The 104,349-nt window shown below is 41.6% G+C and overlaps 10 protein-coding genes across 13 annotated transcripts; 6 read left to right on the plus strand and 4 right to left on the minus strand.

Moving 5' to 3' along the window:
• Positions 1 to 3,032: 3,032 nt before the first annotated feature.
• Positions 3,033 to 6,649, plus strand: plek2 (pleckstrin 2; the record flags this gene model as incomplete). The annotated part of the gene is made up of 9 exons (XM_083998952.1): positions 3,033 to 3,087; positions 3,303 to 3,467; positions 4,161 to 4,345; positions 4,450 to 4,541; positions 5,237 to 5,424; positions 5,550 to 5,651; positions 5,775 to 5,858; positions 6,240 to 6,318; positions 6,522 to 6,649. Exons 1-9 carry the CDS (start codon positions 3,034 to 3,036, stop codon positions 6,647 to 6,649), a joined length of 1,077 nt encoding a protein of 358 aa, XP_083855078.1. The 5' UTR covers position 3,033.
• Positions 6,650 to 8,406: 1,757 nt separating this feature from the next.
• Positions 8,407 to 12,984, minus strand: LOC311005195 (galectin-related protein B). The gene is made up of 4 exons (XM_083997548.1): positions 12,874 to 12,984; positions 12,454 to 12,539; positions 10,851 to 11,031; positions 8,407 to 8,570 (listed from the first exon to the last, which is right to left on the minus strand). Exons 1-4 carry the CDS (start codon positions 12,898 to 12,900, stop codon positions 8,427 to 8,429), a joined length of 438 nt encoding a protein of 145 aa, XP_083853674.1. The 5' UTR covers positions 12,901 to 12,984; the 3' UTR covers positions 8,407 to 8,426.
• Positions 12,985 to 14,813: 1,829 nt separating this feature from the next.
• On the plus strand, positions 14,814 to 37,371 carry zfyve26 (zinc finger, FYVE domain containing 26). Of its 2 annotated transcripts, XM_083998168.1 has the most exons (43): positions 14,814 to 14,905; positions 15,971 to 16,254; positions 16,337 to 16,412; positions 16,504 to 16,590; positions 16,781 to 16,930; positions 17,180 to 17,519; positions 18,282 to 18,406; positions 18,599 to 18,763; positions 18,873 to 18,961; positions 19,074 to 19,225; positions 19,333 to 19,539; positions 19,895 to 20,443; positions 20,641 to 20,802; positions 21,038 to 21,189; positions 21,281 to 21,524; positions 21,636 to 21,899; positions 22,000 to 22,119; positions 22,289 to 22,459; positions 22,645 to 22,878; positions 22,992 to 23,097; positions 23,553 to 24,400; positions 25,192 to 25,391; positions 25,679 to 25,783; positions 25,890 to 26,012; positions 26,178 to 26,354; positions 26,772 to 27,021; positions 27,122 to 27,220; positions 27,433 to 27,614; positions 27,733 to 27,869; positions 28,253 to 28,281; positions 28,508 to 28,644; positions 29,476 to 29,696; positions 30,443 to 30,590; positions 31,268 to 31,477; positions 32,385 to 32,600; positions 32,921 to 33,118; positions 33,495 to 33,575; positions 33,699 to 33,826; positions 33,966 to 34,140; positions 34,318 to 34,377; positions 34,556 to 34,738; positions 34,865 to 34,915; positions 35,221 to 37,371. In XM_083998168.1, exons 2-43 carry the CDS (start codon positions 16,070 to 16,072, stop codon positions 35,431 to 35,433), a joined length of 7,749 nt encoding a protein of 2,582 aa, XP_083854294.1. In that variant the 5' UTR covers positions 14,814 to 14,905; positions 15,971 to 16,069; the 3' UTR covers positions 35,434 to 37,371. The 2 variants fall into 2 exon arrangements, with proteins under 2 accessions (XP_083854294.1, XP_083854295.1); XM_083998169.1 differs by lacking the exons at positions 31,268 to 31,477; positions 32,385 to 32,600; positions 32,921 to 33,118; ... (5 more) ...; positions 34,865 to 34,915; positions 35,221 to 37,371 and adding an exon at positions 31,129 to 31,262.
• Positions 37,372 to 37,905: 534 nt separating this feature from the next.
• rdh12 (retinol dehydrogenase 12) lies at positions 37,906 to 43,374 on the minus strand. 2 transcript variants are annotated; one of them, XM_083998248.1, is made up of 7 exons: positions 43,235 to 43,374; positions 42,439 to 42,557; positions 41,382 to 41,537; positions 41,176 to 41,280; positions 40,343 to 40,552; positions 39,803 to 39,992; positions 37,906 to 38,911 (listed from the first exon to the last, which is right to left on the minus strand). In XM_083998248.1, the coding sequence occupies exons 1-7, from the start codon at positions 43,306 to 43,308 to the stop codon at positions 38,809 to 38,811; spliced, it is 957 nt and encodes a 318-aa protein (XP_083854374.1). In that variant the 5' UTR covers positions 43,309 to 43,374; the 3' UTR covers positions 37,906 to 38,808. The 2 variants fall into 2 exon arrangements, with proteins under 2 accessions (XP_083854374.1, XP_083854373.1); XM_083998247.1 differs by having other exon boundaries at positions 42,439 to 42,560; positions 43,235 to 43,364.
• A 1,107-nt stretch (positions 43,375 to 44,481) lies between these two features.
• On the plus strand, positions 44,482 to 47,489 carry vti1b (vesicle transport through interaction with t-SNAREs 1B). Its single transcript, XM_083998073.1, has 6 exons — positions 44,482 to 44,708; positions 44,836 to 44,894; positions 45,509 to 45,706; positions 45,890 to 46,063; positions 46,293 to 46,354; positions 46,669 to 47,489. Exons 1-6 carry the CDS (start codon positions 44,612 to 44,614, stop codon positions 46,766 to 46,768), a joined length of 690 nt encoding a protein of 229 aa, XP_083854199.1. The 5' UTR covers positions 44,482 to 44,611; the 3' UTR covers positions 46,769 to 47,489.
• A 971-nt stretch (positions 47,490 to 48,460) lies between these two features.
• Positions 48,461 to 54,962, minus strand: arg2 (arginase 2). The gene is made up of 8 exons (XM_083998448.1): positions 54,583 to 54,962; positions 54,404 to 54,476; positions 51,396 to 51,570; positions 50,989 to 51,148; positions 50,041 to 50,135; positions 49,829 to 49,933; positions 49,562 to 49,698; positions 48,461 to 49,457 (listed from the first exon to the last, which is right to left on the minus strand). The coding sequence occupies exons 1-8, from the start codon at positions 54,694 to 54,696 to the stop codon at positions 49,267 to 49,269; spliced, it is 1,050 nt and encodes a 349-aa protein (XP_083854574.1). The 5' UTR covers positions 54,697 to 54,962; the 3' UTR covers positions 48,461 to 49,266.
• Positions 54,963 to 56,457: 1,495 nt separating this feature from the next.
• Positions 56,458 to 68,682, plus strand: rbm25a (RNA binding motif protein 25a). 2 transcript variants are annotated; one of them, XM_083998890.1, is made up of 18 exons: positions 56,458 to 56,637; positions 56,964 to 57,087; positions 57,458 to 57,507; positions 57,727 to 57,894; positions 58,265 to 58,322; positions 58,586 to 58,746; positions 58,851 to 59,045; positions 59,187 to 59,270; positions 62,811 to 63,085; positions 64,025 to 64,136; positions 64,233 to 64,322; positions 64,408 to 64,481; positions 64,571 to 64,721; positions 64,859 to 65,291; positions 65,384 to 65,688; positions 65,809 to 65,907; positions 66,097 to 66,144; positions 68,238 to 68,682. In XM_083998890.1, the coding sequence occupies exons 2-18, from the start codon at positions 56,982 to 56,984 to the stop codon at positions 68,328 to 68,330; spliced, it is 2,502 nt and encodes an 833-aa protein (XP_083855016.1). In that variant the 5' UTR covers positions 56,458 to 56,637; positions 56,964 to 56,981; the 3' UTR covers positions 68,331 to 68,682. The 2 variants fall into 2 exon arrangements, with proteins under 2 accessions (XP_083855016.1, XP_083855017.1); XM_083998891.1 differs by having other exon boundaries at positions 59,190 to 59,270.
• A 1,272-nt stretch (positions 68,683 to 69,954) lies between these two features.
• slc39a9 (solute carrier family 39 member 9) lies at positions 69,955 to 78,130 on the plus strand. The gene is made up of 7 exons (XM_083998235.1): positions 69,955 to 70,486; positions 70,869 to 70,977; positions 72,017 to 72,220; positions 72,556 to 72,624; positions 72,792 to 72,877; positions 73,135 to 73,269; positions 74,687 to 78,130. The coding sequence occupies exons 1-7, from the start codon at positions 70,391 to 70,393 to the stop codon at positions 74,915 to 74,917; spliced, it is 930 nt and encodes a 309-aa protein (XP_083854361.1). The 5' UTR covers positions 69,955 to 70,390; the 3' UTR covers positions 74,918 to 78,130.
• Positions 78,131 to 78,903: 773 nt separating this feature from the next.
• On the plus strand, positions 78,904 to 88,624 carry plekhd1 (pleckstrin homology domain containing, family D (with coiled-coil domains) member 1; the record flags this gene model as incomplete). The annotated part of the gene is made up of 14 exons (XM_083998260.1): positions 78,904 to 79,027; positions 79,171 to 79,339; positions 80,687 to 80,780; positions 80,941 to 81,030; positions 81,406 to 81,482; positions 81,730 to 81,821; positions 81,926 to 81,978; positions 82,531 to 82,625; positions 82,724 to 82,817; positions 83,869 to 84,077; positions 85,043 to 85,175; positions 86,316 to 86,460; positions 87,549 to 87,692; positions 88,364 to 88,624. The coding sequence occupies 14 exons, from the start codon at positions 78,904 to 78,906 to the stop codon at positions 88,519 to 88,521; spliced, it is 1,677 nt and encodes a 558-aa protein (XP_083854386.1). The 3' UTR covers positions 88,522 to 88,624.
• A 5,362-nt stretch (positions 88,625 to 93,986) lies between these two features.
• ccdc177 (coiled-coil domain containing 177) lies at positions 93,987 to 97,673 on the minus strand. Its single transcript, XM_083997874.1, has 2 exons — positions 97,440 to 97,673; positions 93,987 to 96,664 (listed from the first exon to the last, which is right to left on the minus strand). Exon 2 carries the CDS (start codon positions 96,650 to 96,652, stop codon positions 94,085 to 94,087), a length of 2,568 nt encoding a protein of 855 aa, XP_083854000.1. The 5' UTR covers positions 96,653 to 96,664; positions 97,440 to 97,673; the 3' UTR covers positions 93,987 to 94,084.
• Positions 97,674 to 104,349: the final 6,676 nt, after the last annotated feature.

Raw genomic sequence — 104,349 nt, forward strand, 5'->3', positions numbered from 1 at the left:
ACTGCATGTACGGAAGTGAATAAAAAAATATCAAACTGCACAAAATGGAGACCAACAAAATGATATATTTGACTTCTAATGCATCTCTGCATTCAGAGCATATTCACAAAAGTGAATAAATATCAAATTGCACAAAATAAAGACCCACAAAAAAGATTCACTGCATTCAGAGAAAATAATAAGAAACTGAGGAGGACCATTGCAACTGCATGTGTTCACATGACTTGTGCCTTTCAATATAAGTTATTTTTCAAAATAAAAGACATGTCTAACATCAGATGTGCATTAAATATTATTTACTTTTTTGACCAGCTGTCCGCGACCCATCCAGAACGGGTCCGCGACCCACTTTTGGGTCCCGACCCACCAGTTGAGAACCACTGTTCTACAGTATATTGCAAGAACTTAAATTTACCATGAATGCAGCATCTTTTTTTTTTGTCTTGATGACACATGGTCAGAAAACAGGCCAAGGTCCTCAGCCTGACACACAGTCATCTGCAGCACTTGTAAAATAGGTCGACATCCATTAACCACTGTGACATAGTCACTTTTTGTTGAGGCTCCACAGATTGAGAAATGTCAAGGCAAACAGCAAGAGAATCTACCGTCACTGAGTTTCAGCTCTTGACCCTGGGACATGTTGTTTTTCCATTTCATATGTCATTTTCAAGGCAATTTTATGTGTTGCTACTGAAGATGGACAATCTTATCCTCAAACATTTGTCGGTTAACAATGGAAAATGACATTTGTTGGCTGTGGAAGGATCAAAACCCTTTATCAGTTGCAGCCATTCGAAAAGTCGAGGAATTTTATTTCAATTTAATATGTCCATGCACAGTTTGAAAATTGCAAAACGGGATTTGCTGTTGACAGACAAGACAAGACAGACAGACAGACAAAAAAGCTGTTTTCTTAGCAGTAAGTAACATTTCAAGAGGCAAATTTGTGCTTTTTGGGAATAAAACTCTCAATTTCGTGATGGTAGAGGGATTCCTGTCTCCATTCCAGGATGAGATTGACCAGCTCTGTGCTGCTGTGTGTAACCAGCTGTGGACGAGGACACACAAAAACACACCCAGCGAACAATAAGTCTGTGGACCAAGAAAACAGAGTCCGACGGGTGTTTGCGTTTTAAGTGTGTGTGACCAGGACAACCAAACGCTCCACGTGAGCCGATCTGCGTCAGAGCCCTTCATATCCTGGCGTGCCAAAACACCATCGTTTTTTTCTTTCTTCTTTATGTAATTAATGTTTGATTTATGGTTAATGTTACACAGAGGGCATTCCAGACACACCTTCACCTGCGACCTGACTTCACCACACTCAGCTCTCGGCCTGAAGGAGTGTGTTTGACTTCAGCTCAGGAGCAGTGCTTGAGTCTCAGAAGCAGGATTCAGGTTTATTGTTTCCTTTATGTGTTCAAGAGATTCTTTTCCTGACGCTCAGTCAGTGTGGCCGACACATTCCCATCGGATCTTCACCACATACTTGTAGGTGCAGGATCTTCACCATAGAAACACACTGGATAGTTTACAGGCATGTGCAGTGAGGTGCAGAGAGGTGTAAAGATTCATACTTCCCTCATTCTGAAAGCTCTTCCTCTTCTTCCAACTCCATATACTTATTAAGACTTGTTGCTGACAACCTGCTGGATAAAAGTCAAAAGTCCCTGAAGAGAAATAAGCCAGTGAGACATCTTTTAAATAATCCTGCTGCAGAAGAATGTGCAACAAGACCAGACTGTCACCGGAGCTTTAGGACTGACACTGATTTTGATGCTAAGAAATCAAACTGTAGTTATATACCTTTCTCTTTTTAGCACAAATATGATTTTTGAAGCATGCTGAGTGGAAGATACTAATACGTGATATTTCTATGTGTTAATATTCTATAATGCTAATATTGACAATATAGCACCTGGACCAGTTATGAGTCGTGGCCTGGAGGAACGCAAAGACTATTAGCATCAGTGTTTTCACATCGACGCCTTTAGATTGAAGAAATCCTGCAGACATTTACAATCCTCTCTTTGATAACAGTTCATATTTTCAGACACATGGACAGCAGACATTTGTATTTATCATAGTGAGGAAAGGACAAGAGTTACTAATAACAAGTGACACAGTGAGATATGACAGTGTGATGACAAACAATGTTCCTGAATATGAAAAAGCCAATGAATCCATTTTCATTAATAACATGGCAACATGCCAACAGGTGCAGGTATCATAATAACCACCTCAGTTTTCATCATATGAGGGAAGTGTGAGTTTCAAATGCGAGCAGAATTAAGTGAACCTAAGTATAGTGAATATTGTCACTGTAACTTAATAAAAGAAAAGAAAGATGAGCTGATGGAGGGGGAAAAAAACTTTCCCGTCTTCCTTGTTCTTTCTTTCTTTGGTGAGAACCAGGATCTTGGAAAAGGAGACGGAGCCAAGAAAAGAAAAAAAGAAAAAACACCTCTGTGGGACCTTGTGTGGCTGCAGTAGCAACAATCCTCTTTCATGCACACAATCATTTAGCAGTTTATCTGTGCACTTTGCAGGAATCACCATTTGAAGGACACAGCTATGTGTTTCCTGCTGGGAGAAGAGGATTGTGATTCGATTCGGCCACCAGCTGCTGGTTTCTCATCAAAACGGGATAATACAAAAAAAACAAAAAAACATCCCTTGTGTGCCTGGAGTTTGTTCAGCTTCATCTCCAGGATGCAGAATTAAGTTGTTGTGGAGCGAAGACATTCCAGGAACCAGGAGTCTTTTACCATAAACATCCTCACTTACTCTGGAGGAGTTGGTGCGCCCTCTTGTGGTAATAAGCAGAAATCACAGTGTTGGATCTGGTCCACATGGTGTTGAGCTGTGGTGGGGCGTGTTTGTGTTTGTGTGGGTGTGGGTGTGGGTGTGTGTACAGGGTGACGAATTTAGTGAGAAATAATAATAATAAAATGAAACCCCTCCCCTCAACCTACAAAACCTGAGCAGGCAGGAACAGGCTGAGATCATTCGCTTCAAACACTGAACAGTATGAGCACAGACAAGAAAAGCACGGCTCTGAGAGAAGGATTCCTGGTGAAGAGGGTGAGACATTTTTGTGAAATACATTAATATTCATAACCTTTGAAATGTGTATTTCTTTTAGTCAGTGTGGCAGGTAATAATGGAGGTAGTAGAGGCTAAACTCTGCCAGATTTTTATTTGTTTCAGAGAATGTCTTTTACCTTCTTCTTTACTGACCTAAAATCAAAGCAGGTGGTGTTTTTCTTTTTACAACTGTTCTCTCTATCTGACTCCAGGGTCATCTCGTACACAACTGGAAGGCTCGCTGGTTTGTGCTGTTGCCAGACAAGCTGATGTATTACAAATATGATGGAGGGAGAAGAGACTCAAGTCAACGAGGGAAGATCCTACTGAAGGACTGTGTGCTAACTTGTCCTTTTCTGGAGTGTGAAAATCGACCGGTGAGTTCAAAAAGGCCTCAGAAAAGAGATACTGAAAAAAATAATCATCATTTAATCAGATTAAAGACTGTTAAGATATGAACAATATAAATCTAATCAGTTAAAGTGAAATATCGCATTCTCCTTGTAAACACTTTGGATTTGATTCCAGCTCTTTGCTGTTCACATAGTACCAGATCATAATACATGTTATCTCATGGCACTTTTCAAGTTCAGTCAATATCATAGAGAGAAGCAGGTAATCATAAAGATGGCAAATAAGGAACTTATAGTATAGAATAGTATAACTTATATATAATAGTGAACTTTAATGTCAAAGCAGAGAAATAACATTTTTTCACATCACTTCCTCGTCAGATACCAAGTTATGTAATAAACCCTCACGATTGGATTTGAATCAAATTCTTCTGACTGATCCATGCTTGCAGAAGTGCATGAGTAGACTTGAAGGTAACTTTATGTATTTTGTTGTCAGGTGAACCTGCAGCAGATGCTGCATTTAGTGTTTTTTCTCTGTTTATTTGAAACCAGAATGAAGGAGGAGCCTCGTCCTTTCATGTTTGATGAGACAAAAACATTGCCTCAGGTTTATATTTTAGACAGAACCTGTTTCCCAACAATAAAGATTTTTAAATGTCCTCTGGCACAAAAAAAACAACTAAATCTCAATTTGTCTTGTCCTGCAATTCTTAGCTGGTGTTCAAGCTTCAGACGGTGAGTGGAGTGGATCACTTTCTGGAGGCTTGTTCCCGAGAGAAGCGAGACGAATGGGCCGCCGACATCACGGCTGCAGTCGACAAGCTGAGGACAGATGATGGTGAGGAGACGGAGAACCAAGACGAATCCGATGATTCCCAGTGTCACAACATCGACCTCAGGTAAACAGAAGCATCTCCCACAGCCACACGTTAAACCTTGTGGTGTTTTCACTGCCTCGCCCTGTTTGTTTATCCTGTTTCTTGTTCCTCTCTCTCTCTTAAAGCAAAGTGTTGGACTCCATGTACGACGTCCACAGTGGGATCAGGATGAGCACTCATGTGGAGCAGGGCAGCACCTACAGCAACTGTTTCTCAGGTGAAGCATCAACTCTTTCTTTACAAATCAACTGTCATTTCTAACCTTTAGGTTATCATCTTGATAACTGTCAGTTTAACTTTTGAGACCAGGCATCTTATTTGTTGCATCTTTTGCAATGATTATTGTTTGAATCACATTTTAATATAAACTGTTTGACTCCCTGACAAAGGCGTGTAGCCGAAACATGTAGGAGTCTTTTAAAGGTTAACATGACCAAGCCATATAAAGGCTTTTTAACTGTTCACAGAGAGTGCCTTGGATATTTCTTCTTTTTCCACATTTTAATGTAATTGCAGTTTCATGTTATATGAGATTTCTACATGGCCTTTTTGACATGGAGACAGTTCATTATAAATGAGGCAAATAATGCTTTTTGATTAACGAATTCAGTCATACTTTGCTCTGTGTCTGCCTGTGAAAATACATCTATACTACAAAACATGTTAATTCCCACTGTATTGTGTTCCAGAGTGCATTGTAAACAACATGTCTCCACATGTGCAGTAAATACATATATTTTTCTGTCCATGCACATATATATATTCTATATATGTAGTGTTTCTATTCAAATGTCCAAACTGAAGCACATCTGCCCACTGGATTCATGTATATAATGTTTATGTCTGTATATATGTGCATGTTAGGATACATTGTGTCTGTTGTAGCTGTAAACATGTGATGTCTCTGTCCAGGCTCTGCTGTGGTGGACTGGCTGGTGTTCATGCAGCTCGCTCTGACCCGTGTGGAGGCTGTGACGCTGGCCTCGGCCCTGCTGGAGGAAGCTTTCCTGAGGACGATCGGCCTGAAGAGCTTGGAGGGCGTCCGCACGGCCGGGCTCAGTGAGCAGTTCATGGACGACTCCACTGCGCTGTACAGCTTTGTGAGTGGCACTGGGTTTGAGTGTGTTGACGCCTGACATCTTGGTTAAAACCATGTTGTTGTGTCAGTCTGAGTTGGCAGGTGGTGAATGTTCTGTCTGGTTTACAACATTATGTTTAATCACAGGCTGAAAATTTAAAGAAGAGAGGCAGCGTGAAGGCAGAGACGTCGCTGTCTGCTGTGGAGCTGAGCGGAAAAGTGATAAAGAGAGGATTTCTGCTAAAACAAGTAAACACACTGAATCTCTAAACGATGGCTGACAAATAGATCGGTTATAAAAACAACTTTTTTGTTGCTATGTAAGAGCAAAACATGTTTGAAACTAACTTCTGGATCCATCTTGACATGTAGGGACACATGAGGAAGAACTGGAAGGTGCGACTGTTTGTGCTGCGTTCAGAGCCTGCGTTCCTTCACTACTACGATCCCACTAAGGTGAGTGTACAACAGGCCAGTACTACAATGAACTACAATGAAATTCACTTTTTTAAAGATAAGTTTTTGGGATAAATTTAACCCAAAAGAAATTTCTGATAGCAAATGTACAGTGGCCCTGAGAGAGCAATACACTTTTGTTTTTGCAGCTCATGTGTTGTCATATTGATGAAGTTGCATGTTTATCTTTGCATGTGTTTTCTGAAGTTGCAGAGTGTTTGGGCTCTCAGGGCAACAATACTGACATATAAACAAGTTAAAGATGCAGCATTCATCACCTAGATAACCTATGCCACAGGCTGGCTACAGTATGTCATCATTACACATAATTTCCATAATGCTCAGTAAATCTTAGTCACTCTGATCCGCTTCCTGTGTCAGGATGACCTCAGCCCCGCGGGCGGCTTCTCTCTGCGGAGCTGTCTGGTGTCTTCTCTGGATGATAATGGAGTTCCCTCAGGTGAGTCACCGTCTCAGACACAGTGACCTCAGACACGTCTTGATTTCTAAACATAGTGTTGAAACACGTGGTTGATAGACATTGTGATTGTGAATCATTTATGATAACAACTGAACCACTCCTGTTATTTCTATTTATATGTTGATCCATGTTAGCCAAGTTTTAGAAATACCCATACTCATACACTTATTGACCCCATACAGGTGTGAAAGGAAACATTCAAGGAAACCTGTTTAAAATCATCACTCAGTCGGACACGCATTACTTCATCCAAGCTCCGACACATCAGGAGAAGATGGACTGGATAGACGCCATCAGAGAGCAGACGTAAAGCAGCAGCTTTCTGTTCAAACTCAGACTGAAACACATCAACCAGATCATTTAACCTGTAATGAAGAAGAGTGAATTTACACATTCAATGAATGTACTGTAGCAACAAACTAGGCAATCAATTCAAGTATATGAGTGGTTACATAACATTTCTATTTATCTACTGGTCGATAAGGGAAATTAGAAATGTTTATTTCTGTTTTGTCAAGTTTATACAAGGACAGTTTATCAGCTTATAAAAGCCCAATGACTGTATTTCTCTTGCAATTATTTAGTTTTGTGTTTTACAGATATAGATTATCTTATTAAACAGAACTGTTTTGATTTTCCTCTCCTAGAGTATTTTTTATACAATCCCCCACACCAGTTGTGTTAAGTGAAGTTACTCTAGTACTGCACTTATGTGCAGTTTTGAGGTATTTGTTAGTAACTGGTTACTTACTGAGATTTGGATTCAGATTTTAAACAATATGCAATAAGATTATAAAACACAGCACAATGTTAAATGTTACAGAAAAGCAATGTCAAATCAGTGAACTTCAAAAACAGTTTTATTTAAGTAAAGGTTGCAGAAACATGTAAGTAAAATTGCTAGTATTTCAAAAAACAAAAAAATTATTTTAATATTTGTGCAGGAGAACTTAGTTTTTATCTCACGGGGAGTGTTTTTGTTTGGTTTTATGGGATACTGTTGCCTGTAAGTAAATGTTCTGATTGCATGAGGAAGTGCAAGTAGAGACAAGAAAAGCCTCGGGACGTAGTTGTCACAGTCTTCAAGGTTTTAGTACCGGCCGGATCCTGGAGGCGCTCCCTGCACTGACAGACAGACACTCCCACACAGCAAGCTGAGTCGAGCCTTTATCTGAGTGACTCAGGCTGAGCTGCCGGTGCTGCAGACCTTTATTCCACTGATATTAAACGTGATGTAACACTGTGCGGTCTGGAGGAAGTCTTGTGCAGAAGTTACAAGAACACAATGTGAAAAAACAACGAGGAAAAGTAACAACAAAACTGATTTATTGCAGTGAAGTAACGCCTTTATGTAACGTTCACATAAAAAGTGCTAGTGGTAAATGAAAAAGGACAGAAACAAGTGGGTGTTAGTTAGATAACAGAAAGCGTGATTTAATAACCTAATCCGTCCAGCTTTGTGTGTAACCTGGAGGAAAGAAACATACTGAGTGTGTCACTGACATGCACTAATGTAGGCTACTCAAATCGTTTTACATTGTTACACCTGTTACAGTACTTAGTCGGCCACACAATGACAATCAGCTGATTTCAGAAACATTCATCTTCATGCAGGCGCTCGTAAACGTAAGTGCTTTCAAAGTTTAACTCCAGAGAAATGAAAGACAAACCATCTGAAACCTGGTTTCAGAGCACAAAGACTGATGCAGCACTCCTTTTTTTTTTTTTTTTTTTTTGGTGACACATCGTGTTTGTACAAATGTTCATCAAGGGAAAATATTGTAGCTTAGATCACATTGTTTAAAACTCAATTCACTTCAGTTCAAATCACATTCCTCAGTGGATTTAAGACATTGATGACTGTTACATTCAGTCAGTATCTTCAAGTACCCAAACAGGTAATCTAGTGAAGGCACTTTGACTTAACACGTGATTACGAGGCAGGTAACACTTTGTTTGGATCTGGAGACACAGCATCTCCATCATGGGTCAATTTAGTCACTCAAGAAGTAGCTCTATTCTAACCAAATGTATCGTCTATACCGTCCCAGGATATAGTATCCTCGTCTGGGGGCGAGAGGCTGGTGTTAGGCCACCTTGGTGAGCTGTACATCTCCAAAGACTCGTAAGGAGGTGAGGGAGGCGAGCTTAGGGATTCTGTGGGTGAAGCCGCACAGAGGCTGTCCATCCACCAAGATACGAAACTGCTGGTGCTCACAAACTATCTCCATCTAAGAGTCAGGAATAATACAGAAGAGCAGGGGTTAGTTTTATATTTGATACTTAATGCAAACAAAAATATGTAGGTGGAATCGATCTGACTCCACTTTTTAAAATGTTATTCTTGCTTATTTCAATTAAATTCAACTTTATTTATAAAGCGCATTTCGTGCACAAGGCAGACTCAATGTGCTTCACAACAGTCAGGTATACGGTTACAGTAAAAACATTCATAAAAAATTAATAAGAAATCAATTGGAGAATGCAAGTGCAAGTAAACAATCATATATGCGCACACACAGCTCAACAGAACGCTGTCGAAAAAAGAAAGGTTTTTAATCTGTTTTTAAAAATGGCTACTGATTAGAGATGTGGCATGTCTAACTGTATCAGGCAATGTGTTGCATATTTGGGTTTTTAAGAAGTATTTTATCACAAATGCCGCCTGCCTCCTCAACTCAACCAAGTAGTAAATGCACATGACATGAACTGCTCCACTGCACTTAGAGAACTTATTATACTAGCCATAATAATAAGAAAGTATTACAATCAACAAAAAGCTCAAAGTGGCTCTTATACGTGTATCCTAATTGTGTTTTATTCCCTTTTGTGCCTTATTGGATTTCATATTTTTAATATACACATCTGTCTACATACTGTGAGCCAAAGACAATATTTTTTTTATTGTAGGCTATTTGTCTTTGGAGTATGGAGGTTGCCAAAACACATTTTAGGCTATTATCAGCATTACAGAACAATGTTTTTATGACACGCCTATATTTTTATGTCATCCACACACTTGGACATGCAGCAACACATTACGTATTCCTGCTGAGGGTTTTGTCAAGACAGGAATGTCCCAGGAAAGTTAGTGATGAAACAGCAAAGGCCGAGAAGAGGAGGACAGCCAACTAGCAAAGATTAAAGCAGAAGTAAGTGATATATTTGTGTTAATATAAGTCTTAAATAGTTTTATCTTCCGACAGCAATCACTTACATAGAGTGTTTGGACTGAAACACAGGTCTCCCAGTCACTCTGCTCTGCTCTGAGCCGAGGAGAAAACATTTATCGTATCCTACAGTTTTTATCCAATGAGGAGAGAGAACGGCATGCAGGGCTGTGTGTGCAGCCAAGGAACGCCGTGAATGTGGTGACGTAGGGACGAGGACTGTTATGGTGCGTTCAAGGAAACTCGTATTTTTCCGACCGTGAAGTCGTACCAGTTCGATCTGGTACGAGTTCACCGGTCGGAAGTTACGAGTGGCCGTTATAGTGACTTTCACCGGTAAAACAGGTCGGAAAAACACAAGTGGGTTGCCTGGAACGCTACAAAGTCGTAAGTTGTGACTTGAAGCTGTAATTTACGATTTCAAAAGCCTGCCTGGAACGCAGCATTAGCCAAAACGACCGGACCACTTACTTCTGCTTTAATTTATTCTCCAGAAATATCATATGTTCTGATGTTTTCAACAAATGCATTCAAAAGATTTCTTATGCACAGAATCTTGAACGTGATTATGGTTTTGTTTATAAGAAAACTTCGCAATCAGTACCACTTTATAATAACTATGCACTATTAACAATTAGTTAAGCATGATCGAATACTTAATTCATCATTCATAAAGCACGTTCACAGGGCGTTTTTGTCAGACAGTTATAAAAGTTTACCTCTGGTTTAATAAACTAATTAATTTTATTCCTAATAAATGAATAAATTAACATCTATAAATGAAGTATTATGTCAATTACAAACCAGTTATTTAGGAGATGTCAGTGTCCTAATGGTTAATGAATGTGTTCTTTCTTTTGTTTGTTTGTCTTTCTTTCTTTCTTTCTTTCTTTCTTTCTTTCTTTCTTTCTTTCTTTCTTTCTTTCTTTCTTTCTTTCTTTCTTCCATAAACTGGATTATCAGTCTGTCTATTACATGGTGATAATAATGACATAGTCATAATAGATAATCATTAGCTATATCCTCTTGAGCTTTAGAGAGACAATAACAAACAATATATTATTCCCGTGGCAACCAAACATGCAGAGTTGCTTATTGCAGCTTTAAGTCAGACTGTGTCACAGGGTGATTCACGGTGAGTGCGACTGTCACTCCCAAATCACACACATTACAATCCCACAGATTCACTGACTAAAACACAAGGAAGGACAGTTTTAGCATTAGTGTGATTGAAATGTCACTAATGTGAGAGTGTAAATTATTAAACTGTTCCTCTGTGGCAAAAGTCTAAGTACAAAAACCAGTGAGGTTTTTTTTTTTAATCTTTATAAAAAATAGTACCTTGAAGGATTCTCCAGGTGCAAAAGGAAAGAAGGACATGGTCTTTTCTGCTGGACCCCACTTTCCAGCCAGGCGGGCGTTACGGTGAACGGCCTTATCCATGAAGCTGACCTTTAGCTGGAGACCAACGTCGGCCTCTGTGTCTTCCTCCTGAGGCTTCGTGGACACCAGGACCTCAATGCTGAGAAAACACACAGAGATGTCAGGGACAGACACAGAATACAAAGTGGGAAGACTGACTTTTTTTTCTTTCTTTCTTTCTTTCTTTCTTTCTTTCTTTCTTTCTTTCTTTCTTTCTTTCTTTCTTTCTTTGTCTCTGTGATAAACTGGGTCTGTCTAGATAACATGGAGAACAGTGACATCTTCTGTTGTAATGAGGCATTTATTGAAGACTAATGATCTCATGATCTTAATCAGTGTCTGAGTTTTCACACTCCACTCACACTGATCCCATCTAATGTCATTTTCAGTGACGCAACAAAGTAGGCTACATTTACTAATGCATCAGACTTGGCTTTTATAATTTTGAAGTACCTGCACCTAAAAAACAAAACAAAAGTGTTTCCATTGTATTTTGGTTTACATTTATACTCATACTACAATTTAAGTTACATTCCTAATTTCAAAGAAAATAATGTTTTTTTTTTTTTTTTGCCACCACCATGTTTATTTATAGCTATAGATCAAGATTACAGAGAAAACACAAGAGCTTTACTAGTAGGTTATGTCTTATTAAGCTTCAATAACAATAATCGAATATTGGTGAAATATGTTATGATATAATTAACTGTGATAGTAGGCCTATGTATGTTAACGTTAACTTATACTATATTTTGTTACAATATGGTATTAGTACTTTTACATAATAATAGAAATAGACAATAACAAGACAACCCTTTTTTCTTCATGCTGTAGCTTTGGTCCTGAATATATGCAACATTACAAACAACATATTTGTTACCTTTTGCAGGGATTTTTGTACATTTTGTAAAGATAACATAGAAAATGTTTTTGGCTGCACAGTTTTTGGTGACATTAACAGCTGGATTAGCCAACACAGTGAACTAGACAGAGAAAAACACACTGTCCTGTTACAGTCAGTGTGGCCCTTAGAGAGCGTTTGTCCTTAAAAACCCTCCTGATGTTTCTGCAGCCAAAAATAAGTTTCATGACATAAAAAAGAAGTTTATTTTTGCACCCTGTGTTTTTTCGTGTAGCCTAATTGTGATGTTTTACTGGACATAATTGATGACTGGCTGAATAAACAGCCCCGATGATATTATCAACCGAAGAATTTCCACAGTGACTCCTTGGATTTCATGGGATTTGCAGCTCTCCCACGCGCATTCACGGACAAACCTATAATTAGGAAACGCACAAAGATATTTTCCCAAAACGGGGACTTGCAGCGTGGTTGGCATCTGCCCTCCAACACAGACAACAGCTGTATCTGCTTTAAAAAACCTGCTTGATTGTGAGCCAGGGCATCTTTATCACGGACTTTAATTGGCTGCCACGTCACATGCGCAACAGTAAATGTTAATAATGTATAAACCGCCCTTTATTGCAGACTGAAAACAGGTGTGTGTGTATGTGCACTAACCTTTTGGGTTTTTGGTTAATAATTCCCATAACAACCAGTTTCATTGAAGGCCGCAGCCCACCCTTTATCTCTCCGATATACTCCCCCTGTGAAACAATAGAGATTAACGAGGGTTAGACGCGTTGTTAGACGGGATGAGGCCTATATAGCTACACAGCATAAGACAGTTCATCAGCCGAGGATGTAAGTGCCGGTGCTTCATCATGCAGGCTGCGGTGCGCTGCTACTATGGCACCGATGGGAACAATAGCTTTATTGATTCGCATCCTAAAACAATCAGTGACTCAGCTGCACAAACTCTGCTTCTGGATGTTTTCTTTTTCTTTCTCTCCGTGCTTAACGATAAAACAATTTTAAATCCAATATAAAAATCAATGCATGCGGTGGGTAAGCAAATAAAAGGAAAATGCAGATACATACATTTCCTTTCTTGTCCTTTTCTTCCATTCCACTCAGGGCGTGATGCAGTGTGGAGGTTTCGAGCTGTGATGCCAACTGAGGACCGATTGACTCTGCCTCCAGCTGGTAAAACCCCGCCTGTACTACGTTGTCATGGAGACAGGCTCCCAATTTGACAGTGATGATGGTGGGAAATGAGAGGGAGAAAGAAAGGAGGGGTGCATGCACATACAGCCCCGCACACGCACACTTAATAATTTGGATAAGGATCTTATTAGGCTAATATAGTTATGAAATAGCCCAAGTTTCCTGCGGTGGCCCAGTTCAAGGATCTGCAACCTAAAGCTAACCAATCACTTGCAAATAGGAGAAAAAACACAAGTAAAGTAGAGCAAAACATCTGCAGCAATTTGGCTGCTGACTGGAAGTATTTAGGAAAAATGCAGCGAAGTGAGAAAACACAACCAAACTTAGAACTGCAAATAAAGTAAACAACGAAATCCAGAATTCGCTGCAGGGTGAACTTCAGATTTCTGGAAATCTGACTCATGGGATCTGAATGTTTTAATGAAACAGAAAAGCAAACAAAGCAAAACTTACATTTTAATTATTTCCCAATGTAGATAGAGAAATAGATGAGTCACAATGGCAACATACAAGTGCGTTCCAGCTATGCAAATGTGTCCCTGGGGACATTTCCCTAGAAGTCCGGTCCCTTGTAGTTATCTCTATATATGGTTGTGTTTTCCACATTGTTATGTGTTTAGTTTTGTCTGTATTTGGTTGTATTTCTCTATTTGGTTATGTTGTATTACTTCAGTTAATTCAAAACTGAATATCCTCTTTTAATACTTAAATAGAAATACAAAATAGAAAGTAAATAAATCTTATTCTGTGTTTTAAATTGGAAACTTTTTGGTTGATTAGACAATTTTTTTTTAATATAGGCCTAATTTTTCATTTCCACATTTATGTTACAAATAAAAACCTCAATTTGAATAGCTTGTCCGCATGATTATCATGCAATTGACAGGCATTGTTGATATTGGCATTGGTATCAGTTAACAAGGTTGGCAGTGGCCCAGCGCCTACTCACTGTACCTCTACATGTTTGATATATGAACATGTGTATTATTTGAATAACTTAGTAGTGCATGCACAACAAGGTATGTTTATACATGGCATGGCACTAGCCCCAGTTTAATATAAAACACAATTTTATACAATATATAGGCTATAGAAATGGTCCCTGCTCCATCTCTCCATCAGTTTGGGGGTCCCTGGCCTGAAAAATGTTGAAGAACCCTATAAAGACTTGATTCACCACTATAGCCTATATCTATTTGATTTTTTGATGGTACAGTACTGTTTTTTTTGTGAACATTGTGTTTATGGGACTTTTTCATATTACAGACAAGTATTTGAGTAACGCATTTGGAACATATCTTCCAACCCAATCCCTCCATTTCCCATTACTTATCTACACTAATACTGTATACTACAGTACAAATTAAGGTACAATTAGATCATAACATAACATAGGCAGTAAAAAAGTAAAGTAAATGATAAAATAAAACAAATTAAGAAAAATGCATAGTGAGAATACATAGATAGGCTACATTGATAAAAGGAAAAGTCAAATAAAATATAAACAGTTAGATTTCAACAGTTTTAGCTATTTCACTGTAGACTGACATTTCATGATTTCAACCAGACATTTGCCTTTTTTTTTTTATTCAATTTTATCCCCTAATATATGTCCGTGTTTTTATTCATTTATTTTTCATTGTGGTTTGTTGTTTTTAAATGTGATCTATAAATTAATTTAATTTAATTTTTTCTTCCAAAGTAAATGTGTTTGGTATTTCTGACCGCACCTGAAGGCATCTTGGAACGCCCACCTCGTGTCAACCTTTGACCAACCAGCGCCCGAGAATCAGCTGATTTTGTCACATGACCCAGGCTAACATGCCCCTAGCCGCCTAGCATAACAGGTCACCAGAAAGTAGCCGCTGGGAGTGTAAATAAAGCCGGTGACAGCGCCGAGAAATGAGTAAGTAACTTAATTAAAACACTTTGGTGGTTTCTGGCTGCTTTACGTGTGTGGCTGTCATGTGAATTAGGCAATTAACTAAATGTTTCAGCTTCAGCAAGTCAGCACTATTGTGGCTAATGCTAATGCTAATGCTAACTTTACATTGGGATTGTCAAACCTGAAAGGAGACAGACATTTTACAAAACGTTTAGATTTTAAAGCCTGTTAAATGGCGTTTTTCTCGCTGCTTTTTTCTTCTTCTCCTTGTCGTGTTTTCTGTCTCGACTTGTCCTGTTTGTTTTTGCACAGACAGTTAAAGGTACAGAGAGTAGAAACGTTGTGCATCCCTTGTCAGATAAATATACTGCCTCAGGCAAGGTAAAGTAATTCAGCACGGATAAGAGGCTGTGACATTTAAAGTAAATTCACCATCCCTGGGCATCGTGCAGCTAATTTACAGCTGACAACCGTGTAAATATCGTCTGTGCAAGATATATTGCTATTTATGCAATTTTCAACAATTAGGTAAATACTTTGATCTTATTTTGTCATAGAAATATCAAATACGCTTAAGTTGTTAGGGAGAAAACAATCATAAATCCTACAATTTCAACAACAAAGCCACGAGTTAATGGATTAAAACCATGTCAAGAGTCAAATATAGATTATAGATATAGGCTATTATATTGAAGTTTCCAAACGTTTTCTAAAATAATAAAGGAATCAAAGGGACAGGAGCAACGTATAAAAAAGATTTCTGTGTACAGTTTGTTAAGCAGTTATAGAGAGGAATTTGTGGCACACTTTGTAAGTTTGAAAACTGCTTGAAATCTATAAATGTATACTGTATATGTATAATGCTAGTGTTAGTGTAGCAGGGATAGTGTTTGATTTTTATCAGGTGTTTGCCATCAAAATAAGTCTGTTTCTAATTCCACATGGTTTGAATTCGTTTTAACATAATTGTGTTTCATTTCTGAAAATGTTCAACAAATAACTATCATCATATTGTGTTTGTTTAAATAGGAGTTGCACATTTGTTAAACTGTATCACCTCAGACAGCTTTCCTCTTTCTGTTTCAGGTGGAAACAGCTCAAGGGTGCTCCTTGGCTGCATGTTAGTAAAGGTGCCTCTCATGTTGTGACCACTGAGCAGAGGAGTGTCGCCACTGGAAAGAGGCCATGTATCCGTTCAGCCGTGAGGCCGAGACCTCACTTCAGGACCTGTTTGAGTATTTCAAACGGTGCCTGCAGCATGGAGAGTGGGAGCTGGCCAGCGCCTGTGTGCCACAGCTGGTCAACTCCACACTTTCGGAAAACCTACGGGACATAATCAAAGCTATCGTCTGCCATCCTTATAATCTAAAGTGAGTCACGTGACTGTAGATTCACATCTGTTTGTTTGTTTTTATCTATGATGAGCATTTAATGACTGTGTTAATTCCCTAGATGGGAGTCTGTGGGCAGTCCACATAAACTAGCCTGGTTCTGGCTGCAGGTTTTGGAGAAATGGACAGAAGAGAAGGTAAAAAAAAAAGAATGAAAAATCAAGTATGCTCTTTATTGTTCTTATTTGACAGTATAACATATTGTAATAACACTTTACTTAACCTCAGGTTTCACCCAGCATCAGAAGAGAGTTGGAGTTCCTGCTGCTCCTGGAGGAACTGGGGTCAGAGGGCATAACAGAGACTTCTCTCAAGGTTACTGTCGTTTTTACTCTGCAGTAGAAATTCAATAAATATTTTCCTCCATAACTAAAAAGAGGTTCAAGGCACCGTTGACCTTTGCGAACAAAAACATGACATGGATCTAGAACGATTAACTTGATTCTGCTTTATTTCATGTTGTGACTGCGTTGTTAGTAGACTGAGATAAGTTGCCTTTCAGCAGGAGTTGCACCAGGCCTTCTTGGACACCCAGCCCGACCAGAAGGCTGCGGGAGGCTCGAGGACGACAGACGCTGCTGTTGAATCCTGCCTCCGGACCTTACTGGAGAAGAAGAAGCCCAGATTGGCGCAGTCTTTAGCACATTTCTTACAGGTTGGGTCACACTGAGTGTCACAACATGCACAAATGTAGATATAGTAGAAACGTATGCATGTGAATATGACTTAAAAACAAAATATATATAATAAACTAAACAGTAGTATATGCGGTAGAGCTTGAACTTCATATGAACTTTTAATATACTGTATTCTGCCAGAGCTAAAGTGGCTATTAGAATATAAGCTTTTCCTAGTTTTACCTCTACACGCTCCATTTTCCTAATTTTTTCCTCATCTCCTGCAGGACCAGTCATCCTCAGAGGACCATGCCCTGCAGCACACATTCATCCAATACCTGATGAAGAAACTGGGAAAGCAAGAGAGGAATCCAGAGAAAATGGAGGAGTGGGTGGAGGAGATTTACGCAGTGTTGGCAGTGATGCCTTGGAGTGCTCATAGAGGCGGCGGGCAGTTCGAGGCGCTGTGCGAGGCGCTGTGGGCGGCGAGAGACGGACCCCTGAAGGAGGAGAGGATCCTGAGCTCGCTGCTCCGCCCTCAGAGCGACGATCTGGTCACAGCGTACTGCTCCACCGCTCTGAGGCTGCAGAGGGATCATCTGCTGAGGAACACGCCCAAAACACAAGGTATAATGAGTGCGCTCAGCTCAATTAAGTTCTCTTCCTTTAATAGTAACGTGGGAGCAACACCACAACACAAATATTAAGCATTATCTAATTGTGGTGCATTCTTGGAATCACATATTCGAGGGAAATTACAGATTTGAGTTTGAGTCGTTTAGCATAATCATCAGTTTTCATGTTAATCATTTCTTCTAAATCACTTCCTTTGTGGCCACTTTATTATGACACTGACACGGATGACTGAAGACTTTTTAAAAAAAAAGAGTTTGCATCTTCTTTGCTCACAAGAGTAAGTGAGGAAATGTTGCCATCATCCCTTTCCTCTTTTAATCACACTTCTGCTTCTTGGGCTGTGAAGCTCCTACAAACACTATGCATGTGATGATGACTTAGTTATTTTAGTGTCTGCACAGATTTTCTTTCATTTTCTATTGTCATTGTCTTACATGACATTTAGACTACATTTGCTTATAAAGCAGAATAAAACCAGTGGTGTTTCATGGCTGGTTTATTGCTCTGTCTAGACATATCAGTGCAACTGATTGTTGGTCTAACCTGGTATATTTAATCACCGACACAAACAGATCACATCATACATCAGGGAAAAGGGTGAAAATGGATGACATGCAATGTTCAGAATGAAAGATTATCAATAGTCTGCCCCTGAATGTTTCCCTTTTTTTGAAATAGTTTAACTTTTGCTTCTTCCTTATTAATTCACATATTTGTTTTGTATTACCATAATTTCTGTTATCATCCTCACAGTGGACCTACCTGAAGCAGAGAAGCTTGTACTCAGTTTATGCTGCCACAAAGATCGCCCATCCATTTGGAAGACCATCTATTTTGAGTGCCTTAGTAGCGGGAAGCACTTCCTGGAGCAGGTCTTGGTAAGTGAACCAGGACCACCAATACTGACTTAAATGCATGGTTCAGGTATATTCCCTGTCCTCTCCGTTAAAGGTTTTGTAACTTCACTTTTTTTTTGTAACCAGTACAACATCCCCGTGGTTAAGTAAAGTTGTTTAGCAACCGCATGTGATGAAATTCAATAACGTAATAAGATTGGTTTCTTCCTGTAGGTTACTGCTCTTGACCTGATTAAACACGAGGAGTTCTCTCAGCTCAGAGAGCTTCTGCAGCAGGAGTTTCAGCCGCTGTCTCGTCTGCTGCTGCTGCTGGGATGGACTCAGTGTCGCAGTCTGAGTTCGGCTCAAACGCTGCTCACTGTGCTTCACCGAGAGCAGGTCCACATGTTCCTCTCTCCTCTACAGTCATTTAAGTGTAATTTAGTGGAAGTGCTGTGTTAATAGTTTCATTATTTAAGTGTCTGATGGTGTGTATTATCTTTTTTAGGCATCAGCCAACGACTCTGTTCTGCAGGAGTTTGCCAATGTTTTGTCCTCTCAGCTTGGAATACTTGAGTGGTGTAAAAACAACAACCCGTAAGCATCAGTTCTTTTCCTCGTCAACATTTGATCAGTATTTAATTCCACCACAATAATTTTTTTTCCCTTTAACATTGACTTCTTCTGTGTCTTGTTTCTGTCTGTGCAGAGGGATTCCCACAGAGGCCCTGCTGACACAGCTTCACACTCTGGACAATCATTCAGCTCTCTATATTCTGCATTCTCTGACTCCTCTGCCTCAGTACGAAGAGCACAGGATACTGGAGCTGCTGCAGCAACTGCCAAATTCACCAGAAGCAGGTTCACATCATTCACTTGTTTATCTACTGATTCAATCTTGCCAGAAGACAAATGAACGTTTTATAGTAATGTGATTGTTATTGTTCTTTTTTTTTTTTTTTTTGCAGGGGACTCTGAAGCCGTCAGTACCCTCAGCCCTGGTGCGCACAAGAACGTAGTTTTGTTCCAGGGTTTCTGTGCCATGAAGTACGCCATCTATGCTCTCTGTGTGAATGCACATAAATACTCAAACTGTGCCGAGTGCGAGTCCATGCAGCAGAAGCAGCCCACTGAAGCAGAAAGAGATCAAAATCAAGCCTCGACTTCCTCAGAAGGTATGAAGGCTGTGTCTGTGGGTTCTGCAGTGAAATTTTAATTTGATGAAAGATGATAGAAAAGTTTCCGGTCTGCTTATTTTAGCTGATTGTAATCTTGCTCTCAGAAAAAGTAGACACTGCTGTCATGACAGTTTTGTACTGTCCTAAACATACAAACCATATACAAGAAATATTTGGAGCCAAACAAGTTAATCTTTAAAAAAAAAAAAAAAAAAACTGACAACACACGACGGTATGAGTCCAGCTAAATTTTCACAGCTGAGACGCGTCAAATGACACAAAATAAAACGCCATTTATGTATTGTGACATTTTTTATTTTCTGACCCTGTTCTTCTCTGTCGTCTTTCCCAGTTTGCCATTTGCAGTTCCAGCACTACCTGTCAGAGTGTCAGCTCTATCTGGAGGCTGTGCCGGCCATGTTTCGCCTCGAGCTCCTGGAGAACATCTTCTCCCTGCTCTTTCTGTCCACCACTGATTTTGTGCAGCCGGTTCAAAAAGACACAAACTCAAATGTGAACACAAAAACTACAAATGTAGAATTGAATGCTAAGGCAAATGCTGACAAGAAGCAGCGTGCCAGTTCATTCACAGGATCCTATCGCAGCCACCTGGACCTGGGACACTACATCCAGGGCTGCAAGGGTTTCCTGGTGGATGTGACGGCCATGGAGGGAGTCCTGAAGCTGCTGAAGGAAGGGTTGGAGGGCATGTGTGTGGTGGGCCAGCAGGAGGGGCAGGAGGCGGGAAGGGCCCTGCCTCGAGAGGCCGAGGCTGCGGAGAGTCTCGGCTGCTCGGTGACGGCCGAGACGTTCGGAACTCGTCTGCAAAGGTTGTCAAAACGAACGGCGGAGGCTCAGTGGAGGCTGCAGATCATCACCAGCAACCAGGGCAGTGGAAGTGGTGAGATGCACAAACTGAAGACTTCTATTTTAGTTTTAGATTCACCTTTCTTTATGCAAAACAGACAAAGAAAACCAACAACTGCTAAAATTCACCATCACACGTGTCTCATGCCTGTGTTAAAACAAGGTGTAGATGGTGTTCAGTCAATCTTAGGGATGAAATCTTTTGAGTCTTGATGTTAAATTCACTTTCAGCCCCAGAAAGCCCGGTCCAGATGCCAGTGCTCAGCTGCACAACCACTTTGGGATGCAACAAGACCTCGAGTCTGAGGAGGAGGAGGAGACCGGGGAGACACTCTACTGAGAGACAGACCTCCATAGAGAAGCTCAATGGAGAAGTTAGCACAAGTGCGTCAGGTAAGTCAGAATCCCTGTATGCCTTTTGTTTTGCACAAGGTAGTTAAACTGGAGCTCACAGACTGTTTTATGATGAAGTGAAGATTGCAGTCGTAACAAACCGTATGAGCTTTGTGTTTCTGTTTGGACGTTTTTTAGGGGCAGTGAATTCAGATGTTGGTCAGTGCTTCAATTTAACGACTCTGAGTCTTTGTCCCATTGTCATATTTACAATGGGTCATTTGTCCTTTGTCAGATGGAGGAGGAGGAGCAGCTGCAGGTTGTATAGAACTGGAGTTTTGTCCATGTGGAGGTCCACACAGCTGGGTGGTCCCTGCCATGTTGTCCCCTCCAGAGTCTCTGCTCATGTCCTGCATCCGCAGAGGGAACTTCATGGAGGCGCGTCAGGTGGGTTTGATAAACTAGACTCCAGAAACTCCTCATGTGATTGTGTAAAAATTATTAGTTTGTGTAAATAAAAATGCTGGCTGCTCTACAGGTGTCTCTGGTGTTTGATTTGGGGGCGTCAGCCTGTTGTGGCGAGCTGGTGTTCATGGAGCGCTACAAAGAAGTCCTGGTGGAGTTGGGGCGGGTGGAGCAGAAGATGGAGAGCCAGTCGATGTCTTCATCATCATCATCTTCAGAGGGCTTGGGGTCCGTAGCCGTGTCAGGCACGGGGAGGGCTCGGCTAGGCAGCAGCGGCCGGTCGACCCTGCAGGCCATCGGAAGCGCTGCTGCTGCAGGTTCGGCACCCTGCTTTTGTTTTTTCTACCAATTATCACTTTTTATCATCATATTTATCACACATGTGTTGAACATTATGTATGTCTGACCTCCTGTGTTTCTCCCTGCAGGTGTGGCTTTCTACTCCATCTCAGACATCGCCGACCGTCTCCTCAGCACGCCTGCTCACCCGATGCCCTCGCTGGAGGAAGGCTACTGGTTGAGCTGCTGCTCTTCAGACCCTTCTGGTCTTTTGTACACTTTACTGGAGGAGCTCAGCCCCGCAGCTATGGCTGCCTTCGACCTGGCCTGCTGCCACTGTCAGCTCTGGAAGACGTCCCGACAGCTGCTGGACACAGCGGAGCGCCGGCTCAACAGCAGCCTGGAGGCTCGAGGTATGAAGCCGGAGTTTTAGGCTCTTATTTTGGAAACTATGGTGTGATGTGTTTGTTCGAAGCCTAGAAGCCCATCCTAATCCCTGTCTGCCCCCCACAGGAGTTAGAGTTGACCCCAAGGTTCCTCATTCTGAGGGGATCTGTGGATTTCCCATGGTTTTACATCAGATCAACAAAATTCTCAACCACTCTGCTACGAATAAGGGCTCGATCAAAACAGGTGAGTGCAAATGTAGAGACGTATTCAATCTTATTATTAACACTTTTATTGGCCTGGTGAAATGATGGAAAAGCCCCAGAATAACTCTCCTAACCAGATGTTTTTCATGAGAAGAATAAACTGTATACATTGATCCGTTTCTCTATTACTGATGCCATGTTGTTCATAGATGCTGTCGGGGAGGACCAAGTGTCTGCCAGCCCGTTTGGCTGCTGCATACAGGAAGTGCTCCTGTGCTGCCACCCAACACTGAGCGAGGAGTCCATGGCTGCTCGGCTCGGCCTGGCTCAACGCTTGGAGACCACCCTGCACACTCTGAGTACTGCTACAGACGTTACAGGTTGGCACAGCAACCATGGCTTTCTATGTGCATTAAATTGATCAATACAATAACAATTTAACCAAAATGAAATGTTTTTGCTGTGTATTTGTGTTGATGCAATTCTTATAACTTAATAGCAGTTTTACCACCTGTGATGTTCATTCATCAGTCTCTTGTTTGTCTGGTGCTGCCTCTCCTGACAGAGGGCGGTTTGGGCAGTGGTCTCTTGGCGCTCCTGGTTGAACAGGCCAACCTGAAGCAGTCGGAGTTAGATGCTCACCCCGTGCGCTCCAGCATGAAACAGTTGCTTCGCTCTCTGGACCAGCTCTGTCCCTTTGAGCCGGACGGAGACCTGGGCAGACCGGATTATGTGCGGAGTTTCCTCGACTACGTCAACACACTGGCGTCTGTGCTGGTGCGCAGCCTCAGTTCAGAAGGTTAAATAATTTGTCTTTGAGAAGATGTGATGTGCCTTTTACATCCCTCGAAGTTTAAATAGTTAAATAGTACTTATTTTGTTCTGATTTTCTTCTCTTGCTGTTTCTCTTAGACCAGACCAGTGAAGTGAAGCTCGGGAATCCACTGCTGGTTTTGCGTCAAGCCCCATTTCAGCTCCTCTCCCACCTGCTGTTTGACAGACAGGTGTCTCCTGACAGGTAAACACAGTGGTCCAACCCCAAGTATAAATAAGCCGGTTGTCTTCTGTCATGCAAGTTGTTGGTGTTTCAAAAGAATATAATGTGCAATATATGCAACAGTTCAGTAACAGCCTGCATCCAATCCAATCCATTTTATTTATAAAGCACAATTTTAAATAATCACAGAGGTGTCCAAAGTGCTGTACAGTAAATTAAATTAAACACAATAAAACATAAATAAACTATCCACCCCAGATAAAATATTCGTGCACATAAAATCAACAACTTACATGGTGATCTACTTACCTGCTCAGACTATGATGTTTTATTCTGCTACATGACACAACAACAGTGAGGAGAGAGGAGGTAGAAGGTTTCCTGTATATTTATTTTGCGTAGACACTAAAACCATCCAGTGCATGATGTGAAAGCCGCGGCTTATTTCACTACTTACCATCTCATTTTATCTCCAGAGTGCTGTCGTTGCTAAAGCAGGAGGGTCTGCGACTGAGCGTCCAGCAGGTGATCGTCCAGCGATGCTGCGAGACTTTACCTCTGTGGCTCTCCTGCTCCGATGCCGAGAGAGACTCCAACCAAACCAAAAAAGACGAGGGGGTGTTCAGCGTTGCCACCTTGTCTTCCCTGCTGCAGCAGCACGCTCAGGAGCACATGCCGGCTCTGGGAGTAGCAGAGCCTCACTCCGATACGAGCTCTGACTCTGACGCCTCAGTCGAAGACAGCTCGGCTACATCCACCAACCTCTCCACCTCGCCACCCTCTCACTCATCCTCCTCCTCCTCTTCTTCCTCCTCAAACTCTTTCCTCCTCACGCCGTCGGCCCTGTCTTTCCTGAAGTCTCGCTCCCCCTTACTGGCCACACTGGCGTGTTTGAGCGCATGCAAGGGAGAAACTGCCCGGACACAGTCCTCTGGGTGGTCGGGGTACTTCCGCAGTGGACGTAAAGAAGTTGTCCTGGACGGGGAGCAGATTTCCCGTGAAGCCGACAACCTCCTGAAGGAGTTCCCTATTCTCTCGGCCTACCTTCACACCATGGCCGAGCCCGTGCTGGACGGCCCGTTAAGTGAAGGCGAGGAAGGCTCTGCTGGACTCGGGGCGGTTGTTTGTGGGAAACCTCTTGTCACTCTGCTGCTGTCCGGACCGCAGGGAGACGTTGCCCAGGCTGTGGCAGCCGAGGCCTTTCAGCAGGCTCTGACCTCCAGAGATCTGGGCCGAGCTCTCTCCCTGCTGGAGCTGTACGGGCAAGGCTGCAGCCAGGAGGGGGCGCTAAGGGACCAGCTGCTCGCCTGTGCTGCTTTAGAAGGTGGGGATTGCTTCTTGATAAATAAAAACAGGTTATTAACCCTTTAACACCTATAATATTAACCAGTCTCTCTGGACTTATTTTGTTTTTTTAGCTGTAAAAGTGTCATACAGTTTGCTTTGAGTATGTGCTTTTGTCCCTTTTTTCAGGACAACTTCTTTCAATCTGATGATGATGAAGTGTTATAACACTGTGTAATAACAGAAAAACACAAACAATGGAATTGAATTTTTACTCAATAAGGCACTGAGAATATACGTACATGGATAAAATAATTTGAATGTACAAAATGAAATATGAACTATAATACACTGGATCAAGATCAAGAGAGTTTATTTGTCACATACAATAATACAAGATCATTGCAGTGAAATGATGTGTGCATATACTCCAGTGACTGCAGTTAAAAAAAAACATGACAAGACAACAATGTTAATCTGACTGAAAGACAACTAAAAAACAACTTTCAATGTTATTGCACTTTCTGTTGGCACGTGCATGGTTCAGATATGCTGATATAACGATTTCTTAGCCCTTATATGTCACTCTTACTGGAAAATTCATTATTTTGTGACATTGGATTAGACAAATATTAATAAACAGATGGATCAGTAATGAAAGCAGTCATTAGTTAAGTCAGATAATAGTTTTTTTTTTGCCTATATTTAATCTTTTCAAACTACTTTTAAAGATAAATCCTGAGCAGAAAGGTGGAATAATTATGTAACAGGAAAATAAACATGTAAATACTAAAGTTTGAATTGCTGTTCATCTGATCTGTCTTTGTTCAGATGGAGATGAGGGTCCAGGTCAGCTGTTACGCGTACAGGATGCGAACCTGCGAGGTCGTGTCGCCCTCCAGGCTTTGGAGCGATGGCCTCTGGCCGCCGGTCTGGAGCTGCTGGAGTTCTGCCTCAATGACCTGAACACAGCGGCCTCACTGAGGACAGACTTACAGCTCAAGAAGAAAGAACTGGACATCTATCACTGGGTAATTACTTACTGTTAAGATTGAAATGAAAGATAAGTAACTTGTCATAATGTTACATCTGCAATCCCAGCTATTATTGTGCTTTCATTGAACTTTTACATTGTATCAACTTCTGTCCGTTACTTCACGTCCTGTGTGCTTTGAATTGGCATCAGCTGGCTGTATGTGTCTTTCACGTCTTACATAATCACGTCTAAGGGTGCCATGATTATATGCTACAGTCCTCAGTGATCAGATTCCCATTGTGACTTGCCAAGTGCTTCTTCCTCCTTCTTCTCTTGTCACAGATGTTAAATTTACAGCCTCCGTTGCCCTGGGATACTTGGCAGGAGCTGAGGACTCAGTCTAAGACAAACTCCGAGTCCATGTTGTCTAGGATGGTGGAGGCAAAAGTAGGTGCAGCAGACAACACAGTGCCTGCAGAGTGTTTAAACCCATTAATCAACGAAATAAATGTTTGTTTATATAATAGAGTATAATGTAATTCATCTCTTGCAGGAGTTTGCTCTTTGTGCACAGTGGGTCGAGCTGTATCCTGTATCGGAGCAGCTGAGGCTGCAGCTGAAGACTGAGCATTTGCTTCACCTGCTGGAGAAAGGCCAGACAGACGAGGCTTTCCAGGTTTAACTAAAGACCTTTCAACATTTTAACACTGAAGAGCACATTTATTGCCCTCAGCAGTGATTGTCTATGTAATATATGTGGACATGTTCTCACATATAGTACAATGCGTCCGTACATGTACTGTACATACCTTTATGCACCCATATACTTTTCCCCTTTTAGTTACTTGAGGATCTCTCTGATTTCCTCGTCGGCCTGGACATTTGTGAGCGTGCTCTGGACCGCTGCCCCGGCCTGGCTTCTTGTCACTTCCTGGCCGACTACCTCACCCTACATTTTCAGAGGCAGGTGTCTCCAGCACGTCGGAGGCACATCCATGCCCTTCATCTGGGCTCTAAGGTTCGTATATGTGAAAATACGAGGAAGCGCACTGATGTAAATCCCCTATTAAGTCAGAGTAACTTTAACACTCACTTAATGAGCAGTTCCTTTCTTGAAACTTGGTGATGTGCCCAAACTTGCTTCTAGGATACTTTGTATTCTGGAAACTAGTTTTTCAACTGATCTATCATGTATGAAGACATATTAATAACACACAGCTTTACATCAGAACATAACAACAGCACGTGGTTTGCACCTGGGAGGAGTTTTGAATGGTGGTGGTATCCATGTTATGTAACACCGTTATGTTATGTAACTGCTCTCAGCTTTGATTTTTATACATACTGTATATTAAAGCATTGTTTTTCAACTGTAGCTGAGCTTCTTCATACAGAGTTTTCATGTTGGTTTTTTTCAATTCTTGTCATTCTCCAGGTGTTGCTGACTCTGCCTCCAGCAGCCAGGCAGGACTACTTCCCTCTGCTGTCAGAGCCGTTGCTGATGCTCGAGCAGCTCTTGATGAACCTGAAGGTGGACTGGGCAGATGTGGCGGTGCGAACCCTGCGGAGCCTCCTGGTCGGTCAGGAGGCTGGCTTTGGTGCCGAGGACATCGATAAGCTTCTGGCAAACTACGCCAGCAAGGCCCTGGACTTCTCCTGTGCCCCCAGAGAGAGGTCTCGGTCTGGTCAGTGCTTACTCTTAACTAATCTTTACTATTTAAACTCAGATTCTCATCCCAGACAGACATGTACCTGACTTATGTGCTTCTGTATTTTAATCTCCAGACTCTGTGATCAGCCTCCAGGATGCACTGATGCAGTGTCCTGCTCAAGACAGCTGCTCCCTGTCGTCCAGTCGAATCGAATCTCCCTCGCCGTCTGCAAGTGAGGAGCTTGAACATGACACACATTAAACCTCTTCCTTGTTATATAACCATCCACTTGCTAATTCATATGTTCTTGCTCAAGGGCACAGTTGAGGGATATTTGTGGATTGAATTGGAAATTAATTTAGATAAAGTTCTGTTTGTTTTTTTTTTTTTATGTCTGAAGTGTGAACTCAGCGTAATAGGTCTGATGTGTGTTCTTCTTTACAGGCAGCACCCCGACACACACGCCCTCCTCAAACAGCACAGAGAAGGACCGGAGCTCGGCGGGGAGAAAACGCCGCTCTCCTGCCAAGTTCCAGCCTCCAGACCAGCCCCCAGCCCGTAAAGACTGGGTGCCCGACACCCAGCAGCATGTGTGCATGGTCTGCCAGCGCGAGCGGTTTACCATGGTGAGCGCCTGAAGCAGTGGTGGTTCAAGAGAAGTACTTCCCCAATACTGTTTGTCGTATTGGATGAAAATCAGTCTTGAAAATATAAGAACTTGCATGATTTATTCTCATGCTTCAGTTCAACAGACGGCATCACTGTCGGAGATGTGGGCGCCTGGTTTGCCACTCGTGTTCTGAGCGTAAGATGCCTGTGGAGGGATGCCCGGGAGAAGAAGTTAGAGTCTGTGACCAGTGTTACACCTATTTTCACCCTGAGTAAGATCCTGTTGGCTGTGCAACAATCCTCACTTGTCAAATAAGCTTTAATCTTTTGTCTTTGTTTACAGTAGCAGGGATTTTGAAATTTGAAATGTAATTGAAACCTTGTCCTGTCCGGTTGGAGCATTTCACAGCTCGGCACTGCTTATGTAACAGCCTGGAGAAAATCCAGCAATACTGGAAGCCAGATGACCTTTCACCTTATTCACACTGTCTGATGTGACAAACAACAGGACATAATAAACTTTAAGGAGTTCAACATGGTTGTTCTTCGTTATAGAAAAGGTTTAGAAGGAATGGTCAAGATATATGTACATGTTAAACAGATTTACAGATATTGTTTTTCTGATTTTCTCTCTTTTCTCTTTTTCTGTTTGCAGCTCTGACGATGAGCTGGAACCAGCTGAAGGTAAATGAAATAACTTCAGAAATGTTTTGTTGTAGTTTTCTGGAGAAAAGTTTTTTCAGAAAACCTTTATTATATCAAGTAAAGCAGGATGCAGACTTGATCCTGATACATGGATTTAGAAGAATTGCAGCTAAAATATGCCCAATTCCCACCAATTTCTCCTATCAGTAATGTAAACAGGACATAACGATGACCCTCCGAGTTACTCTTTGTGTTATTTGTGCAGTTGCTGGAAACCCTGTGGTGACAGAGGAAGCCTTAGATGGGATGCTGCACCTGCCTGAAGTGGTTCATCGACACATTCAACTTGGCTCAAACGCTGCAGAGAACCAGATGCTGCGCAGCGAGTTCTACTACGAACAGGTCTGGACTTGAACATTTACCATTGTACGGGGTGGGGTTCAGATAATCTGTCTTATTCATTGTAAGTAGTGATAAAACTACTGTAAATGTGGTTTTGTTGGCTTGTAGAACAGCTGAGGTGGAGTGTGCATTTGTATACAGGAATCCAGAAGCAGTTCAGGCAATGGTTTAGTTGTGTGGGTGGACAAATGGATGATTTAAAACACAAAGTACAATTACGACTTACCTTCGTCACTTTTACATGCTTAAGTATCAGTCTGATCTGATAAAATTCAAGTAAACAGGCAATCAAAATCAGTCAATAAATAACCACTAGGATAAAATGCAACAGGAACTGAAGATCTGAAGTGTTGGAAACTCCAACTCACTGGTTCTCCGCTCCCTTTGTTCTGGTTTGGAGGATAAGGGCTCTGCAGACTGATGTGATTTTATGATTTGTAGGTGAAGCCGTAGACGTTTGATTTAGTTAACAAAGAGATTGTAAAGTTCTCAGGCAGACAAAAGCAATCGATAATCAAAAGCAGGACAGAAATAAGGCAGAGCTACAAAGGGAGGATAAATGCTATGATTGATTATAGATAATAATAATAGGCAATAATAGGTTGATACGGAAACAATAAAAAGATAAAAAGACGACTTCGCATAAAAGCAAGTCCATAAAATACATTTTTAAAAGTTTCCTTGAGCAGGTCGCTCCAAAGTCGAAGGGCTCTGATAGCGAAAGCGTGGTCAACTTCAGATTTAAGCCACGACTTTGCAATGATCAAAATGGCTTCTTTATAATTAATTATAATACATTATATATAATATTCCTTCTCCACCACCCTCCAGGCTCCCAGTGCGTACCTCTGCGTGGCCATATTGTCTCTGCACAGTGACCAGAAAGCCTGCGGACACCAGCTCATCGTCCACTGCCGCTCTCTGTCCTGCAAGCTGACCAACCCGGAGGTGGACGCCTGCCTCCTCACCGACATCATGCGGCAGCTGCTCTTCAGCGCCAAGCTGATGTTCGTCAAGGTCGGCCGCAACCAGGATCTCGCCCTGTGTGACAGGTGATTGTGACGCACACAGTTTTGTGTTTTCTCTTTAGGAAATAAGAATTACAGTGAGACACACTGACGATAGAGAGGACGGTGATGTGATCTGTGGTACAATCGGGGTTTCAGAGCCTCCACATTAGGGGATAGTCTATTAACTGGTAACCTATGTAACTATTTCCTGGTATTTTTAAAGGCCCTACACAATTGCACCAGTGTTTTGTAAATCTGTGGCTAATAAGGTATCTAGTCAGGTTGAAAGTGTGTGTAGCAAAATCAACAGGAGAGTAATACAGTCTTGTGAAGAGGTCTCACTAGGCATAGTAAGTAGTTGTTTTCCTGGTCATATTATGAGTGAAGTATGTGAAGGAGTCATTGGACTAAAGCTCTGGTTTAGTTTCAACCAATTCCTAGTAAAAGCAGAACCATGAGATTAAACTGTTCCCGTGTCTGTTGTGCAGACACCTTGTTGTTGAGTCATAGTTGTTCTAAGAAATATTGATAAATGCAGCATTTGTTAATTCCTGTTTTTCTAAATGACTCACAGCAACCAAATTAGGACAGTCAGTTTAGCTGTCAACCACAGGACATGCAGTGAAACACTTTACAGATCTATGCATGTCATTATTGCTTGTGTCCTGTGACTGCTAACTCTTCATTTGTGTAGCAATCAGAGATAGATCCCCAGCTATCTCTGTCCTCCTATTTGTCACATGTTTTGGTTTCTCACTTTTTTTTTGCTTTCTCCTTTGTCTCCACAGTTACATCAGTAAAGTCGACGTGCTTAAGATTCTTGTGACGGCCAACTACAAATATATTCCTTCTCTGGACGACATCCTGGAGACGTCTGCAGTCACGCGTCTTCGTAATCAGCTGCTTGAGACCGAGTACTACCAGCTGGCAGTGGAGGTGAAGCACACGGATGATTAACATTATTTTATTCTATTACATTTATTTATTAGGGACCTGTCATATAAATCAATTAACTTTTGATTATACACCCAACATTATGTAATGCAAACAACCATCGCCCCCTTCCTGCCTGGTACTATCAGTTTTGCCCTAAAGATGTATTGATTTACATAATTGGCCCAATTATAGTGTGTTGAGTCTGCCAAGATTTTTCATTGACTGTTGAGACCTTGACTTTTATAACCCGGCGGCTTTCAAACTATATCACACCTCTATTATCATCACATTGATAATCCTTGTTGTGCCATTAACATTTTTATGAACAGGTAGACAAGGAGCTTCCATGCTATTCAGACCAACAGCTCAGGAGTTTCTTTGTAATATTTTGTGGACAAGTCTTATCAGTGTAGTAATGATTTTAAAACAGATGCAAATCGTTTTATTCTTAGGCTGTCATTCAGTATTATTTAAAGTGGATTATATTTATAGGCTGAGGAGCATTTGGTTGTAAAAATACATTTTATTATCATTTTAGGATGGAAAAGTCTCTAAATCCGGCTTATTCACCAACCAAACCTACTGAATGATTAAATACGGCAAAGGATAACTTCCAGAAAATTGTAATTCCAAGTCCTGTTTTCATTGTGTCTCTGGTTGTTTGGCTGCATCTCAAGGTTTCTACCAAGAGCGGCCTGGACCCTGGTGGCGTGTGGCAAGCTTGGGGGATGGCGTCTCTGAAGGCAGGAAACCTTTCAGGGGCGAGGGAGAAGTTTTCCCGCTGTCTGAAGGCTCCTGTGGATCGAAACCAGCTCAACCAGGGTCCCTTACTGCTGCAGGAGATCGTTCAGCACCTGGAGACCACAGTACGGCCCGCTCTGACCACGGTAGGAAAAAACACAGTCTTTGTGTGACGCTACTGTGGCATTAACCTGCGTTACTGTTGCATCAGCGGCAGTCGAAGGCCTCCACTAATGCCCACAGAGAGGCAGGAGATTTGTTGTGAATCATGCTTTACTGTAATTACTGTTATTTATCCTCCCTGAGTGCTGCACCTAAAACTGTTAGACATCTCTCAACTGTCAGTCCTTTTATTTCTACAGCGCCCACACGCAGTCTTCTTAAATGTTAATGTAACAGTAATTTATACAGCCGGCTAATTATACAAGAACACAAGTGCAAAGGAACAAAAAAGAGCTGCATCCTGAGCAAGTAAACTGGAGTAGATGGGGGTTTTCATGAGTGCAGTTACAGTTTCTGAAATCTCGTAAAGAGGCAAAAAACATATGTGCACTACTTAAAAAAAAAAGATGATCATAACCACCAAAAAGGACAAAAATCAAAGGGCGGATTAAATGACAATGAACCTACATTTATTGTTAATAAATCAACTAATTTAATTTTGTAATAACATATTGTGGAGGAGCAGAAGAGACACACAGAAGGTGCAATACTGATTCACCCCCGAGCCTCTGGTATACGACACCAGAGGAATCTCCCACATATCATTTGGCAGTGAGAGGGGGGGGGGGGGGGGGTCTCAGCTTTGACATGTTGAAAGGAAGCTTGTGCGTAATTGCATGTGCGGTGTCGGCTAACCTGAACAAATGTGGGAGATTCCTGTGTGTGTGTGTATTCTTCAGAGACTTGTGTTTGTGACTGAACTTATCACACTGTATTTTGTGCATCAGTAATTCGTTTTAATGTAAAGTTAACACAACATTTATCTTAGTGTAGTGGTGTTTTTATCCAGTGTGCTCCAGTGTATTTGTTTTCTGCTTGTTCCGGTTTCAGTCTTACAGCGAGGACATCTTGGCGTCCCTGCGGGAGCTGGAGGACGCCCTGAATGACGCAGGTCCTGTTGAGCGACCGGAGGGACAGACGCAGAGCAGCCACCTCCACCAGGAGTGTCTCTACTACCTGAACACATACGGCACTCACCTGTCACTCATCAGCTTCTATGTGCGGCACGACTGCCTGCAAGACGCACTAAAGTACCTGCTCAATAAGGTAAAAATCACAACAGATATAATTCTGTGAGAACTTCAGATGAAATTTACACCTCTCTGTTCCTGAGAACTCAAATCTGGCAGGATGACAAACTCTGTGCAAATAACAAGGTGTTAACACGTGCATGTATATTTAGGTGAGCTATTTATAAGTTCAGTTTCATTTTCAATTAAAAAAAATGCAGCCATGTGCGCAGTAGGTGATGCAATATGTCTGCACTTCCTTCTCTGGAGAATGTCATTTGCATGATAAAGTTGATGTCACTTGTCCTCTAATCTTCCACACTTTTGAAATATATTTTTCTACTTGAACATAACCAGGACTGCCCAGAGGAGGTGTTTTTAGAGGGTGTGTTGCAGCCCAGTCTGGAGCGGGGGCGTCTTGGCACGCTGCAGGGGATTCTGGAAAAACTGGACCCTGGCCTGGAAACATGCAGCCGCTACCTCATCGCCTCCTGCCAGTTCCTGCAGCGGCGTGGATACTTTAACTGTCTCTACCAGCTCCAGCAGTTCATGATGGTTAGAGTCGGCTAATGTGTTTTTCCATCTCCTTCTTTGTAAGATTTATTGTGATGATCCAAATGCAGGGAATGAAAGGTTAAGGGTCTGTAGCTCTGCCAGTTGACCATTAGCAAACCTCAAAAAAAATGTCCACTCTATTTTCCAGTCACAGGACTTTATATATGTCCATACTGATGTCCATTAAGGGGCGTCACGGTGAATTAGTAGTTAAGACATGACCTATATAATTGTAAATTATAGACTAAACCAGTGTTTTTAAAACAAAGTGATGTCTGAATCCTCACATGGTCAAAATGTGCAGGATTTTGCAGGAAAAAACACTCGATTTCTATTTTTTTTTAAATAATATGTAAAATGTTCTTTACCTGGGCAGGATCACGTACGTGCAGCCATGACCTGTATCCGTTTCTTCACACATGGAGCCAGTTCATACCTACAGCTGGGAGAACAGCAGGTAGGTTTCCTTTCTTTAACAGTTTCCAAAACTTTCAAAAATAATCTCTTAAACTCATTGGAGAAAGTGTTGCAGTCAGTGTCTCCTTTCCGTGACCTTTAACTTGACATTGACCTTGTGCAGCGCTGGTTGGTCAGAGCCAAAGAGCACCTGAGAACGTACCTGCAGGAGCAGCAAGGCCGAGGCGCCGGGAGGAAAAAGTCTCAGGTCAACTCATTAAGGAAGATGATGTCATCCAGTGATGTTTCCAGGTTAGTCAATACGTCTTTGTTTCAGTTTTACAGGATGGAAATAAATATTTTTTTATGCTTTCCTCATGCAGCTTTGCAGGCTGTCAAATTGATTTTTTTTTGGTCTCATTTAAAAGTTGAACTGTCTTATTTAATCAAGGCACATGAACACGATTGAGCTCCAGCTGGAGGTGACGCGTTTCCTCCACCGCTGTGAGGTCGCTGCTTCCTCCAAAGCCCCACAGACTAGTACCCCGTCCTCCAAGTCCTCTGGAGCCAATTCACCGCCTACTCTGTTTGGGGGGAGTCCCATGAAGGTTGAGGTCGCCTGTAAGGTGGGGCCACATTGTGATTATCCCATTATATACCTATGTTATTTATGTAACAAGAAAAGTTTTACATTTTAGGTATGTAAAGTATCATGTCTTACTCTGATAATGGGAAGATGTACAAGTGATAACAAAGGAATGGGTCATGAACACAGACATCTGATAACATGCTTGTAATTGCAGGTCATGCTTGGAGGAAAAAACATAGAGGAGGGGTTTGGTATTGCGTACAGAGTCATACAGGTATGTACATGTATGAGATAAGTATTTGTTCTTATTTCAGATTGGATTTTTTACATATAACAAAAACAACATTGAATGCTCCATATTTATGCCAACATGAAATGACAAACCTCCCCTAACAGCAAGCTGCAAATATAGTTTTGAGCTCTTCCTCTCTCTCCATTTCTTCCTGCCTCAGGACTTCCAGCTGGAGGCCCAGGCTGTGTACACGCGGGCCGGCCAGAGGCTCGTCAGACAGAGGCAGTATGGAGCCGTACGGCAGCTGCTCAAATGTGTCGGAGAATCGGGCACTGCCACCAAGAACGACTGTGACGCCCTGATCCTCAGCTGCGTTTCCATCGCAGATAAGGGCCCAGCTGATGTGAGTCGGGGACAAGTCAAACAAAGACAGATAAGGAATATTTGTAACAAATACTTTGTGGCCATGACTTGGCCCCAATGTTTTTTGTTCTGATCCCGAAGACTTTGTGTTTTTTATCTTATGTAGGCAAAGGAGCTGGAAAGTCTCATCCTGGAAACTAAGAGCACAGAGAACAAGGTAATGTAAGAGTTCCCTCTTCATGTTTCAGTCTCTAGTGTCCTTCACCATTATTGCCTTTTCATCTTTTACAAATAAAGAAATCACAATGACCCTGGCTCTGTTCCTCCTGTCCTTCCTCTCACTCACCACCGTATCACTCTGTTCCCCTGTGGAGCCGGTTATTCCACTAATCTTGTCATGATAAATTCTCAGTATTAGTTTCACTGGATTACAATGACCTGCTGAAGGAAAACAATTAAAAAGGTTACATCCTTAATTCTGAAATGCATCCAAATCTCCTCACATCACCCCTCTGTCTGCAGATCAAGGCCTACCTCCTGTGCAGTAAGCTGCGGCCTGCGTACCTGCTAGCTGTGAAGTTGGACCCGGGCCGGGCGGGCCCGTTGGTCCAGGACGTCCTCCAGGCCGCTGAGGGAGCGCAGGACTCTGTGATGCAAAACATCTGTCGCCAGTGGCTCTCTGAACACCACAACAAGTCGTCTCAGCCGCGCCAGGGTCGAAACAATGCCAGGTAAAAGGCACAGTCGGCACAACAAGGGATCACACAGAGCACTTGAACTCTAAAACCGATGAGCCGCAAACAAAGTGCAAATAAGAGCATCCAGGGTTTCTGATGTGACACAGTGAGTGATTGGTAAGCTTTGAGATCAATATGACTGCACATTGTGTGTAGGAGGAAAGCCAGCAAGTGGTTGTTCTAGTGAAGACTAAACCCACTGTTTTTTTTTTAATAATTTGTCTTATATGGACTGGATTCAGAAATTTTAAAACAAATTTCTGATGTTTTCATCCACTTCCCTTGATTAGAAAACTTCCTGTGTCATTTTAAAGTGCCACTCAACATCCCCTCTTTCTTTCCTGACCTCCAGTGGTTTTAGTTCTCACCTTGCTGCAGTGATGTACAGGTGTGTACATGTGTGCTTATGTGCATAAACACACCCCCGGCCACGCCTGTCATTGATACCAAAAAGTAAAACACTGACTGATCACTGATTTTTATTATCCAAGTGTGAAGTATTCTCAGTGGTAACATCTAGAAACCCTGATGATCGCTCCTCTGTTGATTTTGTGCGGCCTTCACTGATGAACCACCGCCGTGCTTTGTTTCCATTCTGGAAATATTTCATTGTCTCTCATGTGTACAGAATTTGAGAGGGAACGATGTTACTGAACTGGAGTGACAGCTCTTGCATAACACGCCTGCTAACTGCAGTGTGAACAGATACAGTCACTCTTACAAAATATTATCCATACAGTAACAGTATTTGACTCCTACCTCAGCCTAAAGGGAAAGTATCTTGAACTGACTGGAAAGCCTCTGTTAAAAATGTTACGTGTAGGTCTTTGTTTCCCCCTTTTTTATGTCCTTATTGTGTCTGTGTGTTGATGAGGTTTTTATTCAGATGTTAAAAAAAGAAAAAAATAATCTTCGTCGAGTATGGTACAAGTTCAAACCTTGAAGAAACTGAATAATGTTGTGTTGTTTTTGTAATCCTGATGAAGCTGTTTACCTGTTTTACATTGTATAGCACATCGTCTGGCCAGCTTTCAGTGTACGTTCCCTTTCATGGTTAAGGGACATTAATATCAAACAATATGAAGTATTTAAGGGCATTGCAGAAGTAGAGAAATTTACAAAAAAAAAACTTAAAAGTTTTAGGTTGGATGCAGAAAGGGACCCATTATAGATCAGGTTTAATACATTGATCAGAAATTCAACTCTCTAGTCATTCGTTTTGTCTTCATTTTTGTCTCATCTTATGTTTGGGTAACGATTACCCAAGTGTCTCTAATTTTAAAACACGCTTTTTGCTTTAATCTCATGCAAGACATGACCATTAATTAACTGTATAAATCCCTAATGATTAACTTAAACAGATAATGAGTCATATAATGTTTAAAAAAAAAGGGATTTAACTGTGGCCATGTATTGTCTGTTGGTGTGTTATTGTTGTTTTCTTCACACAGCTATGACCTGAATATAACAGTGCAAATGTAGCGACACCATAAATCACATCTATTAATTGACTTACATGACAATCACCCACGTTGCTGAAGCTGCCTTGTCAAGAATGTGTATTTCAGAGCGACTCTGATCGCGCGGTCAAGTACGTACGTCTTTCTGTAGTGGAGAATCTGTGTCGTCCCTTTGCCTTGCTTCCCTCTGCTGCACTAGTCTGACGGATCCTCCTGTGACATACAGTGAAGTCAGTTTAAACTCTCGAGATGCACGCATACGACGTTCTTGCACTCTAATCCTCCTTAACTCGGACTGTTGTCTCATCACTGCCGCACTTTATATTAATGAGTTAAAAAAAAAAAAAACCTCTATTGGGAAAAAACTGTAATAAAGTAACTGCTGAATGATGCAGGGACTAATGATTGTGAAATATAATTGATTTCGCCGTCACTTGTAAAATAAAATACAAATGAAATAATAAAAAAAAATGTAATAAAACATATGGAAACTTAATGCTGCCCAGTTTCTTGAAGTTAAAGGAAAAGTTTTCTTGTCAGTAGTTGGATTTTTACAACTCACTTGCCTGTTTGCTAAACATGAAGCTACTGCTAATTTAGCTTTGCATAAAGACTGGAAATGGGAGATTGCTCCGCTCCATCCAGACGTAACAAAATTCCTTCTGGTGAAACAATTTCATCTTTTTTGTTTAATACGGACCAGAATTCTGATGTATTACAATGAAAATTTGATTTTTTATTTGCTGCACCATTTCTTTTTGGGATTACGGTAGTTAGCCTGCTATTAGCCTCCACTGTATTTAGTATGACAGCTATACAATGGGTGGTGACCATCTTCTAATTTAACTTTGGCAGTGTCATGATTAAGCATGTTTCCCAGGATGTGCAATGAATATTTTCATTTTCAGATTTTTTGTTGTCATTCACACACTCTCTTTGTACAGTAGACTCATCGATTTCTTTGGATGATGATGACTAAGTAATGACACAGCACCTTTTTATAGTAATATTTCAGTTTTATTTACATCAAATGTAAACATTCAACTCTTAACATGAATTTAAGTGTAGTAAAAGGCATGTTTCACTCGTATAAAACAGAATGTAAACTCTTGGCAACCTTGTTTGTGAATGCTGAGAAGGAGACATGAGTCGGGAGGTCCTCATAAAATGCAAAACTGTAGTTCCTGCAGTTTTTTGGCAATGCAAATGGAAAAGTAATACCTCTGCATGGTTTGCAGCGACATGATTCTAACTTTGATTTGATTGAAAATAGAAAAAGAAAACTTTCTTAAAACCTCTATGTTCTACAGTTATCAGAAAATACATTTATGCGATTCAGGCGATGATCGTGGCTCAAACTGACGCTGATCTTCAACAGTTTACTAATTTTTTCGAGTCGACCTGGAAACGCTGTAAGAAACCCTGCAATTGTTTAGAAATGCTGGCACGAAGGTCAAGCGAGTTCAGCTGCAAATTCTGGAGAAATCAAAACACACAGGACTGGATAAAGATGCTGGTCATTTACCCTGGCTTGACCCTTCACAGTATCCTACAGCATTACAATACATCAAGTTGCTTTTTTGCCTACACCGTAGTCACATTGTGTCACAAAAATATAGGGTCAAAAAGTCATTTGTGTTTACATCATAATACAGCTGAGTGTTTCTCTCTTCCACGGAGCTGTTGTAGCGCATCAAAATACTTGAGTTATTATAATGTAATTACTGCATTGTTTCACAAAAAAAGCAACTTCACATTATAGTACCTCTCACATAATTACCTGACTGCCTATTAGGTAAGAATCATTCAAAGTACAGAACATCAAAACCATAAAGAAACAAATGAAAGAATGATAAAAGAGAGAGGATAAGGACTCCTTAGAGAACTGAGCTAGATGATGGTTCAAAGTTAAATCAGTCCCACTCGATACCCAGAAGCTCACAGCTGACGTCCCACAGTCTCCTCGCCGTCTCCTCACTCCGTCCCTGTGGGGCTACGAAGGCAGGGGCGCAGTCACTGAAATGCAACAAGGAGGGAATGGTTATTACATAATAGGCAGATGATGGTGTGAGTCATCACTGGAGGTGCGCTGGTTTCATTTCTCTTTGACCTTGAGCTTGATAACAACATTTGGCTTCATATTTCATTCCATCGGTTGTGAAGGTCAGACCAGGACACAAACAAGGAACTGGTTCACATGTTTGAGCTCTTGCCGATTCACACGGTTTTTACCACAGTGGCATTGAAAGGGGAGATAAATAGCTGCACTTATCAGAACAAACTAAGTTGTATTTAACCTGACTTGATTTTAAATTCCATCAGTGGAAACGTACACTGATAAGAGTTCAAATGAGGTGCTGCAACACGCTCATTGGCTCTGTTTCCAGTCTTTTTTTTTGCCATGATAGCAGGATGGAATAGTCTGGATGTTCCTTAATCCACCAATTTAGTCCTGCATGGCTGAATTTAGCATTATCAAATGCCAGCATCATAAATCCCTCTGATACTGCTAAAAATGCTGGACTGGGAATTGGCAAGTGCACAGATCTATGCACCGATTCAACGTCTTTAAAGTTGCATAAAATACATTACATGTTGTTGTTTTAATGCACCTGTATACACAAATTATTTTAATATCTCTAATTGTCATGCCAATTTGGACCAGACACCCATTGTTTCCAGAAGATGGATCTATTGAATGTGTAATGTGGATTTTGGTTTATTTGTTTACAGTGAAATGTCTTGACAACTACTGGATGCATTGCTATGAAATTTGACAGCTTAACCTTTAGTCTAGTGCCATCATCAGGTCAGAATTTAAACTTTATGGCTCCATATCTGTAAATCTAATGATGCTAAACATGAGTATATTAGTGCTGTCATTGTGTTTCCATGCTGCCGTGTTACCTGAAGTGTTTCCCAGAGACCGAGTGCAGCTCCTCTGCTATCGCGCAGTAGATGCTGGTCTGTGCTCCTTCCCGTGGCGTTTTCACGAACATGGAGAAGACCGTCATAAATATCGTCATGAGAGTCGAGTGTCTGGTCAGGTCGGAGTTTACCGTCCCCGGGTGGACCGAGTTCACTGTCAAGTTAGTACCTGTGAGAGCAACAGATCAGAATAGATACACAGTAGGAGACATTTTTGGTTTCTCATGTGCAGTGTTGTGTAGGATACGGTTGATCTGAGCTACCTTTTTATTAATGTTAAAAAGAGTTGTTGATGCTCTTTTTACATCATCTTGAAGAGACCTGCATATTCTCAGGCTAAATTGACGTGTATAAGAAAGAATCTGTTTACTACACGGCCGGCCTGTTTTTGCTCTACATTTGGTTTTTATCTCGGCCTTTCTTCTTGTCTTGGCACAAAGAACCACTAATCCAGTTTGCTTTGCTAGACTGTCATCTGTTCATTCTCCCATCTTTGTTTATACATGTGTGTTTGTGTACCTTTGAGTCTGCGGGCCAACTCTCTGGCAAAGAGGACATTTGCCAGTTTGCTTTGGCAGTAAGCTAATCCGCTGTTGTAGCTGCCCTGGCTGTGAAGGTCGTGGAAACGGACCCAGCCAAAGTTGTGCGCCAGAGAGGAGACCACGATGATTCGTGCCGGCGCGCTGCGTTTGAGCAGCCCGATGAGGAGCGACGTCAACAGGAAGTGACCTGCCAGAGGTGAGACACGCACACGCTAGTGTTAACACTCAGATTGTACTGATCCTGATTTCATGTTTTTTTTTTTTTTACAACATTTCTATTGATGCCTATGTGCACTTCAAATCTACACATCTGCATCTCTGTTTTTGTTGTTAACGAAAAGACACAGAAAATACACAGAGAGGCAAAAGTAAACGACAAAAACTAAGAAATTTACTTATTTTAATTAACATGAAAAACACAACAAAGGCATAAATCTTTGGTCCTGGTGACACTGGCTCAGTACAGGACTATGTGACACTGTTAATTCAGAGTCACTGATTATAGGAGCTTGTGTGATTTGAAATGTCCATTTTTACTTGTTTCCATTCTATACATTCATATATAACCTTAATTTAACCAGATTATCTCAAGTCGGTCCTGTCTTCATAAAGTGCATCTATATATACTATATATAGCCATTGATGGAGCATATTCTTAGTTCAACACTTTTCACTTGCATTTTATTTCTCAGTTTTGAGACTGATTACATAATTGATTTGTAGTTCTTCACAGTCTTATTGTGGAATTTGTACATCTTGAAAAATCAATATTAAGCCTTTTGATTTTACTAAATCTCTGCGACGTCTTACCCAAGTGATTGACTCCTATGTGCATCTCAAAGCCATCAATGGTTTTTGTGTAAGGGCACATCATCACCCCTGCGTTGTTTATGAGGATATGAAGATGGGTGACCTCTGAGGAAGAGAACGTCACAAAATAAGAAACACAGCTGCTGTGATGTCGGTTAAATAACGACACACTCGGGATCGGTGTGGGTGTTAACTGTGCGTTTTACCTCTCAAGAATTTCTGCGCGAAGGCACGTATGGAGCAGGTGTCTGCCAAATCGAGCTCTCGAACCTCCACGTCTGCTTTGGGGTACACAGCTCGTATACTGGCCGCAGCCTCCTCGCCCTTTTCCGTATCTCGACATGCGATAATCACCCGAGCCCCTGTCATGTGAATGAGATCATCTTAAACTAAGATATGAACAAAACAGAGAAGAGAATAGAGGGAACTTCCTTTGGCTCCTGGTGTGTGGAGGTTATTATAGCACACAGCGCTCTCTGTGAAGACTTTGGTAGAACTTCACTTTATCAAGTTTACATAGGATGTTATGCCATGTTATAAAAAGCTCAACTGTCTTTTTAATTATACAAAGACTTCAGAGGCCCAGAGATCAGTCAGCCGTTCAGTAAATTCAGGAAACCTCAGGGCAGTGTGGAGGATGAAGAGTGGTCACACCTTCTTAGTGCGGTTTCTTTGTCCTTTCATTTATTCATGTTGACTTCACCAGGGAGTCACTCACTAACAAAACTATACAAAACATGGTTTTGCATGTACTTTAGAGGGTAGGAAAAAGCAGTGAAAGTTGCATTATTTTAAATATAAAATTCAACGTGACACTACACTTTTAGTAGATCTGTTATTTTAATGAATGTTCTATTGAAAAGAAACAAAATAATTGTTTTTAAATAATGGTGAAAGAGAAGGTAATGTTGATTACCACTGTATGCATTTACTATAACATGTAGATAGATCCCTAACAGCTGACATGACATTAGCTGATTATAAATGTATTATTGGCATCTGCAGATATTATAATTCATGCAGATAGAGTGACGTGACTTGTCGACTGTACAATCAGCCAAATTGAGTTTGAAAATATCGGCACATTATAGTATACTGGCAAAATCCAATATCAAGCATCCCTCATTCCTATTAATGTCATGATGTTAATCTTCCTGCCAGAGCCCATGTAACACACCACAGTTGTGCCCAGTTGTTTCCCCCTCTCCTGTGGTTGTGAAGTTCTTCTGCTGAACTATGTCTGAGGGTGAAACAAAGAGTCACCTCTGATGGCCAGGTCCCGCGCAGTCTCCTTCCCAATCCCTGTGTTGGCTCCAGTGATGAGGACTGTCTTCCCATCCAGACGAGCTGTGGACATGCACACTCCTCCTGCTGCATATTTTCTGCTGACACACAACTACTACTAATTAATACTGAAATGCGTTATGTGTTATTATGTAGCCTATTGTACCAAGCAGCTCAGCGTGATTGAGTAATAATAGCTGCTGCTTCTACAGTCACTATAAACTCTGCCCTGGTTTAGATTGGGACATATGGACACGTGGCTTAATTATTCATAGAGAAACTTGGATAATGAACACTTCTGAACGTCGAGTCATACGACCCACGCCACTGAGCAGGGACGTCCCACAACCAATAGCTCTGTTAGAGTAATGCATACAAATATAACTCCTCCCACGCTCGTGTTCCTGATAGGCCCCAGCAGCTCAGTTGGAGGACACCCGCTTCATCCCTGTGCAAAAACTCCCACCGCTCCATCGCTCTGTTGTATTGATTTTCTGCACAGAAAATCAATCAGCGTCGTGCAAAAATAATTTCTGATTAAAAATAGACAACTCAACAATGAGGACCAGCTGGGTTACGCGCGTAATACACAATGCTTTCATCACGTAAACGCCCCTCATTGCAATAATTACATCAGTGCACATCTACTGCCCTGTCAACCAAGTAACAACCGTATCAACCCGTGATGTGTGCGTGTATCTGTGTGTACGTGTGAGTGTGTGTGTGTATCTCTGGTTTTGTATGGAAATGGATGTGTGTATCAGTTGTTGCTTACCGTATATGTGGCGCAAATGCAATCACCAGTAGCGACACCACTCCGAGGCCCGCGATAATTAATAAAAGCCACATTGTGCAGCGGATTTGCACCTTTCTGTCTCCTCCGGTAGGATGCTACTGCTCTGTGGGCTGAACAGCTGATGTCAACGCTGAACGGGGTGCAGAGCGTAGCGGGGGTGACGGACGCACCTCGAACGGAATCATGGGATTGTAGTTTTTATTGTACAATATAACCAGGAAACTGGTGTTTAACATTTTGCTGTATGATTATGATTACATCATCTATTTATGTTGATATTTATTTTCTCTTTTTTTTCCCAAAAAATCTTTTTATTCAGATTTTCCAACAGAATAACATAATGGTATCTCACAGTGTGGAAAAAAGACATTTACAACAGTATGTCTTTATGTTGATATTTCTTTACTTCGTTATTGAACAAGGCATTTTTGTTTTGTTTTAGCAAGAACAGAGAAAAGTTACAAATGTAAGATATGAAAATACAGTTTGATCAGAAACAAGTGATAAAAGACACAGACAAATAATAATATAATAATAATTTAGTAATGAATGAAAAAAGAAATGAAAACTAATAATGAATCAGGCCTTATCTCAAATTTACTTGTAGACTGTCACTATAAAAGAGAATTTAAATTTTTTGGACATTCATAATCAAGAAATTTACTTGTACTTTCACTGGGACTATATTTAAGTAACCAAATTACCTTAAAACTGATTGACATAAATAATCTCTAATAATTTTGTTTCTCAAGAAGCTTTATTTGGTGCATGCCATATGGCAACAATAGACAAAACACAGAAGGAAAACAAATGCATGTATAACAAAACATAAATGGATGAAATAAATAACAGAAATTAGCCTTTTGTTTTTGTAACTGATGATGAAAAGAAATAGACTTGATAATATACATCACTACATGAATAATTGAAAGGACTTCCTAATAAATCTGTTTCAGAACTACTTTTCCCAGAAGGCATCAGTGAAAGCTCTGGATAGCGCCTGAACAAAATTATCAACGGGTGGTTTTTGCGCAGTTTTCACGTAGGTGTGTCACTATTTTAGTAAGCGCTTTAAAGTAGAATTTACCGTAGTGTAAGAGTAATTTAAAAATAATAATAATTAGTGTATCAAACATAGACTGGTATCAAACTATAATTGCATTTAATTTTTGGTCTGGCGTTTAAGCCTCTCGGTCACGAGGCCCATCATGCGGAAGAGTCGCGGGGATCTGATTAACATCAAAGCAAAACCTCTGGAATCGCTTCCTGTTTTGTTTTTGTCTTTAACTAGCGGATTATTTTTCAGCAAAAAACGAAGCTGTTTCTTTATAAAAGGCAGCGGATAGTTTATTCAAGATGTCGTCGGAGGAATTCGAGAAAATGCACGAAATGTACCAATCTCTGTACGAAGAGCTCAAGCTAATCCCAGAGAGAGTCCTGAAAAGCCACGGAGGTAAACAGTCTGTTAATGTTGTTTTACAGCTTCATGTCAACGTTTGTTAACAAACTAATCGACAAAAACAAACTCTTCAGAAACGTGTTATGTGATGTGATGGTGACAATTTGTGTTGCATCCACAGAGGAGAGGAAGAGGCTGGTGAGGACCTTCGATGAGAGGCAGGGGGAGGCTGAGGAAGTGGTGAGCTGCTCTCTGTTGGCTGATACCTCATATTTTATCTTGTGTTGAATTGACCCACTTTTTGTTCAGTGTACTGATAAAACATTGGTTAGATTTACTATAAATAAACACTGAAACAGGTGTCCAACTGCATTGGTTCCTCCAATTTGCTCTTTTAAATGAGAAAGATCTCTCTCTAATGAGATTGTTGACAATTAATTATGTTAAATAGGCCACAGAAACTACATTGCAAAGTCTATTAAAAACTCACATTTATAAAAAGGCAATTTTTAACCCCCTTAGTCAACTCGTTGATGCACCTATTTTACATTTTATACTGTCTGTTCTCTGTTGGTCTTTTCAAATTGTGTCTTATTACTTCATCACAACAAGCACTTTGTTACTTAAACGAAAGGTCCCACAATAGTTTCTTACTATTATATTACAAAAAACCCCCATTGTAACATTTATCTGAAGTTAATCTGATGCTTCTGCACTCTCAGTTTCTCAGTCTTTTGTGGCATCTCAGTGCTTCTTTTAACCCTGACTATAATATCAGGTAGTCCAGTGATTGTTTTGGTACTAGTGCATTATGAATGGTAATAGATAGATGGCTCCTTTTTTTTCTCCTCCAGTTACAAGGGATGGAGGACGAGCTGCGCGTTGCCCCTCCCTCCTATCGAAATGCCATGAGCACAAAGCTGCGCCTGTATCGCAGGGATCTGGGTAAACTTCAGAGGGACATGAAAAACTCTGCTCCGGGTTTTGGCTCCTCCTCTCAGCCAGCGGGAGGAAGTCATCACGGCGTCTATTCATCACAAAATCAGCAAAGTGTGAGTGGATGCCTGTGGTTTTATAATTACTGTTTGAACACCTTAATTATGTGTTATGTCCACTGTGTTTCTAGTGACTGCGCTTTTCTTCATTCCTGTTTTCCCCTCCTTATAAATGTTTTTTTTTCTATTGTCACAATTACCATCATCCGACCTAATTGCCTTTGTCATTTTTGTGTGCAGACACACCTTCAGTCCCAGAGAGCCTTGCTTCTCCAGGGCACAGATTCTCTGAACAATGCCAGCCAGAGTATTGAACGAAGCCAACGTCTCGCTGCAGAGACGGACCAGATCGGTACTGACATCATAGAGGAGCTGGGAGAGCAGCGCGAACAGCTGGACCGCACCAGAAACAGAGTGAGCTGTCAATCTTTATATGGGATGATGAGAGCATGGTGCCCTGTTATGGTCATCTAATTCAAGGGATTGTCATATATTACATGGTCAGGGAAGAGTTTGGTGATTTACTTAGTTTCCTTATTATGAGACAAAACCATGATGGCATGTTAAGTGCTATGCTAGTACTGGATGAATGTAATAGACCATGGTTTTTGTTATATCTCTGCTTTCTGTGATTATTGTGCAGTTGGTGAACACTGGAGAGAACCTCAGTCGAAGTCGAAAAATCCTTCGTGCCATGTCACGGCGGTAAGTGCCACCCTGAGGAGATTATGAGATTATTTTTTGTTCTTGTTAATAATTTATGTTTTTTGAATCTGATGCATCTTATGTCCCATATGCCCACATTACACAAACGTATTGTGCTCTTCTGTACACGAACAAGGCAAAACAGAACATATTTATCACACTTGCACATGGATTTACCGTAATGCTTAATTGTTGTTAATTATTTGCTTTGTTCCAATCCAGATTTTAAATCCAGAGAACTAGTTTTCTTTTGTTATTTTTTACTTCTTGTAATTAAAATCCTTGTAACTCTGCCTTTTGCATTTGTTTTATAGGCTGATGACGAACAAGTTGCTCTTAGGTGTCATCATTTTAATGGAGCTGGCCATCCTGGGTGCTGTAGTTTACTTGAAGTTCTTCCGGCACTCATCCTGAGCTCTGGATCCAGGGCCCCCGGGATCATCTACATCTGTCTCCATTGACTATTCAGTAGCAATAATGCTGTTCTGCTGTATTCAGCCAAATGTTTCTGTGAGTGCAAACAAGGACAATGAAATGATTCAGTCTTAAAGTGAACCGTTACTGAGAGACAGTTCTGTCCACGGGCGGAGGAGGAAGCTCATTTTGACAAGAATAACGTATTGTTGGACTTGTTAATGGACCGAAACCACAGTTGCTGCATGGACAAACTGTGAATTGAGTTTTGCACCCTTTGCTCTGACTGTTACTGCCAGTGACGAGGATTTCCTGAACTTGTGTGCTGGCTGCTACAGATCCCAGAGGTGATTCTCTGGCGTTTAGTCAAATCAGAGATCGATCTACTTACCCTCCACATGTGAAGACTGTGAATTGATACTGACAGAGGCACCTCAGATCTGAGAGGTTCATAAATCCTCAGAGTGAGTTACACAACTGTTAGTATTCAACACAACTCTTTCGCTGATTGTCTTTATAAACCAACAGTATGAGATGAAATGGCACCAGCTATCTATTTTTGTTGTTTGTCTTCAAGCACAGTATAATTGTTCCAATTCCGAGTACTGAGACCTGAGGAAGTGAGAGGTAACTCGTACAATACAGATGCAATGTTCTTAACAGTTAAATATGTTGTCTAATCTCTGTATGATACAAAAATCACTGTTTGAAATAGGCTTCAGTGTTGTTTATTTGACAGTCTACACATCATTAAAGCTAATCTTTAACCTCAGTTTGCTTTGTGATATTTCCCAGGAAGGCAGCCAAACATGCCGACGTTAAAAACAAACACTTTGGAGCTAAATTACCTACAGGCTACATCCTCAGGCTATGGCATGTTAGTGCTGGGTAAATGGCACCTGTTACTAAGGAATTAATCAGTGATATGTTCCTGAAGTGGCACAGCTGTCCCAATGTTTTTCTTCCGCAAAGATAGCATGCCTTTCTAGAGTGATGCCAAGTACAACAACATGTGTGGTGTTGGGATAGAAGATCTTTTTTCTTTTTTTTTTAAGTGAAATATATTTTCATATCCCCTTAAAAAAACTAAAAGAAAAATGTTATTCTGTTCTAAATCTGTGGGCACAGAGTGCAATATAATGGTTGTATAACTTCATGTTTATTATATAATATATTATTAATGCAACTAATCATTATATAACCGTGTTATCAGCATAATAACAGTTCATTTTAAAGTCCAAATATTAGCCTAGAGGCACTGGCATCATTTTTCAGCCATGCTGGCAGCTTGGCTCTGTGGACAGCTCTGTTGGTCAGTGTTGGATGATGATGGACTGATGTGTGCAACGTTAAGAGCATTTAAAGACATTTTTAGGGTCTCAATAGCAAGTTACACTGAATGAGCAAAACAATGTAGTGTCATCAGTGTTAAGAAGTACATGTCAGTTCAGGTATAATATTATGTATAAGAAATTTGAGTGGATATTTCTAGGTTTGAGTCTATATACTATATTGCTACTTGGATTCATCTTCTAAGCTAATAAGTTAGAGCCTCCCATTGAATAATTGCTGCATAGATGATTATGTTTCAGCTGGCAATCACTTATCTAACCCTAACTGATGCAGTGAGTCTCATTTCTTAAACAACTGTGTCAGAAGACACATCAAATAAGAGGCAAGTACACACTGACAAAAAATGAAAACACATTTATGGAAGACCAAAATATAAACTCTGTTACAAGGACAAGTCATTCAGTGGCCACATCAAGTCAAATATCAACCAGGCATTAGATCAATTCAAGCTTAATTAAGCAAATAATTGTTTTTTTCCCAGCATGTTGTGAACAAACCTGGATATTACAATTTTCAAGCCAATTAATACTGATGCAGTCAGTAAATAATTGTACATGCAGTAATCCTTGTACATGTACTAGTAGGTTCATACAAAAGTAAACTCTAAAGAAAATACAGTAACCACACCTGGTCCAAAAGTGCAAACACATCATTACTAGTTTTTACCAACTGGCACAGCCACAAAACGGTTTTGAGAGTCCTTCGACATCGAACTATGTCACACTTGGTTTATCATACCTCTGAGGCAGGTTCTTTCTCTTGCAAACCAACCACATAATAATTATGTGGCCGCTGTGTCATCTAACACTTGACTTATTACTATTATTTGTACATAAAGGAGCAAAATAAGTTAGTGTTGCTGTTAAAACAGTGGCAATCCCATTATTACATGTAGTAGTTTCTAAGGCTTTTCTCTCTTATCAATGGGATTTTTTCGTCCACAGTAAAGTAAAGCCTCCTCACAGGTTTTTTTTTAAAATCAAGACCATTTTCATGGTTTAAACATTACACTAAACAGCATAGAGATGGGAACAAAAAGTTCAAAACTTGAGCTACTATAAGATTCAGTCTGTGCAGTCTTGTATTGAAAATTGCGGAATGCTGAGGGATGATGTTGAAACAGTTCATAGCTTTGCATTTCGCTCTCAGATGCGGAGCTGCTCTGTGTCTTCCTTCACAGACGGGATCTCGTCGTTGGATGTGTGAGCCCCTTCTCTCGTCTGTCCAAGAGACGAGGCGATGACGTCAACCGCTAGAGAGGCCGTGGCTTCAATGGCTTCCGGGTTGGCCCCCAGCACGGGGTTCACTTCTACCAGGTCCATGGCTGACAGCAGGCCTGCCCAGCAACACATACACAAGGTAAGATACTAAAATCTAACAATACGCCTTTTAAGTGTTAACATGATGCTGATGCAACTATACATTTGTTGTCATTCGTACCTGTGTTGTGTATTTCCTCTGTGATGTAGATTCCCTCCCTGTAGGTCAAACCTCCATTCACTGGTGTTCCTGTGGCGGGGGCCAGAGACGGGTCGAAGGCGTCGATGTCAAAGCTCAAGTGGATCGGTCGCTGTTTTCTGTTCAAGAAGGTGATCAAGTTAAAATTCAGTTCACGTCAGACATGGGTGATCATTTGGCTTTATCAGTTTAACAAATGGCTGACTTTTCCTTAATGGTGAGTATATTAAACCTAAACTAAAGACATACCTTGACAAAAGATGGTCAAAAGTGACCTCCATGACCCTTTGGATGCCGAGTCTGTCAATATCCCTCATGGTGAAGTACTGGATACCCAGGTTCTTCAGGATTTGGCTGCAATGAACCATGATAACATATATTATCTCTGTGCTTACATGAAGAGATTAGGAAAATGACCTTTGCATCAGAAACATACAGTAAAAGTGCTAGTATCTACTTACTGCTCTCCAGGGTCAACATCCCGCAGACCGATGTACACCAGGTCCCTCGCACTGAGGAATGGCTTTGTCCAGGAGAATCCTGGGATATCTGGCATCTGGGGTAGACAGACACAATGAAATATGTAATTTGTATAAATGCGGGGATGGAAAAAAACAAATACCGATATGAGATAGTAAGACTTTTTTACTACCAGGAAAGCCCGATTTTAAATGCTCTATGATTGAAACAGATTTTTTCCTTTTCATAGTCAAAAATATGCTTAAAGCAGAAGTAAGCGATATTTTTGTGTTAATATAAGTCTTAAATAGTTATATCTTCCGACAGCAATCACTTACATAGAGTGTTTGGACCGAAACACGGGTCTGTCAGTCACTCTGCTCTGCTCTGAGCCGAGGAGAAAACATTTATCGTATCCTACAGTTTTTATCCAATGAGGAGAGAGAACGGCATGCAGGGCTGTGTGTGCAGCCAAGGGATGCGCGTGAACGTGGTGACGTAGGGACGAGGACTGTTATGGTGCGTTCAGGGCAGCCCGTAACTCGTGTTTTTCCGACCTGTGAAGTCGTACCAGTTCGATCTGGTACGAGTTCACGGGTCGGAAGTTACGAGTGGCCGTTATAGTGACTTTCACAGGTAAAACAGGTCGGAAAAACACGAGTTGGTTGCCTGGAACGCTGCAAAGTCGTAAGTTGTGACTTGAAGCTGTAATTTACGGTTTCAAAAGCCTGCCTGGAACGCAGCATTAGCCAAAACGACCGGATCGCTTACTTCTGCTTTAATGCACATGGATGGACAAGTGCAACAGCTAACAGTGCACAGGCTGCTCAGCTAGAAGCTTTGCATTGAGTCACTCAGAGTGTTAAAAGCTGAGGATGCTTCATTGGTAGGTCCATGTTGTTCTAATGCATTCACACTCAGATTTAATGAGGCCTTATATCTCTCCTCACCTTGTTTTGCAGCTCTTTGAGCATGAACGCCACAGGCTGGCCGTGGAGGTTTCCTGATGGAGAACTCATGGGCGTGTTCACATCTGCATGAGCATCGACCCAGATGAGACACAGGTCGGGACACTGCCGGGCATGGCCACTCACTGATCCGATAGCAAGGCTGTAAAAGGACAGGATGGTCTTTTAAATATCTGGTGTTTCGGAGACTGGCTTGCAGGGGGGAGTCATGGCCTTAACATATGGCACACTGATATCCAGTAGACTTGTAATAGTAGATGTACGGCATGATTTCTAGCTCTTGACATGCAGTACACGCAGTCCCCTATAGAATCCCTTAACATGTTCACAAGAGCGTGACAACAAAGTCTTTAAAGGACAGAAATACGTATATAGATAAGGGTTTTTACCTGTGATCACCTCCAAGCATGACGAGGGTGTGTCCTGCACCGACAGCTCTGCTTACTGCGCCGGACAGCATCTTATTCGCTGCGCCCACATTGCGAGGAAACTTCACATCCATGTATGGTTCGTCGTTCTCCAGATGGCGAAAGTTGAGGTCGCCAAAGTCGTGGACAGAGTAATCTGAGGAACCAACAACAGGCGGCCATTACATGAAGACAGTCGTGCAGGGTCACCCTTTTGGTGTTGTTTACAGTGACTCAGCAGGGGTTCACTGTTACAGCCCAGGCCACTGTTTATGGACACTCACTGTTGTGAGTAGTGACCTGTAAGCAAACCTCTTCTTTACAATCCCCAACAGCCCTAATGGCTGTTATGAGGAAAAATGTTTGTGTTCTCTACTTTTTATAACATGACTTAACACGTAACCGTCTGACCCTGCAGTCTGTAGACTCTGAGTCACTCAATGACAGTGGAAGATTAGTGATGAAGCACTTTCCACTCGTTTGTCACCCCAGCTCGGGTTTCACTCGGTGGCGGTCACCCTATGCTCGGCGGCTGCAGCAGTTAAAGACCAAAAAATTTCCACTTAGTTTGGGACGCAGACTTTGAAGTAAACAAGTGATGTGATCCGCCATATTGGGGCTTCATCTGGCAATGTGAGACTTGATGGCAGTGTAGTGTTACTCTGCTGATCTAAGGGGAACCAATGTGGTTCACTGCCATTCGTAGAGGGGACAGGAATAGCCCTTGTCTTATTGCAATCATGAGCATCTATTGCAGGACAATTCAAAAAGTCTGTTATAGCCAGGACAAGCTGCAAGTTTACTGCAAAATTCACCTCTATAGCTGCAAAATGCACCAAGTTTTTTCTTTTTTTTTTTTTTTTTACTGTAGCTGAATTTAGATGATTATATAACTCATTATTGCTGCATTATTACTGAGACAGTTTGTACAAAGTGACACTAACCCCTGAGAGTGTAAAGACTTTAAGATGACAGTACTTGGTCCAGTTTGGGTTTGGTTTCAGGTGTTGAGCTCAGTTACTGACATAGCAGCTATCATATATCTTTTTTCACTGATGCCAATTTTACATCGGGACACCTGCAGAAAGACTCCTCACGAGTCAGCGTCTCCAACTTCAGTAGACTTTGATCATTTCTTCAACCTCAGATCTTAAAACTTGAATGGTTTTCTAAAGAATATTTAATATTAAACTTTACATCTGCAGGATACAATAATATTGTGAAATGAAAAAAATGCAGGGATTATATTTCCTTGTGGACTCCTTTTAATAAAAGGGTTTGGAAATAAATCATATCTTTAGCATAAAAACAAGTAAAAGATATTTGGTTTTCCCATCTAACATAATAATTATAAATGATTCATTATGAACAATAGACACACATTTTATTTCTTTAGGCTACTGTATTCTAGACCAAGTTTAAACAGATTAAACTAACTTTCTCTATATTTTAACATTTTAGATGTTGTTTTCTTCTACTGCCATACGTCTGTATGCGCCATTGGGTACGTGTCAGCTTTAGAAACCAAAATAATGATGTCTCGACTCTGGAATGTGTGATGTGTTCGCTGCCACTGTTGCACAACAGCTGATGTTTACAGCTGATAAACAGATGCCAGTGGTCTGGATGACCTGGCTGGTAATACTTGGACTCTCTGGTCAATACAGCTGGCCCCAACACAGGCACTGACCAGTGACCAGTACTAATGTCCTCACATACCACCTGTAAGCACCTTTATCCTCTATTGTTTGAACGCATACATAATTTATCACCACCAGTGCCTGACAGTTCTGTGGACCGTGTTGAGTTCATGATATTAGTCTTATACTTAGCGCAGGGTGATATTCTCTATAGTGTGTGTATTTATAGCAACATTATCATATACTTGCTGGCCTCCTATTAACATTCTGTAGTCAACAGACACCCTTGGCACAACACTTACAATGTGCCATTGCATTTATAGAGACCTGCTCATAGCCTCCAGTATTTTTCTTTTCTCTGGACCAAGGAAACTGTTTTATATGTCAGTCCTGCCTGTAGTGAACCAGTAGGTTGTTGGTACTTAATGTACAGTGTCCTTGGTAGGACTTATCTGAGTCTAGATTAAGTAGCCTGGGCCGACGACTACAAAGTGGCCTTATCATACTAAGAGGTAGTCTATATTTAAATCTCCTACGGCTCACTATTCTTACATAACTCCTGTCGGGACTCTTGGTGGTAGCCTATGCTGTGCTACTGTGGGTTGGTCTAGTTGCAAGGACAATACAAGCCCAGCTGAGCTGGGTGTCGTCTTTCCTTTTGGGTACAAAGCGGGCTTCAAAGCTGCAGGATAATGGAGGCCTTTCCATTCAGAGATCACACGGAGAGTTTTACAGTGCGGGTGACTCAGGCCGCAGTGACGACACAGTGGAAATAAATCAGCCATCCTCTTCCTGCACCCTTCCGAGCATGTGCTGGGGGATGACTAAACGAGACATGTGGCAAGACGAAAGAAAGAGCCCGGTGCAGATCGAGTTACCACCAGTGTCCTCTAATGAGATTGTTTCACTCTGTAACCCTGTGGTTACTTTGTGATATTCCTGCCCATGTATGGCATGGCTTTAGCGGCTGTTTCCGCATCTTCACGTGTCGACATGATTTTACATAATGTCCCGGTTTTCATGTAGCCTATTGCGTCTACTGTGGGCTTTGCTTCTAACACGGAACAAAAAGCTAAAGACGATTAATCCCATTTTAATAAGCCTATATAATGGCATGTAGCCTACAGTATGAGACAGACAGTCACTTTGTTGTCTGGGGCATGTGAGCTGGAATAACCTCTCCTTGTCTGCCTGTCGGATGTTTATATTTACTGTCTAACTGTGATGTAACGATCTGGCAGAAAACCGGGGGTGGGAGTTAAATCCTTTAAGTTAAGGCAGGTTACACCCATTCACGGTTACATAACGAGGCGGCGGCACCGGATGCTCCATTATTATCCCCGCACCTACCTAAACCGGAGAGCCTCTCCATGAGCCCCGCATCTCTGATGACTTTAGGACCATGCTCCACACCTCTCCTTTTCTGTTAGAGAAACCAACAAAAATGAGTTAGGTGAATGTTAAAATGTGTTGGCTTATTAAACTTAGATTTACACAATTAAAGTCATTAAAAATGAATGTTTTCTTACCTGTCCTCTTGAAAACGGAGCGCCGAGAACAGCCACAGATTGTGATCTGCTTTGTTGGCAGGTGTGGCTGAGATTAGTTGTGAGAAGACGGAACAGAGGTCCTCTCAAAGCCATGGTTCTTTGTAAGTGATCAAGAAAGAGCCCAGTCAAAAAATCAAAACCGGCTTCAGACAGCGACCAGTGAGGCTGATGAAAGCGACCGGAGATGTTGCTCCAGTGGATGCTGCCGCGCTGCTGCAAGGGGCCAGTCTTATGGCTTCTCAAGCTGATTAATATTCATGAGCTGGTGCGCGTTAAGACCGAGATCAATGGCGCAGATTATCACATTCTAATTTATTCAAACAAAAAAAGTTTTTTAAGAGCATTTCAAAAAATGATAAGCGAGTTCAAGCGATTAAAACGAGTTATAAACATTTATTACAAACTGTACGTGCTGTCCCATATATAGCGTCTGACGTCAAGATGAATGACACACCTTCGGGCTAGCCAATGGGAGACCGCGAAATGTGTGGGTTCGTTCTGTGGGCGGGGCCTGCGCCCTGATGGAGGCCAGGCAAAAGCTTTTTTGAAATGTTTGTTGTGAAGTGCTTTACTGCAGTCTCATCTAGGTGGAAATTTCCACAGACGCAGCCAAGCGGGGTCTGATGGGCTTGTTTACATTGTGAGGTTTGTGTGCCCACCGAGCTCCGGCCAAAACATATCGGATATCAGGTCAAGAGGAAAACACATCTTTCCACTTATTATCTAGGTTACAGAGACAGGTGGGAACTTTTATGCTTTGCTGTCAAGTGTGACTCAAGACTCAAGAAAAAAGTTCATAATCACTGTTTTGTAAGAAATACTTTACATTCCAAATCTTATTTGTAAAAGTCATGCGCAAAATGTAGCTATTTAAAGATTTTAAGTTCTATAAAGCCTTATTGTTATCAGTGAGTAGCCTACGATTTTTTTTCTCCATATAGCCTAAATATATACAGCTTCTTAAAATCTTTATGCGTATGTATGTGCTTTTTTTTAATTTTTATTGACTAAGCCAAATTTCTGTCAACAATGTTAAAATAGCTGAAGTAGCCTACTGAATCTTGTATAATTTTGACTGATCTCGTCTCATCCAGATCAAGTTCATTTGAACTACATGAGTGACTCTTAGGTTATATATAACATTGCATCGTTCAATGAGATCAAATGTTTAGCACTTCATCCGATTACCCGCGAAGGTTATTTATCATTATAGCTGTCATACAGCATACATACAGTATGAGTGTAGTATCATAAAAGTCCACATGTAGCAATCATAATAGGCACCATAATATTTATTACACACATAAACATTGAACCAGTGCTGTCGTTGTTTGTCTCGTCCTGGGTTTTTTCTTTCTTTCTTTTTTTGTGTGTGTGTAAAGTCTTGGTGTCTTGCAAAAAACAAAAAAACAAAAACAAAAAACAGATAGTTTAAAAACAGAGATGCAGCGGCTTAATATGGCGTGCTGTAATAGGCTACACATGGCAAAGTAGTGTAATGCTTTCAAGTGCACCGCTACCATGGATGTAAGGTAATTAGCGCCACCAAGCGTTTAAAATAGGGAAATGCAAAAAGCAAGAGTCTTTTATGCCCCGAGTACAGCCTGCCAGACAAAACCTTCTCCCAAACTGAATGAAACGTCCAATTGCTATAATTAGTTTCTAGTTTGTCCACTATGATAAATCTAATATTGCATACGGAAATTGATATTCATAAATATTGTTTGGAGAGACTGTTTGGAATAAAAAACACACATGAAAGGGTAAAAATCCCTGAAGGAAGTAGTGAGGTCTTGCCTTATAGGCAAAGTTCAGGGCAAAACTACCCAACAGTCCTTGCTATCCCATGATTCATTTCGAAAAGAATAGGTCCTAGTTATTTGTATCCATTGGGGTTCTTGTACCGCACCGGTGATAATTATAACGCAAATCATTTACGTTTCGTCCTTCCGTTCGCAGTGTTTAATGGGATTTTATTTGGAAAACGTATAATACTAGCACACGCTGTTTTTTTAATTCCACACTTGACTGCAGGTGAGTAAAAATCCGTACATGACCGCTGCAGCTAATGTGAACTAGCAAGGCCACAGAGTGCGCGTTAGCTCTCACAAGCTAATGAGCTAGTTACCGTTGAACGTGGAGAAGATAGATAGGCATGTGTATATCGACCAAACAGGTTTCCCATGTGTTCAGTTCGCATTGTTAGCAGCTAATTATGTTATCCCTGTTTAAAAAAACAACCAAACTGTGATGAGTTTCATATGTCCAAGCTAAAACCCTGGAAACACTGCTCCCTTGGTGTTCAGTTAAACGTCTTCTCTCTTCTCTTCTCTTCTCTTCTCTCTTTCTCACTTCTATAGATTACTGTAGATTTGAGGATGTCCTACCCTCCTCCGCTCAACCGCCAGCAGATTGGCATCCCGCAGCTGCCCCCGAGGATCCCACCTCCACAGTACGCGGGATTTGCCCAGGCAGTCCCGCCAGGTACTTCATCCCACTCTGGTCACAACATCTGTAACAGAAACAGCTGTGTGTTTTCATAAATCAGGCTCTTGATCTCGACTTGGTGTGGTTTTTTTAATGGGCAAACACTGAAGGGGGTGTTTACATTTTGAAGTCCCAAGAGTCTTGTTTAGTGTTTGTTTTCCTGCTTATCAACAACTTAGACAAGTTCCCTGACAGTGAAAGTGCTTGACACTTTGGTCCTATACATGTATGAAAACCATTTAACAGTGTTTGTTTGTTAAATAATTCAGATTGTTATCTTGCACACAAACAGCAGTATCATATCATCTCTGGTTATGTGTTTCTCACTACATGGTTTCAGTATTGTTTTTATTATTTCTGTCTGCAGGTACTCCCATGATCCCTGTACATATGGGTGTAGTGACCCCCACACCCACAGTGAGTTATAATTAGCAGTTCCTTCCTACTGCATGCCAGTGGACGACTACATTGTTTTGAATAATCTGCCATGAATTTACACAAGTCAAGAGTTCAAGTCTGCAGCTCAGCTCAAAGCAAACTTGGCTCTACACATTTTCATTGGTTGACTGTCATGTGTTTGTGGAAATTTCACCTGTTGCTTGAATTGATTTATGTTTAACTTTTTTTTTATTACAGGTTCTCGTCCCAACCACAGTTGCTGTAGCACAGAAAGCTATGGCTCCGAAGAAGGAGTCCAGCATCAGAGTCAAGGACACGGATGACAGCAGCGGCCCCACCACCACTGTATTTGTAGGAAACATCTCTGAAAAGGCATCTGACATGTTGGTCAGACAGCTCCTAGCGGTGAGTTGAAGAAGATATCTTGTGATCACATAACCCGTTCCCATGCAGCACATATTCAAATTATATTCAAGTATTGCAGAGTATTAAAATACCAGGCAGCAATAGGGAGTTCAGATTTAAAGTTGCACTTAAAACAGCCTGGATAAATAAAAATCTTCATCACATCAAGGTTAACAGCACTGTAGTATCCTGTTTATCTGGTTTTAATTTCCGCATTTTATTAAGACCTGTATCACATGTTTTCAGTCATAGCTGGTTGTGGCTTGTCTCAGACAGCTACAGCTAAATCCTCAAGAAATTATAACTTGTTCAATGAGCCACTTTAATGTAAAAAATAATCACTTATCGTTGCTGTAATCTTTTGATATAGAAATGCGGTATTGTTCTAAGCTGGAAGAGGGTCCAAGGTGCCTCGGGGAAACTTCAAGGTAAAAATAAAACAGGTCGCATCACATATAAACTATTCCCTAACTATCTTATACTATTTATGTTATGTTATTCAGTAGATTTGTTCTAAAACTTCATACTTAGCAGTAGACAGAAACTGTAATTTGATTGATAATTGCTTTTTTTTATGTAACAGACCCACCAACGGATATCAAATTGAATGCCATGTATTTTGTTTTGCAAATATTGTGCGTAAGATGTTTTTTTTATTAATATCTGCGGAAATTTTGTCAACTCCTGGAAGCTTTTGGGTTCTGTGAGTACAAGGAGCCTGAATCTACGCTGCGAGCCCTCAGACTTCTGCATGAGTTGCTCTTGGGTGATAAGAAGCTGTTGGTCAAGGTAGATGCCAAGACCAAGGCCCAGCTCGATGAGTGGAAGGCCAAGAAGAGGAGTGCTAATGGGGTATGCTGTTCCACCGGTCAAATACAAGATAAAGGATAATCAAACATATTATCGGTTGGGTTTTTAAGTTTGTTTCCGCCATTTTTTCCGACTTGAACATAAAGGGAGCCGGTGGTGGGTCAAAAAACGGGGAGGAAGACGAGGAGGAGGTCCTTGATGAAGAAACCCTGCGCCGGGACCAGGTTGTGAAGGGGGCGATAGACGTACTCATCCGAGAGTATGCAAGTGAGCTCAATGCTCCCTCGCAGGATCCTGACAGTCAGCCTCGCAACAAGAAGCGGAAAGAGAAGAAAGAGGAGGTAGCGTTTGCACGATGTCAATGTAAACAAAGCCTGGAGCGATGTTTTCTTTTCTTCTTGTGCTGTGATTTGTTGCGTACTTGTCGTAACTGGAGAGGGGCTTAGTGTGTTTGTTTCTTGTCTCTCTCTCCTCTGCGCAAGGAGGATATCAATGCGATGGAGATGGAGGATGACAAGAGAGACCTGATATCCAGAGAGATCAGCAAATTCCGGGACACACACAAGGTAACGTATCAGATTGTTCATCAATTAGTAGAAATTCTTCAACATCAAAAGGAGCCTCTATTTATATAACTCCTTTATTATTCCTCTGTCCTGTCACTGTCAGCCATATTACAGAGGAAGTGTGTTAACAGAAAGTTTAGTTACTCATATTCCAACATAGAAGAAATGGAAAATAGTTGATGTTGACTTAAAATATTTCATATTATCTATTTAAGGCTTTTTAGTATTTAAATACTACATCAACTCACATGGCTATTTATTATCTGTCAGTATTTCCAATTTTCACTGGAGTTGTTTCTATTATTTTTTCTTTTTCATCTTGATTTGAGACTAAAAGTTTTAGCTCTGCACAAGCTAAATTCATCACACAGAGTGCATGGACACAATGTGAAATTCCATCTAAAGCTAATCTATTGATTAAACCCCACCAATATGGTAGAGTTCATTTGGTGACTAGAGCAAGATGAATCTCAGAATCTCAGCTTTGGAAAAAGTTGCGAGGATAGGATGTAAGTATGAGCTTCCTTTTCTTCTTTACTCATCTTGGGCGCTCCCTTCTGGAGGGTCTGCAGAGGGGCAACCGGCTCTCAATTCAGTCACGTTATTCTTCATTTAGGAGAGCATAAGTGCTGAAAAGTTTAATCGGTGCTGCTCGTGGAGTGGAAAAAGCTCCTTGCAAGCATGTTGCATTTGCACTGGGTCAGGTTTTTTCGAAGACTGGGCAGCTCAGTGAACCCCTGCAGGTCCTCAGATGATGAATGGTGTGTTTGAAGAACACACACAGACTGAACGAGCCTAACCACTGCAGTAGTTTGTACTGCAGCCTGTAGTATTACAAGGAGGGAGCGCCCCTTCACAGCACTCTGTGGTCTGAAGACTAATAAGGTAAGTCCTTGTTGTGGTGTTTTTTAATTCCTCCCCCTCAATTTTCTCTTTATTTTGATTTCAATTCTTTACTTCCTCTTTCTTCTTTTCTGTGACTTCTTGATACCTTCACGACCCCACACCCCATTGTTAAACAATAAGGGAATAAATTAGCGCGTTTGTATGAAAAGGACAAAGCTGCAGGGTGATGAAGCTACACGGTCAGCCTTAAATTAGTCAAGCATGGAGCTGGACTTGTGAACATTTCAAATACAGCCACAGAGGTGGATCATAGCAGGACAAACACCAGTTAGCAACATTTTCAGGTCCCGAAAGCACTGAAAGTGTTTGCTACACTGATCTGGTTACCTAAACACAGTATCAGGGACAAAACCTGCCATTATTTCACTATGGAATTGGAAAACAAGAGGTAAGTTCTGAGATGAGTAGAGATTACAGCCCTAGACAATATGATACGAGCTCGAGAATAACGTTTTTTATTTGTCCAGCTCCGATCAGACAGGATGAAAACATTGTTTACAAATTTAGCAAATTAACAGTTAGAAAGAGCTCACGTTGAACAGGTAGTTCAGATCTCTTTCATCCTTCTACTTTTTGTTTTTGCAACAGCTATCAGACCCACATTTCTAACAGTATTTTTTGGAGATGATAAAGCTGTCACGATGAGCAGCAGTGGTTCACATTTCTTATATCATTCAAAGAACTGTTTGAACTGTGGGTCTGATGCTGTTGAGGAGGTTTTGCTTTTGTTATTTTACACCATTTATTGGGTTGCTGAGGCCAAAAAGACACTAGAAGACAACCTGCAGGTAAGACTGCTTCACTAATTTCCTTGTGGCAAAATTGAGTTTCTGATCTGTGTCAACCATGCATTTGTTAAAGATGTTATTCATGTGAATGAACTGTGATTAGATCAAGTGCTTCCCGGGTATCATTTGGATGTTTTTTCTCATGCTATTGACTTTACACTTGACCTGCTTTTCCTCCCACATGTAGCCGGTAGGAAGTGCTGAAACTGTAGCTCATCACCTGTAAGTTTCCCACCCGTAGCTCCAAAACGCTTTGTAGAAATAGTTTCTGCCAACTGGGGGGAATATGGACACATCTTACATTTCATATGTAATTAGGTTCAGTGTAGGTGTTTTTAAACAGGCTTGCAAAAATGTATTGACACTCTATATTCCTGTACTCAGAGCTTACAGTTTTTGTCCTGAGGGAGGTGCTCAAGGTGTTCAGTCCAGAATCTGACATGGCTGCACAAATGAAAGGATTAGTATTCACTTATCACTCGTATCTTCTCTCTTTTTTCCCCACAATTAAACTTTTTTCTATGCTAAAAATGATCCCCAGATGGATTGGAAATATGATAATTACAAGAAAAAAAAATCACAATATGAGCGTGAAACAAATTTATTCAGCAACATAATTTCAACTCTGATTCTGTCACTCAGTTTTATACCAAACTCCCACACCGCTGCAGGGGAGCACTTGCATTGCAGTCTGGCACCGTTCCCCTGCATCTCAAATGACCATGTAGAAAACACATGGGAGCTGATTATGTAATTCACTTAGTTGGGCCGTTTGCCATGTTAAGCCAAGGCTCGTTTTAATCCACTTGGCACCCAAAGATCAGACCGAACCAAGGCATTATGTAGAAGTGTATAGTTAGTACTCACTGAACCTGTTGACCTAATACTTCAAAGGTGATTTGACACTTTTATCTCAAGGGTGTCATGTTTCCAAGAGTGTGTTTGTGGCGTGTGAAGCCCCTTGAGCTCAAGAAGTCATGTAAAGCCAAGGGCATAAAGCATGAAGTTAATGTGTTTAGACAAATCCTTTCTGCAGTGTAAGGTTGTCACAATCACTTGCTCATATGGTGGTGCTGTAGTGTATCTTGTCAGAAACGCGCATTTTAACGTTACATCAGATCTGATCTATCTTTTTTTGCACTTGCGCGAGTGCACATTGATTCGGAGAGTGAGCGGATGTGCTCTTGACCAATATCTATTCGCCTACAGCTGAATTTTTATTGGAACGGCCTCTTATTACATCAGAGCATAATCGCAGAGATAGTAACTGCAGAGGACAAGTTGACCTGTTACATATGTGTGAAAAAGCACTCAATATTACAGTATGTGATAATGGCGATCATTAGTGTTGCACTCGGGACAGGAAATGGTCTGTCTACACTTAGATGTTAGAAAAATACTATAATTAAATGTTTTAAGGTTAAAAAGAGCTGTTAATGGTCTTTTTCTTACTCCCACTCCTGCTGTAACCCCCCTCCATACCAGCACATATTACCCCAGTTCTTTTGGTGTCTCTTAAGATTGAAATGCAATTTTTTGGTTTTATGTAAGTGTGTCGTGAACCGAGCAGTATCCACATTAAACCTGCTCAGGCAGTGGACCACTCTTCCTGGAGGAAACATCAGGGCTAAGAGGACTTCCTCACTCGCAGAAGCCAGCCTCTCCAAGGCTTTGAGTCATGGCAGTATGTGAGCATGTCTGGCCCAGGGAGTCTGAACCCTTTTTCAGTATCATGTGATGTCAACCTGTCTGTATCTTTGTATTTACCAGTATGATGATGGTTGAATTTCTGTTTTGAAGCCAGTAACACATTCTCCTCCTTTTTCTTCCTGTTGGGCTCCTGCAGAAACTGGAGGAGGAAAAAGGAAAGAAAGAGAAGGAACGGCTGGAGCTCGAGAGGGAAAGGAGAGAGAGGGACAAAGAGCGGGAGCGCGAGAGGGAGCGCCGCGACCGAGAGAAAGAGAAGGAAAGGGAGAGAGAGAGGGACAAGGAGCGGGAGAGAGACCGAGATCGTGACCGCGAGCGCGAGAGAGATCGCGAACGGGAGCGGACGAAGGAGCGAGAGAGGGAGCGGGAGCGGGAGAGGAGTCGAGACGTCAGCGAAGATCGCAGCAGATCGAGGTCAGTGAGGCCGCTGACGAAATTACGCTCAGTTCATGCAGATGACTCATTTTGAATCCACACTGACTCGTCTGTTTTAAGAGCTGGAGCTGCAGGCCAACACTTCACTTTGTATGAACAGCCACACCTTGGTCTAATTTTGATGAACTTTTAAAGGATTGTGTGTTTTTACATGTTTTATCCAAAGTCTGTTTGTACCTCTTTAGAGGAAACAGTGCAGGAAGTTGGTTTCATAGTGGACTGAAATCACTTTATTAATCGTCTTATTATTTATCAGAATATCTACTGTACAGCAGACAGGTTGAAAGTAGACTAATAAATTAGTGACCAACGTAACTAGTGTATTTTTTTTTTACACGATTTACTGCATGTAGATTTGGCACTTTATTAGGCACATCTGATGCAGTCCAGTACAACATCTAATTTCCTTTTTTATGAAACGTAGGAGCTTCTCTTCTGAATTAAAGGGGGATGGGCAAAAAGTAGTAAACAGTTCGTAACAGTAGGCAATTCAGCACATCCACTTTTAATTACAGTCTGCAGAGTTCAATCAACGTCCTGTGACACAGTCCTAATATGATGGTCTTTATAAAGGCAGGTGATAAAACAAACTCAGCTTAAGGTTCTTTCTTTAGCCAATAAGCTGTTTTTATTTGGTTTCCAAGGTGAAAAGATGGCATTGAAACCTAATTCATAAAGGTAATATATATAGCAGAGCTGTTGTATTGGATTGCATTAAATGTGCCAAGCGTGGAGGCTCATTTAACCTTGACAAAATGAAACCACTGTTCTAACTGCCGTTCTGCTCTGGCAGAGACCAAAGGAAACAGGGATGATAAATGAAATAAGCATGACTTTTTATATCTCTCATTTCTATTCTCATTCTAACTTTAATATAACATTTAAAGGAGACTAACGGCAGCAATGTGTCTCTTGCAGAGAGAGGGCAAGAGAGGATAAAAAACGAGACCGCGAAGACGATGAGGAGGACGTCTACGAGCGGAGGAGACTTGAACGGAGGCTTCGAGACAAGGAGGCAGCTTACCAAGAAGTATGCATAATTACGTCTTACTATTTAAATTCATGACTGTCAAATTAATGCAGTGAATGTCTGACTAGGTTGATTTATTGTTCTGTTTTCTTTAAGCGTCTGAAAAACTGGGAGATCCGTGAGAGGAAAAAAGCTCGTGATTACAGCAAAGAGACAGAGAGGGAGGACGAGAGACGTCGTGAAATGGTAGATGTGAATTTCAGGCAGTTTCTAACATCACATACCGTATGTCGGATTTGTTTACATGAACTCTTCACTGTTTTGAAATCAGATGAAAGAAGCAAAGAGGCTGAAAGAATTCCTTGAGGATTATGATGACGACAGAGACGACCCTAAATACTACAGGTAACCCTTTTTCTGCACATTGAGGAGGATGCCCCACACTTTTTTTTTGCTTTTGAGGTGACATGATGTTTTGTAATTGGCCTCACCAGGGGCAGCGCCTTGCAAAAGCGACTTCGTGACCGAGAAAAGGAGACGGAGTTGGATGAGCGAGACCGGAAGAGAGAAAAGGAGGAGCTGGAGGAGATCAGACAGAGACTTCTTGCTGAGGGTCACCCAGACCCTGATGCAGAGCTGCAGAGGGTGAGTCCTTTTTCTTTTTCTTCAAGCAAAAATATATTTTCTTTCACATTCAAGAGCTAATTTGTGTGTTTATGTAATAATCTTTTGTTTAATATGCAAGTGCGTTATCATTATTCATGTGTAATACCTGTCTATAGATGGAGGAGGAGGCAGAGCGCAGAAGACAGCCCCCTCTGAAACTTGAACCCGAGGAGGACGTGAACCAGGAGAAGGCTCACAGGGAGCGGGAGCGAGAACGGGAGCGAGAGCGGGAGCGAGAGAAGAGAGGGTCCGGTCGGCCCGTGGAGCCGGCGCCTCGAGCCCCTCAGCCGCATTCAGACGACGACGTGGAGGAAGGGGAGGACAATGACTACGATGATGGAGAGGACTCACAAGAGGCCAAGCCTCAACTTAAACCCGTCATGCGACCAATCACTACTGCTCCCTCCGTGTCCTCTGCCAGTGGGAACGCGACTCCAAACACGCCCGGCAACGAGTCTCCCTGCGGCATCATCATTCCCGGCGAGAACACTCCCGAGGTCCAGCCTCCTGAGGAACATCGACCCAAGATTGGTCTCAGTCTAAAACTAGGTGGGTGCAGTTACGAGATGCAGAGAGCGAGGGATCTGTGTCTTCAGGGTGACGGCTTTGTATCATAATCATAAACTGTGTCTCTGTTCCAGGTGCCACCAACAGTCCCAGCCAGCTCAACGCAGGAAAGCGAAAGAAACTGGCGACCGTGGAAAGTGTTTTTAACAAATTTGATGACGAGGAGGCCGATGAGCAGCCTCGCAAGAGAAAACTGGTTCCGCTGGACTACGGAGATGACGACAAGAGTCTGGGGCTGGACGGTGCTGAAATTCCAGGGGCCAAAGGCAGCATCAACACGGAGGAGAAACGCAAGCACATAAAGAGCCTTATCGAGAAGATCCCCACTGCCAGGCCCGAGCTGTTCTCCTACCCTCTGGACTGGACCATGGTCGACTCGGTGAGAAGCTTGGATTTAAGGCTGTTTTATTAACTCAACTATATTATAGTAGAGTGAGCTACATGTATGTATTTATTGATTTACTTACTTATTGTCTTATTGGCTATCGTTCTGTGGCAGACTCTGATGGATCGACGCATTAAACCCTGGATAAATAAGAAGATTATTGAATATATTGGCGAGGAGGAACCCACACTTGTTGATTTTGTCTGTTCAAAGGTTTGTGACTTTTCTGTGAAACTAGACAAACTTCATATCATAATGCATAATTGTTTTTCAGTTTTGGTTCTTATTAGTAATTTGAATTCTTCCAATATAATCACCTATTTAATTTAGGTTCATGGTGTTGCATGGGGTGTCGGCTATGTTGCTCCCTATAAACTATTTTTTTTAAATCTTTCTTCCCAGGTCATGGCACACAGCACTCCTCAGGGTATTCTTGATGATGTTGCTATGGTAAGTTGAAATTGGCTCTGGATCACAAACATAAGTTTCTTTAAAGATCTGTTTTTGTTGGTGGCTTATTGGTTTATTGAACCTGACGTGACGATTTGTCAATTATAAGACAATGTGTCTTAAACTAATTTTCTGAATTTTTGCTCTGGTGAAGTTAAAACACAAACAGAATGGCTCTAGTGGTGACAGCTTTGCTCTGCCTGTGTGGCAGTTTCACGATTTCCTGAAGAAAATGCTATGAAATGCTTTGCCAACATACATGGTTCCCTGTCAGTGAATCTTAATGGTTCAGGTGATCTGTTGACTTTTCCACTAGCACCACTCAGTAAGTTTACATGCACAGTTTAATCGAGCTATGCTCAAAATTTCGATTTTGGCGTCTAATCGTCAACATAGAAAATTGAATAATTGACGGTGTCTTCCTCAGGCAGCGATATGCGTCGTTTCAGCGGGTCAATACGATCCCCTGTCCTGTTGACTTTTCTGTCACCTAGTAAAAAACTGAATATAAACAACTTAATAAGCTTAATGTCAACTACAGTCCCCAACCAGACCCGCCGGTCTGGGCCGGGTTCGGTCTGAGAATAGGATACAAATGACGTTCCACAGGCTTCCTTTCTCTCTCTCTCTCTCTTTTTTTTAACAAAACACAACCTCTCGCTGGTCGCACTGTGTGAAATGCACTGAATTGGAGGTGATGACGTTTTTTTCCTTTACTTGATTGAGTTCGAACGGCTTCTCTGCTCCACTTTGTGCCGCCTCACTGTTGTGGAGCATGCACACATGCATTGTCCAGCTTCAGTCCGATTAAGGCATATACATGCTAAAGAAAATCGATTCCCAATCGCATTATCTGGGTGTCTTAATCGGAGTTGGAGAAGTTAGAATTAGACTAACTTGTTTACATGCACTTAAGTTGTCCAGTTGTAGTCGGATTAAGGCAAAAATAAGTATTTTTCAAGTGTCATGTAAACGTACTGACTATGAGGTTTGCATTTGTGGTTTTGAGAGAAATGTCTTAAAGCAGATATCAGTGGAATGTTTTTGTTAATATAAGTCCTAAATAGTCCTATTTTCCGTCAGCAATCACTTACATGAAGTATTTCAGCCTAAACACGAGTCTCTCCGTCACTCTGCTCTGCTGTAACCCGAGGAGAAAATTTTCCTTGTGGGATACAAGTGTTATCCAATGAGGAGAGAGAACGGCATGAAGGGCTGTGTGTGCAGCCAAGGGATGCGCGTGAATGTGGTGACGTAGCACGAGGACCAATTGATGCCTGACAAGGGCGGGGGCTGCTAACTCATGGTGCGTTCAAAGAAACTCGTACTTTGTGTTTTTCCTTCCTGTGAAGTCATACCAGTTCGATCTGGTACGAGTTTACGGGTCGGAAGTTACGAGTGGCCGTTATAGGGAACTTTCACAGACAACAGGATGGTAAAAACACGAGCTACGGGTTACCTGGAACGCTACCAAGTCGTAGTTGTGACTTGAAGCTGTAACTTACGGTTTCAAAAGCCTGCCTTGAACGCAGCATTAGCCGAAACGGCCGTGAAGCTGATATCTGCTTTAACTGCTGCATAATTTGGCATAAAATAAGACATTCATGGTCCCCCCAGGATGAATTACTATCATTCTGTGCATCTCTTCACTAGTCCTTTAACAGCATCATTTAATGTTAAATGACCAAATGGCTGCAAGGTAATTTCATTCCCATCAGGCAGAGCTGCCCTTTATGTTAAGTGCTTAAATTAGCCAACTAGAATGCTAACAGGCTAAATTTGGTAAGGTGGTGAACAAGGTTAACGTATTACCTGCTCAACATCCCTAAGTGTCGTCATTGTGGACATGTTGTCATGCCCGTGGCAGCATTTAGCTCAAAGTAGAGCTGTCCCTAAGGACACTGTCACAGAGCTAAAAGAATAACTCTAGACTCTCTCGTGTGAGGTGAAGCAGCATTAATGGGTGAACAGATTAACTGCAACAGTGATTTTGCAGCTTGTCCTTAGTAATCCCTGTGACTCTCATGTAACCAAAAAAGATTCATTGCATGGATTTATTGAGCTGTTTGTCTAACCAGCCTGTTTGTGTTTAGGTTCTCGATGAAGAGGCAGAAGTATTCATAGTAAAGATGTGGAGGCTGTTGATATACGAAACAGAAGCCAAGAAGATCGGACTGGTGAAATAAAGACCACATGTCTCTCTGACTGACTTCCTTAGCTCACAGTTCTGCCTGCAGTCTCCTGGCTCAGCGGGCTGTAAACTTGTGCCCATACACCCTCCATTCCTTCAACAAGGAGCTGCTGCCTTGTATGTGTATGTGTGCGTGTGTATGTGTGATTGGACAGGAAAGTCTGAGCTGTGAACAGAGAGGGTTTGCACAAACATACTGCATGATAAAACTTAAGTTGTATTTTTTCCTTTTGTTCAGGCAAAAGACATTTCACCCATCTGTTCTGCAATAAGTTGGACACATTATGCTTTGATTTACTGTTGTCATGTCGAGGCACTGTTCCATTGTGTGAACTAATAAATATGCTTTTTTTAGAAAGTGGTGTCTGTCTTTAATATGTTTAATATTTTATTTTCCCTTGTTTGAATTTGATTCAGACTAAACTTAATGTTGTTATAGTAACAATATATTAAAACTTTCATATTACATGAATTCCTTAATTGGAACAACAGGCACTTTTTGCACCGGTATAAAGTTTGTTTTTTAAACTAGGTTACAAATAATGTTTTATTAGTCATCTTGAGTTATACAAAATTTTAATTTAATTTTGTTTAATTGATAGAATGTTTTGATATATGTGTGCACAAAGTGCATGGCTGAGTGTATTTTTCCAGATACAAAAAACTTGTAATGCTTATAAAAACCTGCAAACAAACATTAAACATAAGAGAACCAAATATGAGGATTTAATAAGTAACTTCTTAGCCAGTTGGTTAAAAGGTATAATGAAATGTGGTGGAATCCCAAATTTTAACATTAAAATTAGTTTTTAATGTAAACTGTTTTGCACACATTATAATGGGCATGTAGCATGGATACGTCCATTTTAGTGACACCTACCAAAAGCCAAAGAAGTTCACTTGAAAACCTTAAATGGTGTATATCCATCCGGTGAATTCATACAACTGAGATTTGGTTATGAAACTAATCCATGTGTTTTTTGTAAGGATATTGAAACTTCTGACCATTTGTTTTTCTTTTGCAAATTCTCTGATGCTTAGTTTGTGGACTGATATTCACAACTGGCTTCATACATCGATCCACCTGAATCTCTTCTCTCGTGAAGATATCATGTATGGACTTGGCACAGATAATTTGGGAGATGACTTTCTCATCAATAATATTCTCATCCTGGGTCAAGTCAAACACAAGTGCATATTTCAAAAAATCAACTCCTAGGTTTTACATGTTTCATAACGAATTTCCTCATTTCATAAAAGCCTTCAATCTCATGAAAAAGAAAAATGCCATTAAACTGTTTAGTATTATTGATTAGTATGATTTACAAGAGAACCCATAGCCTTTGTTTTATTTATTATATAACTTTATACACATATTTGTATGTGTATACAGTTGTCATTTGTTTCCCCACCCCTGGGTGGATGCACCTGCTCCTTTATTGTGTACATGCCATGGTTGTGTGCTTGTGTGTACATAACTATTTGTGCAATAATAATAAAAAAAACTTTAAAAAAAGAAAAGAAAAATGTGACACCACCTCCTCCTCCTCTTCTTCCAGCGCTTCTCGCGGAGACGTGGCAGCGGACGACGTCATGAACTCCGACCCGGAAGTGGTTTGTGACGGCACCAAACAAGAAGATGTTCCGTTAGCCACTTTTGTTCGGTGCTAACCAAATCGGGAAGTTGCAATACAATGTTTGACAGCTGACTGTTGGAGAAACGATGCGGGTTGTCGGCTGTTTGCAAGTGAAGCTTAACGTGTCAGGGTTTCTTGGTTTGTGGATTTTCTAAACCCGGAAAAAATTTGCCGAAGCTAGTTAGCTTAGCGTTGCTAAAGCTGCCGAGGCCAGAGCAGAGGCTGAAACCGTCTCTGTTTAGTTAACGTGGATGTTTGACAGGCAGGAGGAGACTGAACTAAACTTAATAAGAGTGTAGTTAACTAGCAGCTACCGTCCGGGGCATGCTGTTTAACTTGACGAGCACGAATAAAAGCCCGTGTTAAAAGTGTAGGTGTATTTTAGCAGGGGGATTAGCCGAAGAGAAAAAGTGCAGCCATGGACGATTTTAGCTCGATCAGCCTGCTGTCTCTGGCGATGCTGGTGGGATGCTATGTGGCCGGGACGATTCCTTTAGCTGTCAACTTTTCTGAGGTGAGTTTTTATGACATAAAGCTTTCTGTAAGTGTTTTTGCTGAGGGCTAACTTTCCCTGCAGCCACAGTCCCATTTTTCTTTTATTACAGAGGTGAAAGTTCATCCGTCAGTGGTGTTGACTGAATCATCACCTGTTTCTAGTGTCTAGTTTCTAGTTTCTATCACATAAAGCTTTATGTAAGTGTTTTCGCTGAGGGCTAACCTTCCCTGCAGCCAGAATCCCTTTTTTTTTTTTTTTTTTTTTTACAGAGGTGAAAGTTCATCCTTCTGTACCTTTAATCAGTGGTGTTGACTGAATCATCACCTGTGCAATGTTATCAGTCAAGTAAACAAGAAGCCTTGTGTTTTAAGATCTTTGTCTGTGACTCTTGTTCCTCCAGGAAAAGCTGAAGCTGATCACTGTGCTGGGAGCAGGGCTGCTCTGTGGGACTGCACTGGCTGTCATCATCCCTGAAGGGGTCCACGCGCTCTACGAGGAAATCCTTGAAGGTAGAAAAATAAACAAACCAGTGCAGAATTTATTTGTCTGTTCTCCAGCACATATTGGAGAAATCTACTTTTCTTTTTGTTAAATGCTGCAAATCCTCAGTCTGGAGGAAATGCTTTGACTGTGTATAGATTGTTTATTAACTTTGAAAATCAAAATTTAGCTCATTAATTCTCTCACTTGACTAAATGACAAAACATGTCATCTCTCAATCTACTTTTTACTGTCCATAATCCACCAGTTAATGACCACATATCCAAAAAATAAATAAAACAAAAAAGACAACTCTAGGCCAATCTGTGGTTAAAACCTTTCCAAAATGACTCTTAATTAATTCTACAACAATAACATTGAACTGTAATCTCAACCTGTGCGGTTATCCCATAAATTGCATGGAAAAAGGTTGTCATTGATTGCTTGGAGTGTGTACCTTCTACCTTGAGTCGAGAGTCTTGAGATTATGTACAGAGATTATGTAACTGAAAAGTCAAATCTCTGCGGTATGAGACCTTATACAAACAAAAAATATCTTTGTCAGAGCTTCAGCAACCAAAGAAGTGCCATTTGCAAGACATACACCACCATAAAACTAATAACAAAGCATACCGGTATGTACACTCTGAGCATATTATTAGGAATGCAATTATCCAATCAGTCAACCACGCTGCAGTGCACTGCATAATAGGTCATGAGCTTCAGCACATGAATGTGCACTTGACAGATCTGCAGAAAGGATATGATGCAAGTTTTGTGGAATCCATGTCAGGAAGAACTGAGCCAAGCAAAGGCAGGGCCAACCCATTATTAGCATAATAAATATTTGCCCGTCACAGTTTGTATTGTGTCCAAACAGAGCAAAGTTCTGTGGGGGCTAAAGGGCAATGAGTTGACGTCTATTTCTGTTACGCAACACATTTTGTGATGGTCTGTGTACTCAGCAGTGTCACACATCAGAATTTGGATCACTCTGGTATCGATGGATTCATTCAGCTAACTGTGTCATCTAACGGTCATTCTGCCTCTCTCTGTCCTCTCCTGCAGGTGGACACCACAGTCATGGCCAGGCTGGAGTTGCGGAGGTTTCAGATACAAAGGTTGAGGCAGACGTGGCCCTGGGCGCCAGTGGGAAACATGAACACAGTCACGAGCAGCTTCACGCCTGCATCGGAGTGTCTCTGGTCCTGGGCTTCGTCTTTATGCTGCTGGTGGACCAGATAGGAAGCTCTCATGTGCACAACACTGAAGGTCAGAGTTACAAGAGACAGAAGATGCAAAGACTAAAGCAAAGGCCTGTGTTATTTTTCCTCACCTTGTGCTAATATTCCCCAAAAGACAATTATTTTGTTGAATTACACCCAAACCAATCCACCCACCCTCACTCACTCACTCAATTGCAAGTTCTGTTCTCCCACGTGCGCCCACGCTCGGCACATAACAAGTTTGGTGCTTTTGTTTGAGTAGCTGATGCTCCACAAAATGTGACTCCACACAATTTAAAGCTGATTTAGAATTATTGTTTGTTTCTGCTTTTATATATTTCTTTAGAAAAACTCTGTCTGCTTTTTCTGTGTCTGATTTAGATCCAGAGTCGGCAAGAGTCAACTCTTCAAAAATCACCACCACCCTAGGTCTTGTGGTCCACGCTGCAGGTCGGTCTGGGTTCATTCACCCTCAGGTCTTATGGTGATACAACGTCTTATCAGTGTTAATCACAGCACGGTTGCTTGTTAAAAATGTCAAACATTCACCGTCTTTTTTTTTTTTTTAATCCGCGATTTGTAGATGTTGCCCTCATTAACTTTCTCTTGTTCTCCAGCTGATGGAGTGGCACTGGGAGCTGCTGCCTCTACCTCACAGACCAGCGTTCAGCTCATTGTCTTCGTAGCCATCATGCTGCATAAGGTAATAATGGTTCTTATCATATAGGATTACTGTAATCTCTGATTTTCATAGTTTATATTTATGGGATATACTGTATATGAAAATTAAACCTCTTGGCAGCAGCAGAAAAAAGACAAAAACACTCATCTGTTTTTCAGTTTCTGTCTGACAACGAAATCCCTTAGGACTATTTTGGGAAATTTTATGGACCAGATGATTGAGAAAATAATCTTGTGACTGTGAACCTAATGTGAACTCTCCGACTGTGTTGTCCTCAGGCCCCAGCAGCGTTCGGCCTGGTATCTTTCCTGATGCACGCTGGTCTTGAGAGAAACCGCATCCGTAAACATCTCCTAGTCTTCGCCCTGGCAGCACCCGTCCTGGCCATGCTCACATTTTTAGGCCTCAGTCAGGTAAATATAATGATTAATGAAAACATTTACTTTTTTTTTTCTTTTTTTTTTTACAATGATTCATGATTTTATTAAATACACTGCTCACAAATAGGGATGTTGGTTTTTGGATTAAATTGATTGAACTTAATCTGACCTTCTCTAAACCTTTGGATGCACATGTTCATCCGTTCAATGTTTCAGTATTTATAACAACATGCTGTTCTCTAACGAGGTCATGAACCCCTAAAATCACAACAAGTGTCCGATCCATGAGTCGACCACTAAATGCTCTGGTTCAGTGACAGTTTGTATTGAAACGGTCTTCATCATGCTGTTCACATTTTGACATCATGAGACCAAGATGACACCTATAATAAACCATTAACAGTACCTGGTTATGTCGAGGCTTCAGATGGGATGTTCTCAGAGGGAAGTGTCCACTGAGCTCAGAGTGTCATCAGCAGGTTGAACAGAGACACAGAGAGACTGGTAGAGTCACAGAAAGGCAGAGAAGTGGACATCCTTTGGCCACATGACAAGTTGAGAGATTGACATTTTTTGAGATGATGAAATTACTATTCCATACGTCTACTAAATGTCCTACTTTCATGATATTATAGCACTGTAGCATGAACTTTCTCTAAATTTTACCTGGAAGTCGAATATCCCTGAGTTATCTTTCATTGAGTGTTAATTAATTAGGATGACTTTTTTTCATAGTTGTCAAATGTAACTCTTAAAGGTGTACAGAAATGGCCGTTTGTCCTGTTTGTCGCGCCGAGTTGTCACGAGCTGCAACACGAGTTTACCCGAGTAAGGAAAACGAATTTGATTGGTCGTTATCGAGCGGGCGGGATATTCAAAGCTTGGGGCGAGCCCGAGCTCGGTGTGTGTGTGTTGTCTCAGACGTTTGAATGACGGGTGACGGATCCAATATCAGTGGCTGGTGAATCGTGAGCAGGCTGACGTATAATCCGTGCGCCTGCATTATCCAATGCGGAGAAAAAAAATACCACACTTTCATCCCGGATTTACTCAAAAATAGAATTTTGCAATCGTCTGATAGATGAGTTATTACACACATTTTATGACCCAGAGTGGGCTCAAATTCAATTTTCTTTTCTGTACACCTTTAAGTTTGCTTCCGGTTCCTGAGGTAAAGAAACTGCTCCATTAAATGTCGGGGCCCTTTTGTCCTTGAAAACCAGCACAGCTGACAAGACGAAAGGTTTCTGCAAAACAGCCATTTACAGGTCATGTCTGGCAGAAGATTAAATTTCATTAGCTATAAAAAAAAAAAAAAAATGAAATTATCATTATGACAATAGATGAATTTCATCAGTATTTGATCCAGCTCGGATGAAATGTGTCTTAGTGAGAGAAACTTTCAGTCGGTTGTTTTTCCTCACATTGTTTTTGTTTCTTTTACCCTCAGAGCAGCAAAGAGGCCCTGTCAGATATCAACGCCACCGGTGTGGCCATGCTCTTCTCCGCCGGCACCTTCCTCTACGTGGCCACCGTCCACGTCCTCCCTGAGGTGGGCGGCGGCCACAGCCACGCTCCCGCAGGAGGGAACGGAGGGAAAGGACTGAGCAAGGTGGAGGTGGTGGCTCTGGTGCTGGGCTGCCTCATTCCTCTGGTGCTGTCTGTCGGTCACCACCACTAGACCCCGCGGCTCAGGACGGATCAGAGACGGGTGTACAGGGGAAAGAAGAAGCAGAAACAGAGACTTCAAACATTGTGGATTTAAATGTCTTATTGCTTGTCTGCCGATGGACCTCGTGGACCGGACTGTGGCTCGCTGCGGGGACGTCGCACGACTCAGAACTGAAGCTGAAACAGGGAACGAACGATGTTGGGGAAATCAGAGTTGTTGGCCGTGACGACCGAGGCACACAACAACGGGTTTTTTTCTCCCCCTCCTGACACTGATGACGAAACATGATGGTACAGCTGCTGTATGTGTCCATTTATGCCACCAGATATATTGATCCTGTTCTGGGAGGCCAGAGGACAGTTAGCTCAGTTTATCTAGATCACTGTGGAGTTTTCAGTGTTGCATTATTGTGCTTGTGCAAAAGTCAAAGAACCAACCCTGATTTCATTACAGTGACGTTTTTGCTCGATGGCAGTTGCACAGTGAGATTTAGATAGTCTTGATCCAGCTTGTGATATTGAAAGCAACCTTTTTTAAATATAATTGTACAGATCTCTTAGCAACTATCCAGACTGATTCAAACTGGTTTTCAAGTGCCATATTAGCGAGTTTGAAGCAGACCCCGAAGAACATTACAGTTTGTAGGCGACCTTCCTTTTCTTATTTTTGTCACACACACAGGTCCTGTTCTCGCAGCAGGATGAAGAATCAGCCCCAGTAACTTGACAGACACAACCCAACAACAGGTTTACCTTCAGTTAATCAGTTTGTTATCTATAAAACCACATGTTTAGTTTTGTGGTCCCGTCAGCTAAAACGAAAGCTCCAACACAAATCTGTCACTTTGTTTTCACCTGGTTAGGGCCTAGTTGTTAATTTCCGTTCTGTTTAACCAGGAGATGATTAATTATAGAGATTGCAGGTAAAGTCTCTATAGAACTTGTCTTAAGTGACTCTGAATATAGTGTTAACTAAGCTTATTTTAGAGGTGGAGGGTTATTTGAGCAGCTCTGAATGATCGAGTGAGCTACTCGTCTTCTAGAGGTCGTGAACTGGATGAAGTGATGTAGGGACCATCGGCTCAGGAGGACGTTATAAAACAGGTTTTGTTCAAATTTCGAATTTTTTTAAAGATGTTTGCGCCTCATTACTTTATAACACCTGAGCAATAATTGTAAGAAAAGTGTGAAACTGTGGGTGGAACTGAGTGAAACGGATACAGAGGGTTCACCTCGTTATGTTACTCACATATGAAGGTCTGTCGGGTAGATAATCTTGAACGCAGCCTCGCCGTGATGTCCCCGGCTCTGCTCCATTAGAAGGTGAAACGGTTGAAGCGTTCAAGTCGAAGCAGGCTGCTCCCTCTTCTATCAGGACACATGGATGTTGTGGGTGTTTCTGTATCACTGTGCCTGCTCACAGCAGAGCTCATGTGTATGTATATGTGTGTTGTACAGAGAAACTTCCTCCACAATCACCACAGATGGAACTGCTTACTCACCTTTTTCATTTTTTATTACGGTTTTTGTTTTTGTTTTTGACATGGATGGACTGATTGTCTCTGTTTTACGTCGGTGTTTACCGATCTCACGCTCAGCTTGTCAGCTCATTCCAACACCTACGACGAGACGACCGTCACCGCGATGTTTTATCTTCCCTGGGCGATTGTGAGATACAGTGATGGGTCGCACGGACGACCAGCAGCTGCATGACTGTTTTATTTTTTTATGGGACACTGTATATGTAAAACAAAAGGGAAAAAACATACACACAGAAATGTGTCGCTCTGTGCCCGGGCAAGTTGGCCAGCAGCCCCAGTATGTGTGGTTTCATCTGTCTTAACAATGTGATGTCAGAAATCCTGCTGATTTTTGTTTTTCCATCCTGACAAAAATCATTTAGATGGAATCTAACGTTCTCTGGTTTTTGTGTTTACAGCATTATTTATTCACTTGCTGGGAATTTTCTCTATCAGTTGTTTAGTCTGTAAAATGTCCATTAGGATGTTTTTTGAATGTCTTTGTTCAGCTAAGAATCCAAAAAACCCAGTTACATCTACTTTACTGCCCAACAAAATCTGCGAAAACTGAAACCTCCGAACATTTATTTGAAAAAATACCTTTAACGATTAGTGATCTGCACCATTGTTACTGTCACCATCTGGTTTAGATCTCAAACATTTTCCCAGTATGATGAAATATTCATGACTAAATAAGCAGCAAAGTTAATGCTTGGGGAAACTGTGGGTACAGTTTGATCACATGATTGACAGCGGTGGTAAAATAGGCAAACCACTGATTTCAGAGCCTTGAAAATTTGAGACAAAGAATAATTAAATTTAATTTTATTTTATTTATATAGCACGTTTCAGGCGCAAACTCAATGTGTAAAAACAACAAAAAACAGATCTACTATTTCTAAAAGATGAAGAAATACATCATTAAAATAAAACAAACATGTAGCTGTCCAGTGAAAAATGTAATAATTTATATTGACTGGAAACTCGAGTGTTGATTTATGGATGGAGCCTTTTTTTAAGTCCCCACTCCCACCAGTGATGTCAAAGAGTCCTGTATGACACTACAACAAGTCGACACTTCAACTCCAGTGGGTTTTCATGCACAAATAATACATTACTTGGTTGATAAACTCACCAACTAAATAACTAACCTATAAACCTAGTGAATTATGAGGTCTTATCAAGCAAAAAGTAGGGCTGTTTTCTTACGCTAAAGAAGAATTCATGTTCAGGAGATACAGGATTTGCAGACTTTAGTTTACAATGTTTCAGAACATAAATAACATTCACAATGTTTAGTTTAGGAAAGTGAGTGACAACGTGAAAGGTGTTTTACTGGAAGAATTTAAAGATGCATCCTGAACATTCAGAATAATAAACTTTGATTGGCTGAGGGAGTCTACTCTTCAAACTAAGATAATAATAATTTAGCCCATTAAATGTCACACACACCTCATAACGGGACCTATTATTGACTGTAAACAATCAGGAAGTGATGACATCACCTACTGGGGCTGCTGGGAGGTTTCACTCTGGATCAGGAGAGTTTTAGTATCAGGTTCATATTTGTAATCGTTTCAGTTGGGGTGGGTGTGTCTTTACTTTGTTTTTTTCGGTCATTCCAGGATGAGTCCGCCTTATTTCCATATTTTTGATTGTGAAAATCAGTTGTAAAGCAACATGTTTTATGACGACTAAATTAAAGTTTTTTTTAACTGGTGAAAACGCTGTGGTGTTCATCAATGATTTAAGCTCAGTGCTGTTAGAAAAGCTGCAGATTTTTTTTTTCTCCAGGTTTAAACAGGAGGAACTGAGTGAGATATTTTTAAATTGTCTTATAGCCATCAATAAGTAAAGATTTCTGGAAACGTAATGTTATTTATTTAGTTAACTTATGCACTTTCTGCTGAATTTGATATTTAGAAAGTTATTTTAGAGGATGACAGAGGGCAGAAAAGTCAAACTGAAAACACACGTCAGCGCGCTCATGCATTACACTGTAGAGGCTGAGCTGTCAATATCTTTATAATCTGCTGTCCATCCACTCTGACACATGTTCTATAAATTAATCTGATACTCACGATGCTAAAGCTGCATGTCAACCGCTCACACTCTCCATCCTCTTTACTAGAGAGCTGTGCAGTCACGCCTCTGCCTGCCACATGTTCTCCTAATTCACTGCTGATGGATGGATGGATGGACGGACCAGAAAGTCCATACCTGCCAAGAGCTGGAGACTGCATGGTGCTTTCTGCAAGTACAGTAATCTGAATAATAGCTTTTACTGGCTGGAATATATTGACTTCAGATTTAGCAACTCAGTCCTAAAGCTTCCCTTCCTCCCTCCCTCCCTCCCTCTCTCCCTCCCCCATCGCCTCCCAGTATCCATCCTCCCTCTCCTCCCTCCCTCCCTCTCTCTCTCTGTCATCCCTGATTTCATCTGGGCTGCACTCTGCACTCAGTCTGCCTCCGTCTGATGAGCGTATTGGCAGCTGCATCATTCCACCCCACTGACTTATTGGGATTTGTTTGCTACTTTTCCTGTTTTGTATTGAAGCTTTTCACCACAGCTGTACATGCACTTCCATGTGTGTGTGTGTGTGTGTGTTAGAGTTATCGAGTGTTATTGGGCTAATTGTTATTGACTGACTGCATTCTGTTTTTTTGTTTTTTTTCAACTCTATTGATAGGTTGTTGTTGTTGTTGGGTTTTTTTTTTTTTTGGCACCACCTCCCTGAGTGAGGGAAGCCAGAGAGGATGTTCTCGTCTTCGTCCAGAAACTCTCTGTTCTCGCCCTGGACGTCCATGGAGCAGTCGGACTCTGAAGTGCTGGACATCAGCACTAAAGTACAGCTGCACGGCGTGCTGTGGAAGAGGCCCTTTGCACGGCCGTCGGCCAAGTGGTCCCGCAGGTGAGGCTGAGGTTTGACCTCTGTTTTTGGGTGGTTTTTATCTAAAATTTCTATATAAAGCTTCATATGTTTATATTTGCTGATGGAGATTCTCCAAACTCCAAGGAATCAGGAGCTTAACAGGATTTTTCTTTAGTTTCTAAAAAGCTTCCTTTCATAAGTTTAAAGTTTTTCCTCTTAGTTAGTGTCAAAGACTAAACTACAAAGTTATTTATATAATTTATAATATTTAAATCAACTGCTTTGACACAACGTATTTATAAAAAAAAATTCTTATTCACAAAAACATTTGAATTAGTTTCACAGCTGTAGTTGGAAACATCTGCAGTGATGTTCCTCCTCATCACAAAATAAAGTCAATCATTAAAAAAAAAATATATATATTACTATTATTGATATCGACTGATAAAACTTGGCTGTCTGTATTTCTGAAGTTGAATGTTGGACGTGTTTGACCTAAAATGGACATGCTGTGACCCGTTAACATCAGAGGATTGTTTTACATAACGGCAGGATACTTCCACAGACGTCTCACGCCCCAGTGTCAGTATATCCTGACAGGAGTGAACTGTATGAATAAATGCCTGGATTGGTACCTTATGTCATGATAATGCTCTTAGTTTATATAACATTTTAAAAGGACAATACACAGCAGTCCAGAGAGTCCATTTGCCGCTCGCTTTGTGTAACCTTTCACATTTGCTAGAGTCATAAAGGTGGAAAGACTTTTTGGTTTTTGGCCAAATGAGAGACGATTGAGTTCAGTTATTTGAGTCAGATCACAGCAATTTAACTGAAATTAAAGTTGCAGTTCACCAGATTGACCCATAAAGTCTGATTTAAAATATTCTAATCATTAATACATAGCAGACACTTTTAGATAACATTAGCTGACAGTTATTTGTTATTATATCATAATATTTCTGACCAGGATATGTGTAAAAATAAATTTGTCTGTGAGCAACAAAGGGTGACACTTTTTCTAAATGACCTAAATTAGAAAATTACACCTTATGTATATTATATATGTACTATCCTAAGGCCAAGATCTGAGTGAGGCTCCATCTCATTCAATTAAATGTTTCCGGTTGTTTCTACTGTAGTGTAGGTTTAAAAATCAGGACTTGTTCATTATTGCTCAATCATTTTATTGATCTCAGAGTCAAGCAAAAGCTCTTAAAGCTTAAATTTTAAGGGAAACAAATCAGATGCTAATAAGGTTTTAGTCACTGCAACATACCAATATTGTGCTCATCAGATCTGTGCTGAGAACATGAGCAGACGTTGGTTCCTTTCAGCCCCACAGGATTGACTCACTGCTGCTTTATTGTCTTCCTCGGTACAAAGATTCTTCATCATCAAAGACAGCTTCTTGCTCTACTATGCAGAGAGCGAGAAGAGAAACTTTGAAACCAACAGGTTCTTCAACATCCACCCCAAGGTGAGCGGCCGCTTCTTCTCTGAAACCTCAATAAGAGCCTGAAGAAAAGTGATGATGACTCTCGGGGAGTTTCACATGTGTAATTGTGTGTTTCTGTAACACAAACATAACAAGATGATCACAGCGCTGTAACTCACAGTTTGATGTGTTTGTGTGTCAGGGAGTTATTCCTCTGGGGGGATGTGTGGTGTCGGCCAGCGAAGACATGGGGATGCCCTTTGCCATCGTGATCAACCTGGAAGATTTCACTGTAAGAACATCGTCTTACAGAGTAAGACGACACTGCAGACACACAACCTTGAATAGCAAATTTATACCAAAAAGGCATAACATGACCCCAAAGTCAGGACCGGTTGTCCTGCAGAGCAGAGCTTAAAATGTTTCTTTCTAATTTGGACTTTGTACTAAAACAGAAATAATAAATGGAATCAGCCTTAATCCTGCTACAAATAGGACGCATAATGGAGTGAATTTAACTGCACACCGGGACATGACTGAAACACACACCCCCTTCTGATTTCCCAGCAGCTCACAGATAGAAATCTACTGTGTGTTTTATAGTCTCAGTCCATTAGTGATGAGATGCTGATGTAAAATATACAACGTGTGTGTGTGTGTGTCCCAGGGGACCATAGTCCTGGCTGCAGAGTCCGAGGAGGAGCAGGTGCAGTGGATGGAGATGCTGCAGGAGTCGGGGAAAGTGTGAGTGACAAATACACAGGTAGTACAAGACAGGACATGATGGGTAAAGGCCTGATGCAAACTCAGTTGTAAGAGTAGTGTACTGGAGGATGTATAACAGTGTCAGGTCTGTCTCAGCCAAAACAAAACTGGAGAAATGAATACTATCCACCAACTACAGCTTTTTAAAAGGACAGCAATCTGCTATTTACAAGCTCAGTGTTTCAGTTTTACTAATTTTGTTACATTGTGTGTGTTGCACTAACAGCACGTGGAAGAACGCCCAGCTGGGGGAGGCCATGATCGAGAGTCTGGAGGCTCAGGGGCTGCAGCTGGCCAAGGAGAAGCAGGAGTACCTGGGTAAACACTCAACTGAATAAATGAATTGATGAGCTTTTTGACGAGTTGACTGTGTGAAATAGTCCAGTCCAGTCCAGTCGTGTGACAAGTTTTTCTGTCTGCAGATAAACTGATGGAGGAGACGGAGGAGCTCAGTCATCAAAGGGCAGAGAGAGAGGTCAGACTTATTTTACTCATCAGCTGCTGCATTCTGGTTTTGTTTTTTTGTTTTTTTTTTGGGGTGTGCCAGACAACAAGTTCAGAACTTCTTCAAATGTTTACGAACTTTATACGCACTTCACATGTAGAGCTACAAAGATTAGCCTATTTAATGTGATTTTATTCAGTTGTCTTGTTTTGACCGGGAATCTGATGTTCAGTTTATAGATATTAAACAGAGAAAAGCAGCAAACTTCACCAGTGAGAAGATAAAAACAGGATGTTTGATTGTTTGTTAGATGGAGAAATTATTTCAAAATTGAATTATTATCATTATTGTTACTGTTGTGATTATTGTTGTTATTTGATGAATTGTTTCAGATTTTTGTAAATTATCTTAATCTTTTACTGTTTTAATAATTATAGGTACTAAAGGATCTTTTACATTGCTCTTGTCAAAAACGATCAACATTGTGTTTGTGTGTGTGTGTGTGTGTGTGTGTGTGTGTGTGTGTGTGTGTGTGTGTGTGTGTGTGTGTGTGTGTGTGTGTGTGTGTGTGTGTGTGTGTAGGAGCTGGAGCGTCTGAACCAGGTTCTGGAGGAGGAGAAGTTGAAGTTTGAGGAGGTTGTTCTGGAGCTGAAGTCAGAACAGGAGCAGATTAAACTGTAAAGACTCACATTGTTGGACTGATGTTGTTGTTTGTTGTGTAACTGTTGTGTTGAGGTCATGTGACTCATCTTGTGTTGTTGTGTGTCGATGGCAGAGACCTTGACGGCACGGCTCAGTCGCTAAAAGGCGTCGAGAGTGAAAAAGAGGAGCTGAGCAACTTAACGGTGATGCTGCAGAAATCCATCGAGGTACGAGAAACTGCTCGATGATGACACAGAACGATGTGGGTCAGAGAAACTAAATGATCAGTGACTCTCGATTGAGATCATGTAATGTTACAGCTGCTGATAGAATAATTTATGTGATCCTGATAATATAATACAACTCTGAGAGCTTAGCTGGGTAAATGACTCCAGTCACACAGTATGTTGGTTTTTATATGCCGGTAGGTGATAGATATATTTATATAGGTGCGATATAAAGTCCTAATTAGGAAAATAACTAGAAAATATTACAGAGTACCCAAATGTAAATTAAACAGGTTTAAAAATGTTATGTATACTCACATCAAAAGGGGTTTTAAAAAATCTCCCTTGAGGCCACAGAGTTATGCATGATATCATTGGTGTTTCTTAGTGTTTCCTGTGGAAGATGTGCAATACATGGAATGCATTTTGTGTGTTCTTTGTGTTTTTAGTGTATTTTTTGTGAGTTTCTAGTCTTATCGTATGTAGGCACATGTGTGTGATTGTCTAACTTTTGATGTTTGTGAGCTGTCGGTCCACTTTGTAGTGTTTGTTCTTGCCAAAACAAATTATTCATAATGAAGTCTGTTCTGGCTCTGAATGACTGAGCTTTAGGCAGATTGAGTTTCTCTGGATGGAGCAAATATTTATCACATTAACACAGAGATGAAAGAGGAGCTGAGTCACTGACTTGTCTGAGTCTGAGCAATGAAGTGAATAAGTGTATTTCAAAACTTATTTCAATGCACAAAATCATATTAAGATTAAAGCTTCTCACTACTTTTAAACTCTTAATAGGTTTACAAATGTAATAAATTATAATATTTGTAAATCCATTTTAATCCATGAATGAGGATTTCTAGTTACGGGAATAACGGCTGAAATATTATGACATTAAAACTTCCTGTTAATTCAATAACATTTTTAATGATTTAATTTGAGATTTCATGATATTATACTTGTAATATGCAGGTAAATTGAAGAGACAGACTGAATGATTTTAGGCTGAGATGGACGGTTCATCTGGATCTAAATGTCTTCATCTGACCCTCAGGAGCTGTCACAGGAGAAGCAGCGAACCCTGGAGCTGCTGGGGGTGAAGGAGCAGGAGGAGAAGGGGGCGGCGGCGGTGGAGGAAGAGGAGGAGGAGGAGGAGGAGAGCAGGAGGAAGTCAGAGGACGGCGAGGAGCTGCTGCAGGACCTGCGACACATCGAGGAGCAAATGAAGATCCTGCTGAACGAGAAGGAGCAGGCCGACGACAAGTGAGAAACTTCACATCAGTCACTTCATAATAAAAAATCTCTTGGCAAAATAAGATAAAAACAGGTCCTTTCTCTAGTTCATGAAGAGTTTTCAGGTGGTGAACTGATCCTGGTTTTACATGATTATTGCATGAGGCTGAAGAAGAGTGAACGTGCACATTAGAGCTTTAGCCTGCGCTTCAGTTTTGGCATCTAAAGGGTCAAACACTCTGGCCTTTCCAGGGAACCTCTGTCCTAATGGCACAGAGGATGTAACTACTGGTGGAAATGTGTATTGATTTCTAAACAACCAGCCCATTAATCAGCACCAGTAAGTGGAATATTACAGGCAGCTCTTATTGACTGTGTAGCACTAATGTCCTGGCTGCTGCCATGACTGAGATATAGAAAGCACAACTTTATGTTTCCAGCAGCTCTGTCTTCACTTTCCTTTGACATCTTCACAAAAGAGCAACAGCAATGTCAGTGAATCAGATTAAACTTAAAGCAATAGTTCAGCATTATGGGAACTATACCTATTGAGAACTGAAGCAGGAACAATTCGACTCACTCACTTGCATGTTGTAAGTTCATATTATTTAGTGTAAAAATGACAAATTACACTATTGACAGAAATGTTATAAAATGTCAAACTGTTCCTTTTGGTGTCTGAGAAATGCAAAATATCAGATGTTCTCCACAGACACACCTGGGCTTTGAGATTCTCCCTGTTTCAACCTTGAAATGACATTACAGGTGTGTGTTTGAGTGTGTTTACCTGCGTCCTGCAGAGCTCAGTCAGCGTGACACCATCTACTGTGTGTTAGTCCTGCCAGTGAAGGACACACTAATGTCAGAAAATCCATTATTTTAATCTTTTTAAAAGGGGTTAAATGAGGCCAAATGAGACGAAACATTAAAACTCATCCAAACTTCCAGATAGTACGCAATGCATGATGTTCTCTCTCTGTGTGTCTGCGCCTCAGGCTCAGGGACAACGAGCAGCGGGCCAAAGAGCTGCAGCAGGAGAGGGAGTTCTACTCGTCTCAGGCCCGGACGCTGCAGCAGTCGCTCTCTCAGCTCACCGTGGACAAGCAGCAGACCGAAGCCGAGCTCAAGGTAACACAGCGTGACTCAGCTGCTCTCAGCCTGCAGTCATACGGTAACACAGCTACACAGCGAAACAGCACTGCTCAATGTCAGAACAAAGGTCGGCACAGTCATCAGCTGCAGGGACGAGTTTTTAAAACGGTCTCTTGGAGTTAGGGTTGTCTGACGTGTCCTAGACTCATATTAGCTCATTGCAGCTGATTGAATTGAACTAATTACACCCTGATTGTACTTATCAGTGGCTCATTAAAACCTTGGCTTGGCTTCAGCCATCATGTTCCACCTGAGCAGAGGACTAATGAACCAGAGCACATGGATAAACCTGTGAGCACGACCATGACTGAAGGGACTTGGTCAACTACTTACTAATTTAACAAATTTCATTGTAATAATAGTTGAGGAATTGTGATTTTTTTAATGTGTCAATAGATTTTACTATGATAATACAGGCAGGGCAGATAACATTAACAACACTCCTCTTGGATGGAGTCGGTGTTCAGTCAGGCTCAGCGCTGCAGAAACTGAGCATTGAGTTAATAAATTAAATCCTACTTCCCATAAAGAAGTTGGACCTGACACAAAACAGGTTATTTTTATTCTACCATCAAACAGCCAAATTACATTTTCAATACATTTTACCTCGTAACATTTGACATAGAAATCCTTTACCCTGTAAAATGCCCTGACATAATGTGTTATTATTTTTGTGCTGTGGAAAGGAAACAGAATTAAATTGTTACTTTCAGTGGCTCAACAGCAGCAGATCCTCCTCCTCCTCCTCATTAGATCTGGCATGAAGAGCTGATTTCACATTAACGTTCACAGCAACAAAAACGTTCCTCTTTGTTTTGAACCCATCATGCTCTCGTTCTTTCTCCATCTTCCCTCAGGCCTCAGACAGACTGAATTATTAAATAGAGAGACAAGTAGCTTAAGATACAAACTCCTGTGTTGAAGCGCCCTTGAGCAAAATACTAAAACTCACAAAACAGATTGGTTGTAGCAGCCATCTTGAGAACTCTCCAGACGAGTACTGTAAATAATTTCCCAGTAGGATAAATCTTACTAAAGCTGAGGACTGTTGTCAATGTTTATTCTGAAACAAAAATATAACTTTATCATATTGTGTGTATTTCCTGTGCATCTCAGGCAGAGATCGAGTCTCGGGTGGAGTTGGAGCGGAGGCTGAAACAGGCCGAGGAGGCTCTGCAGGATCTGGAGAAAGGCCTGAACTCACTGGAGCGAAGCAAAGAGAGGGACGAGAAGATGAAGGGAGATGTGACCCATCTGAGGCGTGAGTGTTTCCACTGATAAAATAGAAAAAGCATGCACAGTCTAAACACTGGGTGACGGACAGAACAAATAAATGATAAGAAAAAGGAAAGTCCGCACACCAACAAAAGCTCCAGAGCAATAATTTATTATCACCCAAAAGGGGAGTGACGTTTCGGGTTAGAAACCCTTCCTCAGAACCTGGTCGACCCAGTGCGTGCTGCATGGGTCAAAGATGATCATATGGAGTTGGGTGTCATGTGTCATGTCATGTCGGGTGTCAAACACACACAGATGCACAAACAGATGTAAACGCACTTAAACATATGCGTTGGAGATTTGTAGTGTAGAATCTGATCTGATGTGGTGCTTTTAATGCCTGTGTGACTGCCTCCTTCTGGATAAAAAATGTATTACATGTTAATGTCACAGGTCACATACATTTAGAGCAGTGTTTTTCAACCTTGTGGTCGGGACCCCACTTGGGGTCGCCTGGAATTCAATTGGGGTCTCCTGAAATGTCTAATAATCAATACATTTTTTTTTATTTTAACTAATTATTTTTCTTTTTAAAATGATGATTAAAAACACCACACACAATCTTAAACAACTGTATTCTATACTTTCACTTTCTCAAATATAAATCGAGTTCTAATAAAATGCAGCATATAAAAATATCTGAGCTGACACATGATTGACGGGCGACATGTCTGTGTGTGTTTGCTCATGTTGTTTGTGCAATCCTTGAGTGTCTCAGAGGAAAAAAACACTAAATTATACTTAGGAATAATCTCAATCTGATCTGATTTGTTCACATTTCAGATCAATAGGATTTGTCATAGTAGACAAATCGCAGCTGTGAGTAATAACAGTAACAATGGCTCAGTAAACCACGACAGTGACACCAGGAGCCTGAAGCAGATCCACAGAATCCACCATTGTTCATTTGATTGTTTACACCTGTGTCTTCCTTCAGAGACTTGTCATTGTCAACATGTGGTTACATTTGTGGTTGTCAGGGATTGTATTACACACAGATATTAGAGGGACAAAGAGCAGCCTGTGTATCTGATGTGCGTGTGGTACGACTGTGTGTGTGTGTTTATCCAGAGTTCTTTGAGGAGTGTATCTGTGCGGCAGAGATCGAGGCCAAGCTTCCCGCCATAATGAAGAACGCTGTGTATCTCCACAAAGCCGCCGCTCGCAGAATCAAAAGCTGCCGGATCCAGAGGAGAGCCTCCAGACGCCACTGGTGTAAGTCTGTACATCACACACATACACACACACAACAAACAGCCTGATAACACTCATGTCATCACAGATGGAGTCTGTGTTCCCAACGAATACAGAAAAACGTACAGGCTGTTTTAAAATGTTATTTACAGAGTGTTAGACATTTTAAAGTTGTGTGTGCTGCTCAGAAACAAAGATTACGATTACTATACGATTCATGTTTTAGTACTTTTCTAAAACGGTCTCATACGTTTTGAAAGGATTTAATCTAGATTTTAATTATGTCCAGTTTTATTGTTTAAATGGAAGTAGATGTAATGGTTGCAGTAGAAGTGGCTGTGGTACTGTTGAAGCATCAGTTGTAAATGCGCTGGTAGTGTAACATCAATTTGTGGTATATAAGGCTGCAAATTATGGTTATTGATTAATCATAAAATGTAATAAATGCCAATAAAGAGTAGACAATGTCATTAAGTTACTCATTTTATCCGACCAACAATCTGAAACCTAAAGATATTTAAGTTACACTGATATAGCCTAAGTTATTCTTTTAATTATTTGTTCATTAACTATGATGTTAATGTGATCCGATCTGTATCCTCAGGGTGTTAATACCATTACAGTGTTGATTTATTCCCTCAGTTCGTTCTATTTATTGTTTTGTTTTTCTCCATTTCTCCGTCTCTGTGCAGTGAAACACTCCAAGTCTTTTGCCGTGGCGAACACGGACAGCGGCAGCATGGAGGATCTGAGGGAGACGGCCCGACGACTGACCTCCGACAGCAGCTTCAGAGAGAGCGTGTACAAGATCATCACACGCAAGGACGGCACAAACAAAATGGAGGACTGAGAGAGGAAGAGAGAGAGAGGAAGAGAGAAAGAGGAAGAGAGAGAGAGGGAGGTAATGGAGGAGAAATGGTCCTTAGCTTTACCTCAGTTCACACAGTGGGTGATGTAGAGACCCTGACCCCAAACTCACCAGTAAGTTATTGTAGATGAATGTAAACAGACACAGTTTTGGTGCAAGGTTTAACGGACACAGACTGAACCCTTCATAAACACAGATGTAACCGCAGCTTCTTCTCTGGTTTGTTTTAGGAGCTAAGGAACCACGGGAACGAAAAGTCTCTTAACTAAGCTGTTTGTGTTGCCATTGACAACAACTGTCTGATGTTTAAGTTTGATGATGAGACATGCAGTACGTGTATTAAGTATTAATTCAGGTTAACAAGTAAAGTTAAATTATATATTTTGGTTAAGATGCTGAAAATATATCTTTAAATTTACATACTGTCCTGTCTGAATATTTATACCAGCAAATTTCTAACATCTCCAATAATCTGTTTATCTCCCTTTCAGTTTTTGATGAAGAGCAGGAACAGTAAATTAAATATGAATTAATTAATCATGCAAGTCTAACTCTCATCCTGATATTGTTATTGGAATAAACCATTTCATAAATTGATTTGCACATGAATAGAAGCGGTGAAGTCGGTTCCTCTGGTTCGATCACAGTCTTAGTTTCTAAAATGTTCTGAGTCTAAGTCTCTGTGCTTTTAAGAAACCTTAACAATCGACTGCTATTCTAACATCTTGAACATCTGCAGTGGTGAAAAGCAACAAAAAACATGTACTCAAGTGTTGTACTGTTAAATATAAGGCTGAAGTACTTTTGCTTGAGAGTTGTTAGTCACTTGTTACTTCACAGGTTGAGAACAGAAGCTTGTGAGGTGTTATTTCTCTGTGACCACCAGGTTTTGAACCACAGGACTAAAATAGCTGCAGCTGTAAAATATGTATAAAGTGGTTGAAAATGGCTCCACCACAGGAAAACGTTGCTTATAAATTGTCGCCTAAAACTGTACTTTAAAGTAAACGAGTAAGACCATGCAGATATATTTTAACATGTATCAGTCTGCAGTGTGTGACTGTAGCCCTGTACTTTGTGTGTTTTAACTGTTGTATAACAGTACAACTATAAGCAATTTACAGTTTTTCTTTAGCTGATAGCAAAGACAAATCAAACCCATGTTGAAAAATGTTTGTTTTTATTTTTCCAGTTTTGATTGTTTGCTCTGATTGTGTCCTTGTCTTTAACACAGCGTTGATGAAAACAATGAGCTCACACATGTGTCTGATATTAACCATGACCACGTCATTATTGCTACATCTGAAAATCTGTTCTTGACGAAGCAACTCACTGTAATTCACACAAGCGAGCAAATTATGATAATGTACAATTGTTAATTAACGTAACACCAGAAATGATAGAGAACAGAAGCCCACATGTCACAGGAAGGGGGAGAAGGAACAAAGAATGGACTGATCAACATGCCTTGATGCTAATAAAGCTGTGTTTGAACCTTGTAAATGTCACTTCATTTATACAGGTAAAAGGCTGTAGGTTCACGTCTGGGTTAGCTCTCTCGGTTCCCGTCCCAGCAGCACAACACACGGCGCCGTCACCGGTGAATTAAGCAAATACAAAAACCGCGATATGGATGCATGTCCATCAGGGGAGAGACCTGTTGGTTGTACACTCACGAAGCTCAGTGTGGGAGGAGGAGAAGCTCTGCTGGGGAGGATCGTAGGTTACATCACCAGCTCCTGGTCATCACCAGGACCTGCAGCACACACAAAAAAAACAAGGTGATGGATGTAAGTTTTCAGCTGCACCACTAGAAGATAACTACATTTACAACAAATAAAGGCACATTTCTGCTCACATCAAGAATATTCTACTTATTTGTCACACACACACACAAGTGATGAGGCCATAAATGTAACCTCCTGTTTAATGTTTGTACTGTATGTAGTTTAAACAATAAATGACAGGTAAAACAAAAAAAAGGACATTTTTAATGTTCAAAAATGTAATTTCTTCTACAGTATTGTGGTTCCACAATTGTTTTTTGGTAACACTTTATTATAAGTACACACTATTAAGCATTAGTTAAGCATTTAATACTGAATTAATCGTTTATAACACATGCATACTCATTAGTACGTAATTTATAAACACAGTTAAAAAGTTTTACTCATCATTGATAAGCACTAACTGTGTTTATAAACTACATACTAATGAGTATTCATGCGTTATAAATGAAGAATTCAGATTTATTAATGCTTAACTAATGCTTAAAGCAGAAGTAAGTGATATATTTGTGTTAATATAAGTCTTAAATAGTTATATCTTCCGACAGCAATCACTTACATAGAGTGTTTGGTCTGAAACACGGGTCTCTCAGTCACTCTGCTCTGCTCTGAGCCGAAGAGAAAACATTTATCGTATCCTACAGTTTTTATCCAATGAGGAGAGAGAACGGCATGCAGGGCTGTGTGTGCAGCCAAGGAACGCCGTGAATGTGGCGACGTAGGGACGAGGACTGTTATGGTGCGTTCAAGGAAACTCGTATTTTTCCGACCGTGAAGTTGTACCAGTTCGATCTGGTACGACTTCACCGGTCGGAAGTTACGAGTGGCCGTTATAGTGACTTTCACCGGTAAAACAGGTCGGAAAAACACGAGTGGGTTGCCTGGAACGCTACAAAGTCGTAAGTTGTGACTTGAAGCTGTAATTTACGATTTCAAAAGCCTGCCTGGAACGCAGCATTAGCGAAAACGACCGGACCACTTACTTCTGCTTTAATAGTGTGTACTTATTATAAAGTGTTGTAAACCTGTGTGTGTACACTTGTAAAGTGTATTGTACATGTTGATATATGTCTAAACAAACAGGTAAAAGACTTTTTATTGTGTGTTATAAACCATTTATAAACTTATCGCTAAATGGGAGGCTGAAATAAAGTTGGTAACACTTGATACACTAACATTAGGTAAAGATGATCAAATTCATAATTCATAATTTAAAAAGCATTCTTCCTACCCTGATACGAATTAGTATGTAATTTATAAACACAGTTAATGTTAACTCTCGATTAATATGCTTGATCAAAGATGAATGAAGTTTTTAATAATGATAAATGAATGCTTCTTTGCGTAAAGTGAAACCTCCATATATGTTTAAAAACAGTTAATGAACACATCACAACAACTGTCCATTGCTTCACTTCTAGTTATCCAGAGTCTTGTCCAGATTCTCAGACATTGAGTAAAATTTAGTTAAATTTGTAGAAGATACTCACCACACACAAGTCTTTGAAAAATGATCCTCTGTTTGTATATGTATGATTTAGGGGAATCTATAGTTTTGTTGGGCAGTAACATTGAGCCACTGAATTATTACATAAAAATTTTGAAATTGCACTCGATAAAAATGTGTTAATGACACTTGACCTCTGGTTCTGTAGTTACTGTGCATCTTAAAATATATACATGTCATTAGTGTTTTTGCTTAGTTTAGAGTTTTGCATTTGGACGTATCAGAACGGTCTGAATGATTTTCTCTCGTCTCCAGGGGAGCCATGAGTCACACACCTGAGTTAGAAGTGCTGAATCACTCTCTGGACCTGTCTGTGATTCGTTGGAGCTCTGACAAACTGAAATAACTCATTTCCTACAACTTCTATTATATTTGATACACATACTCTCAGTGGCTGTCGAGTCTTTGCAACAATATGGAGTAAAAATCAGATTTTCTGTCACAAACTGAAGCAGACATCAGGAGGGTGTGTGCTCCCTCTGTGATTGGCCGTTTTCTTTAACATATAGTTAACGCTGAGGTTTCTATTGCAGCTTCTATAATGTTGTGTATGTCGTTAATGTTAACGACCTTTTTCTAGATTGGCAACTTCATCTTTTCAGTCATCATAAGCACCTATAAATCTGCTGTCTCATCCACTAACCTTACATCACCTCCCCCCCTGATTATCTGCCCAGAACAGCGTGGCTCAGTCAGTGACATAAGCCTGTCAGCGCTCGGCTGGTTTAATGCTGCATTTTAAACTCATTCTGGCTTTTATCTCTGTGGTTACCAGGTATCAGACGCAGGGCTGTCTGAAATGCTCGTTCTAGCCCACTTCCTTGGCCACAAAATGTGCTACTACAGGGGCTGTGGTGGTGACGGTGACAGACTTCTGCTGTGATTTCTCTCCCTAACAAACTGATGATGTCTTTCTCTCTCTCTCCGAAACAGAAGCAGCCAGAACGATCCACCAGAGTCGCCCCCCCCCCCTCAGCAGGCCTCCTCATATTCCCACGCAGTCTCCCCCTGCTCAGTCATTCATCTCCTGCCGCTCTATCCTGATTTCCATCGCTATGGCAACAGCTACACAGCTACATCGGAGGGCACAAACTGTGTATCGCCCTTTCTACTACTTCTTTTTTAATCTGAGAGATTGTAGGATTAGTGCAGCCAGAGGCCTTTGGAGCCTGTTGCTGGCCTGCATGAGTAGATGCATTTATATTCTGCACTGTCAAGTTGAGGCGAGTGTTGTTGTTGTGTGTGTCTGTGTGTTTTTTTTTTAAATGCAACAGCACGTAACACAACCAAACACATTGCATAACACGTGAAACAAAAGAAAAGAAAAAAAACTTGTACCTGTTGACCTTGGCAGGGTCCCCGGGCCGGCTGTGCTGGTAGCAGATTGACTGCGGGGGGAGTCAAGAGGCGTCTGTCTCTCGGAGCACTTCGCTGTTTGTTGCAGTCTGACATGACGAGGACAGACAGAGGGAGTCTTTGAAGGCGATGAGAGGAGAGGGAGCGAGGATGGCTCTGCTGCAGAGGCCCGCCAGTCCTCTGGTGCTGCTTCATCAGCACAAGGCCTCGTGCACGCGGCCCCTTCCTGTGCTGCACTGACAGCAGTTAGGTACAGACGAGCGTCCAGCCCTGGGGCTTTACTTCCATGCTATATCTAGCTGTGTCACAGTGTGTGGACAAAAGGAGCCCTCGTTTTGCTTTGGGGGTGTTCGAGAACCGTTTGCATTCTGCTTTTGATTTCTTCTTCTTATGCTTAATTTTCCCTTTTCAGGAGAGCTCCCTTAAAAGCCTCTGCAAGTTGTCATGGAGAGTTGTGCTTCCTGGTAAACAATGCCTCTTTTCATTCCAGCACAGCTTTCAGTCCAGTAGCTGAGAGAGAGACCGAGCAGAGGGCAAAGAGAGAGAGAGTGGGAGGGTTTGTGTTACGGCAGCTCTCTCTACACTCATCTAATATTAAGTCTACTGCAGTCCCACACAGGCTGTACTGTTAATTCATAACAGCTGATGATATAGTTTATAGTCTCATTACATCCATGATACAAAATGATTTGGTTTGCTCTGATGGGAGAATAAAAAAAGGGTTAAAATGGAATCAAAGCAGCTGATGGGTAAAGACACATGAGGACAAAATAACACTGTGGGTGTGTGTGTGTGTGTGTGTGTGTGTGTGTGTGGGGAGAAGGTAAAGCTGTTGAGTGATGGATGGGGCCATAACGAAGGCAGGAGCCAAACACATGACCACGAGTCAAGAGGATTATTTGTCATCCAGGCTGGCTTTCAGCTGTGCTTCCAGGGCCATTTTATCAAAAGTACGCATGTTGGTCTCCTCCCGCACTTTGTCTCGCACATGAAACGAGGCTCGGGCCACGGAGCGAGCGCTGTCCAGCACCGCCTTCTTCTCTCTGAAGATCTGCTCGCTCTTCTCCAGCTTCCTCTCGATGGACTGCAGCAGCTCCAGGCGCCTCTGCTTCTCCTCCTCCTCCACGCGCTGCCTGTTCTGCTTCTGGAGCTTCTCCTTCTCCTGCCGGCTCTGGACGGCCCGCTGAGCTTTCTCCTTGGCCCTCTCCTCGGCCACCAACGCCGCCTGTTGGGCTCGCTTCTCCGCCTCCTTCACGCGGGCCTCCAGCTGCTGCTGCTGCTGCTTCTCACGCCTCTCCGCTGCTTTGCGTGCTTTCTGGATCTGCTTCTCCTCGCGCTTCGCCTTCTCCTTCAGCTCCTGACCTCGCCGCTCGACTATCTGTTCGTAATTCTCCAGGGAGCGGCTGAGCTTCACCTCCGCTGCCCTCCTGGCCTCCTCCCTCTCCTCCTGCTCTCTGCGGGCGATTTCCTGTATCAGAGCAGCGTGACGTCTCTTCTCCGCCTTGTTCAGACCCAGTCTCTCCTCTTGGGCCTGGTGCTCCTTCTCCTGCCTCTTCAGCTCGGCCATGGTGAGCTTCTCCTTCAGCAGCAGCCTCTCCTGCTCCAGCATGGCCGACCTCTCCTCCTCCAGAGCCTTCAGATTCTGCTCCTGAAGCGTCTTCTTATGCTTCTCCTCGCGGGCCGCCTGCTGCAGCCTCAGCAGTCGGCTGCGCTCCTGCTGCTCCGCCAGCTCCCTCCATCGCTCCTCGTTCTCCTCGGCTTGTCGCATCCTGGCAGCCGCCGAGTCTCGCTCCTGCTGGCTCAGCCTGCGCTGACGTATCGACACTTGTGTCTGCCACACTCTCTGACACTGGAGCACCGCACGCTGCTTCTCTCTGTCCTCCTGCTCCCGCCGTAGCTCATCCATCCTGCGCTCGCTGTCCCACTGAAGATGAGCCACGTAGCGAGTCTGACTCATGATGTCTTCCTCCTGATATCGAGCGAGCATCAAGGCCGCGATTTTGCGGTCTCGTTCGGACACGGCCTTCAGGCCTCTGCGCCTCACCTCCTTCACTATGCGCTCCACCTTCTGCGTCGTCTGAGGAGAGTGGCTCAGGTCGCCCAGGCTGAGGCTGCGGCCCATCAGGGAGTTGAACGTGGCCATGGTGCGAGCTCGGGGGCTGGAGAATTTAGCCCAGTGATCTCGTGCACCGTCCCAACTGTAGGAGGAGGAAGCGCCCGACTCTGACGAGGTGCATGTGGTGGTAGTTGTGGTGGTGGAGGTGGAAGAGCCGAAGGTATCCATCCTTCGCTGCAGGGACTCCAGCGAATGGCTTTTTCCTTTCACCTTGGAGTGAAGTCCAAGATGTCCATTGTGCTGAGAGAAGGGCCCTCCCGTTACACCGTTAAGAGGCGTCCCAGAAGAGCTCTGGACTGGTGGGGGCTTTGACACTGACGATGCTAATGTAGAATTGGCTCTCGGGAAGGCAGGCGGTTTTGGCGTCGACCTGGGGAAAGTGTTTGAAGATTTACCACCGGAGGACTTCCTGACTACTGGAGGAGGGCCGGACGAGAGCGGCCGCGCGGGTTTCACATGTTCAGTCGATGAGGTCGAAGGGTGTTTGGCAGATCCTTGGAAACCACCCTTGGAAGGCGGCGTAGAGGTCGTAGAACCAGTTTTTGATGACTGGGGCGATCCTGTAGATTTAGGGGAGGTACTAAGACTGGAGGTGGAGGCTTTAGAGGAAAGAGCGGTACCTGCTTTAGAGGCTGGAGCTGAGGCCGTGGCTCGAGAGGATGCTCCAGCATCTGGGGCTGAGCTGGAGGTCACTGGCACAGACTTAGGAGGCTGACCGGAGCCAGAAGGAGCTTTGTCCACAGATGGGGATGATACACCGCCGCCGCCACTGCTGCTGCTGCTGCTGTTGACTGTAGCCTGCATAATCCTTCTTTTCTCCTCCCTGACAATCCTCTCCCTCTCCTCCCTGCACTGCCTCAGCTTGGCGTGCCGGTCCCTCTCGTAGACCTCAAACAGTCCTGTAGCGACACGCATCGAGCGTCCAGGAGCTTCACGGGCGAAGTCGGTGAGAGGGCGGGACAGCAGCTCCACGGGTTTGACCCCGCATCGAGCACACGCCTCCAGAGAGCGAGGGCTTGTTAGGACGTAGCGGCTGCCCTCTGCAGCTGGTGACTCAAAGTTGTACAGGTCCAGGTGCAACCTGAGGGGAGGATCCGTCTGAGTCTGTGGTTGCTCAGATGCCGCCCCCGGAGAGGCAGGGTCTGGGCCCGGCGGGGACGCAGCGTGGCAGGGGCTCGGCTCAGAGCTGCCGGTGGGCGGCGTCTCAAAGCCGGCGTCTCCATCCTCCTCTGTTGTTGCTCCATCGGCTTCTTGTGGCAGTCGAGGGTCGTCAGCAGCCACAGTCGGGGTGTCAAGCTGTGGGCCTTTACACTTATTCTGCTCCTCAGGCTCCGAGGGGTCAACCATAGTTGGCTAATACTGCATGAAAGAAAGAGAAAGGAAGGGTGGGCGTGGGAGGGGTTGTATGACACATGAGGGAGGAAGAGGATAAAATAGAGGAAAAAGGTCTCAATTAGAGGATTATAGCATTCAGTCCGGGGCTTAAGAGGGATGCTGTCTGTGGGGGAGGGTCATAACGCAGGTTTAGAGCTGCATGCATGCATGAACACATATTCATGCGCTCACTGATTTTACACCAGATGATACATTTTCCCTTCAGGGAAGTGACATAACAGACGGAAAAACACCAAGGTCCTCTAATAGAGAATCTATTTTTGGGCAGAGTTACTAGGCTGAGAGAATTTGATTACTCATAGCAAAATTTCTCACTCTACATCACACAATCAACCTAGAAATCCAAGCAGGCCCCTGCTGCACCATATATATTATTTACCAGCTGATAGTAAAAGCTGCATGTAGTAAACTTGAATGAGGGCGATGAAGCAGCAGCCCTGTGCAGGTCTATTATCTCTCTGCTCACTAACATGGACTCACACCTCACAACAGCAGAAGGCCTAGACTTTTCTACAGTGGATCAGAAGCAGGACTCGTTTAAAAAACCACACAAAAAAACACATGCACTCTCTATGGGTTCAACAGTTTCCATCAATATTAAGATTTAAAGTGTGGCTGCTCTTTGTGGGGTGGTAGCTACAGAGATGATGATGATGACTATATTTGCTGCTCTTTGATCTCGTGCTCTGGTTGTTGTTGGTTATTCCACGCAGTGTCGCACCGCGCAACATCCACTCACCTGCCAGTTTGCAAAACGTTTTCTAAACCGGTGCTTTGTTCCCCTTGAATCCGTCCAGGCTCCCTTGATCCCTGCATAATATCAGGCTTCAGGGAGAAAGGCTTCGGCCATCGACCCCGCGATGGAGCATCACATCGTCGCAACCTCCAGCGACTCGACAAGACACAGCCGGAGCCTCCTGCAGCCCGTCAGCTCCAATCTGCGCCGTCCTCCTCCTCTTCCTCCTCCTGCCGGTTAAAGACAGAGACACACAGACAGACAGAAGCCGTCCCCGGTGCGAGAGGCGCTCCTCACGGCGGTGAAACTCCCGTATCCTCCGTTACTCCCTCAGAGGAGGAGAAGTGTGCATCACCGTAAACATCCGCGGTCTCCACCTGCTTTTTCAGCAGCATCCCTCAGTCCTCCATCTCAGCCTCCTTAGCTCCGCCTGCTTGTGGCAAATACGCTAAAAATACTGTGTGGACGCTGCAATTAACCATTCGCCCGTCCGCCCCACTCACAGCCTTTCAACACAACAAAACAGCGGCCTAATGGTGCTGTATGTGTCCGCCCGAGGCTACTTCCACCTATAGGCCTGTTTTTTTTTATTTTTATATCACAGACACTTAGGCTATATCCACATACGGATGAGAGCGTCTTGTAAAAAATTGCAGTTTAATAATTAATTTATTACTTTATGATTTATTTTGGTTTATTTTTTTAATTTGTAAAATATAAAACATACTGTATGGAAAAATAGAGCATCTAAATATGTCTTAAATCTTTGCAGCCTGGACCATCAAGAGTCACACATCACAGTGAGAAGTAGAGACCATCTGCTATGTGTGAAATCAAACAGACTGCAACAGCTTCTACCGGCCACTAGGAGGCGATGTCACATTGCAGATAAGTGGATAACTTGGATTCAGTGAGTTTTACTGTTTTACTGTTATGCACCACAAACAGAGAACAAAATCTGCATCTGCATGAATTTACGATTCAATTTCAGGTGTTTTTTTTCTCACTTTGTTACTTTTGTCTTTCTATCTACAGTCAATTGGTTGGTCAGTAAAGTTTCACTGAAACATGAAAACAGTTGCAGACAAGAGTTTCTCTTTCTGTCTTCCTCTCTCTTTGTATGTGTGTGTGTTTATTTAGATGATTTACAAAGTTGCTTTAAGGCAGCCATCACAACTGCTTTGGATGTGAGAACGTGTGGTGTGTTATGTTTTTTGCATGATATATATTTTTTTCATAGAGGGTGGATTGGAGTCATGAAATATAAATGTTCCCACTGATCATTAGCCTACTGTGTGTGATGTGCAGACTTACATCTGCGGCCTCTGGAGATCGGCTGTACAGATACACCCCTCGAAGAACTCTGGGTAAACACAGACACAGAGGCCTACATATATCAGATACACTTCATACGGTGTACTCATACGTCAAGTCAAAATGTCTCTTGTGAGGGAGGTCTGTCAGGTGGAGCACAGAGTCATATACTGCCTATGAAATGAACTGATTGTCTCTTTATGGGTGTTAGTTTTTTTGTTTTTACCATGTCTAAGAAGTACATAAATGTAATACATAAATGTAATACAGTTGTGCAGATGTGTGTTTATGAATGTGTGTCATTTTATGGATTATAACATCTCCTTTAAGATAAGATAAGATAAGATATACTTTATGGGGGAAATTCATTGTGGGTAATAGTGCAAGGGGACTGCGTTGCCATACAAAAAAGGAGAAACACAGTACAAGACAAAACCACGTCACAATACAAGCACATGACAACAATAAGAACGCTAATCGTAGGTTGACATCGCAACATAAAGCACGAGACAATAAACAGCACCAAGAAGTAAATAAATAAGACTATTGCACAACCCCAATACATACTAAAATTTGTAAGAACACCACAAGAATTAGAGTCAACGATGTGATAACCAATACTATAATAAAAGATGAGACACCACCATAGATAAATGAGGGTAAAATGTAGTAAAAAATAAGTAACCAGATATTTTCCGCTGAGTTACAGAGTAGGCGGTCGCAATTTATTAAGACGAGAGATGGAGGCGGGGAGAAAGGAATGTTTAAGGCGGTTGCTTTTGCAAAGACGTACTTCATATCATTTCATTACTGTTTTATTATTTTGTCATACATCCTCTATGTTTATCATTTCTATACAGCTTAGAAATTGTAAATATAAGGTCTATAGTGAAACGTTGTAGCTGTATACTTAATTTATCCCTGTGCAGGAGATTTTATCAAAAGGTCAAAGGTCAGGGTCACAGACAGAGGAGCAGCAATGATCCAAGAGACTTCTCCCATCAGCGTAACGCTACAGTTTTATGTGCAAACTTTAAAGTGTATGGGGAGTATGTGAATGTGAATAACACTAAATTACTGTCGCCACATCTCTCATATGTTAGTAGCGGGAACTATTGGAGGTTACTACAGCAGTGGTATTTGACGACACACTACTGCTACATGAATAAATGTAGTGTATTCACTGAGACCCACTTGAAGATGACAGACCGGTCTGGTTTGGTCCAGTCCAAGCGGTTGAATCAGGATTAGATAACTCTTGGTGAAAATCGCAGCGATGATGACCCACTAAACTCCTGACCCGGTGTGGGGAACAGTGCGAGTTTAATTGGCCCCGCCCGTTAGCCGTATCAGGAGGACAGTGCGTAACAAGTGACAACAGGGAACGTGCTGGCTGGCTTGTTAACCAGGGGCATGGGGTCTGGGCGGGGGGCCAGAGGGGAGCAGGGCATGGTGTGGTTGCTGCACAGTTCACTGGTGCAGGGGTATGCTCGACAGAATTTTTGTGTTTTTGTTTTTGTTTTTGGTAGGGCATGCTCCCCACCACTAAAACAGGACTAGGGGTTCATCGAGAGGTGAGCGGCTCAGTGCAGTCATGGAGACCACGGCAACACCCGGCTGGTGGTGGTGGTGGTGAGCGCCTGGAGCATTCACTCATCTGCTGGTTTTGTACTGGGAACCAGTCTACAGGTGCCAAACACTCGTTCTGACAATGAACAGACACATTTAAACACATATTTTTAGATTATAAGACACTGACGACAAAGACTAGACCCTGAGATTTATTTTCATTTGTGTTTAAAATGTCAATCCTTCCAGATGAACCTCAGTTAATTCTTATTATTCTATATTCTCCTTAGTGTTTCCTGTGTCCTGACACAATACAAATCACTTTATAAATCCCCAAAGGGAAACTACATATCAAAAAGAAAATCATTAGTTTATTTGTTATCTTTTACAGTATATATATGAACACAACAGTGACAGCACTTCAAAAAATAAACCAAAAGTATAATTTTTCCTGATTTATTTTTCTAATTTTCCCTTGTGTTGGGAATTATTTTTGCTTTTGCATTTTGTCTAGTTTTGTCTGTCACTGAAAAAGTAAATGTAAATGTATTCATAAAAATGTCATATCTGTTTCTTCCTCTTTAGCTCTAATCATATTGTCATTTCTGCTTCTTTGAGAACTTTCCTGTAGTTATGTGCTATTTTATGATATAAATATATTTGAACATGGTATCGACTGTAAAATACAGTTATTAAGTGTTAAAATAAACAATAACTGGCTCCATCCAGTCACAGTCAGCCACTATTACAATACAAATGTACAATGCACTCCATCATCATAAAAAAATCATATTTCTTCACGCATGATAACTGACAACCACGGTATTTCATCATGTCCTTGGAGAACAAACTGATCTCCTTTGGAAAGTCTGTTAGACGACTGAGAGATCCAGCAGCAAATGATTGATTAAGAAATTTGTGGTTAGAAATAACAGCGCTGGGACAGTATCAGTGCCGTTCACCAGCCAATTTTTACACAGAGGCGACGGATGAATCCAGACAAGAGATTAAAGAGAGTGAAACTCAGACGAAACCACTGTTGGCTGAGCGACCTGACCATCAGCAGCCTCAGCTGAGATGAATTCACCCATTTCATTTCACTTTAAGAGGCAGTTCTGATTTTCAGCTCTGCATGTGTGCTGAACTTTGACAAGTCCGGATAACGACATGGCAAACAGAGCTGGAAATAAAGAGGATACAGTCGGTTTCAGTGCATTTCCACCTCTTCACAAGGCTTCTGATTTTCCACATTATTATATTTTACTACTATTGTAAGTGGATCACGCCAAGAAGACACTGCAGGGCTGTATGCTCAGAGTGGAACATTTTTAGTGAGTGCATAATGTGGTTCAGACAAGCTCAGTGAACCTAATGTGATGATATCCCTGTACTGTATGACTTATTTATAGCATTTCTTTCTTTATTTCTTTGTTAATAATAATAATTGGTAATATCCAAAGGAAGGAAAATATAAATATTGCATGATACATTAATATACTTCGATCAGAGATACTGTCCTTTGATTATATATTATAAACCTCCAGTATGATGTACATTTTCACCAGAACATGAAAGAGAGTACAGCAGGGTGTATAAGGTATTTTAAAATATGATAATCTATTACTGTTTTCTCTTTAAATGACCTTATTGAATAATTACATATTTAGGAATAGTTCATGGATCGAATTGATGGTACTGAACAATACAAAGAAGATGTTTATTTTGTCTATGTTTTGTCCTACAGATGACCTTGTACTTTACTGGACAATGTAACCTTTTAAAACTATGCATAACACGAAGTACAGAAAGTCCCTCTTTTGTTAAATTATCATTAAAATATCATTAAATATATTTTACTACTTGCAGGAGACATTTTTCTGGTATCAATACTTTTAATTTTGCATCATTGCGTACATTTTATAATGTAACACTATGAAACTTAAGTAGCTTGAGGAACCATCAATGCAGGACTTGGGATACTTTGATAACAATGCCTCTTCCACCGCTGCCAAAAAGTTCAGAGAGCACCGGATAACTGCAGCAAAAAGCTGCCCGTTTCACACCTATGCAGTGATTAATATTAGCGCAGCAAACGGAGAGTAAAACGAACTAAGATGTTACTGAGTTGATGTGAATTGTGAGAAAGGTAACGCCACAGACACTCTCAGCGTTCTGTGCTGATGTTGTGCATGTTCTTAACAATCCAGTCTTTTTACTCGCCCTGTCCTGCACAACTCGCTGCCCCTGCTGGAACCCACTGGTCCTGTGAAGACTGAGACCTTTCGTTGCCCCCCGTTCACATTTCCAGCCTCGGGTTTGCCAACAGAAAGGGACACGTTTTCTGGACAGTTTCAACAACTCCCCCTTCTGACCCTTTGCTTTCTCCAGCCACCAACCCACCCCACACACACACACAAACCCCCTCCTCCCTCTGCTCTGTCTTCTGTGGGATGGTACAGGGGTCCCATGCGGGTGTGGAATAGTCCCCCTCCTCAGTGGAAGGGGAAAAGGTCCCAGAGACAGAGCTGTTAATTCAATCAGCAGAGCGGTATGCTCAATTAGGCATCCATAAGGGCCCTGGATGGGTCCAGGGGCCCTGTAGAGGGCAGCCACCCCAGTCCCCAGGAGGTATTAATTGTGGATGACAGTGTGTAAACAGTGGGGTGAATAGACAGCGCAGGTGCGGGACACCCCAGTCCAGACTCAATAGCCCTTTTAACACCCGTGGCTCTCTGTTGCCACTTTCTCTTTCATTCTCTCACTGTGCAAAAATCCCTCACATCTCTGATTAATGTCATGGATAATTCGGCTTTGTGGGCTTATTTATTTGTTGCTGTGAGTTTTCATCATCAGCCATGTTTCTACACCGGCTTTAGTGTGTGTGTCTGTGTGTGTGTGTGTGTGTTTGTGTACGACTGTGTGTTTGAAGAGGGTAAGAGGCCAGGTTTCTGATGTCCAGAAGCACCGGCCAGCCATGGGCTAGACGCAGCTCCTCGTTTTCAGGAGCTAGTGAAAATTGCGGCCAGTACATGTAAAATATGTGGAATTTATGAAATGAAATCCAGATGACACTTGAAAAGGAGAGGGCTTTCTATCTGACCTCCGATTTTTCCATTCAGCGCACCACCCTGCCCCCCCCCCCCTCCCCTCTGTCTGTCTTTCATTCAGGCCTGTAATTGTGTTTGGTCGTGTTTGACAATACTAACTTTTCATGAGCTATCACACACATTAGAGCGCTGCAGTGGTGGAGGAAGGATCTAGATAATATACATAGGTAGTGAATAATACCTCTGGGTAAAAGTGTTTTATTGGAGTTAAGTGTACTACGTTCAAAATTTTACAAAAGGAAAGAGGAGTTATTAGATAAATGTACTATAAAGGACTCATCATTCAGAGTGTTATCTAGTTTTATTAACATGGAGGCAGGGTTTTATCGTATAAATGAATGATATGGATTCACTAATCAATTAAACTGGGCTACATATTTAAAAAAAAAACATTTTCAAACTATAATAGGAAACTGCTTGGTCAGATGTGTGAAGTGGAGTGAAAACTACAGTATTTCTTACAGAAATGTTGTCACTCACCTGGTGGAGCGTGAATCATGTACATTTGCTTTGTCCACACTGCAGCAGCTGTGGGTTCGATTCCAACCTCCAGTCCTTTGCTGGTTGTCCTCCCCTCTCTTTTCCCACTGCCCTATGATGATAAAGGCCAGAAAAACCTTAAAAAGTACTTTGAAATGTAGTGGGGTAGAAGTGCGCAGTAACACACCGTGTATGCATTCCAGTGTCACTGAAGAAAATGCTTGAAATAAACCAGGTTTTCTACTTACACGATCAATTTAGTGCATTATTTATCATTAATGTAAATTTCTCTTTATAGCTGCTCAAAATGGAGCCAATTATTGTACTTTACATTCAGTAGGTTTTTTTTTATTTGGGAACACTGCAATGATTCTAGTTTTGCATGAGCAATCCTTATTTTAAAGGTCAGCAGTAAAATGAAGTGGGATAAAAAAGTAAAATAT

Source organism: Trachurus trachurus (genome assembly GCF_905171665.1).
Source record: "Trachurus trachurus genome assembly, chromosome: 22".
NCBI classification, from domain to species: Eukaryota; Metazoa; Chordata; class Actinopteri; order Carangiformes; family Carangidae; genus Trachurus; species Trachurus trachurus.

Excerpts from the sequence above, each read along its gene's own strand:
- slc39a9 (XM_083998235.1), top strand. The coding sequence starts at position 70,391 with ATGGACGATTTTAGCTCGATCAGCCTGCTGTCTCTGGCGATGCTGGTG. Across the intron at positions 70,487-70,868 it reads TAGCTGTCAACTTTTCTGAG|GAAAAGCTGAAGCTGATCAC; the intron begins GTGAGTTTTTAT and ends TTGTTCCTCCAG. Across the intron at positions 72,878-73,134 it reads TAGCCATCATGCTGCATAAG|GCCCCAGCAGCGTTCGGCCT; the intron begins GTAATAATGGTT and ends TGTTGTCCTCAG.
- ccdc177 (XM_083997874.1), bottom strand. The coding sequence starts at position 96,652 with ATGGTTGACCCCTCGGAGCCTGAGGAGCAGAATAAGTGTAAAGGCCCA.
- arg2 (XM_083998448.1), bottom strand. The coding sequence starts at position 54,696 with ATGGCTTTGAGAGGACCTCTGTTCCGTCTTCTCACAACTAATCTCAGC. Across the intron at positions 50,136-50,988 it reads TCAAAGAGCTGCAAAACAAG|ATGCCAGATATCCCAGGATT; the intron begins GTGAGGAGAGAT and ends TGTCTACCCCAG. Across the intron at positions 49,699-49,828 it reads TTTGACCATCTTTTGTCAAG|AAAACAGCGACCGATCCACT; the intron begins GTATGTCTTTAG and ends CTTCTTGAACAG.
- vti1b (XM_083998073.1), top strand. The coding sequence starts at position 44,612 with ATGTCGTCGGAGGAATTCGAGAAAATGCACGAAATGTACCAATCTCTG. Across the intron at positions 44,895-45,508 it reads AGGGGGAGGCTGAGGAAGTG|TTACAAGGGATGGAGGACGA; the intron begins GTGAGCTGCTCT and ends TTTCTCCTCCAG. Across the intron at positions 46,355-46,668 it reads CTTCGTGCCATGTCACGGCG|GCTGATGACGAACAAGTTGC; the intron begins GTAAGTGCCACC and ends TTTGTTTTATAG.
- rdh12 (XM_083998247.1), bottom strand. The coding sequence starts at position 43,308 with ATGTGGCTTTTATTAATTATCGCGGGCCTCGGAGTGGTGTCGCTACTG. Across the intron at positions 41,538-42,438 it reads GCGGGACCTGGCCATCAGAG|GGGCTCGGGTGATTATCGCA; the intron begins GTGACTCTTTGT and ends TTCACATGACAG. Across the intron at positions 39,993-40,342 it reads GTTGGCCCGCAGACTCAAAG|GTACTAACTTGACAGTGAAC; the intron begins GTACACAAACAC and ends TTGCTCTCACAG.
- rbm25a (XM_083998890.1), top strand. The coding sequence starts at position 56,982 with ATGTCCTACCCTCCTCCGCTCAACCGCCAGCAGATTGGCATCCCGCAG. Across the intron at positions 57,895-58,264 it reads TGGTCAGACAGCTCCTAGCG|AAATGCGGTATTGTTCTAAG; the intron begins GTGAGTTGAAGA and ends CTTTTGATATAG. Across the intron at positions 66,145-68,237 it reads TTCTTGATGATGTTGCTATG|GTTCTCGATGAAGAGGCAGA; the intron begins GTAAGTTGAAAT and ends GTTTGTGTTTAG.
- zfyve26 (XM_083998168.1), top strand. The coding sequence starts at position 16,070 with ATGTATCCGTTCAGCCGTGAGGCCGAGACCTCACTTCAGGACCTGTTT. Across the intron at positions 25,392-25,678 it reads AACTGGACATCTATCACTGG|ATGTTAAATTTACAGCCTCC; the intron begins GTAATTACTTAC and ends CTCTTGTCACAG. Across the intron at positions 26,355-26,771 it reads CCCTTCATCTGGGCTCTAAG|GTGTTGCTGACTCTGCCTCC; the intron begins GTTCGTATATGT and ends GTCATTCTCCAG.
- LOC311005195 (XM_083997548.1), bottom strand. The coding sequence starts at position 12,900 with ATGGAAGAAAAGGACAAGAAAGGAAAT. Across the intron at positions 11,032-12,453 it reads ATTAACCAAAAACCCAAAAG|CATTGAGGTCCTGGTGTCCA; the intron begins GTTAGTGCACAT and ends GTGTTTTCTCAG. Across the intron at positions 8,571-10,850 it reads CACCTGGAGAATCCTTCAAG|ATGGAGATAGTTTGTGAGCA; the intron begins GTACTATTTTTT and ends CCTGACTCTTAG.